Below are 144,179 nucleotides of genomic sequence, written 5' to 3'. Positions count from 1 at the left end.
AAGGTTAGTCCCCAGTCACATGACTTGATATATCCAGTGATGTAGTAGGAAAAACCAAATACATCTAAGAATTTATCAGGGGGCCCAAGAGCCCTTCTCCCAGGAAAACCCACCGGAGTGAACTACAGGGGAGGAAATTTCTAAAAGGCTGGCTTCACTGAGTCAGCTACCTAGTCACTTCATTATCACAGCAAGATTTGCCTCTGCAGAATATGCCATGAGGTTGATAAACAAAGCCCCTGATCCACCCCGATGCAAATCTCCAGGTACCAGCTTCTGTCAGGGACCATGAGTCTTGAATACTGGTACACAGGGCTTTTAAGAGCTAAGCACTCCCAACCTGCCACCCACTGACCAGAATAGCAGCTGAACTCTAACAGAGGGAGTCCTGGGCTCTGATTGGTGGAAACCTGGGTGTCCTGATTGGTTCCAGCCTCTATTTAACCCGAGCACAGAAAGTTGTTCATGCAACTGAGTTCTCCCTCCCAGGACTGCTTCCCCTGCAATAGCTGCTCCTACTGCTGATTTCGTGGTTACCTGTCCCTGCCTGCCTCCTGACACCTGATTCTTGGTTTTCCCTGAGGCCTGTCTCGGACTCTGACTTCCTAGTATCTGCCCTTGCCTGACTCCCAACTCTTACTGGTCACTGGGTAAGACTGCCCTTCTCCTTGTTGTGACAGCTCCCTGCCAGCTGTGGATCACTAGCATTTCCCTACTGTCCACCTGTGTGGCTCCAATGGAGTATCTCCACCATGGTGGTGGGTGCAGAAAGTGTAATACAATGTCTTGCTGTATTACATTTCCACCTTGAAGAATGATCTGATCCATTATTTGTCAGTATTATTATTTCTTTGTTAACCACCAGCAATGTGCTTAGAGCTGTACAAAACATAAATGAAGACCAGACGTTGAAAAACAGCATGGTTAGATCTAAAGGAACTTAATGAAGTTATAAAAACATCTTCACCTTTCCACTGTCGGGGGAAAAGGTAGCAGCTGATTTGCTGGAACTACTAGAGGCTTTCCAAATTACTACCACAATGTTCACAATAACTATGCCGCTGAGGCCTTGTCCAGTGTGATTAAAGCAATACACACACAGAGCATGGATGCAGTTATGCCAATATAAAAGTGTTTATACCAGTACAGCTTATTCCCATACACTACGGCTAGGTCTACACTAGGGGGAGGGATCGATTTAAGGTACGCAAATTCAGCTACGCGAATAGCGTAGCTGAATTCGACGTATCCTATTCGACTTACCCCGCTGTGAGGACGGTGGCAAATCGACCACTGCAGCTCCCCTGTCGACGGCGCTTACTCCTCCTGACGAGGTGGGAGTACGCGCGTCGATTCGGGGATCAATTTATCCGTCTAGATGAGATGCGATAAATCGATCCCCGAGAGATCGATTTCTACCCGCCGATCCGGGCGGGTAGTGTAGACTAGCCCTAAGGGGAATAAGCTATACTGCTATAAAGCACCTTTATACTGGTATAACTGTGTCCGCACTAGGGGTTGTACTAGCATAAATATCAATTTAAAAACAAAACAAACAAAAATCGCACCTTTAACTTAGCGTTACACAGGTACAAAACCTGAGTGTACACAAGGCCTTAAAGAGTTATTGCAGAAAGACTGTAAATGGCTATGAAAAATTGGGGGGGGGGGAGAAGATAAAGCTCCTGTTTGCATAACCAGTTTGTTCTGCACTTTTTTAAAGTGACTTCTGGTGCTTCACAACCTGAACTCTGTTCTTCAGGTTGGTGTTTCAACTAATTGTGTCCCTGTTGATAGTCAGACTAAAAAAGTTCCATCCAAATAGAAGAGATGAGTGTGAAAGTTATCACCAATATGTTTGACAATTTGACATACAAGCTGACCATAAACTGTTAGCCATTGTTACAAAGCCTTTCACACCTGCACCCCTCTACCTAGCATACAAAGATTACTGTTTCAAAGTTACCAGTTTCACTTCAAACATGTGCATCAGTACTAGCAAGAGCTGCTGGTCTTAGTAAGATCTTATTTGGGGCGGATGCATTGTTAAGGGCACATTAATCAGAAATAGAGAATAGCATGAAGCATGATATAAAGGCACAAATGCACAAGCCCATTGAAAACTTACCAAAAAAAACCTGCAGGTGATGACAGAAAATAAAACTACAAGTTCTGAAAGAGGCTGTAGAAAGAAAAATCTTACCTCTGTTACACTACTACTGGTCTGTTGGTTATGAATTAAAGGTTGCTCATTATGTAATTGTTATAAGAGACCGGCTCTTTTATTACCAGCTCTGATTTGAAAGCAAAGGCTGTTTAATGGCCTTCTCCTCCTATTCAGGCTACTTTGAACTGAATATTCTAAAAGATACCTTGATATGATGATTCATTACATGAAATCAGTCTTTACAAGATATGGAATTCCCAATCAAGTATATTTGAAAATACAATATATTGATACAGAAATCAAAGCTTTTGCAAAGCACTGGGATTTTGGCATGTTACATCAATCATAAACTACTCAAGGTCACGTGGGTTTGCAGAATAAACTCTTCAAAGTGTAAATACTGAAGAAAACAAAGGAGGATAACCAGCATTCTAATTTACATCAGTTGTACCTGAATACAGAAACAGTCTCTGGCCCTGATCCTGCAGCTTGTTCTGTGCAGATGGACCCATGTCCCCATGCAAACTCCCATTGATTTAAATGGGATCCACCTGGGTACAGGAGCCTCCCCAGCCCATGTAGAACCCTTACCCCAAATGGAACAATTTGCAGGGCTGGGGCCTTGGAAACCAATCTGCAGTTAGCTATCTAATTATTAATGGTTAAGGTCAGATTGTGTACTTTATACTTAGGTCCACACTGGAGAAGACAAAGCCTCAAGCATAATCCTTCTTTAAAATTCCCAGTGTGCTTGGAAGATGCATGGAGTTAGCAGTCCCAGTTTCCCCTAAACTGGACCCTTCTGTTCACAATATGGATTAATCAAAATCTTCATTTCTTGGAGCACAAAACTGGGTTACTTAATCTGTTGGAGTTTTGAATGGATTTTTGTGTGTGGAAAGTATCTCTGGAAATATACATCTTCCTTACCACACCATATCTGAGTTTCTTTAATTGGTTAGATATGAGGAAAATGTATACAGTCTTTATTTATTTTGGCTCTCCACACCCTTTTTTTAATATTGAATGCCATATATGTAAGATTATTTTTACACAGTATTGAAAAAAATACATTTTAAAAAAGTAATCCAAGTATAATAAAGTTCAAGTAACTAATATACAATGAATTAGAATTATTCCTTATTTAGCATGGTTTAACTTTGAAAGGTAATTTTGTAAAAATAGAATCATGGGCTTCCATGTTTATCTCACAGTGATTTCTGCATCAAATGTCCTCAATTAACGATTAAAAAGATGGTGTTTTTTTCCTAACTTTATCCCTACCGACTCATTTTGGGATTATCAATAATCAAGGTTCTGGCAAATTGAGACAAATTACATACCTGCCAATATTTGCAAACTAAAAAAAAGTAAATTCTGATTTACATGCATTGCATAGAAATGTATAAACATGCATACATTCATGGACACATTGCCCATTTGTCCTTCTCACACCCACTCTAGGCATTCATTCCATACATTTCAACTAGCATTCATTCCACACCCATTCTCATTGCATCCCATCTCTTCGTCCACATAGAACCATAATCCCCAGACAATTTACTCCACCACCTACATCCACTCATTCTGCATAGCCACACTCTGAATACATATAGCTACTCATTCGGTACACCTAGCCCCCATCCACATTCACTCCTAAATACCCACTCCATACTCCCATTCATTTTTCACCCACCCATCCTGAACACATCTAGCTATTCAGTCTTCATACACTTCACACCTCTATACTTCATACCGATTCCTTCCATACTCAACCCATCACTCCCAGGAGAAGTTCAGAAGTTGTATCCCCCAAGCCAACTATCAAGCTATAACAGAGGAGGGACAGCACACAATAAACCCTATCATTTATAGGCAAAGCCGAGGTTTCCATGGGTTCAGTAGAAGTCCTATCTGGTCACTGTCCTATAGGAACAGTGTGGGGTCAGGGACAAAAAATAGCACTGGGGGCATCTGGGACACATGGTGGGCAGAGGAACATGATGACACACATGCGTGGAGTTCAGAGGCACATGAGAGGCAGGTGGCATCTGGTTACTGGGATGGGGGCTCATGTGAGGCTCAGGGCACATGGGGAACTGAAGAGATGGCAGGGAGCTGCTGCTTCCCAGCCAGCTCTGAGATCAAAGGGCTAAGCGCTTTACCAGCTCTCACCCATTGTTTATACACCTGGGAAGCAGGAGCTGGAGCTCTACTTGCTACGGGGAGTGAAGGACCAGAATGTCCATCAGGCTGTGTAGAAGCTCTCATTGGCTTTCTTTCCCCAGGAGGTGGGGAAGTAGCGAAAGAGCAGCCAGTCAGGTGAGGATTTGAAGACAAGACCTATAGAAATGTTGGAAAGCCCTGATCTACAGGGAAAACCCATAGAGTTGACCGGTATGAAATTATGCCCGCCGTTGCACCTGTGCATCCCATTGCCTTCATATTATGCCCTCATTTACACTTGTGAAACCCTATTGCCTTCAAGTTACACTCTTGGTAATATCAGTGTAACCCCATACCATTCCAAGCACTATACCATTAGAGTTACACAGGTGTACATTATTGGTAAATTTAGTCATTTCTGCTGATCAAATAGAATCAAACACCTCTCTCTTAACTATGTTGGCCCTACAGGACTAACAAGTGTAAAATCTAGTTTAAAAAGTCACTAAAATCCAGATATGACTCTGAGTACACACAAGGGAGGTCTGTTCATTAAAGTGTCATTTTTACATAAGCAGTTTTCAGAGTACAAAGCACATCAACTGTTTCAGAGGATCATGATAGACAGAATACAACAGAATGGAAATAAACTCAAAAAGCAGAATGGAATGGTGAAATTGAACACATTGTGACACATAGTATAATATCCTCTTACTTTTGTCAGTGGAAGTATGCCACAGCCAGAAAAAAAAAAAAGAGAGAGAGAGAGACTGATAGGTCTTTCAAGCTTGGAGGGACATCTCAGGTGCTGCCCATCACCGTAGTATCTGAGCATATATATGCCATGTAATTTTGCAGTACATTTTGAACCATTACTACTGAGATAGCTGTAATATGGGATTGCAATAGTCAAATAATATATGGGAAATGGGGCAAGTATTTTATAGAAATATATGGTATTTCCTGATAATACATGTTGTATAAGCATTTGGATCTTCAAGTTCCAGCTGCATATTATTTATTTATCAGATGGAGTTAATCCCTGTAACTATTCTGGTTTGTGTTATGTCTGTTAAAAAATCAGGACAGCCATGATGAGACACAAAATAATAGTAACATTGCTAAAAATACTTGTAATGCTTTTTCACCTTCAAAGCACATTCCAAATGTAAACTAACTGGTAAACCAAGGACACATAGTCAGAAACTCACTTATGAAAACAACAAGGAGTCTGGTGGCACCTTAAAGACTAACAGATTTATTTGGGCATAAGCTTTCGTGGGTAAAAACCTCACTTCTTCAGATGCATAGAGTGAAAGTTACAGATGCAGGCATTATATACTGACACATGGAGAGAAGGGAGTTACTTCGCAAGTGAAGAACCAGTGCTGACAGGGCCAATTCAATCAGGGTGGATGTAGTCCACTCCCAATAATAGATGAGGAGGTGTCAGTTCCAGGAGAGGAAAAGCTGCTTCTGTAATGAGCCAGCCACTCCCAGTCCCTATTCAAGCCCAGATTAATGGTGTTAAATTTGCAAATGAATTTTAGTTCTGCTGTTTCTCTTTGAAGTCTGTTTCTGAAGTTTTTTTATTCAATGATAGTGACTTTTAAATCTGTAATAGAATGACCAGGGAGATTGAAGTGTTCACTTACTGGCTTATGTGGCTGGCTCATTACAGAAGCAGCTTTTCCTCTCCTGGAATTGACACCTCCTCATCAATTATTGGGAGTGGACTACATCCACCCTGATTGAATTGGCCCTGTCAGCACTGGTTCTCCACTTGCGAAGTAACTCCCTTCTCTCCATGTGTCAGTATATAATGCCTGCATCTGTAACTTTCACTCTGTGCATCCGAAGAAGTGAAGTTTTTACCCACGAAAGCTTATGCCCAAATAAATCTGTTAGTCTTTAAGGTGCCACCAGACTCCTTGTTGTTTTTGTAGATACAGACTAACACGGCTACCCCCTGAAACTCACTTATGGTTATAAATACAGATTAAATACTGACCATGTTTGCTAGAAACACATGAAAATCTGTCAGCCAGATCTGTATTCACAGATCTGTCACAAAGCCTAGACAACTGTGTGGAATAAACTGTTCTGCCTTTCTAGCATGCAGAGATGACTTTTTGAGTTATTTACTGTACTTATCCAATATATCCTTCCATTTAGCTTGGATGTTATTTAGTCATTAATTTACTTTTCAAATACAACATCACCAATAACTACTGTAAATAGGAATGGATTATACCATCTATGTAGCAATATATACTTAGTACAAAATATTTCTGATATTCTCTGTGCTACATTGCCCTCTGTGCTACATTGCCCTCTTCATTTTTTTAAATGGTGCCTTTCACAATTTCATTTCATTGGTGTATGATCTGTTAAACCCTGGCCACCTGTTATCCAAGTATTAAATATTTCATTTTCTTTGGGTAAAGAAAAATGATTTGAGTAGAAATAATATGTTTATCTATATTTATATATATGAAGCAGTCAGTTCTCTGTTGACTATAGATCTAAGGACATTTAGCTATATTAAAATTTCTTGCAACTATAGTTAATATTAAAAAAATGCTCTTGATTAAAATTCTGGCTTTGAATAGTGTCATGGCGTCCACTCATCACTAGGGTGCCTCCTACTGGTTGCTCTGGGGATTAGCTCTTCACATATCCAATGCTCCCTTCTGCCTGTTCCTCTCTCCAGGGTCTCCCCCTTGGGACTCAGGGGGTTCCTTCTTGACTTAGCCTTCTGACCAGGTCACTATAGCCCTCCCCTTCTGGGGGTATCAAAGTCCCTCCATACAAAAATGGCAGTCTTCCCTTCACTGCCTTGACCATGCCACTCCTCCAATGGCTGGTAGGGGAACCCAGGCCTGACCTCTACTCCAGGTTCCAGCCCAGGGACCCTATCTCTTGGGACAGTAGCCTGCTTACTCCCAGACCATGTTGCTCTTCTCCTAGATTCCTTCCTACATCTTCCTACTTCTTAGTTCTACCTTCTGGCTCTCCCCCTCTCTGGGTTTACCAGCCCAAACTCCCTTCTCCCAGAGTAACTGCAAACTATTTCCCCTGCAGCCCTTTCTGTTGCCAGTTTCCTGGCTTTATCCTAGCCCCACCTGTTACTTCTCAGCTGGGCTCTGTCATCATTCAGGGAATTACTTAGGCCACCTAATTCCCCTCAGCTGTGGCCTATCCAGTTAATTGGCCCCTTCTCAGCCTCATTAACCCCTCCCAGGCTAGTGTGGGGTGAACACCCCATCACAAATAGATACACATGAATGCTGCTGCATAGCACATACACCACTGATATTTGTACAAAACGACACCCCATTTTCATTATCTTAATGAGAGACACACTACTAGAAGTATGCATCTGACCTAATGTACAGTGTCATAACATAGCAATACTTTTGTGTGGAAGCTGCTTTTAACCCATCAAAGGCATTTTTAGTACTATTCTGCTTGTTGGTGCTATTCATACATTATTACATTTAACACTTTGCATTTACACAGTACCAAAGACCTCAAAGCCATTTAATGGGGCCATTGAGAAGTTAAGTGACTTGCACAAGGCGATACAGGAAGTCTGTGAAAGAGCAGAGCTCTCTCTTTTCTTGACTCACAGTCCTCTGCCTCAAACACAAAACCATCTATCTTCTCCTTTAGAGACCAAGTGTGTGTAATGCTGCCCTCTACTCGAATGTCAGTCATGATAGAGTATGTAACTCTCTATCAGCTAGCCTAGATAGGTTACAAAGTCAAACCATACAGAGTTTGGCCTGTAAGCCTGTAATAGTATTACACCTGGTGGAAATTTTCCATTAGCTCAGTTGGCTAAGGACTGAGACTATGTTTTTTGGAATGGGAGATCTTAGGTTAAATCCTCAATGCTATTTTTGGGTGATGTAGATCATGACTGGAGTGTATACATGTGTGCAACCACTGAATCAAGACACATCTATAGTCTGTCATTCAGAACTGGATGCTTAGTTTCAATTTTGTCTTCATCTTCTGAAAAAATATCTGCATGCCAATTTATGAGATCGTTGTGTAACATCTTCTGCACATCATTCTGTTAAATATATAATTTAATAATATAATAACAGCAATAATTTTGCACTTGTACAGAGCTTTTCATTCAGTGAGCTCAAAGACTGTACTGCACTACTATTGCACTGTAAACATAATGAAGTTGATAAGAATAAAAATTCTTATACGATTGTCACTTGTATCTTCAGTTTTTAAAATTCTATAGAGAATTTAGTCATTTTGCTGTTCAACTATTATTAAAGTCAATGGAAAGTCACTTAGCTAAAATGCCATGCACCTTGGGCTTTCAATAAGGATTTAAAGTGCTAACACAAACTTTTGAGAGATTATTTTCCTATGGTCATTAAAACGTTTGCAGTTTTGCAAAGCTACATATATTTAGTTGTTAGCAAACTCTTCACTTAAAGAATGACAGTAAAACTGATAAAGTAAAACATATTTTAATTCCTTTTTAAATGTGCATTTGAATTCAGTACAAATCTGTAAGGCATTCTCAAAGTCAAAAGCAACCAACATTCTCTCCAGCTTATGATGATCCATGAGACAACTGTGTGTGCATAAAAATATAACCTAATCTATACTTTATAAAAAATGAAAATTTAGATGTTCAGTTTTTGAACATGTTGTGATGTAATGCCTTTTTTGCATGATGACACTACCTCAGAGTAAATATTGGCACTGTCAATGATTTTTTGTTCGGGCAAGGGGTTGTAGTGTCTTCATATCCCAGTAAAAATAAACTCTTTAATAAATAAATATATAAAATAAATATATGTCATCTGGAAATGTATAAATAAGTCCATCCTGAAGACAAGTTCCAGCTCTGACTGAAATGCATTGACTTCCAAGTTCCGTCACTCCTAGTATAGCCACTATAACTTCATATATAGTTCTCAGGCTTTATTGCTGTTTTACAGCCTATTCCTTACCATTTCGTCCAACTTTCTGTCTATTGTCCCACTCCACATGATTTAGGTAGTTATTTTTTCTCTAGTTTATGGATAATAAGTAATCCAGACAAGTTAGGCACGAGTTTGGTATTTTAAAATAAATCAGACTCCAACTTCCCACTGTCTACTGGCCAGTAACAGGGTCAGAAAACTTCAAAGAGGCTGGTCCACTCTTAACTTTAAGGCTTTGTCTCCTATATCCAAACATTAGGAAATGGAGGCTATCACTAAACAGCTTGTTAAAATCCACTCTCCTAGAGCCTGGTAACTCTGCAGCATTTGAAAGTTCTTCCTGCTTGTGTTACCCTGGAAGCTGTGGTAGGAAAGAATGGGTTTTGTTTTGGTTTCCTTTCAAACACTCTGTCCCATTTCAACTGTATCCTAACACATCTTTGTAGAGTTCTGGAACTCTTTCAGGATCCACTGGCCTGGGTAGGAAGTGTGTGAATTTCTGATGTCTTTTGGATCTAGCCCCATCTCTGGGAGTACCATCTTTGTTAAGTGCTACAAAATACCTCCGACCCGAGTCTCCATGTTTGTACACGTTGGAAGAATAAGTGTTATACCAGTTCTCTTCAAACTGTTCTCTGAAGATGCATTCAGAAGTTAGTTTCTCCTATTTTAAAAAAAGATAGAAAAATAAAAGGTCAGAGCTCTTTCAGTAACCAATTTCTGAACATATTCCTATAAAGAGATACAGTGATAACCAAAATGGATTGGCGTATATGTTGACTTATTGTTCATTTCCTTGCTAATAAAATCAAACCCCGAGAAGAGGGTGAATCTGATCATACCTGGGGCACGTGGACTGTTTTAGAGCAGTTGAGAAAGTTATTTGTTCACAAGGCTCCCTTTTATCAGTACTAGACCTGCACCACTTTGTGTACAATTTTGGATTTAAATCCCATTTCGCTAACTTTCTCTAAGATTGAAGAGGGTGTTACGCATGCAAGAGTCAACTAAAACACACATCTCCAGCATCTTAGTTGACACCCTCAGAATGAGATTTGGGGATGTACATACAGGCAGAGAAAATATAAGACATGACAATATGTGTTCAAGTGTTCCTGTTCTTAAATGGTCAAGAAAATACAGATTGTTACCTTAAAAATGTATTTGACTACTGAACATATCCAACATAGAATGGCTTAGACCTCCCTTTATGTAGGGGGGGATGTGGTCATTGCTGTCCATATACATATATGAGCCTTCTGGAAAGCAACTGCTGTGGCTGTACCTAGTATTCGTGACTTATACTCCCCAACTTTTAAAATAACTTGGATCACTGCAAGGACTTTGGTGACCACATTAATCTTGTTTGGAGAAACATAATTATTCATTGCTGGAAGAGAGACTACCATCATCATATTTTGTAAACCAAAGGGACTCAGTGTGTATGGTTCATTATTATGATGGACAAGGTAAAGCTTGCACTGAGATGGAAGAATCAGGAACATATTACCATCTGGACACCATTTCATACGCATTCAGAGCAACAAATGCCTCAACCTTCAATCCTAAAATATTTTGAGGCCTAAAACACTAAAGGATGTCGTTGATTGACAAGGTAAGCCACAAAAAATGGCAATGTACATACTGTTTCCTTTTGGTTTATAAAATGCTCAGAGTTCACAATCTATTGTAAGAAACTATTATATTCAGCCATCATGTGTGGTAAGGGTATAAACCAATCAGTGATAGGAATAGAAATTGTAGACTTGAAACTCCTGTCAAAGGTGTATGTTTTATTACCCCAGAACATTTGGGTGGGAGGGGAGGACAGAGAGTATTTTATCTTTCAAGGTTTGAAAACTGAAATGGAGAAGAAGCTGAGTCCATGTTACCCTGATACTGCTGTAGAACCAAAGACTATAGTTTGTAGTATCTTACATTGAAATTTCTCAACAAAAACCAATCATTTAAAATTATTACAAGCTTATTTTCAATCTTAAAAACAGTTTAATTTTAAATCAGAGTATGGATTAAATGATATTGCCTCATTTATACTCCTCACACTTTCAAAATAACAGTGATACATGATTAAGCTGTTTAAGGGTCTTTCTTCAGATGTTGAAAAAAAGCAGGTGCCCCAGAGTGCCACCTGCTGAATTATAAGGGATCAGCAGACCACAAATCAAGTAATCCACGGTTGTGTATGCATGTATTTATTGATCTGCAGAGTTATCTTTTTCTCTGTTTTCCATATCAGTATTTTTTATGGTGGAAATGCAGTGAGCCTGATAGATTTGTAGGGTAGATCTTAAAAAGAAAATCAGTCACTAAGCAACTATTTTGCCTTCCAAGACTTTCTTAAACTGGTTACTTTCATTCATTCATTCATTCATTCATTCTTCTCTTTCTTTTGTCTCTGTTAAGGGGGAACACTTCTGATCCATTCTCTTCTTCTCAGGCTAATGAAATTCTTTCCATGTGCATGATATTTGACTCAGACTGTAAAGGTTTGAGCTATCATCACCACACATTCTCAGAGGATGATTGAATGACACAAATGATATACATCATTTCAACAGGAAAGAAAGTTAGCATATTGCATTATTTCAGTGCTTTGCTGAGTTTTTTGCCCACTATTAACAATTGACTCAGTATGTCAGGTCTAAAATCCAAATGTGGCTTAGAAAACATAAGCTAATACTTACAGATCCATAGAGTTCTCCTTTGTCATTCATTCCAAGATAAAGGCCACTGTCCACTCCTCTAATACTGACCAGTCCCACTGCCACACTGATGAATTCAAGGATACCTAAATGTACACAAAAAGGGTAGGGTTGCTTTAACTCACATGTGTTAAAGTCAAGAAATATATATATATAATATATTTAGAAGTAGGTGAAATATTTTATTTGTACACACTATAGTAAATGTGGTCTACAGACATATATAAGAATACTCTTATTTTACATGTCTACCACTGAACTGAATTTCATAGACATTTTAGTTCAAAGCAGACTAGAAGCCTCCAGAAGGAAAAAGAATTATATGCTTTTTTCAGAAACATTTGTTATGACTTAGTTAAGAAAGGATTTTATCTGTCACTGATGGGTTAAAACTATTATTTAGGATTCAGTGCTATACAATTTCAGTAGATGATTATAAAATATTTGATGAAGTGTCTGTTCATATATTGCAGGGTAAGATTGAACTATCCGGAGATATATTTCACCTTCTCTGTAGCACTATCTTAAGAAACCAACACTTTTAATTATATCTAATGGGTGGAAGTCAAAATAATGATATCATGTGAATAGAAGTCAAAATACAGATGGGAATTATATACCAGAGAGTCTTCCCATAGAGAAGAAAAACATATTTGCTGTATATCTAATCCAACATGTGGGCCCAAACCTGCAGCCCCTATTCACATTAGTAATCCCATTGATTTCAGAGGCAGGTTTTGTATATGTATAAAATATGATGCATGTATATTATGTTTTAAAAATTACAAAACTGATCATAATATGTGGAATATAACTAACACTTGATTTAGAATGCTTATTATCTAAATATGCCTAAAGTATTTGTTATTCTGATTCATTATTCATCATTTGCAATGTGAAATTGGGCCCATTTTATATTATTTAAATTGTTATATTCTGTATCTTTAAACTATTTCACCAAATATTTATGTGACCAAAAAGGATCCAATTTACCTGTGTAGAACAGAGAAATTCTATGTAACCTTGCTAGTAGCCCATTTTTGCCCTAAGCACTAAATATTTTGAGATCCAATATGTACAGATTACATTAGAGATATAATACAAAAAAAGACAGGAAATGTGTAAATCATCTGTTAAAATTGCTACCATTGTAAACAGAGTCCCAAAGTGAGGTGGCTTTTGATACACACCTAGCACATTACTAAAATAAAAATACAAACTTATTAAACTGATGTAATTGTATGGAATATTCTTTACAATAGTTTGGCATGCCTTTTGTCTCATTATGCACACTGTTTACATTCTGACCCATTTTCCATCTTAAGAGAGGTTAGTGTACTGTAATTTACAATCTTTTGAGTTTTAACTGAACTTTGGCATACCTCTTATTTACAATGCTAAATGACAAACCAGCTACATCCTTTAGAAAGAGCAAGCATTAAAAACTTTTTATTGGATGTAAATCATCACAGATTTCCCAGTTCCTAATGTCCAATGTCCCATAAAAAAACATGGAGGTATTTTGTCTTTCTGATATCATTTTCAAAGCCATTCTTTTTATAAACCATAATAAGCAGGTGATTCAACCCACAAAGAGACCACATCAGACAAACCTGTGGAGAATAGGATTAGAATAAAGGAAGAACATTTAAAAGAAACACCGCAAATCTTTGATCTTGGACTAAACATTTTTTTAAAATAATGCTTTTGTGTTTACATGCTGTAGAAAGTCTCCCTTCTGTGAAGAACTTTGTGTTTAACTACAGTTCTTTTAGTTCTGAAAACACCAGTACTTCAGTGTGTTATAAAATCAAGTTAAGGGCCATGCCAGCTGATTGTTTTGACTATGGGAGAGATGATAGAAAACTCTTTAATCACCTTTTTATGGCTGCTAAATCAATACAGAAAAAACTCACTGATGGTCAACAATAGCAGGTTTGTTCAGATAACGCTGCAGTGCCTACATACATTCCTTCTTATTTACCCTTACATGTCAGGAAACCATTTACATCCTTAGGATATCTCTCAGCCCCCCCCCCCCCCTTCCCTTTGGTTTATGGACAAACCATTTTAAAAAGGAAATAAAGGAAACATTACTGTTGTAATTACATTACAGTTGTAGCTCTGTGCAATCCCACTTGTTGCTTTCTCCGCATTGCAAAACAAAGCAACCTGATGCAAATTAGAGGTTTAGCAAGATTAACGATTCCATGATCTTTGTTTGTTTATAAAGAGATTTAGAGATTGCAGGGGCAAGTGCGGGACATTAAATTATAGGTACTGAGTAGAAAAAAAAATCACCGTGATAGAACCTCTCTTTCTGGATTTGCTGCTAAATACAAATGCAGGTGTAGAGTTTACACACATGTACTAATGCATATGTGTATGTACATATAAACCGACATACTCTGTACGCTCCATACAGACATTTCTAGTTAATAAATGACATAGGAAGAGATGTTCTGTCATGCTGAGTTCTGTGTGCAGCCCCTGTAGTCTAAGGCCGCACAGCTTTATACTGGGAGCCTCGGGTTAAACACCTGCCCAGTGGTGCACTCTGATCGGACCGCTCTGCTGCTGTACTTTGCAGTAAGTAAGTGTTTCTTTTCCACGAGGGATAGAAACACCTCCCTATGCGGGATGGATGAGGCTGGGATCCGAGCTCTGCGTAATTGCAGCTGCTACCTACCGAAGAGGCTGTGGTCCTGCCTGGTGCCCTGCACGCTGCCATCGGGCAGGATCTGCAGGTGGAAGCCCGTCCGGCAGTAGAGCTGCCTCCGGCGTAGGATGCCCTGCAAATGGGCTAAATCCGCAGTCCCAGTCGCCGCACCTCCGCCACCTCTAGACCCCCTCTCGGCCTGAGCCAGGCGATCGCTGAGCAGAGCCGGCCTCTCCCCGGCAGGAGGCAGCAGGAAATGGGAGCCCACCTGTTGCCCTAACCCTTCCAAGCCGCCTAGGAAGCCCCCAACTTCGGCTAAGGGAGCCATGAAAGCCCGCTGGAAGGGAGGAGGTTTAACGAACGATGAGTTGAAAGGCAAATTAACAATAACCAAATGAGAAGAGTGAGATCTAAACGTTCTGGCCGAGTTGTTCCTGGATGATCTCAGGAAGGGTGGACTTTGCACTAGGATAACAGCTGCCTGTCTTTGGAGCCTCTTCTCTCTCCGAGCATGTGGGAGTCTGCTCCTGGCTTTGCATCAACATCTAGAGCTGCTGGTGCTGCTGTTGTGTCCTGGGAAACTGATCAGATTAGAGTTCTGTTTATATACAAAGCCCGTATATATGCTAGTCCCCCCGGACATATGCTAATGAAACCCTCTCTTGCGCGCCGGAGAGGTTGTGTTTGAAATTTTAAACCGATCTCTCCTCTCCTCACACCTTTTTCTGATCTGCAGTGACGATGGGGAGTTTCTGACGTTTCCCAGTGTGCAGAGCCATAAAAAAATAATCCATAGACAGAGAGAGAGAGCTGGCATCCAACTTTGCAGAGCGGTAGCATAGACACTCTCTTCCCCTTTGTTGTTGTTGTTGATGCTGCTGCTCAGCCTCCTTTGATGTGAGTGTTTCGAAAATGATAGATTGCAGCTAGAAGGAGCCCGGCTTGGCAGGGACTCGAGAAGGAGGGTTGGACTCAGGAGTTGCTTGGAGCTTGCAGTGCATTACGTGGACAGGTGCAAGGAAAGGTAAGAGAGAAGAAGGAGAAAGGGCGTTACCTGAGGGATAGACCTGCCCAGACACACATGAAAGAAAAAACAAAGATCTGACAGTTTTACTCCCTGATTTTAAAACACTAATAAGATGTACATGCATTACCCTTTCCTTTTATCACTTAAGTTCCAAGGTGGGGGATTTTTAAAAGAAATTGCATAATCAGGGATGTTTTTCCCCTCAGTAAAATTCGCGTTCATATTTAATTCATCACAAACATGATACGATATTGATCAATATCGGTTGGTATTAGCAGAGTGGTTTTAAACATATCAGTGAGATAGACCAGTGACTTTTGATTAACATTTTTAAATCACAGAGAGAGGAAGAGGGAGGATATGGTGTGAGAATAGTTTCACAGTACATGCTCCGATAGAAAGAGATGGTATATCTAATTCTAATCCATCTAATCACCACAATATAGGAGCGCCTACAATTTAACGACAGTATTTCCTTTTAAATATGTTTTAATTCTTGCATCAATAACATTAAGATCTCTTTGAGGCTGATTTAGGACTATGCTAACTTGATGTAGCTGAGAAGATGCATTTCTATCTTTCAAATGAATAGTATAAAACGATAATTGATATTTTAAAACAATTATATTAAAATTATCAAGGCTTGACTTTTACACTCTGTTGATTTTTGCACATTTAATAGTAATTTTTAAACACTGAACGCTATCTTAAAGTATATTCATTAGCATGCAAGTATTGCAACGTTTGCCCTCACCAGTATTAATGTGTTATGGTGTAAAACCCAAAGATCTTTCATAGTTAAATCTTTCAAAGGTTTGAAAGTCACTTGGCTGGTTTAAGCTTTCATTTGAACAAAAAGTTGTAGAGAATCATGAAAGATTAGTTTTTCAGTCTTGCTCCATGGTCTTTTCAGTCACAGTCTAAATCTGGGAGATCAAATGGATTTGACTGCTTCGCTTTATTTGCTGTGGAGAGTATGGGGCTAATTAATTGGCAGGTGCTTTAAAGCAGGTAATGCTACACCTTTTCATCATTGCAGTCCTAAGTACTGCCCCTGTTTGCACCTGAATTATAAAAAGGGTTCTTTAAAGCAAGTGATTTACTGTGGAGGGATTTAAAACCGAAAAAACTCACACTAAATACAATGATCAGATAAATCACCTCAGAAGAGAGCCCTGGCAGACCTGCTCTGAAGGCTGTTACAGATAGATGTTATATTATTTTACCTTTCAAATAACAGGAGTCTGTCATGTGGTGGGACCCAAAAATTCACCATAATTGAGATTTCAAAGCACATCTGTGTAAACATTACCACATCAGTGTAAAACATCAACCAATGAGCTTTCTCTTTGAACCAAATCTTCTTAATTGCAGTGCTAAATCAAAGAAATAGATCAAAGTTGAGTGATCTATATAGCACCGATTTCTCAAGTAGCCTGGTACACTGATTTAGATACCTAAAACGTTTGAAACGCACATCAAGTGTTTTTATTGATATGACAGTTATTTCAAGATCAAACTGTAATTAATTCAGTTCAGCACAAAACTGCTGGACATACACTGAAGCACATATTAAGGGGAATATCCTATGAGCCTAAAGGTGCTCCTCTGCTTATCTGAATAGCAGTGGTTCTCAAACTTTTGTACTGGTGACCCCTTTCACATAGCAAGCCTCTGAGTGCAACCCCCCTTATAAATTGAAAACACTTTTTTATATATTTAACACCATTATAAATGCTGGTGGCAAAGTTGGGTTTGGGGTGGAGGCTGACAACTCGCGACCCCCCATTTAATAACCTCGTGACCCCCCTGAGGGGTTCCAACCCCCAGTTTGAGAACCCCTGGAATATAGGAAGCTATAAGGGACTTTTCTGGTTAGATTCCACATGTGATTATCTGTACCAGAGGTTTTCTCAAACATCATCAGCCCCTCAGATACTTTCTTGCTAATAAAATCATTCTTATTTCACAATGGAGATGCATTAAGTAGAGTGAAATACAAAACATAGACTTTTTCAAAGCGGAATCTTTAATGTCTGGCCGCTGAACCGGTTATGCTATTTTATAAAGTACCAGAAAAGAAGCAAAAAGATAAGGATTTTTTTCTTGTTTGCACTAGTCATGTGACAGGAAAAGATAACACTAAAGATTTTCTGCACATTCTGTGACGATATCATGGGAAGTTAAATAATTTTGAAGAGTGTTTTTACAAGAGTACATTATTCAACTTTAAGTATACACTACAATCTAATCAACTTTACCTATACTTCCTAGAGACCGCACTTTCAATGTTGTTAAACAAACACATATGTGGTCCAATTTTTATTTCTATAGCAGGTAGTTAGAGCTTCTGCAGACAACATAATTACTGTACATTTTCTAAGTCTAGCATATAGTCCTGAGCAATAGTTGGTGGCTACCTGCAGAGTGGAGAAAGGAGCTGACTGATAACTTTGATGCTTTTATACATGTATCACATGACACAGTTGGAAAAAAATATAGGCTCTAAAGATTTATATCTTCCAAATTTACTGTGCTTTAATATTTAAAAACATCCTTGCAACAATGGTGTGCCAACTCTAAAACAAAATATGTGTATTGCCTACTTGAGTTACTCCTGTACCTCAATCATTACCAAATCTTTCCTGTATTTTCACCAAAAAACACAGTATGGGCTATTTTCAATGGACAATAATAGCAGAAGATCACGCAGGTATTGAGGAGTGAGTCTTTCAGATTCCTACTGAACTTAAGTAAGTCATAGATGTATTCAGGATTCACAGAGGGGAGAAAGGGGTAATTTTCCAAACTATGCCCCAAAATCAGAGCCTGCCCCCTTGAGATAGGAAAATGAAACTCCACTAGTAGTAGAATGTTCTACATATGCAGATGGTCAGAAAATGAACATGCATGCAGTTATGGGCTCCTTGGTCTTGGCTCTCTTTCAAGGGGGCTTGGTTATCCCTTGGCTATCTTTTGGGCTCTTTGGTGGGGGTCAGATCTTTCCTTGGGTTGTGCACTGCTCTGAGTACACACAGCAACACTTTCCCTATAAGTTCTACAACAAATGAATCTGTACAAAACATACAAAATGTAGCATATGTCTCACACACACAGACACACACACAAAACCATTTTAAGGCCATATTAATATATGAAATACATTGAGTGGGTGTATATATGAACTTTGGGAGAATACTAGGGGCAATATGTGAAATATGGGTAACTGTATTTTGGAAAGCAATGACAAAAAAGAAGACGTAGGGATCATGGTGCACATGAGCTCACAGTTGGATGGACTGTCTAAGAGCATGAATGTGATTCTTAGATACCTAGGGAAGGGAATATTGAGTAGAAGTAGGTAGGTATTATTACCACTGCATGTGGCAATAGCTAAACTATGACTGTGACCAGTTAGGGTGTCTATACTTGAAATAGGATGTTGACAAACTGAAAAAGGTTCAGAAGAGAGCTTCAAGAATAACTTGAGGTCCAGAAAACCTGCCTTAGAGTGACAGACTAAAAACTCAATCTATTTAATTTATTCAAGGGAACATTAAGAGATGACCTCATCACAGTCTACAAGTACCTACATGAAGAGCAAATTTCTGATAATAGTGGGCTTTTTAATTTAGCAGACCAAGGCATGACAAGACCCAGTGGCTAGAAGCTCAAACTACACAGTCAAACTAGAAATAAAGCAATTTTTTTAAACAGAGAGAGTAATTACCACTGGGACAACTTTATCTATAGATGTGGTGGATTCTCCATCACTTGAAGTCTTTACATCAAGATTGCATTTCTAAATGCTCTAACCCAACCAGAAGTTATATGTTTGATGCAGGAACCACTTAGTGAAATTCTCTGGCCTGTGTTACGCAGAAGTTTAGACTTGTTAATCATAATGGTCCCTTCCATCCTTACAATCTACAATTCTACGAAATCTAAACAATAAAATCAGTATGTCGACTAGAGTTAGTTGGAAAATGGGTGGGTAGTTGGCGGGTTTCCACAGGAAAAAAATTACAAAAAATGGGGGGAAATGATTTTCATCTAATTTTTCTGCAGAAATATATCAGTTTTAGGTGAAAAATTGAATACCAAAATAGTTAATCAGAAAAACTAAATATTTTGGCAAAAACTCAAAATATTGTGGTCAAAATATTTAGTTTTTCTGATGAAATATTTGGCAAAAATATTTTGGCCATAAAACACAATACAGTGGAACCTCAGAGTTATGAACATCACAGGATGGAGGTTGTTCATAACTCTGAAATGTTTGTAATTCTGAACAAAACGTTATGGTTGTTCTTTCAAAACTTTGTAACTGAACATTGACTTAATACAGCTTTGAAACTACTATGCAGAAGAAAAATGCTGCTTTTAGCCATCTTAATTTAAATGAAACAAGCACAGAAATAGTTTCCTTACCTCGTCAAAAAAATTTTAAGCTTTCCCTTTATTTTTAGTTTACATTTATCAGTACTGTGCTGTACAGTATTTGCTTTCTGGGGGGAGGGTGGGTGTCTCTGCTACGTGTTTGCTTACTTCCGGTTCAAAATGAGGTGTGTGGTTGACCGGTCAGTTCATAACTCTGGTGTTTGTATGTCTGAGGTTCTACTATATTAAGATTTTGAAATATTACCATGGTGATTCATGAGAATGGTAGTTTGGTCCCATTTGCCTCTATAGGCTGGGTTCCCTGGTCAGACTACCTACATCTTCCAAAATGCACTATGGTCTGCTATGGGGAGATGGTGCGTTCAAATGTTTGCCTACCTCATAGGACAAGTAGTCCAGCTGGGGAGCCAGGTTCATAGAGGAGAATAGGAGCACAAGGAACTCAAACTACAATTTCCTTGAGGCACTGAAGTGGTATTTCAGAGTCAACATATTTTAGTTTTCAGACAAAATGAACATGTTTTAGTTTTCAGGCTTTCCATTTTTCTATGAAAAATTGAAATTTTCTGTGAAAAGCAGATAGTTTTCATGAAAATTTTCATTTTGTCAAAAATAAAATTTTCCATAGAAAAACAGATTTGATGGAAAAATTTCGACCGGCCCTACTGCTGACAAAGAGGTATCTACAAAATGTGAGCCTTCTTCAGCTTTTACTTAAATCAGAAATAACCCACTGGGGTCAGTGGGATAAAACAGATATAAAAACAGTGAGATCTGATTGAGGCCCATAATACCTAAAAATATAACCAACTTTGCAAGAAAAACTTCAGTTCATTATGTACTGTACAAAGTGTACTGTGTACTGAGCACCACATTAGTAGCACAAATCAGTTTCTCGCATGCATAATTTATATATGTTTTAATGCAGATTTTAAAACTACATATTCTACCCTTTACTTTTTATGTATTTCTTCTAGTATAATTTGATAACTGTTACAATTATTTTGTGCTTTAGACTCTTCTGCTCAGAGATCCAGTGTTTTATATGACTGCTGAGGGCATCATGGGAGATGTGATGCAGGTGGAGAGCTGGACCCATAGAGGAAAATGGGGACATGAACAATGGAACTACAGCTCCCATAAGGTTCTGTAGCAGCTCAGGCAGATACAGAGATTACTGTCAGCCTCAATCAAAACAAAAGATTTCAGTTCAGGTTGGCAAACCAAAAATCAAACATTTTGATTAGGAAAATCAAAATGTTTCTTTTCTCTCCAACATGTTGAAACTAAACATATCAATATTTCTCTATTAATTTTTTTCAGAACTTTTTGTTCTGCAAAATATTTTAATATTTTGACTTTTCATCCTGACTGAGGACAAAAACAAACACTGAAATTTCAAAATTTCCCACAGGATGGAATTTCTGTTTTATTTGATTTTTTTTAAAGGAAGAGAGAAATTAATTGCTTTTTAAAGCTATGTGGCTGATAGGTCCAATCTTCTCTGGATACTTATGAGTAGTTCCCATATAAGTGGAGGGAAAAGAAAAGATAGATGGGGAGCACATGTCTATATTCAGATGAGAGGTCAACTTTTGCATATATATTGATACATCTACCAACATGTGTTTAAATGGCCTGTTCAAGAGCTTTTAAACAAGTTCTTTAACAATGACACTGGAAGACTTTACTTTATTTTATTTAAATTAGGTGGTCTGAATCTGGGCACATCAGATCTGCAGCTAACTTGGAATCTTAAACTTCCTATAAGAATAGTCTCCACATGTGTTCCTAAGCAGACACCTCACAATGGAGGATCTGAGGAACATACCCAGACACAAGTAGTTACAGATGTGTACTGGGTTTTTTTAACTGAATAAAAGATTAACCTGAAGAGTTATTGAAAAGTCAAATTCCTGTCTAAAGATGCCAGTTTCAAGGAAATAATATGCAATGGGAAGATAACTCGCGGTCCATACACATTTGGGGATTGGGTGATTAATGAGTCACACATCAAATGGATTTACTGACAGTACTATGTTCACGAAAGGTTAATTTGAAATTGGATTTTAAAACTAGACAATCAGAAAGATATAACATTTGACTGATTGAAGGACCATTTCACATGGTCAGCGAGATAGATTTGGAAAGGACCGACAGGACAAAATTTTCAAAGTTGGGTTCGGTGATGGGGCTTACTCCCATCACTTGATTGACAGGCTGGTTAGGCCATCTGTGATTGATTGCCTCCCTGCCAGAAGGGACAGAACTAGATAAAAATCATTAGGCACCAGGGTCTAATAGGGAAGCTGAGGGAACTCACTGTGGGAGAGACTGCAGAGGTGGTGGGATGTGCCTGTGGAGAGACACTCACAGAGAGCAGGTCAGACTCCTGTGGAAGAAAAGCCTTGAAATAGGGCTTAAACAGGTAAGAAGCCAGGTAGGAGAATCCACAGGGAATAAGTTAGGCTTCTGTGGGGCAGTCCCTGAGATCAGGTCAGTAAAAGCACTTTAGTAGAACCTGAGGTGGAAGAGTGGTTAGTTTAACAGAGAAAGAAAAAGCTGAGAGGACCTGGGGAGAAGCCTGAGAACCAAAGGGAGGCTGTATTAAGCACATGCTGTGGAGAAGCAGCACAAGGGGGCTTAGAGGTAGGAAGTGGCCCAGGGAAACAGGAGCATGTCTGAAAAAGCAGACCTAGCTGCTTAATATGAGGTCCCTGAGACAGAACCCAGAGTAGAAGGTGGGCCTGGGTTCCCTTAGCAGCTTCTGAGGAAGCGGTATGAAAGCCTAATGGAAGAAATATTGAGCCCAAGGTAGGAGTGAAGGCTGACCACAAAGGATGAGCTGAGGAATAGCCCAAGAGGGGGCTACAGGCTCTTTTGTGTTATGATGTTTTGTGAACTTTCCCGTTGGACCTTCTTGTTATCTGGAAGGGGACTGAATTTTATGTGACTTGGCCAGAGGGCTGAGCCATGGAAGACCTGGCGAGAAGATGGCCAGCAGGAGGTGCTGGAGATGAGGAGCCCTTGCAGCGTTGCACCCTGACATAATGGAGTACTATGGCTGGTGAGTACAGGACCATGGGGGTCCCTAAAGTTAGACTCTGAAGTCCATATTTATGTAATTAAAGTAGCTTAATTTTCAGAGTTGGATTTCTATGGATTTAGAAGCTTAACTTCAGACACACAACTCTGAAAATCTTAGCCATAGTCTTACAATGGGACACTGACCCTACAGGTAGGTTTACCAGGAGGTATAAAGAAATGACTTTTTCTAGATATCATTTAAGTACAATTTGCTACTAGTAACCCAAAGTTGTTTTGCCTAAGCAAATTAGGTTTGTCCTCTATATTTTTCTAGACTCAGCCAAATATACTCTATTTAACTCTTACCTATCTTGATGATCACTCTTTTATTTTCTAAATTAAATAAGCCTCAAATATTTCATATAATTTGGTTTATGGACTCTGTCCTCAAGTGTCAACAGAACATTATTGGATATAGCAATTAATCTTAACAGTAGGCACAGAAAGGATTTATAGAATCATAGAATATCAGGGTTGGAAGGGACCTCAGGAGGCCATCTAGTCCAACCCCCTGCTCAAAGCAGGACGAATCCCCAACTAAATCATCCCAGCCAGGGCTTTGTCAAGCCTGACCTTAAAAACCTCGAAGGAAGGAGATTCCACCACCTCCCTAGGTAACCCATTCCAGTGTTTCACCACGCTCCTAGTGAATTTTTTTTCCCTAATATCCAACCTAAACCTCCCCCACTGCAATTTGAGACCATTACTCCTTGTTCTGTCATCTGGTACCACTGAGAACAGTCTAGATCCATCCTCTTTGGAACCCCCTTTCAGGTAGTTGAAAGCAGCTATCAAATCCCCCCTCATTCTTCTCTTCTGCAGACTAAATAATCCCAGTTCCCTCAGCCTCCCCTCATAAATCATGTGCTCCAGCCCCCTAATCATTTTTGTTGCCCTCCATTGGACTCTTTCCAATTTTCCCACATCCTTCTTGTAGTTTGGGGCCCCAAAACTGGACACAGTACTCCAGATGAGGCCTCAGCAATGTCGAATAGAGGGGAACGATCACGTCCCTCGATCTGCTGGCAATGCTCCTACTTATACAGCCCAAAACACCGTTAGCCTTCTTGGCAACAAGGGCACACTGTTGACTCATATCCAGTTTCTCGTCCACTGTAACCCCTAGGTCCTTTTCTGCAGAACTGCTGCCTAGCCTCTTGGTCCCTAGTCTGTAGCAGTGCATGGGATTCTTCCGTCCTAAGTGCAGGACTCTGCACTTGTCCTTGTTGAACCTCATTAGATTTCTTTTTGCCCAATCCTCTAATTTGTCTAGGTCCCTCTGTATCCTATCCCTACCCTCCAGCCTATCTACCACTCCTCCCAGTTTAGTGTCATCTGCAAAGTTGCTCATGGTGCAATCCACGCCATCCTCCAGATCATTAATGAAGATATTGAACAAAACTGGCCCAGGACCAACCCTTTGGGCACTCTGCTTGTTACCAGCTGCCAACTAGACATGGAGCCATTGATCACTACCCGTTGAGCCCGATGATCTAGCCAGCTTTCTATCCACCTTATAGTCCATTCATCCAGCCCATAATTCTTTAACTTGCTGACAAGGATACTGTGGAAGACCGTATCAAAAGCTTTGCTAAAGTCAAGGAATAACACATCCACTGCTTTTCCCTCATCCACAGAGCCAGTTATCTCGTCATTAAGATTATTAAGTAACACATTTATTTATCTGCACCATAGCGTAGTCACAGATTCTGGCGCAGTCTTGTGAAGTGACTGGAAAGACTCCCATTGCCTTCAGTGGGGTTTGGATTAGAACCACAGTCACTGAAATCTAAGTATTACTCCACAGAAACATGACACTTAATCTTGAGACCTAGGTCTGTTTAAGTGGCATGCCTTTCCCTACATAAACTTGCATGCAATATATTAATAAAAATGCTCCTACCTACCGTCCAAAATTATAACAAAATTTTGATTCTGTTGATTCTAACACTTGAGAACAATGAAGTCAAGAGTTAAATAAAAGATAAATTGAGTCATGTTATTCTAAGTGATACTATGAATTATAATTACTGTAGTGCCCTCAGACATTTTGGAGTTTGTACAAGCTGAGAAGTACTTATTTTTGTATGAACTGTTGGATTACTGGTCTGATGAATATGGGTATAGTTCCATTCAAGTTAGTACAGTGTGGTAGCAGGAGGCTACTGACCTGAGTTTGAGAAACTTAAAACTCATGAGTGCCCAAAATCACTAGAATGGATTTCATTTTACATTTTCCTTGTTGGTCTCCAATTCATATACTGTCCAGGCTCAATCGTGTTCTGCTTGTGGGCAGTTCACTAGATCAAACAACCCATGTAGTATGGCTATGCACAGTTCATAAAGAGATTATACAATGTGTGTTCATTTATTTTAAATAAGAATTATATCATACTGGTGGAAGGTGGCAGATTGATGGCCAAGACTGAAGGCTTATTTATGTACAGAATGGGAAGTGGCACTCCAAGCTTGCCAAAATTGGCCCATCAAAGTGCCTTACATCTGCCCTAGATGGACTACTTGTTTGAATGATGGGAGCATTTAGTGTGTACAATGCTGCCAGCTGTGATGGTGGCTTTTGTAGTGTGGACTCTTGTCCACTCAGAACTACCTGCCTGAAAACACCAACATACTTCACTTAGGCCGTCAGATACACGACACTGTAAACCAGGTTGGTGAGGAACCAGGTCGTTTTACAATCGCTGCAGAGGCATGCTCAGTGTTCAATGCTGGCTCTGAACTCCCCCAAACTTTGGGGGCAGCACGGGCAGAGGATGAGGTGATGGAGTAAGGCTTGAGGCAGAGGAGGGAGTTGGACGGGATAGCTGGTAAGAGGGGGCAATGGTGAAGGGAGGGCAGGGGCTGGGAAGTGTAGGGGAAGGAGGCTGGAATGGAGGGCAGGAGGGACAGAGGATTAGGAGAGGGGACGGGGGCGAGGCGGGGATGGGGTGCAGACTGCAGAGGGTGAGGAGAGACTGGGGAAGGGATTGGAATGGAGAGAGTCTCGCGTCCCCCCGCCCCCCTCTCGCGAGCTTTCTGCCGGTTCGTCTCCCCCCGCTCGCTCTGCCAGTCATTCGGCCTGAACTGCGGCCATGGCCGCCCTGCGGAGCTTCCTGCGGTGGCGCCTGCTGGGTCCCCCGCACTCCTGGTCCCTGCCCGGCGGGCCGGAGCTGGGCAGGTCCCTGGGGGCCGGCGCGGGGCAGGAGTCGGCGGGGCCGGGCCGGCGGGGGGAGCTGGGGATGGCGGCGGGGGCGGCCGGGGGGGCTCTCGCCTGTTACCTGGGCTACCGGCTCTATGAGCGCCGGGCCGGGCGGCAGCCGGAGCCCCCCCGGCCCCGTGGGGCGCAGGCAGCCGCCGAGCGCCGACCCGCAGGAGCCGGAGAGCCCGATCCGGCCCAGGGGCTGCTGCCCATCCCCGTAGCGGCGGCTGCCAAGGAGACGGTAGGTGTGTGATGCTGGTCTCTGACCGCCGGGCCATGGCTCAGGGTCTGGTGCCTCCCTGCTCCCCGCCTTGGGCGGCGGTGCCTTGTGCAGGTAAGGGGGGCGGAGGTCCCAGGCAGCCCGTGTCCAGCAGGTAGATGAGCAGAGGTGGTGCCCAGAGGCTTGGCATCTGTGTGTGCCGCGCCCCTAGGATTGTGCCCCGTGTAGATTTATGTAGGCGTGTCGGGCAGAATTTAGGGAAACAGTTTCAGGTCCAAAACTCGTGTCCATTGTACCTTAAAGGGATGCTGTCATGCTCAGAACCGAGCTTCTTGTCTGAGAACTTAACCCCGCAGGTGACTGACTGAAAGATAGGAGAGATAAATAGTTTCCGCTCTGTCTTTTCAGTTTGAATATCTTGTGTATTTGACTACACACCAAATGCTGTCAGTGTCACTTTCTCCTAATTGGGCCCATCTGCATGGGACAAGTGCTTGGACTTGCCCTGTCTGTCGGATCAGGCAGAAAGTTAAAATACAAAAACAAGTGTAAAAGATGTCAACAATCTTTTTTCCCGCCTGTACTGTGCAATACAGTTATTTAATAATAGATGACAAGAAGTACGCTATAACAACCACTCCCCAATTTTGGATTCACTATCAAACGGACCATTTACTTTTTTTCACAGTGTGGAGCTATCATTATTAAATCAGATGTTTCATTCCATCCAGCTTGATTTAAAAAGTGTATTGTGCTACAAATGGAACTCCAGCTGATTGAAACACAGTTTTTGCACTGTTTGCTTATTAGTGTATTTAAAGCTATTAACTTTTTAATTCAATAATGTCTTCAGTTGGCAATTGAAAGATGTAACAAACTTCATAAGAAATTATAATTGTATACAGCTTTGTACATATAATTAGCACAATTGGTCATGTTTTGCAGATTAGTGTGCTGGCTAACTGTACAGTAATAGAAAATAGGTGGGAAACTGAGGTACAGACTAAATGACTTGCCCCAGGTCTCTCAGGAAACTTGTGGCAGAGCAGGGAATTTAAGCTGGGTTTCCCAAAATATTGACTTATGAAGTCCCGAATATTAGATGCCCTATCACAGGGGTTCTCAACCTTTTTCTTTCTGAGTTCCCCACATGTTATAAAAACTCCACGACCTACCTGTGACACAACAACTTTTTTCTTCATATAAAAGCCAGAGCTGGCATTAGGGAGTAGCGAGCAAGGCTGTCTCTAGAACTGGGGCATAATGACATAAATGTTGATTATAGAATGATTTTATACCGTAAGACTTATCAGAAAACATGGCACATTTTCACAAACAGTTTTTTACTATTAACACTAGTGGTTTGACACCGACAGTCCCTCCCTTAAGGAGCTTCCAGTCTTGTAGACAGGATGCACAGGGAAAATTAAAGTAGGAAAATTGCTTGGGGTTTTGTCTGCTTATAACCTAATTGCCACCTGAGGCTTGCCACCCTTCAATCACACCATTTAACCACCCTTCTGTACTTACCCTTTACCAAACTACTCTCTCCCAAGACATCCATGTAGTATACCAAACATCCACAACTACTGGTGTTGAAAGGAAAAAATATTAGAGGGGAGTGTGTGTAGGAGGGCTAAAAGAGGGCAGAGTTAAAATTGCGGTATGTGATCTGTGATATATGGTAATTCTTATGATGGTTAGGTTTGTGTCTGTGTGTGGAAGAATAATGGGTATGTGCTGCTAGGTGGCTTAACTTTCACTTCCTTGCTTTTGAGCGTTTGTATCAAGTATGCTTGCTACACATACTTAACTTCATAATTATGTTTTTTCTGTATTAATATATATTACACACTAAGCTATGGTAAAGGTTGCAAAGTGAAGCACTGAAAAGTTGGGAAATTCAGGAGTTAAGGTTGCCTGTGCAACCTTAGTTCACTCCCCTTGTGCGTATATGTTGTGATTACATTGCTGCCCCCTCCCTAGGATCCCTGCCTCATTCATTGTGCAGGCTGGATGGTGCTCACTGAATGAGCAGTTATTCAATATTTTGTTTTCACTTTGAAAGTGTTCCCCCATGCCTAAACTTTTTTAAAAGCTAACAAAAATTCTGTCATGATGACTTATTGACACCCACATGGTTTATCAGCAGGGTTGGAATGTTTAGATCTACTACCACTGCCACTTGAATTAATAGAGAAACTGATGGCCATAGTAGGTTGACATTCTCCATGTGTCTCAGCCACTAGAGGGGGCTGAGACACATACTTAGGGTTTCACAATATTTGCTAATAGAAAAGAAATGATGAGACTCAGAAATCTTGGATTCTATTCCAGGTTCTGGAGGGGAGTGTGCTCTACTGGTCACAGACAACCTCACAATTTGACCCCTTCTGCCCATCTCTCCAGCCTGTTCCTGTCTTTCCTCCTCCTTCTCCAGATCCTCATTCCAGCCCCAGTACTCCATATGAGTTTCCCAATCTTCCCTCCTTGGTCTTCCCTTCTTAGTCTTCCTTCCCAACTTATTTGCCCCAGCCTCTCTGACCAGCCAGTTCCAATCTCGCTGGTGCCAGCAGTTGGAGCACTGAAAGCACAGGAAAGAGGGTGTCTCTTCTTTCAGTTTCAGTGTCCCATGTCCTTCAGGAGCCAGGAGAAGCAATTGCAGGGAAGTCTCTCTCACTTCCTGCAGACCTGGGCTGGAGCATGCTTTGTGCAGATGGAGTCTTCTGAGAATTTAACTGACAGACAAGTCTTTACTAAGCATGTACGACTTGAGATTTTTCAAAGGTCGTAACTTGATCAGTGTTTCATAGCAACAGGAAAAGGTTGACACTACGGTGACTCCCTCTTCCAAACTTCAAGTTCGCGCGCCAAAGCATGGAGTTACTAGAGCATTTCAACAAAGGAGTTGGGAGATTTTTAACATGGGCAAAACAATTAGTTATTTCCCAAAGTGGGATTGGAAAAAAATTGAGTGATTCTTTTGCTGCAACTTTCTTAAAAAAAACCCTCAGCTTGAGGCCTCTGCCTGCAATGGAAAATTTCAGCCTGAAAGGTTAAAGCTTGTTTCAATTGTTTGAAACTTTACCAAAGTCCTATCATGGAAAGTGTTGGAAAACCTTAACTATATGCATCATTACCAGCTCTGCTTATGATACTGTATATAGGCTTATTTTCATCATAAAGCTGGTTGGACTAGTGTTGAGTAGTGACCATTGTTTCTTTGTGGACAGCCGTAAACCTTCAGTCTTTGAGTAACTTGATTCCATCCAGTGTAGGGGTTATGAGGTATTAGAAACATTGGAGAAGAAGGTTTCTCCAATGTGACTGGCTGCGTTATGATTCTTGTATACTAACATTTTGACAGCTTGATAGAATTTCATAATGTGATGCAGTTATTGGACTGAAAAGAAAAATATACTTTGAAAAGTTTCTAGGATGGAGATCTCTCTATTTTAGGTACTTTTATGGCCCACATTACTGTAGTATCTGAGCTCCACACAATTTCTACTGTACCTGTGATGTAGGAGATAAAATTATTCCCATTTTTACAGGAGGGAACTGAGGCACAGACTAAATGACTTGCTAAGGGTCTCAGGAAACTTGTGGCAAAGCAGGGAATTGAAGCTGGGTCTCTCAAGCCCCAGACTAATGCACCAACTACTGGACCCTTCCTCAGTGAGATGAATATTCCTCTTAATTAAGCTATACAAATATGGTAGCAAACCATCAGTATACCTCTATAAGATGTAACACCTGGGATAAAATAGCATTCTTATATTATTACTGTAGTACACAAACATGATACTGTGTACGAGTTAAGCTTGCTATATGCATGACATACCTACCACAAAAGCAAGGAAGTAGAAAAACTAAGGCAGCTGCTTCAGAGAGGATCCTGAACTGGTTGAACAGTTTCACAGAGCTTCTGGTTTCCATTGAAGCAACAACTGCTTCAGTGAAGAGCTGGAGTGCCCCTGAACTGGCTGAACAGTTTCACAAAGCTCTTGGCCTTCCATGAACCAACAGCTACGACTTTGATCCTGTTTATCAGTAAACCCATGGTCTGGGCTGACTGAAGTGATCCAGATTCCTCTGTGTGATTGCCCTGTTCTCATCATTATTTACTCTCTGCCAGTCTGTCATCTGAAAATTTTTATCAGGAATGACTTAGTTTACCTCCAGATGATTGATGAAAATATTGGGCCTAAAACTGATCCCTGCAAAACCCCACTAGAAACTCCCCCCACCATTTGATTATTTTCCCCATTGGTGACTACTTTGTACAATTTATCAGTTAGCCAGTTCTTAATACATTTAGCATACGATCTGTTGATGTTGTATAGTGCTAGTTTTTAAATCAAAATGTCATGTGGTACTACAAAAGTCTACTTCTACGCAGTCACCTTTATCAACAAAACTTGTAATCTCAAGGAAAAAAATGTTTGTTTGACAAGACCTATTGTCAGTAAAACCATATTGACTGGCACTAATTCTATATTCATCCTTTAATTCTTTATTGATTGAATCCTGTATCTGTTTTCCCATTATTTTGCCTGGGACTGATGTCAGACCAATCACCCTATAGTTACCTATGCTTCCCACTTCCCCTTTTTGAATATTGGCACCATATTAGCAGTCTCCCAGAACTTCCCAGTATTGTAAGAGTTATTAAAAATTAACATAATCAATGGGCCAGAGTTCCTCCAGCAACTCTTTTTGAGGAATCTTGGGTGCCAGTTATCTGGGCTTCTGAATTAAAAATGTTTATCACTAGTAGATGCTGTTTAATGTCTTTGTTAGTGGACTAGAAAGCAGTTCATCCTTCTGTGATATGAGTCTGTCATTATCATTCTTTCCAAATACAGAACAGAAATACTTATTTAAACTCTTCTGCCTTTTCTGCATTATTAACAAATTACTATCTCCATCTAGTAATGGGCCTATGCCATTGTTTTTGTTTCTGATATACTTAAAAAACAACTTGTCCTTAGCCCTGCCAGCCATGGATTTTTTTTTTATTATATAAAGCTTCTAATTGATATTGTTTGCCATCTACTTCAAAAGGAAAAAAGGTTAAATTTATAATTGCTACCTTCACTTCCCTTAGTAACCAGATTGGGATTTTTAAACTAAATTGTCCTCTTTTGCAATTGTGGATTTTGGGCTATCTGAACTCTTAAACAATTGCCAATTTCATTCACATTTGTGTGTCTAAATTCTTCATAATTTTCCTCAACTGAAGCACCAAGTGTATATCCTGTGGTTGGGACAGCCCTCTGTTTCCACATACAGAATGTAATTGGATCATGTTCCCTGGTTCCAAGGCAACCAGCAACTTCCAGTCTAGTGGGAACTCCATCTTTATCTATGATAATGAGGTCCAAAATAGTTCTATAATTTTTAGAAATTTTACTGCTTGCTATCTGAGACCTCCAGCATATTTCTCCCAAATTGAAGTGCTCCATGATGACACCATTTTTAAAAATTTCCATACATGTGTTCTGGAAATTAAATATAAGTGTTTGCTTTTCTGAAGTGTTTTTAAGAGAACCAATTGTCACTAAATGCTTATTTCAATACAAATTTTAGAAACAAGTTACATAACACCGATAATGGGTTTGGTTAAAACTACTGGTACTCTCTTCTTTTCAGTTCTAAACACTCATTGTTTATTATGGTTTTAAGTTCCCTAGACTGACTTTCTGACTTGCCAAGAGAGTGTACTTTCTAGAATTGACAGGTTTCAGAGTAGCAGCCGTGTTAGTCTGTATCCGCAAAAATAACAGGAGTACTTGTGGCACCTTAGAGACTAACAAATTTATTAGAGCATAAGCTTTCGTGGGCTACAACCCACTTCTTCGGATGCATCCGAAGAAGTGGGTTGTAGCCCACGAAAGCTTATGCTCTAATAAATTTGTTAGTCTCTAAGGTGCCACAAGTACTCCTGTTATTTTTTCTAGAATTGGAGTGTCTCACCTGAGAGAGGCCGGATGTTGGTCCCAGAGAATTCAACTCCAAGAACTAACTGTAAAAACCTTCCAGTTGATCTTTATTGCTATGACATACCCTATTATTAGGGATAGAAATATTCTAGTTATGCTTTACTGAGGTATTTAAAAACAAAGACCATTGTTTTCTTTCAGCATCTGAGGGCTGTGTTTTATATTTACTAAACTTTTAGAGTCATCTTCATCCTATTCAGAGTTTAAGTGTATATGAAACATCAGTGTGTTAAGATGGCTTCACTGTATTCAGTAACTCCATTGATTTTTTTTTCTTATGCTTCTAAGATGTGATTTGTACTCTCACATTCCCATAAGTCTATTTGAAAACTGCTTTTCAGTTGTTTCTTTAAGACAACTCTACCCAGGCTTACTTAGTGTGGCTCTCTCTAGTGGCTGGACACACAGGCTTATAAGTTGGCTACAATCTTTGAGCTAACAGAGGTGATTCTTTTAGCACAGGCAGTAGTGACTCAGGCATTTAGATCCAGAAGTCCTGAATTCAGTCCCTGCCACTGACCCATCTGGGGCATCAAATTAAATATGAATCAAACCTTACATAGTCACAGAGGAAAATCTTAAAAAGAAAAGGAATCCTCATTCAATAAACCAATTTTATCAGGCTTTTAACTTGCTCGTATGTTTCACAAGACGACAAAATTTTATAGTTCGCATCCAACAGATATATTTCTTGGTGTCCTTTTAATTTCAGTACAAGCTTGCATATTTTTCATATATGTGTCACTGGATCCCACTGTAGGCACCAATGTACCTTCTGCACACAAGACCAGATTTATTTATTTTTATAGCAGTGTCCATTGGGACCACTCTTGTGCCTCCTTGTGCTCCTGTGTGAGGGCATAAAGAGCATTGTGCCTGTGACCCTCCCTTAGTTCCCTTTTGCTGCTTGTGGCAGCAAGATGGAACCAATGAATGTCTAACCTGTTAATTCTTAGGCTAAACTTCTTTAGAAGTACTTCCAATCTACAATATTTGACTACTGGGAACTAATCTGACCCATATGGAACACACTGTACTGTGTAGACCTCTCTGTACATCCTGTCCCCTGTACAGGGCTCCTTAACATGGTGACATTGAAACCTGCATGCTTCAAGCCCTGTTCATCCTGCACTGGACTAATCCCTTTTCAGGATGGATACAGTCTTACGCTAAGGGAAATCACATATTCCAAGCAGATGCTCATTGTGCTTGTTTGTCTTTGCTAAAAGAGTTGCAAAAGCGAGGCTGAACTCCTTCTTGACAAGTCCATGAAGGTCTCATCAGACACAGAGGAAACTAGCTCCAGAATCCTACTGGTGGATAAGCCAGTATCCTCCAACATCCTCTTGAGCAGACAGGCAATGCCTAAGACTAGCATGGAGAAGATGGCACCAAGGAAAGATCTGGCACCGACATGCCTAGCACCAAAGAGGATCTCAACACTAAAGCTGACACCAACACCTCCAATATCAAAGTGAAGTACCTAGACAGACTGCTCTGAGTGTAGAGGCAGAAGCTCAAGAAGAAACTCACTAGTTTCCTGTAGCGGGGTGGTTACCCGCTCCTGCCCTTCGGGGCTTAAAACAGCCCAGGGGAGGGCTGTGGCTGGGGCAAGGGCAAGGAGCCTGGGCTGATTAGGGAAGGTAGGCTCAGCTGTGGCCAAGCCTCAATGAGGCCCAGCTGGCCCCTATAAGAGGCAGTGAGCCAGGAGCCCACTCAGTCTGCCTCTGCCTGTAGAGGGAGAAGGGCCTGGCTGCAAGGTGCCAAGCAAGGAACCTAGATTGGAGCAGGGCTGGGGAAAGGCCAGAGGAGCTGGGAGCTCTGGCCTAGGAAAGCCCCAGGCTGCAGGCCTGGTAAGGCCTATTAGGTACTGGGTTGCAGGGGGCAGCCTATGGGTAGGCAGAGGCAGCAGGTCCAAACCCCTTTACCTATGATGAGTGGCTGATACTGCAGTCTGCCCCAGTGAACTGGGGCTAGATGGAGACTGGGCAGTAGCCAAGACTGAGGCACAGTGGGGATAGTGGGTGGGGGAGACCCAGAACTGTGGGGGTACTGCCAGGGGGCAGTACCCAGAGAAAGGGGCACCGGGGTCCTGGGAGGGACACAGGGCCAGTGGCAAGGCGGATCACCAGCCTGCAGAGGGCGCTCCAAGGCTGGGAGAGCTAATTCCGAGGACAACCAGCAGGAGGCACCGGAGGGGTGAGTCCCGCCCTGTTACATTTCCCATTAAAAAAAAAAAAAAATACTGCAAAGTCTCTGGACAGAAGTTCACCAAGCCCTGCACAATGTCAAGGGCTGGGGTTAAGGAGCACTTCTTAAGATAGCAGTCTCTGCTGGCACCAGCCAAGTCTGGCAACCGTGGTGACCATGTGTAGAGCATCATGGCTCTAGCCCAAAAGAGTTGCAGGCCATAACTGAGGGCTCAGAGGTGTTTAAGTGGATAGACAATGTTCTGTGCTTCATGAAAGACTCAAACTACCCTTCATACACCCCTGCTCTGTACTAGAAGCCAGACAGTCCTCAGTCCCAGCTGAAACAACGCACATGCTCTGCCAACGCAGACAACCATGTCAAGAAGCATCCAAGACACAACAGGGGCACCAGCCTTCCTCTTCCTTAGCAAAACACCCTGCTCCTATAACACATGAGTAAGGTGAAGATTCTGTCACCAGTATTTTTAGTAAAAGTCGGACAGGTTGTGGGCAATAAGCAAAAATTCACAGAAGCCTGCAACCTGTCCCTGACTTTTACTAAAAATACCCTGGGGTGGCTGCTCCAGCCTCGTTGCTGCTCCTGCAGCAGGGCTGACTGCTGCTGCTCCAGCCCCAAAGGGGCTGACCTAACCCCAGCTGCTGTTTGGGCTGGCCACTGTTCAGCTGTTTGGGCAGGTCCAGAAAGTCATGGAATCTTTGACCTCCATGATGGAATTGTAGTCTTACACATGAGCAGATTTGATGAGATAGTTGAGAGCCACATCAAACCTAATTGAGAGCACAATTTTTGGAAACTGCCTCATCCCATCCCAGTGAGCATAGTCTGCCATGACGTGAGTCAGATAGGTGGTGTGTGTGGGGGGGGGGGGGGGGCGGACCCACCCTGCGCTGCCTCCTGCTGGTCTTAGGGAATTAGCTCGATTTCGAGCCCAGAGCACCCACTGCAGGCTGGTGATCCGCCTTGTCACTGGCCCCATGTCCCTCCCCAGACCCCAGTGCCCCTTGCTCTGGGTGCTGCCCCCCAGTAGTACCCACACATGCTGGGTCTCCCCTCCCAGGGGAACCCACACCCACTAACCCCACCTTGCCTCAGTGTAAGGCTACTGCCAGTCACCATCTAGCCCTACTCCCTGGGGCAGACTGTAGTATCAGCCACTCATCACAGGCAAGGTTGGGTTTGGACCTGCTGCTTTTGCCTACCCCTGGGCTGCCCTCTGCAACCCCCAGTACCTGTTGGCCCACAGCGTGGGTTTTCCAGGCTGGAGCTCCCCAGCTCCTCTGCCTTTCCCCAGCCCTGCTCCACTCAGGTACCCTGTCTCAAGCTCCCTGCAGCCAGGCCCTTCTCTCTCTGAATGCAGAGAGTGTCTCCTTGCTCCTGGCTCAAGCCTTTATAGGGCCAGCTGGGCTCTGATTGGGGCATGGCCCAGCTGCAGCTGCTTCCCCAATCAGCCAGGGTTTTGCCCCTTTCGGCAGCCCCAGCCCTCTGCAGGGCTTTTTCAACCCCTTCAGGGCTGGAGCGGGTGTTCACCTCGCTACAGGTGGGTATACATTTAATTCCACTCTTTACCCCTTTCCCTCTTCAGGGACCTATCTTATGAGAGCCCACCAAAACCAGAAGTGGTTTCATTGCTTCATCCAGGAGTCATAGAGCAGGTCCCAAAATAGTTCAAGGGAAGAGGCTTCTCCTAGTATTTCCTCATTCTATAGAAGAAAGGGGACTTTGTCCAATACTCGACCTGAGAAGACTCAACATATTACATACCATCCTGAACATTTGCCTCTGTCATTCCATCTCTCCCTCTCAAGACTGGCTTGTGGCTCTTGACTTACAGGATACATACTTCCACATTTCAATCCACCCGGCCCATAGGAAGTACCTAAGACTATCAGTGGGGCCTAATTGTTACCAATAATGGTTCTTCCCTTCAGAGCATCCCCAGCACCAAAATGCCTGGCAGTAGTTGCAACCAGGGCCGGTGCAACCTATTAGGCGACCTAGGCGGTCGCCTAGGGCACTAGCATTTGGGGGGTGGCATTTTCTTCGGCGGCGACCGCGGCGGCTGGATCTTCCGCCGCCCCGGTCGTCGTCGGCATTTAGGCAGAGGGAGCTGGAGCAGGGGCATGCGGAGAGGGCCGCCTGCAGCAAGTAAGGGGGGGTGGTGGCATGCAGGGGATCTCCCCGCCTCAGCTCACTTCTACTCCACCTCCTCCCCTGAGCACGCCGCCCCGCTCTGCTTCTCTCCCTCCCAGGCTTGCGGTGCCAAACAGCTGATTGGCGCTGCAAGCCTGGGAGGTGGGAGAAGTGGAGCAGCGACGGCGTGCTCGGGGAGGAGGCGGAGCAGAGGTGAGCTGGGGTGGGGAGCTGCCGCACGGCTGCTCCAGTGGGGGGGGGAGCTGCTGCGGGGGAGGTGTCTCAGGGCAGGGGGGTGTGGAGAACTGCCGCAGGGCTCGGGGAGGGGGTGGAGCAGAGGTGAGCTGGGGTGGGGAGCTGCCACATGGCTCTCCAGGCCGGGGTGGGTGGGGAGCTGCCTCGGGGGAGCTGCCGCAGGGCTCGGGGAGGGCGCAAGGTGGAAGTTTCGCCTAGGCGCGAAACATCCTTGCACCGGCCCTGGTTGCAACACGCTTTAAGAAGACAGGGAATCCACATCTGCTTGTACCTGGATGACTGGCTGATCTGTTCTGACCTGATCCTGGAGACTGTCAGCCTTGGAATATATCCTTTCCCTGTTCTCTCAGCTAAGATTCCTTGTGAACTGAGAAATCCTCTCTCAGACTACTCATAAGAGCTGTGACTCCAGATCAGCAAAGACCTATGTGCCAGAGGACAGGTTCAGATTTCTGCAGTCAGTGGCATATGAAGATGAGGGTGTGCATGTGTAGAACTCTTAGGCCACCTGTCAGGTGCACACATGTGACACTGCTGCCAGACTTTACCTGTGGCCTTTACAGTTGCGGCTGAGGTATGCATATTTCCCCACCCAGACATCATGTAAATAGCAGGATCATGGTTCCACCTCAAGTCCTCTGAGAACTTGATTGGTGGGTAGGCCCAGTAAATATGCGGGGCTGGAGGAATTTGTGTCATTCTTGGTCCCCTTCATGATGATGGCTTTTATATGGACACACATGGGACAGGCTGAGCTGCCCACCTGAACCATCTGCAAATACGAGGCATGTAGTCTCAAGACAACCTGAAATTACACATGAACATCCTGCAGCTGAGGGCTGTCAGAATGGGTTGCATGCACAGCACAGCTGGATACTAGTTTTAAAAACAAAACAAAAATCCCCTGGTCTCAGCACGAGGCCTATGTGCACCTATAGTGGGAATCATACTGACTACAACATCTCAAAGAACCTGTATGGTAAGTAACAGTTCTATGAGGCCTTTTACTTGAAAGCAAAGAGGACTGTCCAGTTCTGTAAGGAATGTCAGGAAATGCAAAAATTAGGGTTTTCATAACATTAACTTGCCTCTATAGCACACACACAAGATCTTTTGATTACTGAATAGGCTATTAATGCATACCTCAGTGTGTGTGTGTGTGTGTGTATATAGTATGTGCAATGTGGGCAAGTTAACAATAGAAACTTAACTCGTGTGTCTAATGTTTTAAATGTGTAGTCTTAATATTGTATTATTGTAGCTTTGTACTAAATTGTATAATATATTAATATCACAAGTAACTTCTTAAACAGGTAATGTAAAACACTTATAGAAGCATAATAAAGAATACATTTTGAGAACGCTGGCATTTTAGAATTCCAGATTCCAAACCATTCTGCTCCTAGCACATCTACATAGCGCTAAACCTTTTTTCATAATCAATATTAATGATGGAATATTGGTAACTTATACATCTAGATAGCTGAAAAATAAAAACAGAATCATTAACCATCAAAAGTTTAATGTAAAATGTTAGTGCTAACGTTACTATTTTGGAATACTGTAGTTGTTATAGTTAAACTTTATCGTAAGGATTCCCTGAAAAGTCTTATTCAAACCAGTCATTCTACACAATATTTTAAATACATTCCATCTTGCAATGCTTGTAAATGTTTTCACATAATATCCTTGTCTCACATTTTAAGAGAGATCAGTTAGCAGGAGTGTTGGCTGTACTACTTCTAAGCACTCTCTACTAGAAATAGAACTTTGCTAAGCATCAAAACTGTTTTGTCTACTTTGGGGTTTTCCCACGCAGAGAATTTGATGTTTAACCTGTTGGCCACCCACCATGAAAATAAAATTTATACTGCTTTTATCTACTTGGAAGCATATTAAATAAGCCTGAAGCCAAATATAAATGAAGGAAGCTGAGTACAGAATTTCTTTGAAAACCTTTTTATTTTAATGATTTGTATAGAACCTCATTGATTTGAGACAGGTTACTTTGTAAGAAGAAATGCAGTGAAATCTGCTCATTTAAAACATAATTGTTAAAAGATTAAACTAATACATATTTGACTGCTAGGAAAAGATATTTCCTAGTAGTAAATAGTGGCTTCTTTAGGTGAAATCCAATGCTAGTCTTCTTTCTTTGTGTCATTTAGAAAAAGCCAAAGTAATACTTATGTGATCTGGAGCATAGCAAAGTCTTCTCTCTTACGTGGAGATGGCTTATGATAGGGCAATTTTTTCTTGCCTTATATAGCCTGTAGACTATTTCACATCATTTGTTGATGCTTTGAGGTGGTGAAAGGCAATGTATTGTTCTGAATTTAGATAACTGATATAATTAGTTCAGGTTACCTTTCTAGAGCATTATCAGCTTGTAGGCATCAGTTTTCCTAATTTCCAAGCAGCAAATCCTTTATTTGGCATTAACCTTGTCTCCATGGGAAAACCAGCTCTTTTGCCAGAGTGAAACTTTTGAATTACTGACCTAAAGTAACATGAGACAAACACTTGGCAGTGAACCTGTCCTTTGTGGTGTTTATAGGAAGGATAATGATGTCCTGTATTATCTGAATGCCTTATTTTCATTAAAATTGAGCCATAGCCTTGTAAGTACTGCTTTCAAATATATTAAGAGTTTGCAGAAACGGCAGCAGTTTAATTTTTTATGCCATTGTGCAAAATGGGATCCTGGCTTTAGGACACTTTATGGAGATGCAAAGATATTTTACTCTGCCACCTGGGTACCTACACCAGGTAGCTCTCACTATAAACAGAGCTATAAACAGCTGAGCAGCTCTCTGAGATTAGATAGGTAGTAGGATGGATATGAAGTCCTAAAGTGAGAAGCCTGGGATTAAACAAGCCTCTGGGGAAGTTTGGATGATATATGGTGAACTCTTGGTGAGTACAGGTGTTTCAGGGCTTTGCGACTTGCTATTATGTCCACTGTGGAACAACAGAGATGAACTCTGTGAAGGGTTGGATCACAGAGACCCCCTTGGGACTGTCACTTGATATGCTGAGACTACCTCTGAGCCCGTTTTCCCTGCTATCTTGGGACTTCAGTACCCGGTCTTGTTGAGAGCCAGACATGCTAGCCTGCTGCAAACATAGACCCAGGTGTGAACCATGTCCCCCGAAAGCTGCAGACTTAACTGAAAACAGCTTAAGAAGTGCTCCTGTCTCTAGCACCCAGCTACCCAGTTCCCAATGGGATCCAAACCCCAAATGAATCAGTTTTACTCTGTATAAAGCTTATACAGGGTAAACTCAAATTGTCCATCCTCTATAACACAGATAGAGAGATATGCACAGCTGTTTGCTCCCCCAGGTATTAATTACTACTCTGGGTTAATGAATAAGCAAAATGTGATTTTATTAAATATAAAAAGTAGGATTTAAGTGGTGTCAACTAATAACAGACAGAACAAAGTAAGTTACCAAGCAAAATAAGTCCTTGTTCCAGTTCAGGTGGTAGCTAGGGGATTTCTCATGACTGCAGCCCCTTTGTTCTGTTCCACCCCCTTATATAGTTTTGGCACAAGGCAGGAATCTTTTGTCTTTCTGGGTCCCCACCCCTCCTTCTAAATAGAAAAGCACCAGGTTTAAGATGGATTCCAGTACCAGGTGACATGGTCACATGTCCTGTGAGACCCCCCAAGCCTTCATTCTTCCCAGCCTGATTCACAGGAATGTTTGCAAGTAAACAGAGCCATCAAGATTCCAAACCACCATTAATGGCCCACACTTTGAGGTCCTATTGTAATTATGCAGAGTTATATTTCATATTTCTAGTTTCAGATACAAGAATGATACATTTATACAAATAGGATGACCACACTCAGTAGAGTTTAAGCTTTGTAATGATACCTTACAAGAGACCTTTTGTATGAAGCATATTCCAGTTACATTATTTACTCATTAGCATATTTTCATAAAATCATATGGAGTGCAACGTCACAAACTCCTAGGCAGGAATGAGTTTTGTACACAGCAAGAGACCCACTCACACTTCTGATATTTCCATTTGAGTGGGGAATGAGGAGAGAGAAGTGAGAATAAAAGAAAATAATTTTACATAGAATAATTTACGCTTCACTCCTAAAGCACTTATAAAGTTACTCAGCTTACAAGTGAACTGTTTTATACACAAATTGCCTCACTCACTATTGGAATACCACCATATTTAAGGCAAAAAGTGGTAGCTATGTAATAGCACACAGCAGTATTACACAATAGGACTATCCATCTTCTAAGACTTTTATTTTTCTTTTGTTTAAAGCAACACTTTCATGATTGATCCTAAATATAATATGCTTCCCTAAATGTCAGGTATACTGTACAAATATGCCTCTTAATAAAAAAGACTAAAATTTCCCCAAGGCCTGCAACAGTGTTTACATCAGTGTTTTTAGTCTATCTGCTCTAAATACAATACTTCCGGAAAGTGACTTTCAGGAACATGGAGGGTCATCTAGCCCCTAACATCTGTTTAGTAGGGGAGCATCATAATTTCTGGACATATTTTAGGTTATACAAAATAACTTTGATTTTGAGACTATTGTAGGCCCCATTTGAAAAGGTTGCTAGTTTTTCAGGATATGTTTGTAAGATATGCTTATATGTAAAGGTGCAAACATATGTCCCTTCAAAAAGATATTGCCAGACTACTATTTAATTTTCAAAATGGCCTTTTATTCTCCCTGATGTTGGTAACCTGACAGTAAAATGTATCTTAGAGTAAACAGTAAAATGACAGTAAAATGTTCATAATGTGTGAACACTTGGCTGCTGTAGGTTTGCTTATGACTGCTAACATGAACTAATCCATTTTATAAAATTGCTATGAAATATCTTTTATGCAGAAGTATGTGTGAGTGTTTTTAGACATTTAAAGCATGCCACTGGAATATGGACAGGAACATCAGTTTTGTCACTTGCTTTTTATTTTATTATGCTATTGCTGTGTACCATTCAAAATTTTCTAAGGGCTTGTGTGCGTGCGTGCGCGTGCGTGTGTGTGTGTGTGTGTGTGTGTGAAAGAGAGAGAGAGAGAGAATCAGCAGCTGTTTGCTGTACCTCAGGTTACATTCAGTAGCCAAGCTGCAATAATAGCATGAACATGGGATGGTGTGCCTCTGTCAACGTACATCACTGGGTACACATGGGCAGCTTGCCGCATGGTGTTCTCAGAGGGTATGCTTCACTGCTGAGCATTCTGCATTATAGCATTTTTATCACTGCATTGTGGGATGCATAGCAGAAGCCAGGCTAGTTAAAATTGTTTTAAATCCCATGATTCATCTGTCTTTGCCTCGTATTGCCTTTATGGGTGGTCTAGTGCCACTTTTGAATTGCTGTCGCACCACTATGCTGGCAACCTCTGATACACACAGGCTGCTTGGGCTGTATTTTAGCACTCAGCTGGCAGAACTTGACTGGAGATTTTGCCTGCCGCATCACTGAACAGACGTAGCAGCTGGAGACTTCGCCTGCCACACCACTGAATAGATGGAGCATCTTCAGTGTTGGTGGAACTGGGACGTAGATGAGGAGGAAGAGAGACACCGAGGAACTGATAGTAGGAGAGGACTGGTTCCTAGAGCAGCTTCACAGCGTACAGTGCAGATTCTGAGCTCAGGTAACCGGAACGTTTTGATAGGAAAGGATTCACCTGCAGATCTGAGATAACCAGCAGTGGTGAGAGAATTTTAGAATGGGAGGAAGGCAACCTTTTTGGAGATATGCTGTGCTAATCCTGGAGCTACAGTGGCATCAGAGCAGCATGTGGCGCACCCTATCTGTGGACAAGCAAGTCACAATTGCCATCTGGAAGCTGGCCACCCCCAAGTGCTGCTGGCCCATAGTGAGCCAATTCGGTGTGGGGAGATCACCATTGGGGGCCACTGTCATGCAGTTGTGTAATATCATAGAAGAGTTACTGTTGCACTGGGTTATAATTAGGTGTAAAGAAGCATGTTTTTAATGGTTTTAATGATTATATTAACCAATGAGACTGTACCTTTCTTTAGAAAATAACTGAAGTACAAATGGGAAAGGTTGATTAAAATTGATTGATTTAAATCCCAGCTTTCCTCTTGGTGATTTAAATCAGCCCACCCTGTGGATGAATATTGTCAGATACCTATTGCTCTTATTTTGTGTCTTAGGCCTGAAATTTGTGCTGCTTTACATCCAGCTGTTAACCCATGGAGGAGCGGAAGTGTTGGAAGTTCTTTGTGTAGTGTTTATGGACTCTGGAAGCACTACCTTGTGGCAGTCCTTGTTGTACTTATCTTGGCTGGCCTATTTGACATTATTGAACATTGAATTAGTGCAGGGGTCGGCAACCTTTCAGAAGCGGTGTGCCGAGTCTTCATTTATTCACTCTAATTTAAGGTTTCGCGTGCCAGTAATACATTTTAACGTTTTTAAAAGGTCTCCTTCTATAAGTCTATAATATAGAACTAAACTATTGTATGTAAAGTAAATACGGTTTTTAAAATGTTTAAGAAGCTTCATTTAAAATTAAATTAAAATGCAGAGCCCTCCAGACCGGTGGCCAGGACCCGGGCAGCGTGAGTGCCACTGAAAATCAGCTCGTGTGCCGCCTTTGGCACGCGTGCCATAGGTTGCCTACCCCTGAATTAGTGTCTTTGACATCATTAAATTGTAGAACAGGAGTCGGCAACCTTCGGCATGTGACCTATCAGGGTAATCTGCTGGTGGGCCATGAGACATCTTGTTTACATTGACCATTTGCAGGCACGGCCCTCCGCAGCTCCCAGTGGCCGCGGTTCGCCGTTCCCGGCCAATGGGAGCTGTGGGAAGCGGTGGCCAGCACGTCCCTGTGGCCTGCAGCTTCCTACAGCTCCCATTGGCTGGGAACGGCGAACCATGGCCACTGGGAGCTGTGGGGGGCCGTGCCTGTGGACGTCAATGTAAACAAGATGTCTTGTGGCCTGCCAGCGGATTACTCTGATGGGCCATGTGCCGAAGGTTCCCAACCCCTGCTGTAGAACATAATTACAGCAAGGTTTATCGCCTGCACAGTTTACCTGTTTATTTTTTCAAGAAGAATATAAGGGAAGGAATACATTTTAAATATCAGTTGCGTTTTTTTTTTTAAATCAAAAGAATTATGGCAGAGAATCGCATAACCTACCTATTTGAAACTGAATGATGGTCAAGTGTATAGACTAAATCAGACACTTGCAGTTCTTACCTGCAAGACCAAACTCAGCTGAAAGAAGAAATGATGAAGTACAGTAGCAAAAAAATGAAAATGACATCAATACAGCACATATAGATGGTCATTGGGTCAAAGGAGACCAACTAAATGACTTATAGAAAGCTGTTAAGATAACAGCTATATAAACACATGAATAAGTTTGGACTAAAGAAAGATGTGTTACTGTGGCTTTACAAAAATGAGTAGACTCTTCAGGGTCTGGGAGCTGACAGTGAGAGGAGGCTGTTGGTTTTAGGTTGGACTAATGGGTTGACCTGAATTAAGGTGCTTTATGTATATTCAACAATGTCTCTGATAAAGACTGTTAAATTACTAGCAATGAATTAAAACTAGTAGATTTACTCCTGGGGGAATTCTGTGCCCTACTGCACAATGCAGAATTTTGCAGAATACTTGGTCCTGCTTCAGTGTAGGGACCTGAATTAGATGACCTCTTGAGGTCTCTTCCGGCCCTCTGTTTCTTTCTTTTGGGATTAATTTTTTAAAAAGTTTAATAAAGAAATAATAAAAAATACAATGTTAAATGACGTACTGCTTGTATGTTACCAAATACCACACATTTCACAAGCTATCCACTGCAATTATGCAGTGTGTCAAAGCTTCAAGAACATATTACAAAATCAGACTAATACACAGCCAGAACATGTTAGGATGGGAGTAAAAGACACACACATAAGCATTCACAGATAGCACAAACAATGCCTGACATCTCCACTTTTCCCCTCTCTTGTGCCCCCGCTTTCCCTTTTTGCCTATCTCAGCAATTTTGATACATTTGAATAAAGAAATGTTGTCCAAATTTCTTCAAATTTATTTACTTGATCTCTGCATGGATGAGTTACTCTTCCTTCACTACAATTCAGACACATCTGAATACCACTGCTCTAGTCTGGGAATAAGCCTACTCTTCCATTTTTGTAGAATCATGGGCTTGACAATCTTTGCGGCCCTCAAGAATCAGTGTAGTACATATGTAACCTATGATATAATTTTCAGCTGAGGTTTGATTGCTGAAGCCAAGCATTATTTTAATTATTGTGTCTGTCTCTTTCCACAGTTACCTGACTGTTAGACAGCCCCCCAGCATATGCATCAGGGTCCCTTTTTCTTCAGTTCAGCACCAACAAATATCAGAGGACAAAGTCCCCAGCCCTACATTTCTATGATTCTATAACCTTCTCTTAGGTAGTTAGGGGAGGGCGTACGTAGGAACTCATTAGAGCAAGGATACAAAGAGGCGGTACACATATCCCTTCCCAAACAGGAAACCGATTCAACAAACCAGGGCCCAATGCAGGGCAACAAGGAGGAACTGACCATTAATCTGTACTTATTGCAAGAGATTTTAAATTGAGGGCTGTTGCTTAGCTTTAGCTGAGAAGAAAAACAAAGCTTTGGCTTTGTTTCTGGACTAGGCAGAAGAAAGCCAGGATGATACATCCTGACACCTTGCCATTTGGGCCAGAAAGGAAGAGCTCGGAGGTGTGTGTGCCAAGGGCCAGGGTGCTTCTTTCCTGTTACCTTTGGCTATGGCTGTGTTTCTATAGATCTGTTTTCATGTGTATACAGAACAAGGTTTAAAATTAACTTTATCAATATAAACTGACCTTGTGCTGCTCCTGAGCTGAGCTGGAGAGTGATGGTATGGGAGTTTTGGGGTGAAACTTGGAGGGACATGAACTGGAGGTTGAGGATTGGGGTGGTGGTGATATATGGAGAGTGCCCAGGCTCTCGGGTTTTAAAATAGAGGTTTGTATGGGAGGAGTGAGCGCACTGGTAAGGAGAAAAAGTACTGGCAAGACATGGATGTCAATATGACAAGAGATCAAGTTGTCAGATGATGGAGTGTAGGCGGATCAGGAAAAGCAATTTTATTAATATGAAACTTTAAAATGCTTAACTTTCTGGATATAAAGCTTTAAATACTGTAAAGCTTTGAATGTGGATAAAAGCCTTTCCCTCCACCATCCACTTTTCTATTTCCTACCCATTTCCCCTTTCACCACACTAACCTATCTCCTATGGAATTGCTGAAGTCTCCAAAAGAGTCCTGCTTTGTAAGGTCTGTCAAAGAAGGACTTCCCTCCTGCTGACCTTATACACCAAACCTATTTATATTTGTCACTCTTTTAAAGAAAAGAAAAAAAACTCTACAAGAAATAACACCCTATAACAGTGCGGGACTCACCCCTGCAGCGCTTCCTGCTGGTCATCCAGGGAATTAGTGTTCCCAGCTCCTAAGCGCCCTCTGCAGGCCAATGTCCCGCTTGCACTGGGCCCAAGTCCCTCCTGGACCCCACAGATCTGGGTCTCTCCTCCCCAGGGAACCCCCACCCTCTATCCCCACCTCACCTCAGACTATGGCTACTGCCAGTCCCGATCTAGCCCCTGTTCACCAGGGCAGACTGCAGTGTATATGCCACTCATCACCCGCAAGGAGGGGGGTTTGGACCTGCTGCCTTTGGCTGTCCTCTGCAACCCCAGTACCTTCTTTGGCCTTTAACAAGGCCTGCAGCCTGCGGGGTTTCTAGGCCGGAGCTCTCCAGCTCCTCTAGCCTTTCCCCAATCAGCCCTGCTGTTCCCAGTTGTAGCCCTCTCCAGGGCTGTTTTAACCCCCTGTTCCTCAGGAGTGGGGCAGCTGCCCCACTACACACCCTAAATAAAAACCCCAGGGATATTCAGAAACAGGTAACTTCATTAAAAAGAGTTGTTTGAAAATATGTTACAGTGGCAAACTAACATTGCCAAAAAAGTATTAAATTTTCCTTACAAAAGCTATATACTATTTTAAAAAATAAAAGATAAGGGGACCAAAACCCCAACATAAAAAAGCTATGCCTGGGTTGACCATATAAGTCATGACGTAATGGTGAATGATGAAGGTTTACATGACAGCTGGCACCTGGCTGAGTCCCTTAACTGCTCAGTTCCAGATTTCTAATGTTTGGGGGTTTTATACTGTTTGTTTTTGGGTGTCAGTGAGACTCATACTTTCAACCTTAATACTTTGTTTAAAAAAAGATTCTTGTTTGTGAATAGAAAGGTTAATTTTGAGGCTGAAAGAAAAAGTGTTGTAGATTTTGTTTGTTTGTTTTTTGGTAAATCCTATTAAGCGAAGTAGGTCAGCAGATGAGGTAAACCAGAACTAACCTGCTATTCATAAAATTGAGAAAATACTGCTAATCAGAGATTCGTGACAGTGTACTTAAGGGAAATGGCCACGTCCAGTTTTTAAAAGGCACAGAACTATAACATGATATAAGATCATTGTAAGTAGTAGACAAGATTGCCAAGAGGATTAGTAAACAGAAGTCTGAAAAATCTTTTTTTCTTTTATTTGTCAGAGATATGCATTCATGAAAGTTTTTGAAGATTGCCGATAATTACTAAGAGATTTGGTTTGGATAAGCTTTAAAAACTTCAAATAGAAATTGGAGTCTTTTTGACTCTTACCCCCCTACTTTGTCAACACCACTGTACTTTCCTTTAGAATTTGCCTGGCTTTTTGAATCTTCCTGAATGATCCATCTGTTTTGGTACTCGTGCTGCTTCAATAAAACTTCCCCAACTCTGAGACTTATGCGGTCAAAGGAGCACCAGAATGTGCATGAGTTAAATAGACAGGGAGCAAGTTGTAGCATAAGTAAGGCTGCGAGTTTGTCACGGAGGTCATGAAAGTTATGGATTCCGTGACCTCCGTGACTTCTGCAGTGGCTGGTGCGGTTGCCTGGGGCAGTCTTGGGCCACCGCCCCCCCAATCTCCCTCCCCCCCAGCAGCAGCAAGAGTTTGGGTGGGGCACTCAGGGTTGGGGTGCGGGAGGGGTGAGGGCCCTGGGCAGCGCTTACCTCGAGGGGGCTCCCCGGAAGCGGCGACATCCCTCGGCTCCTAGGGGGAGGCATGGCCAAGGGGCTCTGTGCGCTGCCTCCGCAACTCACATTAGCCGTGGTTCCTGACCAATGTGCGGAGCCAGCACCCAGGGAGGAGGCAGCGCATGAACTGTGTGGCCACACTTCCGTATCTGCCTAGGAGCTGAGGGATGTCGCCGCTTCCGGGGAGGCATGGGTAGGGAGCCTGCCATTCCCACCAACTCCTCCGGCCCCCCCAGCACCAGCACAGGTCTCGGGCTGCACGCTGCCTCCCCCGCCCCCCCCCCCAATGCCCCAGCACCAGCGAGGGTCCCGGACTGCCTGCCACGGCCTGCCCCCTACCCCCAGCACCCACTGGGCCACCCCCCTGAGAACCCGTGGCACCCCCGGGCTGTCCCCCTCCCCAAGATTTAGTATGGGGTATATAGTAGAAGTCATAGACCAGTCACAGGTCATGAATTTTTGTTTACTGCCGGTGACCTGTCCATGACTTTTACTAAAAATACGAGTGACTAAAATGTAGTCTTAAGCATAACTAAAATTGTCAGGGATGGGATCTTCTAATGATGGGGAGGATGGGTAATATATGCAAGTAATGGAGAATGTTGGGAGAGGGGATCCCTTTAATGAACTTTTAAAAAGGTTGGGTTGAGGCTGTACCTGAAGATCGGTCTGGAATTTTTTTTAGCAAACCTGTTCACCCATTCTTAATATTTAGAGGCTTTATGAGCAAGATTAAGTGTGAAAAATGTATTGTGACTTGGTAAAGAATTGCAGAAAGAGTTGCTTTCTTCTAACACTGAACTCTGTTTAAATAAGGAAAACAATATGTATTCCTAAAGATATTTTGTCTCTCCTTCACTATAAAGTGTCTGACTGGAATCTTTCCCAGACAAAATTCTACCTAGTTTCCGACTATATGTATAAATAAATAGTACACGAATACATAATAAATGAATCTATGAAAGCCAGTATACCAGTACAGTAGATTAGGCTGCTGTTATAGGCTTGTAGGCAGATGTAAAACGTATTTTGGTTCTAATCTGAAAAATGGAAGCAACTACATTCATAGTAATGGGTATTGCTCTTAATTCACAAAACAAAATGTCTAAGTATTGCAACATATATAGGGTGAAATCCTAGTTCCATTGAAGTCAGTGGCAAAACTCCCATTGACTTCAGTCTTCTTAGTGTATGTGCAGTGCGCCTCAGGTGGCGTGTGACCAGGATTCATCTCCGAATTTGGTCCACTGGTTGGATCATTAGCTTCCTCGGCCCGGGCCGGATACTGACAGGGAGTGCAACGTGAATTCTGATCCATGCCCCCCGTTGACGTCAGTGGAACAAGATTTCACCATTGTCATTTAAGATCTTGCAGGGCTAAGTAGTGACATGAGTTAAATTCAAGCATGTCTTAAAACTTTCTTGCATACTGTGTGTCACTTTATTTTTATTGTAGCACTCAGCACTTAAGAAATGTTAAAGTATGTGTCTGACAATGCAGTAAATACTATTGGAAGTGTCTCCATGGAAACATAAGCAACACTACTTGAGATGGTCTGAATTGCCTCAAAGTGCACGGAACCTCAACATATCCTCCAAGTACTGCACCTGAATAGAAAAGTATGCTAAAACTTCCTAAGTGATCCATTATCCATAGATCCTCTTGAGTCACTGTGATCTGTTATGATTATACTTGTTTAGTAAATTCTTAAGATGCAACCCTACTGTGAAAGATGACTGGGCAAAAATGGCACTTGTGCTTGTTTCCTGTGTGTATTCAGAATTATATCTGCTAATACTAGAGATAAAAATAATTGTCCACTCTCTTTAGCCCTGCAGAAGTTGCACAAACTAAGAGGGAATGAGCTGGGTTCTCTTTTTTTCATGTGTATCATGAAGGGGTCTAGAATTGTTAACTAAAACTCTGATTGCAGGGATAATCTGTTACATCTGTGTAAACGCACTGAAGAGGATGGGTTGCACAAATTTCACTGAAAGCGTAACCTGAATGCAACTGGTTTGCACGTGTATAATTTGAGAACACAATTTGGCCTGCAGGATCTTTTATTACTGCTGATGGATGTCCAAGAAGGAAAGAACCCAGCTTTCCATTCTCATCCCACAGTAAGTTTGCAGGGCAGGCAGTTAGAAAAAACATCTTATCCTTGTACATTTGATTTGGAAATCATTGGAAAATGTTAAAACTTGGAACCCCAAAATGCCACAACTACCGTCACTTCTCAGGACTGTAATGTCAGTGTACATGTGATCTTAAAAAAAAATTCTTAGTGGCAGTTCTGATAAACTATTACTTTGTATGTAGCAAACATTTTTTCTAAATTAAATTTGACTGTTTTGATATATTTTAAAAAATATAGAAATGCTAATCTAAAATGTAGAAGAATATTTGGGCCTTCTGGAAAGAGCCCTGTGTGTGTGGTTTGCACTGCACAGAAGGGGTCTTGTTTGTCCCCAGGATACTATTAAATATGCCTTACACACACAGACAGGGATCTCCAGTAAAGAGGGTCAAGCAGCTTCACTTTCTTCATGGGAGGGGAGTGGGGGACTGATAACCCTTGTAATCTTGGTTTGAAACAATGACTTCTAAAAATAAAAAATATTTTGAATTGCATGATACTACTGTATGGATTATAGACTTTCTTTCAACCTAATAGAGTCTCTGATACTGAGAAATTTATTAGCTTGCTAATTTTGCAGTTTGTGAGTTGTCCTGGAGGTGAGAAAAAAGTGATTAGTAAGAAGTTCACTTTCACAGAACTTGTTAACAATTGGCAGAAGCAAATACTTGATGCACTTACTGTTTTTTCTTCAGTAAATGGGGTCTGCATACAGTGTCTCCTTCCTCCTTCTCAACATGGATTATGGATTATTTCCTTCAGATCACAAAAAGTTTCTCACCTATTTTGCCAAGTGATAGCCAATTATTTTAACTTCTGCTAAGAACTGAGGAGGCAGCATAACAAGTGACTGCATACAGTCTTGCAAGCTAAATCTGTGGTGATACTTGTACAGGACCCTTGTTTAGCATATCTACAAGTGTAGAAATTGAAAAAATTGACAGCAACTTCATCTAGATTGTCCCTAATGAGGTTGAATTTTTATTTTTATATGTATTTTATTTTTGGCTGTTTGGTTTGTTTTATTTCTGACCTACAGTCCCAGGTAACTCTTGTCATGTGTCCCCAAAGGGAAATTTTCAACCAATTGTTGACACTCAGCCATTTATGAGCCCAGCCCTGCATCTGGTCTACAACACCAATTTAAACATTTAGTCTTTGGGAGGGCTACAAGTCAGAGGCAGCTTGGTTTTATTTCACCCCTGTAATTTTACTTGTGTGTTACTTTTTCAGGTGACTAAATGTTTACATGTTTGAAATCAGAACTCAAGAAAGCCTACATTTGTGACCACCCAGTAAACATGCCTTTTCCTTTTAATCACTGAAATCTAAACCTCCCCTTTACAAAGCTTTCTGAAAAAATACCTTCCATTTGTAGTTAGGTGGACGCTAACTGCAAACATCTCTTAAGCTTGTTCCCTTTGTCGGACTCCTCTCTAAAAACAAACTTTATGTGGCTAGTTTCTTGGGTGGTTTTAAAAAAAAAAAAACGAACTACTGTTTAAGATCTGTTAATTGTTGTCTTTGACTTAATAGTTTCAAAATTGTTTAGGTGACAAAACTAACTAAATGGTATGTCTGTGAAATGAATAAAAGGTTAGAGTGACATTATAGCTGTTTTGTTGCTTAGATATTGCTTTCTGATTTTTAAATATTAGTAAAAGTTAACTGTATCATTGCTCTTCATTTTTAAGCAGTTGTTTTTCTCTGCATTTGTGATGAATAGGTTGAAATACTAATTTTTCCTTCTTGATATTGCCTCCATAGAAGCGTGTGTCTAGCTACATGGCCAAGGAATGTTTACAAGCAGCAGTTGGCAGTTAGGGGTGCATGTGCATGTCCCACAAAACCAATATTCTATTATCAGATTAAACAGTGCAAAATAGAAAAGAGAACCATGAGGATTGATATCCTTTGGGATTTTACTCTAGTTAATTATAGAGTCAATTGATAGTAGCAATATGCCAATCAACACAAATACGTGTGCGTGTGTGCGTGTGAGAGAGAGGGAGTGAGAGAGAGCGCTGAGGGATTGGAATGTCCACCTGCAGCCACAGGATGAGATGAAAGGTCTTTGGCAGTATCCCAAGAGTTCAAGTACTCCACGCATTTACAAACTTCAGAACTTCATATGAAGTTATGCCATTTAAGCGGTTTCTTAACTTTAGAGGAGTTCTGTTTGTTCCTCACAAAGTATAGCAGTATTGATAGTACTAGCTATTGAATCCAGGATATCCATAGAAATTTTACACCTGTAGAACCTTTTGCATATGAAATTGTCCACACTTGCACTTTACACATGGAAGTAATGAAAAAAAAAAAGTATTTTCTTCCCTTCCCATTGCATGTTTTCTTTCAAACTGTCCTGTGTACAAGTTTTAAGTATTATCTGAAGTTTGATTCCCAAGCTGTCTTCCAGTTATAGTTAGACTTTTGAGAGTTTTTCAAACAAAGGTACCCTTGAACTTTTCTCTCCAAATACATAGTGAAAGTTTTCCTCTTGTCTGAGAGTAAGGTCTGGTCTATACCCCTGAGAGACATAGTTATACTGATCTAACCCCCTGTGTAGAGAGCACTATTTAGACAGAAGAACTTCTCCCATCAACATAGCTGCCATCTCTCCAGGAGGTGGATTAACTAGACCAATGGAAGAGCTCTCTCCCCTCTGCATAGAGTGTCTTCATTAAAGCACTACAACGGTGCAGTTGCATCAGTGAGGCTGCGCTGATGCAGCATTTTAAGTGTAGACTTGTCCTAAGCTTGCCAGTTTTCATGTCTAAAGGACGTTTGCTGTTGAAACTTACAGGGGGTTGAAAATAAAATTAATAGGACCCTGTTGGTAACCTTAGGCCCTTATCCTGCAAAACTTTTATGCATGCATTTAACTTTACACCTTTTCCATTTACAACTTGCTTTATAGTGAGTCTTGAAGACATTGGTGAATGCAATAGAACAACTTTTCCTTCATATTTTCTTTTTGTCTGTTAAGATCGCAGAAAGCAGATCAGACTTTGAAGATCTGGACCTTTATGCAACTTCTCGAGAGCAACGGTTTCGTATATTTGCCAGTTTAGAATTTGAAGGCCAATTATATATGACCCCACATGACTTCATTCAGTCTGTTACAAGTGATGCACCCAAACGTAAGTAGGATTTTTGTGTGGATGAAGTTCCTGTGTTAAATGCTGATGATGCATGTTATCTTTCAACTTATTTTAAGTTACTGTTTCTGTTTTACTTGATGTGAAAAGGAACTGCTGAGGATCCAAAAGGAGAATGGAGAATTCCAGAATTCATTTTAATGCTATCCAGAAGGTTTGTAGGGTTTCTCATACTGATTGCCCTTAAATTAAAGCCAATTTTGCAATTCCTTTTTAATCCCTTAGAAGTCTTTAGTTAAACATTTTGTATTGTCTTATAGTTCACACCTTGCATAATAGGCATGCAAAATTTGAAGTCCATTTGTACTAACAATTTCAATTCCAGCTTCTTTTTGAATATGCTAGTACTGCTGTAGAACTCTTGTGTCCTTTTCGGTATAGATAGTGCTTTTTTCCTGTGCACTGTCTAGGACAGTTTTGTATCGCAGTTTTCACCATTTTAAATTGTCATCTATTTTGTTTTTATTTTTTACTCTTTCAAGATTGTGTAAGGCATCTCCATGGCCAAAGAGCAAATAACACTCTGAGCAAGAACCTCAGACCCTGCGGGAATCAGTTTTCTGCATTTACAAATTCACAGAAGAAGCTCCCTGATAGTTTATTTTCCACTTTTTCACACACATCTTCAGTTGGTTTGTTATAAATGTCAGTTTCAACACCAATAAGATAAATGCACAGGCAGACTGAGTAGTAGGACACAACATTACTATATATGTATTATTATAATATTTGTATTACTGTAATGCCTATGATCCCTAATCATGGACCAGCACTCCAGGGTACTAGGCACTGTACAAACACAGAACATTCTTAACTGGCTTGATTTTCTGGCTCTCAAACTTGGAATGATGAGCTCTGGTGGCAACATTCACAACTCCTGGGAAAAGTGAATGCCTTGTGTTGCTTAGGAGTGATTTATGATAACTGACTTGAGTTGTTGTCAAAGTCCCTCTTTCTAAAGTCAACAGCACAAAGAGTGCTGAAACCATCACCAGGGAACTGGCAAAACCAGTTAATGCAGCTTAAGTAGAGCTTGAAAGACTCTGTGCAGACTACAGTTTCCTTCCCTTTTCTCTTAGCAGCAACAGCACAAGAGAGGCTGCAGCTGTCTGAATCAAGTGATATCAAAACTGCTACAACTCTTGAAGTTTGCAGTGTTGTAGCCAGGTTGGTCCCAGGATATTAGAGAGACAAGGTTGGTGATCTTTGTGTAAGTTCGAAAGCGTGTCTCTCTGACCAACAGAAGGTGGTCCAATAAAAGATATTTCCTCATCTACCATGACAACTCTTGAAAAAAGATATGTCCTTCCACTAATGAGGACTAAGTCAATGGAATACCTCCACCCTCTCAGCAGAGAGTAGCCCAGAGACCCCCATCCATTGCCAAGAACCAGCACATCAGCTGAACTTCCAAAACTTTGAAGTTTTGACCCAGGAAGCAGCATTTAACATTTTCTTTCTTTCTTGTCCCTCCCCAACCTTTCCCTGACTTAGAGGAAATAAATTGGAGCCCCTTTCACAATGCAGAGATGCCAATCATCCCTGATTTTCAGTAATCCTGGCATATGCGCAAACTATGCAGTGACAGTCTGATAGGAAGTAAGCTGCAGTGATTTTGAATGGGTTGGGGCGCTGCTGGATTCACCATCCAAGCCACAGGCTGTATGTTGCACTCTAACTGCTCTGTGTGGACCTTGCCCAACTACAGTAAGACACTCTAGGCACCTAGAGTGAGCCAGCAGAGTCCACACAGGGCAGTTAGGACTCAACATGCAGTCAGAGGCTTTGGTGGTGAATCCAGTGCCTCAACCCCACTGACAATCACCGTGTAGACTCTCACTACACAGTTTGCAGAGAAGGAGAAGCCAGAGGGGCAGGAGGAGGCAGCGATGGTGGAGGAAAAGAGAAGAAAAATGACAGGAGTGAGAAGAGGACAAGGATCATCCCAGGAAGGAGATCCAGGCCCGGGACTGGTCAACATAATAAAGAGTCCTAGTGGCATAGAAGGGCAGCTTTCCAAGGGTTGATCCTCTCCTTCTCCCTGTTTGGAAGTGGGAGTCAGGAGCGCAATGAGGAGTGGACCCAGGCTCCCCCCTTGACCTAGATAGGAAGGGGAGGAGGGAGATGTCCTGATTTCCCCACGGGGAGGCTAGGAGAGGGGAGAGGTCCAAGCAACCTCCCTAATTCCTCCCTTTTTTTTAATTAACATCCCTAAAAGTCTCAGAGCAAGGTTGGCATCTCTGACAACATCAAGTACCAGCTTTACATCAGGATTTAGGCTGCTACTCCTCTACCATCCTCCAAACAGACTAATGCCTCACTTTATATAAAGCCACCCACTTGCAACACCACTTTCAGATACTCTGAAGTAGAGGCTTCCCACAGTATAGCAATAACACAGTACGCAGGGGTGCTGAGCACATGTATCATATCTTGAACAGCTGTTGCAGCTCCAGATCTCTCCAACAGTTCACTTTCACTCAGTCATTCTGGGAGTTGAGTAGTTTGGCGACACACTAGTTATCCAACACACTGTTAATTCCTGTCATTGCCAATTAAGCATGCTTCCTATAATCATCCTCCACAGTATAAATCATATAAGGAAAAAGAAATAGAGAACATTCGCGAAAGCTTGGAAAGAAGATCACCAGACACTACTACCTCCAATCTGGTGCAATAAGCATCCAGCTACCACACATGGATCCAAAATAGATAAACACAAGGATTTCATCCTCAACATAAGATCTCTAGTCAATAAGGGCTTGATCCTCCTACTATTGAAATCAGTGCAAAAGTCCCATTGATTCTGATAGCATAGGATCAAGCCTTACATCATTCACGATCCATGATATTATTGCCAGTGAGGTGCATTACCTGATCTCTGTCGCAGAAGTCCACCTGGCTGATATTGCAAGTCCAGTGTTAGCTCTCCCAGGATATGCTATTGACATACACCAAGGGAGGAGAATCTGAAGTGGAGTAGCCGCTTTTCCATTCTGAGCTCAAATGCAGAAAACCTTATTTGAATCAAAATCCTTTGAATGCATGTAGTTAATCTCTGAGGCCAGAGACAGTACTAATCTGCACATCCTGCTAATCTATAAACCCTTAGAGATTCAGTCAGACTTGTTGATTAACTTTACAAAACTAGTAGCATTAGGAGACTTCAGAACTGAAAGTAATTATTACAGGGATAGCGTAAGAGTGTGTGGCTAAATGTAAGAGGATGAAATTAAGGTGGTAGCCCTGCTGTTTGAGTTATTTTAAAATTAGAGAGGGGAAAGGCTAGCAAATGTACAATAGTGAGCATTGCCATGGGGGGGAAGGACTAGATGACTATCAGGTATTAGATCTTTCCCATTTCCAGCTTCTGATTCCATGAACATTTGAGTTCTAATCTTTTACTCCCTCATTTGCTGTGTGGATTCTGGACGTGCCACTGGAATTGCTACGTGGAACAAAGCTATTGTAATGTTTCTGGATCTGTTTCCTTTTCTGTAAACTGAACTAATATTTCACAGAGGTGTTGTGAGCATTTAATTAATTAAAATTTGTATATAGCTGTGAAGATGTAAAGTAATTAATTATTTGTGTTACTATTATTATTCCTACTGTTATCATTTTGAAGAGATTACTAGCTGTCTGCCCTGTTCTATTGAATATAGAATTACATGGAAAGATGACTTTTTGAATCAAAGATTAAATATTAAATAAAATCATGTCTTGCATTTTTTTTGCTTTAAACTTGCTATGGATTTGGGTCTGTAAGGGCTGTTCATATATCTTATGGAGAACATAGGAGGGCAGAACTCACACTTAAACTTTCAGTGAATGAACACTAGAAGAGCCTTGAGTTTTGTCAGAAAGCAAAAGTGCCCTTTGAAGAGTAATAGTAGTAGCTATTTACTTTTGCTATATAGAAAAGCTAATAATACTAGACTTGGATGAGATTTCTGGTAGAATAAATACAGCTATTGTGACTGACTTACCCTGGAAATCTTATAAACCCTGCAAAAGTCAAGAGTGTGTTTACTTCCTTTTTGATTAAACAGTGACTGAACATTGGATAATAGTAGTATGGTAAAAATGTGAAATATTTTTCATAACTAAACATTTAACTTTAGACAGTTGTAATAAAATTATCGTATAAAACAAAAGCTATAATTAGCTTTAAAATTATATTCCTATATTTCTAGTGAAGGATTGGGTTTATGAAATAAATCATAGTGTATTATCTGAAACTGTTTGTGAGAAGTCAAGCTTGTAATGCTGTGATTTTTATCACCTGGATACATGTTTACACTTTCAAAAAAACTTTGGAAAGAGGAAGAAATAGAATTGTGTTTTGCTCTCTTTTAACTTCTGATCTGACTCAACAAAAATTATAGACAGCCAAATGCTGAGCTGTAGGGTTTGTGTGTGTTCACGTGCCCAATGTAAAATTCCACTTGCTTGTCTAGAATGGCAAGCTTGCCATTCTAAACTAATGTCTCATGATTGACAAATGTTTTCTGTTCAAAATACTCTTCTGTCCTTGCTCTTCCCCCTCCCCAAACTAATACAAATGCAAATCAGCCTATATCAGAATGAGTTGACTTTTTAAAAGATGTACAGTAGAGAGATGGCTGTAATGCAGATTTAAGATTTTAAACACAAAGTTACGTGAAGAACTGTCCAGCTTGCTACATGTTTGGCTTGATAATACCAAACCTTATGGGGATGGTGGTGTTGTCACAGACTTTCTGAGGTATGAACATAACCAAGTTGTCATGTTCAAATCTCAATATGAGGAATTAATTAAATTCCATTGTAGCTGCTGTGTCTAATTGCTATACAATTCTGACAAAAAACTCCATGAGTGCAAAGTTAAGGTTGACCAGTGGTATCTGTTGCTCTTCCAGAACATTGAGTTCAGCAAAACTCTAACTTTGGAAAACCAGAAAATGGGGTTAAGGTACATGTCCGTGCAACCTTATCTCTGCTCTCCTGGAGCTGACAATAGCCACTGTGTGGAGTTTGTATCAACTACAGCTGCATTCACTGTTAGGTGTAGCTATATTGAATGATGGAGGTATGAGTTGGAGAAGCTTGGCAGAGCTGTGATTGTAGTATGAGGTGATCTGGGGGCATGGGTGAGCCCATCTTCCTGACACCCATATATATGATCAAAAGAAAGAGGTTCATATGTACCTTCCAGGGGGATAAATCATTAACTGATTCCATTCCATTACATTAATTTTTCTCCCTCATTTCAGGTGCTAAAAAGTGGAGGTCCCTTTCAAAACAGGTGAGCAATAGTTCCTTCTGTATCTTGCAACCTTAGATTTCTCCAGATATGAGTTAAGTAAATATATGCTATAAACTTGCAACCACAAGGAGAAAGGATTAGACAATTTTGTTTTTATGGGTGGGATTTTGGTGGTGGTTTTTTTTTTTTTAATAAATCCCAGATTTTTCAAAAAAAACCCAAAACACCGAGACACTTCCTCTTCTGCTTCTTGGAATGTCACAATAGTCACTTGGTCTCTAGTAAAAGGATTGCTTGCTCTAATGCTTAATTATTCCTTCAAAGCCAAGTCTATGCTAGAAAATTAGGTTGGCCTAACTGTGTCACTTGGGGTGTGAAAAATCCACACCCTTTAGCAGCATAGTTAAAATGACCTAAATCCCCACGTGGACAGTGCTGAGTCAACGGAAGGTGGATTACCTATGCTGATGGGAGAACCCTTCCCGTCAGCTTAGGTAGTATCTACACTAAAGTGTTACAGTGGCACAGCTGCAGCATTTTAAGTGTAGACAAGCCCAAAGCTGATATGGATGCTGTTCACTGGTCTCTAGCTGAATATAAGGCAATGAATGAACAATAATTTAAAAGGAGCAGACTTGCAAAATTGTCTTAAAAATGTACTAGTTTGGGCACAAAAACTTCTTACCACTATTTTTGTGGTGGTAAAAAGTTACTTGTCCCAGTAAATAGACAAATAGAATTCTGGAAGGCTTGATTAAGCAGCATGTAAAAAAAACATGAGCCTGTTCCATTCTATGTAAGACTCCATGTTAATCCATATACCATGTACTGGGAGGAAGGAGTGAGTGAGACTAACTTTCCAAGATCCCATAGTCACCTAAAGCAGTGCTTCTCAAAGCCGGTCTGCCGCTTGTTCAGGGAAAGCCCCTGCTGGTCCGGTCCGGTTTGTTTACCTGCCCCGTCCGCAGGTTCGGCCGATCGCGGCTCCCACTGGCTGCGGTTCGCCGTTCCAGGCCAATGGGGTCTGCGGGAAGCGGCGCGGGCCGAGGGATATGCTGGCCGCCCATCCCGCAGCCCCCATTGGCCTGGAGCGGCGAACCGCGGCCAGTGGGAGCCGCGATCGGCCGAACCTGCGGACGGGGCGGGTAAACAAACCGGCCCGGACCGCCAGGGGCTTTCCCTGAACAAGCGGCGAACCGGCTTTGAGAAGCACTGACCTAAAGGAAATAATGAGCTTTAAAAGTACTATGTATTACAATGGGGTCACCTGCCTACAGAACTCTTATGACATCACCAGGTTGCTGAGTTTGTCAAAGTCTACTTCTCCTAAGGGCTAAATCTGCCTGTGGGAGTTGCCTTGGGGCTACCTGCTCTGTATTGATGAGAGGGGAGGGTACCCCTTCCACTGCTTTCTAGCTGCGCAGGAGATAGGGTGGGGGATGAGAGGCTGGCATGCTTAGTCTCTTCCCCCACTGCCATTTGTTTTTAACTTTGTAATTACAAAAATCAGGCTTTCAATGGTTCAGATAACTTTTAGACATGTCACATTGAATTGTCTAATCATTTGAAATAACTAGCCTTTTCTAGTTCTCATATTAGTCATTCCATCCTGAGCATCTTACTCAGAATTCAAAACTAATTGGGTAATTGAATAAGGTGCTTTGATTTTATTCAGTCTTCAAAAGTGTCTCAACTGTGAGAAGATTAATCAAGAATAGAAACAGTATGATATGGCCCAAGTGCATTTTTTCAGATCAGGTGACCAATTTATAGTTGGAAGTTTACACGCTTTTAAGCAGGGCTGGACTCTGGCTTTTTTGTTGTTTTGTTACCTCCTCCCAGGATGCAGTATTTGCAGCTAAAAAAGATCCATGTGGGGTCAGGAGAACAAGCACCTGTGTTCTGACTTCACCTAGCCAGGCTAGAGAGTTTGGGGAACAAATGACTCTTTTCCTTCTACACCCTCTTAATGACGCTCACAAAACCATGAGGAGAGTCCTAAGGAGTCCTAAGGAGTTCCTTAATCTGACTGCAAAACTGGTTACATTGTAATCTACTCCTGCTGCTTCCCTGCCCCATGGCTGTGTGGAAGTTTATGGAGGCTAGATACACTGTTCTTTAAGTGTAATGGGTACTTGTGCCCCATCTCCTCCAACAGGTTGATGTCTTTGAGGGAGCAAAAGATACTTATTCCCTGCTTCTCAGACTGGTTGCAAGGAGCTTGTCCCTACCTCCATCCCCATGAGTCTCCCAAGACTTTCTTCAGCAGCAAATATTGCCTTCAGCAGCTGTCTCCCTCCATTCCTGTTAATATCTATTGTTGAAAGAAGAATTACTCCATGATCTCTGTTCGTGTAGAAAAACTATTTCAAAGTACTGCAGGAGTCGCAGAATAACATTTCAGCAAAAATACAACCATATTTGCAGAAACCACAATGGAAAATTATTGTCTTTTTGTATTTATTCACTGTATATTTCAGTACATTCATCCAAGTATATACATTTCCAATTTCAAGGCTTATGAAAAAAATAAACCGTTCATTTTTATTTATTTTTATAATATAAAAACTGTTGATCATGTTTTACCCAATCTTAGCAATCATTAGTATTTACCCACCACTGTGGTGTTACAACAGTGTTCCTTACATTGGTAGCGAACAACTAGCAGCTATCAGTGGAGTTTCTGTGGGAGTTTTCCCTGAGAGGCGAGTGGTGATTTTGTGTTCTGGACGTGTAGTTTTGATTTGTGAGTGAGCTGTTCCAAGTGTGTGACTTGATCCAATGGTTGCTGATAGCCCTTAACAAGGGGGTAGTGCTGACCTAGGACTTGTCTACACTTGAAATGCTACAGCATCACAGCTGCAGCACTACTGCTTTGCCAGTCTAGTACTTCAGTGTAGACACTTGCTATAGTACTGGGAGGGGTTCTTCCATTGGTGTAGCTAATCCACCTCTCCGAGAGGCAGTAGCCAGGTCAATGGAAGAATTCTTCTGTCAACCTAATGCTGTCTACACTCCTGAGCAATGTAGTAGGGTCGACTTAACTTTTGAGTGTAGACCTGGCCCTATTTTGACTAGTTTAAAAGCAAGTCATTGGTTAATATTGGAGCAGCTAACAGCTGAGTTTCTGTGGGAGTTTGTAGGTGGGAGGTTTTTTGTCTTTTTTTTTTTTTTCTAGGAGTAGGGACTAGAAAGAGAAGATGATGGCTACTGATGCAACATTAGAATTGATCTGAAGAGGAGATGACATGAAGATGGTTGGATGTGCAAACTGGGTCATACATAATCCTAGAGCGGGTATCTGATGGAAGCTACTTATGCATGAAATGTCGCCAGTTAGAATTCCTGGCAGAAAAGATCCAAGGATTCGAGATTAGACGATGATGGAATTCAGACAGGGATTTGAAGTTATAATGGAAACGAGGTGGTACAGACAACTCAAGATTTGCGGACAACTGCTGAACAAAAGGACCTGGAGGGCGAACTGCCAGAAGCGGAGGGTGATCCATTGAAGAGCATGACCACAAGGACAATGCAGAAGCAGAGACTGGCTAGTGGAGGTGAAATAGAGTTGAATAACAAGTTTACTGCACTGGAGAATGAGGAAGAGAAACAGACAGAAGTTGTGGTGGTGCAGAAGAAGAGAAGGGAAGCGAGTCTATGCATAAGGGAGCAAGAGACAATGGAGATAGTCATGAACTAGAACCCAAGATAAAATGAGGATGTTTTACAGGTGACAGAGAGAACATAAGACAGATTTATACCAAAACCAGGAAGAGACTGTGTCACCGGGGACTCCACTCCATACTGAGAAGAAACGACAGGCCTGTCACCAGACCATATCCAGAGAACAGAAGAGTGTTTTATCTGCCAGGAGCAAGGATATGAGATGTGGATTTGAGATTGGAAAGGATCCTGATGGGAGTGGGGAAAAATCCATCGAGTGTGCTGCATATTGGGATGAATGATACTGTTAGATTCCCACTGGAATGGATCCAGGACAGTTATGTTAGGCTTGGTAAGATGCTCAAAGAAGTGGAAGCTCAGATGACTTTCAGTGGGATACTTCTGGACCCTACAGAAGGAGAGTGAATGTGTAGCAAAATAATTAAGATCAACAAGTGGCTCAAGGATTAGTGCTATGAGGAAGGTTTGGGGTTAATCAATCATTGCAAGGCATTCACAGAGGAAGACTGTTCTCGCCTGATGGACCCCCCACTAGAGTGCTTGGGGTGTTAACCTTTTGGGATCAAGGCTGACACAGTAGTTAAGAAGGACTTTAAACTAGAAAATGTGGGGAGGAGGCTGAGAGATTGGTGTAATCTCCATGCCTGACTTCAATACACAGGAGGAGGAAAATCAGCTAAATGAAGATGTAAGAGGTAAAGGAACACCAGAAGATAAGAGTATGGACAGCAAAGAGAAATAAAGTACAAATATCAACTGGAATAGTAGTCAGGTGGGTGATACAATTAGTGAAAGGACTATTTCTAGTTTGGCTAGAAAACTATGTGAGTCCTAAGGGAAACAACTGAGATACTTGTGCACGAATGCAAGGAGTCTGGGCAATAAAATGGAGGAACTGGAACAAATAGTGCAGGAAGTCAAATCGGATATAAGGCATGGTGGAAACCTGGTGGAACAGCATTCAAAACTAAAGGATGTGCGCTGTTTAGGAGTGATATACATAAAGGTAATGCTGGTGGGGTAGTATGAGGATGTGATAAACTGTAAAGAAATAAGAAATAGTATGGATAAAACTAAATCTGTTTGGGTCAAAATCACTTTGGGGAAGGATTGCAAAAGAGGTTCTATTAGGACAGTGCAGGGCAGTTGCTATAGATTTCCAGGGTTGGACTTGGATATGGATAGAGATCTCTTTAATGTTGTTAGAGAAATACTATCAGTAATTGTATCATAATTGGAAACTTAAACTTTCTGGCTATCGATTGAAGAATAAATGCTACTAATACTGGTAGGGCCTAGTTATTCCTGGTCATGATGCGTTTTCTTCATCAAGTAGTCGCCGAACCAGCAACAGGTGATACAATTTTAAACTTGTTTTGGGTAGCTAGTGAGGCCATCATAGACCTAGCTATAGGAAGTAACCTTGAATAGAGTGATCACAAATTGATTCAGTTTAAATTAAATGGAAGGATAACCAAAACCAGGTTGTCAACTATTTTTTTATTTCAGAAGAGCAGACTGGGAAATTAAGGGAATTACCGTATATACTCGTTCATAAGCCAAATCTTTTTTAGTAAAAAAGGGACGCACCAGAGAAGGGGGTTGGCGTATGAATGGGTATAGAGAGGGAGAGGTGGGACACAGCCCCTCCCCACAACAGAGGGAGCAAGGAGAGGCAGCACAGCCAGCAGAGCCAGAAGGGAAGAGGTGGGGCCAGAGTCTCTCCGCTTCTGCCACGCTGCTCTCCCCCCAGCCTCCGATGCAGCTGCAGCTCCCCAGAGAGTTATACTTACCAATGGAATACCAATTTTCGAAGAATTAGAATACAATAAAATGAATAAAGTATAAAGTAGTATACAGGTACTCACCAATCCAATAGTAGTACTGCACTGCAGAGTGGTTGCTTTCTTGAAGCACTTAGGTGTATACAGGTAAAATTTTCTATACAGTATGTTATCTTATGAAATTACATATCACTATGGGCAGTGCCTGGCATACATCCAGATCACTAAAAATACACTTAACACTAAAACTATACTGAACATAATTTAATCTTTCTTTGATGATTCAGAAGGAACTTCAGAACTTGCAGTGCCTCAGGGTCATCATTATCAAGATCAGTTTATTATTGTAGATGTGGGAGATTGGGCTGAATCTGTAATGACCCTATGACACACCCTGGAAGCTGCTTTTTTGAATAAATCCCTGATATCGGCTTGCTTACTTGTCTTCTGCCTTTTTTGCATAAAAGTAGAGTGCAGAATTTGCAATTGCATAACCTCCTGGGCAGTATACTAGTCCCAGTTACTAGATTGAAGATTTGTATTGGGAGATATCAGAAATGCTGATTAATAGAGCTTTCTGGTTGATAAAGTGCCGGATAACACAGCTTTTACTGTATTTGCAATTTTTATCCCAAGCAAGGGGAAAAAACTTGTAGGGAAAGGCTCCAGACCCAATTGGATGAATAACCATCTGTAGAGGAGCGGACTCACCCCTGTGGTGCCTCCTGCTGGTGACTTCCGGTAATTAGCTCGTTCCAGCTCTGAAGTGCCCTCTGCAGGCCGGGGATCCGCCTGTCCCTCCCTGGACCCCGGTGCCCTGGTACCTGGGTTGCTGCCCCCTACCAGTAACCCTTCAGTCTTAGGGTCTCCCCTCCCTGGGGAACCCCCACCCACTATTCACACCTCGCCTCAGTATAAGGCTACTGCCAGTCATCGTCTAGCCCCACGCCCTGGGGCAGACTGCAGTGTCAGCCTACTCATCACTGGCAAGGTTGGGTTTGGACCTGCTGCCTTGGCCTACCTCTGGGCTGCCCTCTGCAACCCCCAGTACCTTTTAGCCCAATGCTAGGCAGCAGCCTGGGGCTTTCCAGGCTGGAGCTCCCCAGCTCCTCTGCCTTTCCCCAGCCCTGCTCCACTCAGGTACCCTGTCTCTAGCTTCCTGCAGCCAGGCCCTTCTCTCTCTGAATGCAGAGAGAGACTTCCTCTGGGCTGCTGGCTCACAGCCTTTTATAGGGACCAGCTGGGCCTGATTGGGGCATAGCCCAGCTGTGGCTACTTCCCCAATCAGCCTAGCTTTTCCCTGCCACAGCCCTCTCCCTGGCTGTTTTAAGCCCTTCAGGGCAGGAGCGGGGTAACCACCCCACTACACCACCTCAGAAAGGTTATTAAGTGTAAGCAGAGAGCCTATAGGGAATGGTAAAAAGGATTGATCAGCAAAGAAATCTACATGCTAGAAGTTAGAAAATGTAGGAATAAAATAAGAATTGCTAAAAATCAAGCTGAATTAGCACTTACCAAGGAAATTATATAAAACTAAAAACCTCTTATTTATTATATATAAAGAGAATAAGGAAGGATGAGGTTGGGCCACTATACAGTGTGGATGCGGAGGAGACTAATCTAGGTATGGCCAAAAAACTAAATTAATACTTTGCCTTGGTTTTCAGTAAGGATGATAAGATGGAATATGGGCATGAAGGACAGTGTGCCTGATGGAAATCAGTTTACAGAAATGGAAATTACCACTTCTGAGTGGAAGAAAAACTTAATGTACTCAAAATGGGGGGACCGGATAATTTCTGTTCTAGAATACTGTAAGAACTGACACATAAAATTGCTAGTCTGGTAGCAACGGTTTTTAAAATTTCAGTCTTTTTGGGGTAGTACCTTCTGACTGAAGAATAGCTAACATCATGCCTATATTTTTTTTAAAGGGGGGGGGGGGTAAGGGATCTGGGTTATAACAGACCTGTTAGTCTGACCTCAGCCGTAGTCAAGGCTTTAGAACAAATTGTGAAGGAAAAAATAATTAAATTCATGGAGGCAAATGGAAAATGGAGTGCAATGCACCTTTGGTAAGCCCATGTTACCACACTAACATAATTTCCTTCTTTGAGGAAAAAAACTGATTTTTTTAGATAAGGGAAATATAGTAAATCTAATATACAGACTTCAGTAAAGCATTTAACATGGTACCACATGGGAAATTAATAGTTAGAGAAGATGGGCATTAGTACAAGAATTATAAGGTGGGTAAGGAACTAGCTAAAGGGGAGAAGGCAGTGTTTTGTTCTGAAAGGTGAACAGTCAGTTTGGAGGGAGATTGCTAGTGGAGTTCCTCAAGGAACTTGGGACTGATTTTATTTAGTGTTTTTATTAATCACCATGGCACAAAAAGTTTGCTGATGATACAAAGTTGGGAGGCATCATTAATACACAGAAGGACTGGAATATTATGCAGGAAGAATTGGAATACCTTGAGAATTGGAGAGATAGAAATAATGTGAAATTTAATAGTACAAAATGCAAGGTGAAACACTCATGGGGTCCCAGAGCCTGGGCACCAGCCCAAGCACAGATGTTTATACTACAATTTTATAGCAATGCAGCCTGAGCCCTGCGAGTCCGAATCAGCTGACTTGGGCCAGCCACGGATGTTGTATTGCATGGTAAACATATCCTGAGAGACTAATAACAAGAATTTCTGCTGTATGTTGGGGGTGCCTCTGTCAGATATGGCAAAGGAGGAGAAACATCTTGGTGTATTAGTCAATCTCAGGATGAATGCAAGTCAGCAACATGACGGAAAAGGGCAAGTATATCAGGCGAGGTGTCTGCCGTAGAGATAGGGCAAGACCCCATTTGGAATACTGCATGTAATTCTGGTCACCCATGTTTGAGAATGAGGAATTCAGATTGAAGCAGGTACAAAGAAGGGCTACTAGGGTGATGACGGGAATGAAGAGCTTATTTTAGAAGAGAAGACTAAAATTGCTTGGATGGTTTAGCCTAGCAAAATGAAGACTGAGGGGGATTATGATTGCTTTCTATATAAATGCATAAGGAGAATAGACACCAGGGAGGGAGAAAAACTATTTAAGCTAAAGGACAAATGGGTATAAACTATCTCTGAACAAATTCAGGCCATCAGATGAGTGAGATTCTGGAACAGCCTCCCCAATAGGAGTTGTGGGAGCAAACAACTTACTTAGTTTTAAGAGAGAGCTGGATAAATATATGAGTCAGATTGTGTGATGAGGTTGCTTGTGATTGTAGGATCTGGGCTTGGCATCCTTGGGGGCTACCTTCTGGTTTTTCTTATATTCCTAAAATCTCATGCTTCAGGGCTTCTGCCAGTCTCCTGCAGGGATCAGGAAGGGATCTCCCCCAATATAATTTTTTTGCTTGTTTCCTCTGAAGCATCAAGATGGCCACAGCTGGAGATGAGAGAGTGGATGGGGTGGTGCTTTGATTTGGCACTCGGCATTTTCTCTCTCAGGTGCTTAGCTTACTGGTTCTTGCTCACATGCTCAGGATCTAACTTATTGCCATATGTGGTGTTGGGAAGGAATTTTTTCCCAGGTCAAATTGGCAGTGGCCTAGGGGTTTTTTCACCATGCTCTGCAGTCTGAGGTGAGAGTCACTTGCTGGGTATATCACACTTAATCATTTCCCTACCATTGCAGGGGCCTTAGGAATTGGTGCGCCTCAGTCCCTGCTATTCTCTGCCTGTGTCACATAATAGTTTAGTCTCCTAGGCTGTAATACTTTGGTCTACTTTTGGGTGTTGTGTTTGGTGTGTTGGTGGCCTGTGATATACAGATGTCAGACAAGATGATCTTGTGGTCCCTTCTGGCCTTAAACTCTACATCATTTTTCAATCCCACTATGTATCACATCCCTCAAATATATGCTGAAAATTGTAACTAACAGTATAAATCTCAGAGAGACGGGGTGGATGGTAATATCTTTTATTGGCCCAAAGAAAGCTTGTCGATTTCACCAACAGAAGTTGGCCCAATAAAAGACATTACCTCACCCACCTTGTCTCTCCAATATCCTGCGACTAACACCGGTACAACACCACTTTATAAATCTCAAACTATAATGATTTGCCTTTTGTTTGTTTGGCTTCCATTATGCTTCTGGTTAATCTGAAACGAGGTTCATGCTCTGATCCTCCGAGTGGACTGTGCAGACTTCTGCACCCATGTAGACCCAGTTGCATGACTGAGCACTTTATTAGGAAGAAATGGCACCAGATCTAAAAGTAGCAAGCTCTTTTGTTTTTGTACAATGTTCCCAGACAGGATCTTTAGTTTGGTTACCTTATCATGTGTATCTCTCCAAGTGGATTGCCTTCAATAAATAATATAAATTCTACACTTTTTTTGTTTACTCTACTGCAGTTAGACTACAGTAAAATCTGTTCTCACTTAATAATTAACAACAAAAATTAAATTTTAATAATCCAAAATCTGCAATTTATTTTAATATAGTAATTAACCAGATTACCAGGAGTAGAGATAAGTAAATAATTTTTAGAAAACCATTTGACAAATTGTAGCACTTTCTGTTTGTGCATTGTCCCAGAACAAATCATGATTTTAATAGATTTATTTATCTGAAATTATTTTTGCAAATAATTATTGTTCTGTAGATTATTTACCAGAAGCTTGTAGTGATGATTTGAAAATCAAAATGTTATGGATATGAAGGTTCCATAATATGTTTCTTCTCCCTGACTGGATGTGTAAAACTCATGTGACCCATTCCTGCAAGGTTTGGGAATGCCTCTTGAGAGTACTGAGCATTCTCAACTCCTGTGAAACTCAGCAGAAGTTGAGGGTGCTCAGCTGACAAAATTCTGCTCTTATTGATACTGGTGTTAAATTGTTGTATGTCTATTGACTTTATTGGAATTATTGCAGTTTGATTTGCACTTTTCATTGGTGTAATTGAGAGCAGAATCTATCCTGGTATCCCTGCAAGGTGCTGAATGACTCGTAAGCCTGAAGAAGCCCATTATCAGGTTTCTAGTGTGAAATTTGTTTTGGTGTAAGTGAAGTTAGACATAAAAGCAATGCATCCAATTTTGGGGCCTGAACCAAAGCCCATTGAAGTCAGTGGAGTCTTTCCATTGACTTCAATGGCTATGGATCAGTCCCCCAATAAAAATACGTTAGTAAATGAGTTGTAGCAACAAATTGAAAAGTTCAGTCATGCGTAAGGTGTACTGAGTTACATATAAGAACCCAGTCCTACAAACTGTTAACTATGAATACAGATTTGCTCATGAGCCTGGTATCAGGACTACTCACATGAGCTAACCTTACACTGTGGGCAGGTCTTCACTACGGGGGGGGGGTCGATTTAAGATACGCAAATTCAGCTACGCGAATAGCATAGCTGAATTCGACGTATCGGAGCCGCCTTACCCGCTGTGAGGACGGCGGCAAAATCGACCTCCGCGGCTCCCAGTCGACGGTGCTTACTCCCACCTCCGCTGGTGGAGTAAGAGCGTCGATTCGGGGATCGATTGTCGCGTCCCGACGAGACGCGATAATTCGATCCCCGGGAGATCGATTTCTACCCGCCGGTTCAGGCGGGTAGTGTAGACCTAGCCTGTGTTTAAGTGTTTGCTGGATCAGGGCCCATGTGCTTTTCTAAGCTAAAATTTTTCCACTTACAACTGCCATACACTGGGAATTAAGTTAAATAGGAAATTTGTGTAAAATTACTTGTCTCTGGTCTTGGTTTCTTAGATTTCACTATTTAATCTGATAACGACTTTACCAACTACTTTGTGTTTTTTAATTTTTTTTTCTTTCAGGAATTGAATCAGATACTTATAGAGACACCACCAGTTTGGAAAGGATCATCAAAACTGTTCCGTAATCTTAGAGAGAAAGGTGAGGAAGATTTATTTTACTGAATGACTTTACTACATCTATTTTAGATTCTGTATAGTAGAAATATTGTTGCTAAAATATGCACTTTTAAGCTGAACCCTTAATTTTTTTTCCAAAAAGAGGGAAAACAGTTGTCTTTTACATTTTAGAGACTAGCAAAGTTTCCTTCAACATCTGCATTGTTTGATCATGATTGCAGCTGCTGTAGGATCGCTATATATAGTACTATCTGAATCTGGAACAGTTTTTTGAAGTGTGGTGTATTGGTATTTAAATGTTTCAAGTTTAATTTTGTCCTTCTAATGAGAATTACCTACAAAAGAGACAGAGATAAAATACTTTAAATTAAAGGATACAGAATGACTTTCAGTTTTGGTAGATGCAAAGATAGTAATGTATATTGATTTCCTTGAAAAACTTCACAGTTATTCATGTTCACCACAACACTAATTGGTAACTTCTAAAATCCCATATATTACATCAACTCTTTAATCAAGAAAATCAGATTTATGCATTAGCAATTTCTAAAATTCTGCAAATCAAGGTTTTGACTTGAAAATCTTCATAGCTTCTGACCATCAAACTTCACATTAATTATTGGGAAAAGATCAGGGCCGGCTCCAGGGTTTTTGCCGCCTCAAGAGGCACCCAAAAAAAAAAAAAAAAAAAGTCGCAATCGCGATCTGCGGCGGCAATTCGGCGGGAGGTCCTTCCTCTGAGCGGGAGTGAGGGACCGTCTGCTGAATAGCTGGACGTGCCGCCCCTCTCCGCAGTGGCCGTCCCAAGCACCTGCTTGGCAAGCTGGTGCCTGGAGCTTGCCCTGGAAAAGATATAATCTGACATATTTTTTAAAAAATACATATTCACTAAAAACCTGTACTATGGAAACTTGTAAAAGCCATCCAAATTAATCTATTTAGTCTTGCATTTATTTCCACAGTAGCCGAAGACTCATGGAGTTTTTTAATTAAATCTGGCCTTAAATTAGTTAAGTCAGACAACTATTACAAGATGGTACAAACAAAAATATTATCTATTACAGCAGGTTGAATAAAGTGATCTTGAAATACTAGTCCGCCTGAGCTGGTGATTCTTGTTAGAATGAGACCGTGGAAGAGTTAAGTCCTTTCTGAGTATTGGGGCTGGAGGTATTTTTCTGTGCTGTTGCCAGATACCAATGTTGGGATGACTGCTGTTCAGTTTTTGTTAGGTTTCAAACTGAACTAAACATTTACAATAAAGCTATAAAGAAACCCCCAAGACTAAGCTCATCTTTGGAACGGTACTAAAAATGTTGCAGTATGCCTCAACTTCATGGTCATGAAAACCATTTGCTGCTCACTATTGTCAGCATTAAATCGAAGAGAGGCACTGAAGCCCTGAAATAAGGCTTTTTCTTTTTTTAAAGCTTCAGGATTTATTATACAGTAACTCCTCACTCAAGGTTGTAGTTCTGTTATTGAAAAATGTGACTTTAAGCAAAATGATGTTAAGCGAATCCAATTTCCCCATAAGAATTAATGTAAATGGGGGAGTTAGGTTCCAGGGGAATTTTTTTTGCCAGACAAAAGACATATACAGTATATGTTTTAAACAATTTAATACTGTACTCACCAATGATGATTGTGAAGCTTGGTTGAGGTGGTGGAGTCAGAGGGTGAAAGAGGGTGGATCGTCCGGCTGCTCCTCTTGCTGTTCTTTCCAAAGTGCCATGGGATGCTCAACCCCCAGTTTTGCCCCAGGCCCGCCCCACTCCACCCCTTCCCTCAAGGCCCCACCGTACTGTGTCCTCGCTCCTCCCCCCCAAACCTCCTGAATGACTTGAAACAGCTGATTGCTGCAGGTGGGAGGCGTGGGGAGGGAGACGGGAGTTGCTGACCCACGGGGCTGCCGGCGGGCGGGAAGCGCTGAGGAGGGTGGAGGGGAGCTGATAGGGGGCTTGCTGGCCCACCCTGGTACCAAGCCCCCACAGCCAAACAACATTATAAGCAAACATTGCGCAACTTTAAATGAGTATGTTCTCTAATAGATCAGCAACATAACAACGAAACAACGTTAACCGGGATGACGTTAAATGAGAAGTTACTGTACCTAAGTCCATTCGTATGAACTTTAGAATATTTCAAAACTAGAGAGTATGTAGCAAGTACACTTAGCATGTATAAAGTTGCAGTGGAACCTGTCCTGTGCGTAGCTCTTGTGCACCTTATAAATATGTTATGCTTGCAAGAGAAATGACCATAGTATACTTTCTGCTATGAAGAATTTGGCTCCATAAAAATGAGTTTTAGATCATCTAAATGAAACACAATAATTTCATTTTTAGAATGTTTATAAACATTGGTTCAGTTATGTGCTTAGAACAATGTGCTAGGACTCAGGAGATCTGGGTTCTATTTCCAGTTGAGACATTGGGCAAAGTAACCGTACTTCAGTTTTTCCATCTGTAAAACATCCAATCTTGGAAAATGCTTTGAGCTCTACTGATGAAAAGCACTACATGAGGTATAACTATTATTTATTACATATACCTTATTCCATTGAAAAATAGTCATACATAAGTAAAGATTCTGTAAGAACTAGTATTAAAATTAGGGCTCAAATTTTAAATATTTAACAATAGGAATTGCCTTTCTCACCCTTCACATAACATTTGTTAAAACCATGTATTTATTTATATATTTTAACTGTGGTACTCCTCAGTCCTTAAGTATATCTCCTTCATGCAAGGCTGTTGCAGAATTCCAGCAACACTTTTTTATTTTTGTTTTTGGTGACCTATCCTTTATTAAAAGATACCTTACTATGCAACTACTTTGTTAGGCTGAGAAGTTCCTGTGCAGTTCACATGAAAGCAATATTAAATTATTTGCATGTTCCTCATATATGATACAAGGTGCAAAACTGGATAGCTACATCAAATGTACCTTTGATTTAGAAAAGGAGTGAAGTAAAATATAAAGAATTATTTAATTAAAAGTTTGACTAAATTGCATGCTAAATGACACTTTAATTAATAATGGGGGGGGAAACACATACAGGCTCCCCTGCCTAATTCCCCTGCTGCAGGAGAGGGCATAAGTCACATGCCACTCTTACTGCATGTCTGATAAGAAAAGGGCAAGGACATTGAAAACCTGAGGGGAAGCTAAACCCATCCTTGGGTGAGGAACTGGACTGAAAGGCTTTCCTGCTGAGAGGCGATACTGAGTGTGCTATCCAGTAGACCACCTGACCCTCCAAGGGCTCTATTGCTTTTGGCATGATAGGCAGTGGTCTCCGCACACTAGTGGCCGAGGCATTGTCAATTTTTTGGGGGCATCACAGCAAAGGAGATTTTAAAGAAGAGATTTGAAGGAGTATAGTGAAGTAGCTTTGTAGATACTTACAGGCAGATCCTCCCAAGCATGAGGCAACGTGGGAGAAAGCACAAGGTGCTTGTTTCTTATCAGTATTTGATAATAAAATAATCTTCATATCAACTGAGAATTACATTATATGTTCTATTAATAGTTGTTGATGTGACTCTACTTTTAAAAGATCCAGATATGATCTGAATAATGTAAACATTGCCATATAATAGGCAATCACATATGCAATATAAATAACTCTTCTAAGAAAGCTTCTGTAACTTTTTTTTCTGTTTGCAACCCACAATGGTATTTCTTGGAGCAATTGATTCAACTCCAAATTCCACACAGGCAAAACAACTATGTCTCTACGTTATTTGAATTCTTTATTGAACTATTTTAGAACCTAGAACCTATTATATCAATATTCTCCATTAAAAAGCGTATCCAATAATAAATTTTGTGAATTGTGTAATACAAATGTCTCTAAAATTTCTGCATCTGATTCACCGATGTTTTACTCCAGTTTTCTGTCAGTGAGAGTGAATTGAAATTAATAAAATTATGGTGTAAAATTGGAGCAAAGTGGTAGACTAATAATAGTGCTTTTAATTAGTAGGTTCAAAGTACTTTACAAAAGAGGTATCATTGTTTCCATTTTATAGATGAGGAATCTGAGAGGCGGAGAGATGACATGCCAAAGGCAGAGATAGGAATAGAATCGAGATCTCCAGAGTCCCAGTCCAGTCTTAATCCCCTAGTTCACACTGCCTCTCCATTAGGTTTTATTGCTACAATATATGCGTTTTGATATCAAGTATGTAGATGGACAGGTCCTCAGCTGGTGTATTTTGGCAGAGCTTCATTGAAGTCAATTTAGCTACACCAATTTACACCAGGTAAGGATAGGGCCCAGGGCTTTTTATTTGAATTATTTTCACCTCAAGTGATCTCTGCACCTTCTATGTGGTCTTCGAGTTAGCCCTTCTTTCTGAGCAATAGTCATTCCAGAATCTTTCTCCCATAACACTCAGGGCAGTCAACCAGAACTATCTGTCCATAGGTTGCAATATACTAGTACAAACAAAAGGAGGGAATGCTTTCAAGGCCTCCTAGATAGCTCCCTTCATGTCTGCTGACATACTACTTCACAGTTGCTCTTCCTTTGTTTTACAACAAAGAAGGTGATATCAAACACTGAAAAACAATCTGTAAAATAATTTACATTTGACTGATTACTCAAGGGTGTTTTACATCCCTTTATCTATATCTCAGCCGCATTTGATCTCTAGGTAGCTGACCTTCCAAGTAGTTACAGACCTAATGAAAAATTGGAACTGACCTTTGACACATAACAGTAATTCTCAGTTTCTTAGGTGCTGTACGAAATCTAGATGACACAAGACAGAATACATGGTTGTATTTATTATTAGAGTAACTGCTTTTAAATTTGAAGTGCTAGCAGAAGTAGTTAAATTTTGTTTACAAATCCACAATTTGGGGTGGTGGGGGAGTGAGATACTGACTTATAAGGAAAATGGATAGTATTAGAACTGCTTAGAAGCCTTCCCTACTTTAGCAGCACCACCACAACCACCAGCGGCATCAGGAGGTTTACTCCAGGGATTTCCATTTAGACTGGGGAAGTGGGAGAAGAATTAAATATGTTTGTTTATTTTATTTTCTGAAATTAGGGGTGTGGCTAGGGCGGGAGAGGAAAGAGGTTCAAATTTGGTGAATTTACGGGTGTTTATGGGAGTTAGGTGTCTAGGCACTTTTGAAAATCCCACTAGGCACCTGCATCTTCAGGCAGCACTTAAATACTTGAAAAAATCTGGCCCTTGAAGTTTGGCCAGTATTATAGACTAACTCATAACTCCTATGTTTTTGAGATAGTGCCCCTCCTATCATGTTGGGGACTAGGAAACAGTTTTGGTGGTCTGTCCTTAAAGATTAATGGAGCTGAAGCCTTTCCAGTAGACCCTCAAGGCAATAATTGTTCCTTAAGCAGCCCATTTTGAAAAGAGTCCAGAATACCCTTAATTCACTGACCTTCTGGGCACGCTGCAAGATTATCTATTTACCTAGGCTTTTGGGGAAGAAGGAGCGCAATTTGTGGTAATGGGCGTATAATATGGATGTTGAGTTCAACCCTGATTAATTATTTTCTGCAGTAAGAACCAGATGCTAGTTCAGAATTTTTTGTGATTGGATTTTTAATGTATCGCAAAAGTATTGAGAGGCCTAGAATAGGTGCTTCATATATATCTAAATCAGTAAATAGTTCAGACATTACACTTTTTAACAAAGCCTTAAAAATCAGTATTTAATTAAAATTTATAAGCTCATCTAATAAGAGCTGAATGTAAAATTCAAAGCATAATTAGAGCGTATGTATGTATACACAGAGGCAGCTACATACTAAAATCTGTGTATTGTTAAGCAATGTGAGAATCAAAATTCCTAACAAGATATGTGTACTAACATTTAGTAAAATTATGACCCAAGCTTGAACATATTTAAACAGCTGACATCAGGAGAGAACACAGTTTTAATTGTAATCTGAAACCTTTGTATACTACCATAAGATACTTCCATGTGTCATAGTTGGGGTTTTGGAAAAACTTGATGTAATGCATCATACACATTACTTTCAAGGGATGAGACTAATCTATGTTTAACCTAGTGTCTTAGTAGTAAGGCTGCAGTGTATTTGTAGAACAACTTACCTGGACTACAAACCACTCTCCGCTGGCGAGAGAGAGAGAGAGATTTTGGTTTTCTGACAGTTCCAAAATATCAGAAATTAATCTCACATTGAACAAAACTTTTTGGGTATTTTTAACTTGTTCTAAAAGATAAAGAAAATGAAGGGCTACGTTTGAAAAACAGGAGGAGGTGATTTATAACCATTAGTCCAGTGGCAGTGGTTCTTAACCTTTACTGCAGCCTGCACCCCTTTGGTTCTCAAAATATGTTCTCGCACCCCTTATCAAAAATGGTGCCTGTGCTTAATTTGTGTTTTTGATGATTTACGTTCTAAAATTTTTTGGCATGTCTCGCACCCCCAGGGAGTGTGTGCACCCCAGGTTAAGAACCACTGGGTTAGAGCAATCACCAGGAATGTGGACAGCCTAGGTCTGGAGCAGAGTGCCTAAACCACCAGACTATTGGCTGCCTATTCTAGTGTGGGGCTCTCTCAATCTCTCCTTTTGAAGCTGTTCCATTTTGTATAAATAAATATTCATTGAAGCAGGAATTGGAATGTAGGTGTTCTCCCTCCCAGGTGAGTGTCCTGAGTACAAGGCTATAGATAGTCATTCATTTTCACTCTTCCCCCCTCAATGACTGTTCAAGTATTTTATAAAAAGTGGAACAGCTTCAATGGGACAGAGTAAGAGAGCCCCCCCTTTAGAATGCCCAATAGCCTGGTGGTTATGATACTTACCTAGAAGGAGTGGAGACCTGGGTTCAAGTCCCTGCTCTGGAGTGGAGATTTGAACCTGGGTCTCCCACTTCCCAAATGAGTACCCTAACCATTGCACTAAAGGTTATAAGGAGGGTGACAGTGGCCCCCCCCCCGCCCTTTTTTTGTGAATAATGCCTAGATCCCTGTGTGAAATCTTGCCTGAAAAAGATTTCATTTTGTTAATGTTGAAATGATTCATTTTGACTTTTTGGGATTTTTTTTTTTTTTTGACTGAAACAGTTTGCTGGAATCTACATGAATTTGCAAAATGTTTCAGTCAACCTAAATCTGCTTTCTGACTGAAAAAGTTTCATCTGAACAATTTTGCCCAGCTGTAATGTATATATGTGTTAATAAAAAAAAAAGAAAAGAAAGAAAACTCTAATTTTTCAAGCTTGACAAATGAAGGCTCATTAGAGTTGATATGACATGACACTTTTTTTTGTCTCTAGGTTTGATTTCCTACACAGAATATCTGTTTCTCCTTTGTATCTTAACAAGTAAGTATTCTGAAAAAAACTCACTGCAATTTTGTAAGTGGAGGAGGTTTTGGAATTAATTGATAAATTTAACAGTAACAAGTCACTGGGACCAGATGGCATTCACCCAAGAGTTCTGAAAGAACTCAAATGTGAAATTGTGGAACTATTAACCATGGTTTGTAATCTGTCCTTTAAATCAGCTTCTGTACTCAATGACTGGAAGATAGCTAATGTAACGCCAATATTTACAAAGGGCTCTAGAGATGATCCCGGCAATTACAGACCGGTAAGTCTAAAGTCAGTACCGGGCAAATTAGTTGAAACAATAGTAAAGAATAAAATTGTCAGACACATAGAAGAACATAAATTGTTGAGCAAAAGTCAACATGGTTTCTGTAAAGGGAAATCATGTCTTACTAATCTATTAGAGTTCTTTGAAGGGGTCAACAAACATGTGGATAACGGGGATCCATGGACATAGTGTATTTAGATTTCCAGAAAGCCTTTGACAAGGTCCTTCACCAAAAGCTCTTACGTAAATTAAGTTGTCATGGGTTAAGAGGGAAGATCCTTTCATGGATTGAGAACTGGTTAAAGACAGGGAACAAAGGGTAGGAATAAATGGTAAATTTTCAGAATGGAGAGGGGTAACTAGTGGTCTTCCCCAAGGGTCAGTCCTAGGACCAATCCTATTCAACTTATTCATAAATGATCTGGAGAAAGGGGTAAACAGTGAGGTGGCAAAGATTGCAGATGATACTAAACTGCTCAAGATAGTTAAGACCAAAGCAGACTATGAAGAACTTCAAAAAGATCTCACAAAACTAAGTGATTGGGCAACAAAATGGCAAATGAAATTTAATGTGGATAAATGTAAAGTAATGCACATTGGAAAAAATAACCCCAACTATACATATAATATGATGGGGGCTAATTTAGCTACAACTAATCAGGAAAGAGATCTTGGCGTCACCGTGGATAGTTCTCTGAAGACGTCCACGCAGTGTGCAGAGGCAGTCAAAAAAGCAAACAGGATGTTAGGAATCATTCAAAAAGGGATAGAGAATAAGATGGAGAATATCTTATTGCCCTTATATAAATCTATGGTACGCCCACATCTTGAAGACTGCGTACAGATGTGGTCTCCTCATCTCAAAAAAGATATACTGGCATTAGATAAGGTTCAGAGAAGGGCAACTAAAATGATTAGGGGTTTGGAACGGGTCCCATATAAGGAGAGATTAAAGAGGCTAGGACTTTTCAGCTTGGAAAAGAGGAGACTAAGGGGGCATATGATACAGGTATATAAAATCATGAGTGATGTGGAGAAAGTGAATAAGGAAAAGTTATTTACTTGTTCCCATAATATAAGAACTAGGGGCCACCAAATGAAATTAATGGGCAGCAGGTTTAAAACAAATAAAAGGAAGTTATTCTTCACACAGCGCACAGTCAACCTGTGGAAATCCTTGCCTGAGGAGGTTGTGAAGGTTAGGACTATAACAGGGTTTAAAATAAATTCATGGAGGTTAAGTCCATTAATGGCTATTAGCCAGGGTGGCTAAGGAATGGTGTCCCTAGCCTCTTTGTCAGAGGGTGGAGATGAATGGCAGGAGAGAGATCACTTGATCATTACCTGTTAGGTTCACTCCCTCTGAGGCACCTGGCATTGGCCACTGTCGGTAGACAGGATATTGGGCTGACTCAATATGGCCATTCTTATGTTCTTATGTAAGATTCTGAATTTATTCCAAAAATTATATAAATTATATGGGGGGAAAATCACATGCATCTTTTCCATATAACTTGGCCACTGTATTGTCCCAGTGTAATCTCGTATCATTTCAATTGAAGTGTTGTATTACATAAAGCACCCTTTACTGAAAATGAGAGATTAGGGATTATCAGGTGAATTGAACATCAGTTTGTGGTGTATAATCTCAGTCCTCTGAAATTGCTGCATAATTGTTAGATAAATTTATTAAAGTTTATAAAGGACTTTTGAAGATGGAGAGAGATACATAAATTGTAAATATTATTTTTCAATCTATATATGATATCCGCTTACATAGTTTTAAAAAATCTGTTGAAACTGAGCCAAACATTTATTTGTAAACAACAAACACCAACAAAATTAAATATTTGTTTTGTCTTCCACCTGGGAAAACAATATAGAAGAATGTAGAAGGTGTAATTGTTTGATTGTACTAGAGTCAATTATGTATAGTATAGATTTTCCATAACTAACACATTTGTTAGAGATTTTAGATTTGTAAATTAAAAATTTACAAACTAGTTTTAGAAGTTTTGTTAACTTCAAATAGGAGGCTTTTAAAAGTGTCATCTTTTGGAATTTAAAAATCAAACACAAAAACCACAACAGTGCTTCATTTATTTGGGCATTTCATGCAAGAATTCTTGACTGTAAGCATGGAATCATGTACACAGGGTTGTATGTGTCAGAACCCAGTTCTTTTTAATCCAGACTTTTCAAAGAGGTTTATATGAGAAACTGATACCTCAGATGTAGAGCTAGGGGCTCTTATTACATAAGAAGTTAAGGGAGAAGAAAACCCCATATTCTACATAAGCTGAAAGCTCTTCTCCAGAGAGAAAGTGTATTCATCATTGAGAAAGAGGCCGCGGCAGTGAAGTGGGCTATGGACTGCCTAAGATACTATTTGCTGAGGAACCCTTTTTCTCTGATCACAGACCTCCCTAAATGGAGCCCTGGCAGGCACCTGGTGCTGACGGCAGGAGCCCTGGCAGGCACCTGGCGCTGACTCGTAATTTGGGGGGGCACTGAAGATCTGAACCCTAGTGTGTCCGGCAGGGACTGAAGCCCCAGTACTTCCCAGCGGGGGCTGAAGCTCCGAGCTCCAGTGCACCTGTTGGGCCTTCATTTAGGGAGGTCAGGGGGGCACCTGCCCCCCCCAGTTACGAGTCAGCCCCGGGCGCCAGCTCCTCCGAACCCACCAGCACACAGCCAGTGACTCCTCTACCAGCACTAGACCCCCCACACACACACTAACTGCTCACGGAACCCCAGAGCTTCGTGGTCTGGTCAAAAGCATCTAGCATTCTGGATTTTTCCCACAGTCCCCCTATTGACTACCCCTGCTCTAGAATATTTTGGTTGAGGAGCTTCCCTGAATTTGTTTTCCATTACAGATAATATCCATAAAATGGACTAGTGTCTGACCAAAAATGAGATTCTTTATCATAGGTAAGAAGTGAAATGGGAGGTGCCTTATCCATTTTTTGACTGAAGAATAAAATAGTTCAAATGTCTGAATGGTGGAAGTTAAACTGGAATTTTCAAAATCCAAACAGCTGAGGTTATGAGCTGATGCCATTTTTAGGTAACTATGGCAGAATTAGAAGAGGGCTTTAGTCCATCATTGCACAGGGCCACATGTAAAGGCAAGAAATTATTACTAAACTGAATAATGTAATAAACTTTGGAGTTTAGGCTAATATGACTGGGTTTTCAATTCTTCCTTCCAAGTACTAAAGAGACCTACTAGAATAATGGTGTACATGTGGAGTAAATGCAATCATTGCATACCTTTTATAGAGATGGAATATATGGCCATAGGACTGGGCTTTAAATTGGCTTGTCAGCTGTTCCTCTTGCCAATACCAGGGAACATGAGTATGGATTGTTTTAGTTGGTAGCTTTAAGTCCTGACCAAGGGCACATAGCAGCATCTCTTTAGTCAATGGGAGATCTATTTTTTTCCAACCGAACTTTTGGCCAGTCAGTTTAATAAAAATGTCATTTGATATTTTAAAAGGAAAATCGTATTGGAAGATTCTCGGAAGGATTCATTTAACATCTTAGTCTCCATTTTTTTTCTTGTTCTGCCTTGGCATTTAGAAGTTGAAAGGAAATGGTATTCGTAATTCTCTGAACCTCTCTGGTTAATAAATTACTGGTACTTTGGTATACCAAAATGTTCTGTTAGCCTCTTATTATTATTTCCAAGTCATTTGATACTTTCTGTCCTCAGGTGAGACATCAATTCTTATAAAAGTCAATGAAGTTACACATAGGGTGAATCTGTCCCCTTATATTTAATTGCTAGGCTTTTGAAATATAATAGAGCTCAGTGGGATGGGGGAGAGTGTATATGTATCACCTTTTATTTGCCTAACATAAGTAATACAGCGCTAAACAGAAGAAGGCTTTACAGCTCTTGGTTATTCCTGGTCTTGAGCTTCTGTTACTTGCCTTGTCCCTATTTCCCTTTTCCTTGTGTCCTCTAAATATATTTCCTTGTTAAATCTGTTCTGTGAGTGATATCTTAAATTTCATTTGTTGCCCCGTTTGTTTTTTTGCCATAATTCACAAGATACTAAATTGTTTGCTTACTTTGATATTGCTAGATTTTTAAAAGGTTTATTACATAGGCTTCTAATATAGCCTGGCTTTTGAATTCTCTTGTTTAGTCTTCGCTAGTCTTTATCTGTATTCTCTTAAGATGTCATTTCTTCTGGCTGTTTCCAAAGCTTTTAAAGACAGCAATGAGTGATTTGTAGGGTATTTTAAAAGAGAGCCTGTTTACTCTCTTCCACTAAGATAAGGTTGTCTTTAAGACTGTCACTTCCCACCTAATGCTGTTCAGGATTTCACCTTGGTCAGTCTGTTGTTTCTCTTATTGTCCTTAGCAAGTTCTTGTTCCTGGATAGTAGAAGCCAGTTTTTATAAAATTGAAGGTAACAAGATTGTAAGTTAAAATTTGGATGATATTTCATCATTGCAAAAACCTTATAAGTTTGGGGGGGGCTTATTAACTAATTTTGATGGGTCATGCCTTTCCAATCAAAAGTTGTACAAATGGATTGGCTGTGTGTATTTTTGCTGGCTCTGAATTAAGGTGCATTGTGCCAGCAACATGGTAGTCTCTATTTATCTGACATTCCAATCAACATAATTTTCAGATCAGAAATGTGGAATCAGATATATATCTTTTCAGAATCACTATTTGGACTTCAGTGCCACAGCTGATCCTCACTTCAATTAAGCAGTATTGTAAAAATATATATATTTTTAAATCTCCTAATACTGTAAGCACATAACCTCCCCTCCCTCCCCCCCCCCTCCACACACACACAATGGGTTTTTCCTCAATTTCCACAATGACTCTGGGAGGAACATTGGCCCTACCTCCAGGAGGTGACAACAGGGAATAGCCATGCGTGATTGCTTCTCCCTCCTCAATACCAAACCAGCCACTGCTCCAAGATGTTTTACCCCCCCCCCTTTTTTTTTTCCAATCTATGAACTTTGAGGTGCGCATTCAGTTTCTGAAATGTTGAAAGTGAAACAAATGTATAAGGTGAGATCTCTAGCTGCTGTAAGTCAGTTATACACTGTTTATATGCACAACTATACTGATTTACACTAGTGGAGGATCTGGTCTAAAATATTCAGTTTATATTCATAAAGGTTAAACTTTTATCATCACTTTTTGCAAATAATTGACAGTCATATTCTTTTTCTGGCAGAACCTCATGCAGGTTTTAAAATAGCTTTCAACATGTTTGATACTGATGGCAATGAGATGGTCGACAAAAAGGAGTTCTTAGTGGTATGTATATTAGATATTGCCCTTTGATCAGTTTCTGAGTATTTTGACATAATCTTGCTATCATTCTATTTTTATGTTTAAATTCTTTATGACAATGAGAGATTGCATAAAATGGTAAGTAACTGTAAATGTCAACTATTTATAATGGCGCATAGATGTACTGCATGCTGTGCTTTGAAGTTGAATTGCCATTTCCCTTCTACTCCTTTTGTTGTTGTTAATAAATTTATCAAATAAAATTCCTTTTGGGCTAATATTGCCACAGCTGTGATCAGCAGTTACTTGAGCTAGACACACTTTGGTGTAACAATGAGGGAGCTTGTGGCAGGATGTTCTCCAGGTGGCCCCTTGACTTTGTCGTTTATTTCCCCACTTGATCCAAAATAACCTGAATCTGTTGACTTTCATGACATGCTGCAAGGCCAATCTATTTTGGGGACCATTTGGAGAGGCTCTGAGGTGGAATTGAGATATTGCTGTGCTGTTTAGCCCCACCGTATCATTAAGGTCCGATTTCATCAAAAAGCATATTGATTTCAGGTGAAGACTTACAGTGAAGCACATGCTGAAGTGATTTGCTGAATTGGGCCCTTAGTGATTTTATTACACCTGGATGATGTTGGTGGCAAGGCTGACTGGGGTCTGAATAATTTGTATTTTTAAATAATGGCAGGGCACCTAGAGCTTTTGGATTAGGTGTTGTGACAGATATGACAATTTCCTGCAATATCATTGGGAGCTCTTACTGTATTAAGTTTATGTATCATTGTGGGCCAGGGATTGTATGTAATTCCATGGGGGAAAGTAACCACAGCCCTCCAGGAACTAAGAACAGTGGAGTGTGATGGGTACTCACTCAGGATATAACACATCCAGAGAGGGACCATGTCCTGGGGAGGCTCAGCTCTACTAGTTCACAGGGGCGGCAGGTTTGTATAATTATTGGTGGTTCCCAGAACAGGTCCAAGTCCCCCCCCCCCCCCAACAGGGGTGCTGGGGTGAGGGCTGCGGGGTGGGGCCGGGGATGAGGGGTTCCTGGTGCAGGAGGGGGCTCAGGGCTGGGGCAGAGGGTTGGGGTGCAAGGGGTGAGGGCTCTGGTTGGGGGTGCGGGCTCTGGGGTGGGGTGGGGCCGGGGATGAGTTTGGGGTGCAGGCAGGCTGCCCCCGGCTGAGGCCAGAGAGGAGCATTCCCCCCAGCCCTCTCCCCACCGGCAGCAGCGAGCTCCGGGGCAGGAGCCCCCTCTCCACTCCCGGCAGCACACTCACCTCACACCACTGTCACTGCACGTGCTCTTAGGGCCCCTCTCAGATCCAGGAATCCCCCTCGCCTCCCCTGTGGTGGGTGCAGGGGAGGGGCTGCCATCACGTGTGCGCCTCCTCCCCTGCTGCTGCCCCTCACTGTAGCCTCACTGGGGGTGGGGGATGGGGCTGCCCCTTGCCCAGCGTGGGGCAGGAGCGGTGACTGCGGGCAGGGGGGCCCCCTGTGCTGGTGGACAGTCCCGCTGGAAAAGCGAAGGGTCTGTCCGTCTGAGGCGTAAGGGCAGGGTCAGTCTGGGTCAGACCGGCCCTGGCACTAGTGGCCGCGGGTCACTGGGACCCTGCAGCGGCAGTTGATGCCAGGAGCTGGCATTGCGGAGTGCAGCGCAGAGCTGCAGGGGGCAGCCACCTGCTTGAGGCAGGGATGCTATGGGATCTGGGGGAGACGCGTGGGGGCAGCACGCTGGGGCCGGGATACCCTCGGGGGAGGTGGCAGGTGGGGCCTGAGGAGAGACCCGGTCCCATACATTGGTGGAGCCGGGGCCCCGGGCCCTGGATTTGCTGGAACGTGGGCACCACGGGCCCATATAACTCGCCATCCCTGCTGGTTCCACCGGATTCTCCAGAAGCCAAAGACAAAGGAAGGACTTTAGGTAATTAACCTGAGTTTAAGCTGACTCAGGGGCTTCATTATGTTCCGGAAAACAGACAGGGCCTTCTGTCCAAGAGAAGGTCCCCAATCCTTGGGGAAGGGTTGGAAGGACTGATGCCAACCAAGGGTGATCACTGTTAAGCTTAATAGCATGCATGTAGGGGTTTTTTTTTATTGTTTTAATATGTTTTCTCTGAAATGCTTTTTTACTTTACGACTAAATGGCTGACATGAGATGACTAGGCTTAGTCCCTGATTCTACCCTGGGTTTATCACTGTTCCCATGTGGAGTGCCTGTGCATAGTGTATTGCAGGATGAGGGTCTTCTTTGGCTCCGTATAATTTCTAGCAGGCAAAACCTCCACCATAATAACTGGCATAATTTGTGCTAGTCTCTGCTAAGCCAAAGTGTGAATGGATATATGGGCTGAAACAGTCTGTCATCTGTGAAGCACATTGGCAGGGATATGTAAAATATTGATTTTTGTTGAACCCTCACTGTTATACTACAATAGAGCCTCACAGTTACGGACACCTCGGGAATGGAGGTTGTCCGTAACTGAAGTGTTCGTAACTCTGAACGAAGCGCAGCTTGGGCTGCAGATCCAGCGGCTGACTCTCCAGCCCAGGCTTCAGCAGCAGCTGAGCTCCTTACTCAGCGCAGGCATGACTTTGCAAGCTTGTCCTTCTCCTGTGTGCGTGCGTGTGTGCGCGCGCGAGAGAGAGAGAGAGAGAGAGAGAGAGAGAAAAAAGAGTGTCCCCCTCTCGGTAGAGGGGGGAGTAAAAACAGCCCGTTCCCCTTCCAACTGGGGGAGGGTGGGTAAAAACAGCACATCTCCCTCCTGGCGGGGCAGGGGTGAAAGCAGCGCAGACCCCAGCCCTGCTCCTGCTCTGCTGGATCCAGCTGCCGTGGGCTGGCAGCCCCAGCGTCTTGCTGTAAATGGCTGCCCTGCACATGGGGGTGGGGACAGGCAGCCCAGATGTTCCTACCTTTAAGATGCAATACAGGCACAGTACAGTATTTGCTTTTTTTTTTTTTTGTCTCTACTTCTGACTGATTTGTTACTTCTGGTTTCACATGGTGTCCAGTTGACCGTTCAGTCTACAACTCTGGTGTCCGTATCTTCGAGGTACTACTGTAAATAAAGGAATTAAGTTGCTGTTGTCTCTTGCAAACAGAGTTCCCCTGCTGAAGAATCATTTTCCAAGACTCAAAAGTGCTGTTTATTCTAGCAAGAGTTTGGAATAAATTGTATTTAATAAATTGACTTCTGATATGTCTTCTTTGAACAGTAGAATGCTAACACATTGTGTAATGTGCTGAGTTCTCCCACTTTTGGCATTTGTCTCTGTTTCCTTCTTATGGGACTTTATGGGCTAGATTCTTCTCAATGCCAAGATCTGCACCTCCCCTCCTGTGACAAGCAGGCCATCAGGGAGTCAGTTTTAACTCTCTGATTCTCAAGCCATAGTGGCTCCAGCCCCAGCTCTGGTGTAAGCTTTAGGCCTTAACTGATGTAAACTGGCTATGAACCTTATGCACGCATAGCCCTGCTGAGAATTGGCAAAGTGTAGCAATGTTCTGACATAGTCCCTGTGTAGAAGTTGATGATGGGGAGAAGTTAGAGTTCAATAGTCAGTCCATCAGTATTGTACCGTGTGAGACCTCTGTCTTTCCCTCCCGTGGAGGAATTCTCAATTAGCCACTTGCAGTCATAGAATCATAGAATATCAGGGTTGGAAGGGACCTCAGGAGGTCATCTAGTCCAACCCCCTGCTCAAAGCAGGACCAATTCCCAACTAAATCATCCCAGCCAGGGCTTTGTCAAGCCGGGCCTTAAAAACCTCCAAGGAAGGAGACTCCACCACCTCCCTAGGTAACCCATTCCAGTGCTTCACCACCCTCCTAGTGAAATAGTGTTTCCTAATATCCAACATAGACCTCCCCCACTGCAACTTGAGACCATTGCTCCTTGTTCTGTCATCTGCCACCATTGAGAACAGCCGAGTTCCATCCTCTTTGGAACCCCCGTTCAGATAGTTGAAGGCTGCTATCAAATCCCCCCTCATTCTTCTCTTCTGGAGACTAAACAATCCCAGTTCCCTCAGCCTCTCCTCATAAGTCATGCGCTCCAGACCCCTAATAATTTTTGTTGCCCTCCGCTGGACGCTTTCCAATTTTTCCACATCCTTCTTGTAGTGTGGGGCCCAAAACTGGACACACTACTCCAGATGAGGCCTCACCAATGTCGAATAAAGGGGAACGATCACGTCCCTCGATCCGCTGGCAATGCCCCTACTTATACAGCCCAAAATGCCGTTAGCCTTCTTGGCAACAAGAGCACACTGTTGACTCATATCCAGCTTCTCGTCCACTGTGACCCCTAGGTCCTTTTCTGCAGAACTGCTACCTAGCCATTCGGTCCCTAGTCTGTAGCTGTGCATGGGATTCTTCCGTCCTAAGTGCAGGACTCTGCACTTGTCCTTGTTGAACCTCATCAGGTTTCTTTTGGCCCAATCCTCTAATTTGTCTAGGTCCCTCTGTATCCGATCCCTACCCTCTAGTGTATCTACCACGCCCCCTAGTTTAGTGTCATCGGCAAACTTGCTGAGAGTGCAGTCCACTCCATCCTCCAGATCATTAATAAAGATATTAAACAAAACCGGCCCCAGGACCGACCCTTGGGGCACTCCGCTTGAAACCGGCTGCCAACTAGACGTGGAGCCATTGATCACTACCCATTGAGCCCGACGATCTAGCCAGCTTTCTATCCACCTTACAGTCCATTCATCCAGCCCATACTTCTTTAACTTGGCAGCAAGAATACTGTGGGAGACCGTATCAAAAGCTTTGCTAAAGTCAAGGAATAACACATCCACTGCTTTCCCCTCATCCACAGAGCCAGTTATCTCATCATAGAAGGCAATTAGGTTAGTCAGGCACAACTTCCCCTTGGTGAATCCATGCTGACTGTTCCTGATCACTTTCCTCTCCTCTAAGTGTTTCATAATTGATTCCTTGAGGACCTGCTCCATGATTTTTCCAGGGACTGAGGTGAGGCTGACTGGCCTGTAGTTCCCCGGATCCTCCTTCTTCCCTTTTTTAAAGATGGGCACTACATTAGCCTTTTTCCAGTCATCCGGGACCTCCCCCGATCGCCATGAGTTTTCAAAAATAATGGCTAATGGCTCTGCAATCTCATCCGCCAACTCCTTTAGCACCCTCGGATGCAGCGCATCCGGCCCCATGGACTTGTGCACGTCCAGTTTTTCTAAATAGTCCCGAACCACTTCTTTCTCCACAGAGGGCTGGTCACCTTCTCCACATATTGTGCTGCCCAGTGCAGCAGTCTGGGAGCTGACCTTGTTTGTGAAGACAGAGGCAAAAAAAAAAAACTCAGGATGTGGCTCTTTTCTGTTACTCAAGCAATGAGTAGAATCTGGACTGCATATACAAATCTGGCTCTGGTGTTTTCCTTGATCTGAAAAAATAAATTATCTAGATTTAGAATGTGTATTGTGTTTTGTGTACGGGGGAAACATAACAGTCGACATATCAACAGCACCTATAGGGCATAAAATATTACAAACTTTTGAGAGACGCAATGCAAATCTTGGGCATAATTGGGCCCTGTATATGATACACTGTAAACTGTTTAAAAAGTGCTGAAAACCATGATATCACACTAATAGTAAGGTTTATTACACTTTATACAAGTCAGTTTAACTGTATAATTACTTTAATTATGTAGTGTATAGTATATGAGTGCCAACTATGTGGTATTTCAACCATCATATAACCAAATGAGTTACTTGTTACATTGTGTTGTAATAAAGACAGGTTATCAGTTTACTAAAACTGAAATTTTGACTTTTCATCTGAATTTGGAATAAGAAAATGTTTTGAAATCTCAAATTCTCCTGGGACGGGAACATTATTTTCCATGTAGGTTTAGTATAAATAAATTAAGGTTTTCACAGCAACATTAATTTGTCTAAATTATACATATAGTTTTGTGTAAATGACGGTATATATTTCATCAGTGTAAATAGTAAACCAAAATACTACATATCTTAAATGTGCAACATGGACTAGTTAACATTGCTATAGGAACACTTTTGCATTTCTTGGCTGTTTAGCCTATAAGTTCTGAAACATAATACTGCATTAATCTATGTTTTGCAGTTGACAATATCTAATATATGATTGACATAATATATAAATGGACTTCATAAAGATTTAGATAACCATGCATGGGTATTATGCTAATCCTTTTTAAGAGGTTTGATTATAAACATATTTGATTCTTCTTTTACTATGATTTTTGGCTCTATATTGTGATGGAAGTTGGAAGGTAATACAGATTTAAATGGAATTTAAATGGAAAAATACTATTTCACTCTTCTGGAACTGCTAAGTAGTTAATGATAAGTGATCTATTTTCTTGATTTACACATTCAGGTGATGAAATTAATGTAATTAATTTGTTGTACCCTGTGACCATAGAAACATTGTCCTTAAGATTAATTGTGCTATTACACAAGGGATCCAGATCTGATTTTTGATCTCAGATGCTTGTTTTGCAGGCTGTCAAAACAGAGAATAGTATAGAGGTGATTCTTTTTCTGTTGTTCGAAAGATTAAGGGATTTGTGCTGCTACTTTGGCCACTGCTGGTTGAGCTTGAGAGCTTCACTCCTGCTCCTTAGTCTTGGGGCACAGTAGCATTGCAACACTGTTAGCTATAGCTTGTCAATAGAATAGACCCAGTAGAATGACCAGATAACTCTTGGTCATGAGCCAGGAGTTATGCTCTGTTTACCAGAAGTAATTATTTCATGGGTAGGAGTAAGAGACACAGATGTGACTTTTCATAGAATTATAGAAATTGTAGATAGGAAAAAACCCATTAGGTCATCTGGTCCATCACTTTGGGTTTGTAGCATTATTCCCAACAGTGTATTCTCCAGAATTTGTCTCGTCCAGTTTCAAATACTAAAACGATGAGAATGATGAGAATGATGTAAAACTCTGAGGACCCTGAGGCCCTTGCTCTAAAATATGTGTTCCCTAAGAGTGCTGTTTACTTTGTATTTTATTTAAAAACAAACAATTATTTTTGCCTTTTCATATGGAGGAGAAGGGGGTCAGGAGAGCTGGAGATTAGAAGGTGAGAGTCTGAGTATAAGGTAGTACAGTTTTGGAACATTTATCTATCCCTGGTCATATAAAATGATAATTCTGTTAAAACTATATTTAATAGCTAAACTTTTTACAGCATGTGTATGTATGTATACAGCTCTGTGTATGTAGACATATTGACACACGGGCAATTCTGCACTGTTTGTTACGTGCATAGTAGCTCTGTTTCTGAATCAGAAGATAAAATTGGCTTGTTTTGCAGCTTCAAGAGATATTTAGAAAGAAAAATGAGAAAAGAGAAAGAAAAGGAGATGAAGAGAAACGTATAATGTTGGTAAGTAAAATTAGAATAATTGTAGGTTTGTGGTTCTTGAATTTTTTTATGTAGCTCAAAAGTGTGGTTATATTTATTAATTAAGAAGAATATTTATTTAATGTTACTAATCACTTTTGAGATTTCTGAGCAACTCCAGGTACCATATCGAATCACATAACTCCTTACAATATAAAGGGTCAATTTGATTCTAAGCCTGTTTATTGAGAGGAGAATAATAAGTACTCCTGGGGGAATTCTGCACCAAAAATTAAAACAATCTATGCACAATATTTTAAAATTCTGCAGAATTCTGCATATTTTATTTGTCAAAATAACACAATATAATCACACCAGTTTCAATTAGTTTAGTAATTTATTTCAAAATACATGTGGGCAGGTATGTCTGTAACAATATGGAAAAAAAAGATTCAGGAAATGTTTTTTGACAAATAGAATCCTTAGTAGGCATATTAATTGCTGGGAAAGAGCCCGGCTGTGGGTGAGAGAAATATATTTGGGGGTTTTGGGGGAGGGGAATTGTCATTGAGCCTCCCCCATGCAGACCCTGGTTGACCCCTAGCCTCTCTCATTCAGTCAGGCACATCTGCCTCTGTCCCCATGTGTGCCTCCACCCCCACTCAGCCATCCCATCTCCCCCCCCTTGTCCCCATGTGTCCCTGCACCCTCACTCCCCATTCAGCTCCCACCCCAGTATGCTCCCCACTAGTCCTTCTGAATCCCACACACACACACCCCAGCAGCTCGATGTGACCTACAGTGCCTATTCCCCCCCCCCCATATCCCTGACCTCCTGACCCAGCCTCACAGGCAGGGTGCTGTGAGGAACACAGCCTCGTCTCTTCCCTATCCACAGCTGGGGCTGTTCCTGCCCAGAAGTGGCTGCTCTCTATTTTGGTGCCACAGCAGCCCCTGTTGGGTGAAAGGCGTATCTGCAGCACCTCTCCAGCAGAATATATTTTCTGAAGCGAAAAAAAAGTTCTGCATGGGAATGAATTCTGCACATGTGCAGTGGCGCAGAATTCCCCCAGGAATAAATAGGATCATTTTGGACCTAAAAGCGAACTACAAAGTTCCTGAAAAAATAAATGTTGTAAGATCCCCAAAGAGGAAAAATATACATAGCTGTTATTTTAAAATACAATTACAGTAGCATTTTATTTTATTTTTTAAATCAATAATTTACTCTGAATCTAAGAAGTCTAGTAGACTTTCTAATGTAGTCTTCTACCATAATGAGAGTGAATTACCTCACTACCATCTTAAATGTAAGTTGAAAGACTCCCTTCATGCTGATCTTCCTTTCTCTCTCCCTCATAATTTTCTCAGAAATGTTCATATGGACTTACTATTTTCATACTTAATTTCAGCCCAAATCCTTTGACACCTTTGAAGAAATGTGCTTCATAAATTAAAAGATAAGCAAACTAAGATTTTGTACTCAGACTGAAATCTTTGTATTGAAGCACCTTATTTTCATTGTTCTTGTGAACAAGGTTTATTGAAAGATCACTGAATATGGTTCACCAGTGAGATCACCGGTTAAACATGTATATGTATGTCTGAAAATCTTCCCTCTGGGTGAGTTAAAAATGCCACAAAAATTAAGTACTGTGCATGACCACTACATTTTTTCAATTGATGATAACTATTTGTGAAACATATGTCTTCATTTCAAATGAACTTGTTCTTACTGAAGACTACAGGTCAAATCTTGGGGTTTACTTTTATGTATGTGAAAGGCCAAGGAGTAGTGTAAAAGTTGTGGTTTGGCTGCATTAGGTGAGGCAGCAGCAGGGGCTTATGTCCCTGTAATCTCAGTGGTAGGTCTCTACCAATCCTGCTTCGGAAAATGGGTGGATTCATGCACTGTGCAAATCGATTGGGCCAAAACCCCACATTGTAGGTACCACTTGGATATATCTGCTTCTTATCCCTATGGCTACCATTATGGGTACCTGGCCACTTGGGGATATAGATTCTAGCCCTCAGCTCAACAACTGTTTTGTGTACAGCAAAATCCTTTTATTTATTTATTTATTTATTTATTTATTTATTTGAATTTTAAAAGCATAACATAAAAGCATATTTATCTGGGGCTGTCTGTGTGCTCTCTTCCCAGAGGCTGGCCCCCAAACCACAAGAAACTTGAACGTTAGGAGCTACCACATTTTTGAATAACCCAAGCACAGAAAAGAATATTTGTTCACCCTAAGGGACACAACTTTTTTCACATTGGCAAACATTTTTAATTGCTCAGTTAATTTTATTGACATGTTTAGGCCAAGTCTAAGCAAAAGAAACTTCATCCTAGAAGGAAAACTTTTGAGAATATTACAGAGACAAAATAGGGGGGTAGAATAGCATATTTCTTGTAACTTAAATTTATCATGGTTGCAATGTACTCAGCTCTATACTTTTTTCTGTTTTAAGAGTCTTAAAAACAAGATGTAAAAAAAGAAAACCATTTGCTTTCCGTCATTTAAAAAAAATACCAACATTTCTAGTAACATGTAAGATAAAGACTTGCCTGTCCTAACCTACTGTGTTGTCTTCTTTCTCTTTCTTTTTGGTTTCATTCTGAAATGTGGTACTTCACTTCACCATTTTTGCTGTATGTCAGCGCCTTCAACTCTATGGATATCATACTTCTACTAACAGTGTATGTACTCTAAATATTTTCTGTGTATATAGTTTTCACCAGTGAGATGGAATCATTTGTTATAACAATTGGCTCTTTATCAAGTAAATGAATTTTACTAGTATAGGGTCTTATTCAGTCAAAAGTATTCTCTGTCTTCAGGGCCATAGAAGGCTGCAGATGCTTGCTACAGGCATAGAGTAACAGGCTGGCCCATCCAGAGGAGAAATGGATGCCTCTGGATAGGTAAAAAGGAGAAAAAGAGCTGGTCTGTATTAAGGAGTTGTAGACCTACTCTGGGTGGGGTGGTGAACCCATTTAAATAAAGTCCCCCAACAACAATTAATAATAAAAATTCTGTCCCCTTTCATGGGACATAACAGTAGAGCCTTCAGTAATAACCATGTTCCTAGGGTTCAGTCAGTTTCCCAGCATCTTATCCTAATAGGGCTTAGGGGAAGAGAAGGTCTCAACCATTTTTTTCTTGCACTGTTTGTTCATAAAATAAAACAAAACTACTTCAGAGTAGGATGAGAACAGGGGCTGTTGGTAGAGAGCCCAAGATGAGGACAGACTTTATTACACTTGATTACTCTTTGGGCAGAGGGTGGAAGGAATTTTGAGATTGATGAACTCTGTCCTTTGACCTTTCAGAGTAGAGCAGATTTAGACTCCTTTAAAAGGTCCCCCCTGGCTGCCTACCATAAAAAAGCCTCAGTCTTCATGGTTATATGGGGAGGAATTCATTCTTTTGAGCCAGATTAGCATGATAATTAGGCTGGATGGAGTTTGTGACTACATTTATAGAAAAGGGGCTAGGATTTGAAGTTGTATATACAGTTCTGTTTCCCATGACTTTTGTAGCTGTGCAGCATTAACAAGAATAAAAAATGGTAAGAACTTTTTTATCCCTGAACTGAACACATGCAGTGCCATTTTTATATAGTACTGTTTCTGATCATGCCTACATTTTAACTCTGTCACTTTGTCTTTCATACAATTGTGCCCAGGTAAGGCAGCACAGACATGTTAAATACATACCTGTTCAATAAGATGATAGTAAGGCAAAAAGTATGCACTATAGTCTTGACTTGAAGTCTATTGAAGCCTTTCTGTTGACTTTAGTGTGCTTTGGATCATGCCCTATGTCAGCGTGAAAGACTTAATGCTTCATATCTCTATATTTCCTTCCTTTTATAGTTTAATAAAACTTACCTTTAAGCATTTCTAAATTTATAATAATTTTCTGACTCTAGTAAAAAAAAAATCTATTTTTATACTCACATTTAGAAAAATAAATCAGCGCAGTGGGGGTTTTAAATTGTTTTAAATAAAAGAAATGGGTGGTACTAATGGTGAATTACATCTATTAGCATGCTATTGAATGTGGACCTGGAATTGGAATAATGAACACTTTTATATTTCTATCATTGAAAGCCCAAACTCTGAGGTCCTGAGCACCCTCAGCTTCCATTGAAATCTGGGGCAATTGAGTGTACTCAGAACTTCATAGTATCAAGCTCTGAAGGCTACATCTTACATAAGATGCATCTATAAATGGGTCTGAGTAATTTGATTATTTCTGTCTTTTCATATTATACATGATATTTCTCTGGAGCTAAGCTGGTGCATGCTGTGAATGTGTATTAAGACTAGTACAGCATGAGTTGCATGTGGGTTTTGATTAGCTGAATGCAATCTTATTATTGGTTATTATAAAAGTAACATGTAGAAAAATAAAATGTGCATGCTTCAGAAATACTAACTTCATCAGTAATAATCAGTTTTTGTCAGATAAATAAAGTACATCACCAATAAGACAGGTAATTCAATGAATAATTATGTAATAGTATGTGTATCTAAATAAAGGATGAGGTGGTCAAAAATATATGTAACTTCTTGAGGCAGTGATTTATGTTGAACATTTTTTTTTTACTTATTTGGCATATTTTGTCTATATTTTATGGTTTAAGAAGAGATATTCTTGTCTAACTTTTTAGTTAATTTTGAAAAAATGAAGTTTCATTGACTAAAATATACATAATCAACATGATGCATCAGCAGTTGGATCAAAACCAGTTTATCTCTATTTAGATAAAGAGCTTCATAACATGATGTTAAATGTGAAATGAAAAGGTTAGGCATACTAACTGTATTCAGTTTTTATCTTTTGTTCAGACTTTTAATGAATGTTAGCTACAAAATATATTATAATGCACCTAACCTTATACTGGTCAGAATAGTATACAGTTGTTACTTGCAGCATATTAAAAATTGTAGAAAATTAATTTTGGTTTGTAGAGGTCCAGTATATTGTATTTAATATTGGGTGACTCTCTTATGGATCTTTCTGGAAGCTCCCCAGAATGAGATTCCATACTTCAGATGAGAGAATTCTTCCAAAGTCGTGTGATAGACTACAGTAACTCCTCACTTAAAGTCGTCCCGGTTAACGTTGTTTTGTTGTTACGTTGCTGATCAACTAGAGAAAATGCTCATTTAAAATTGCGCAATGCTCCCTTATAACGTTGTTTGGCAGCCGCCTGCTTTGTCCACTGCTTGCAGGAAGAGCAGCTCATTGGAGCTAGCTGGTGGGGGCTTGGCACCAGGGTGGACTGGCAGCCCCCCATCAGCTCCCCTAAGTTCCAGCAGACTATCAATTTCCAGGCAGTTTAGCTCACCGGCCCCCCACTGCCATGTGCTGCTCCTGCCCTCTGCCTTGGAGCTGCTCCCAGGAGCCTCCTGCTTGCTGTGCAGAGTGGGAGAAAGAGGGGTGCTAATGTCAGGGTGTCACCCTCCCCTGCTCCTGTCCCCCTCAACCTTATCTCCACAGGACGGAGGGAGCTTGCTGGCAGCAGCTGCAGTCTCAACTTGCTGATCTACTTAAAAAGGCAATGTACTTAGAGTGGGGTCAGCGTCCTTAAAGGGGCAATGCGAGTCTCTCTCTCACACACACGGTGCGTGTCTCTGTCTCTCTCTGCCATGCTGTCTCCCCTCCCTCCATTTGTGCTGCCTTGTAGAGTGTGAGGCTACATTAACAACAATGTGTTAACGCTTGAGGGCTCAGCCGAGTGCTAGTTCATCATTTAGCAGTAAGGCATTCCCTGGGAAATATCCCACCCCCTTCCACCCTCTGACTTCACCACCTCAACCAAGCTTCACAATCATCACTGCTGTGTACAGTATTAAATTGTTTGTTTAAAACTTATACTGTGTATATGTGTGTGTATATATATAAAATATAGTCTCTTGTCTGGCGAAAAAAATTTCCCTGCAACCTAACCCCCCCCCATTTATATTAATTCTTATGGGGAAATTGGATTTGCTTAACATCATTTCGCTTAAAGTAGCATTTTTCAGGAATATAACTACAAAATTAAGCGAGGAGTTACTGTATCTTCAGACCTATGGTATGTAAGACTTTGGTAATTACAGAGTTTGTATGGCGTGGGAACAGTATATTTATCTTTTTAATATATGGTCCAAATCAACCAAAGCGTTAATGTTCTATTGGCTAAAAATCTCTTGTCATACAATATAATTTTAGATGTTTGTTTTCTCATACATTATATATATAAGTGCCAGATTTAAGTAAGCTTATTTTAAAAAGGAGTTAAAAATTATTTGACAAAATTTAAGTTTGTAATGACTCTCTGCTTTGACTTTATTAGAAAGCACAAAATGAATATCTTGTTCATTTTTGTCTTACACTCGTTTATAAAAATTTAGTAATTTTCAGAGAAATTAAACAATATACAAGGTTGGCATCTCAACTAATTTAAGTCTTTGTCCTGCATGCCACTACATGCAAAAGCAAAATACCTTATTTCTAAGCATATAATTAAAGATATTTCTCTTCAGGCAAAAATATTGTGAACTACAATAAGCAGAAATACTTCACCTAAGAGATCTCTGTGAATTTTTTTCTCTGTTCTTTTTCAGTAAGATGACACGTTAGCTTGGTGTCAAAACATTGTTATTGCTCTTTACTATTAAGAGAAAGTATATTTCAGAATACATTTCTGATTTTTGATTCATCTTCAGGCAAATAATAATTAAATGACAGCCCCATGAGCATGGATTACACTGATAAGACATACTTAAATGATGTCTTCAGTCATGTAACCATATTTTACTACTGGCTAGATTGGGAAGGTGAGTGCCGTGGAGGCTGCATATGTTAGCTGAGGAAATATTGTGCTAACAGAGAATTGAGAATAATATTTCAAGAGAGATTTTTCCTAAAATATAAATTGTAAGGTCTCCTTTCTAAATTTTCAACTGTTTAAATTTTCTTAGTACATATGACGTTGAATGTGTGGAAAATCAAAAATAAGCCCTGCAGAATACTCCTCACAACATCTATGTAGCTTTATAGATATGCTAAAAATCCTAAAAGGAATCCCACGGGATTCTGCGAAGTGTACAATGGGGCAGAGTATTCTGTAGTTTATGAGAGTGTAAGACCTTTAATAGCAACAATTTATGCTGATTTTAAAAAACAAAAGTAAGGATATTTTTCCCACTTGTAATTGGAAGATTGAATTTAGTTCCCAGTCTTTGTCTCTTCTGCCAGACTGACAGGAGTTGGGAGCACTGAAGGTAGGGAATCAGGCCTAGACTAATGGGGGAAAGGGCATGGGAGGAAGTGCAACAGAACATTCAACAGTGATAACAGTAACCAAGTTAGAAGAAGCCTTGACTGCCTCCAATATCACCTTAGCTAGTTCTCCTTAGCCAGAAAGATGGAAGCTGTCATGTTGGACCTCCAAGGGTGGTTGTAAAGTGCGGAAGGGGGCAAAATGTAAGAGGTGTAGTGTCTCAGGCCTCTAAAATAGTTGCAGAGCACCTCCATGGCAAAAAGATATGGCTTACAGTTCTTTCAAACAGAGCACATGATAAATTTGATCAGTGGACACCCACAATCAGGTTTTCTTGCTGTATATCCTGCAACTAGAACTTGGTCTCAGTGGACCTGATTCTTATTTTCCTTAACACTACTAGGATGGATCTTTTGTTGGAATTAAATTATTTGTAACTATTTAGATAGTGCTATTGGTGCATGTCATGCTTTGATAAATCAGAAAACAAGCTCCCTATCACAAGCAGCCTAATCTATTTATATATTAATATGTTGACAAAATGATGAAATTACTAATAATATCAGCTTGCCAATACATTTTCACTTTACATATACTCCAGAATGTTTCTGTTTATAGTAGGGCTATCAAATGATTAAAAAAATAATCGCAAATAATCGTGAGATTAAAAAAAATAGTCACAATTAATCACAGTTTTAATTGCATTGCTAAACAATAATAGAATACCAATTTAAATTTATTATAAATATTTGTGGATGTTTTTCTACATTTTCAAATATATTGATTTCAGTTACAACACAGAATACAAGGTGTACAGTGCTCACTTTATATTACTATTTTTGATTACAAATATTTGCACTGTAAACAAGATTTTTAAAAGCGCAATCTACAAGTCGAAGCGTGAAGGGGCATACAAATGTTTAGCATATCTGGCATGTAAATACCTTGCAACGCCAGCTACAACAGTGCCATGCAAATGCCTGTTCTCACTTTCAGGTGACATTGTAAATAAGAAGCTGGTAGCATTATTTCCTGTAAATGTAAACAACTTGTTTGTCTTAGTAATTGGCTGAACAAGAAATAGGACCGAGCAGACTTGTAGGCTCTAAAACTTTACATTTTTTTGTTTTTGAGTGCAGTTATGTGAAAAAAATAATTCTACAGTTGTAAGTTTCACTTTCACTATAAAGAGATTGCACTACAGTGCTTGTATGAGGTGAATTGAAAAATACTTTTAAAAATCTTTTTTACTGTACAAATATTTGTATTAAAAATAATATCAAGTGAGCGTGGTACATTTGGTATTCTGTGTTGTAATTGAAATCAATATATCTGAAATGTAGAAAAACATCAAAAATATTTATAATACATTTAAATTGGTATTTTATTATTGTTTAGCAGTGCAATTAAAACTGATTAATTGCGACTATTTTTTTAATCTAGTTAATTTGTTTTGCATTAATCGCTTAAGTTTTGTAAAGCCCACATTATGACTAATAAGGAAATAGATATCGATACTATTACCCTTTTGAAAATGTCTTGGGTTTACAAGGAGTGTGATATAATACTTTTCTTTGTTCAGGAAAAAAAACCCAAAGGTAAACTCATGCAGTTTTCTTCTTTTTGAAGATTAGTTAGAAAAGATTTTAAAGTGTATAAGTTGTTGTTCTTTATGATTGTTCTGTGGTTTTCAAACAGTTGTGCTTCTTGAAACTTCTACAGGTACTTAAGACAGATGGAAAGGACCTTGTTCCCAGAAGCTATTGGGATACATTGAGACGTAGCACAAGCCAAGCTCTCTTTTCGGACCTTGCAGAGGTATAATAAAACCTCTGTCTTGTCCATGAACAAATTGCCATTTTATTTATTTCCTTTTGTATTTTAATGTTTTCCCCATTGTTGTGGATCTTACTTCCTTTCTTTTTAAAATAGTTCTTTTAAAAACAGTGTTTATGGAAAGTTGTCATATGAAATTAATGTGGCTGAATACAGTGGGGGAGGGATAGCTCAGTGGTTTGAGCATTGGCCTGCTAAACCCAGGGTTGTGAGTTCAGTCTTTGAGGGGGCCACTTAGGGATCTGGGGCAAAATCAGTACTTGGTCCTGTTAGTGAAGGCAGGGGCCTGGACTCGATGACCTTTCCCTTCCAGTTCTAGGAGATAGGATATCTCCATTTATTTATTTATTTTTATTTATTAGTGGCATTACTTGAAGTTGTCATTTCTAGTCAGCTAGCATTCTCTTTTGCAAGATTTGGAAGATCAAGTCCTATCACTATAGCCTTGATGTTAGGATATTTATCTAATATTAATTTTAAAAAAACCTGATTTCTATATAACTGAAAAATTAGGAACCCTTTTTCAATTAGGGCTTGATCCTGTGAGGTGATGACTTTAATGAGAGTAGAGAGCACTCAGCATCTCTCATGAGGTATCCAAGGCTTTGTGGGTTCAGGCCTTTAACTTGCTTTAAAACATAGGTTAGCCAAGTTTATTTTTACAGAAGGTCATGGTCAGCAATATTATGTATGCCTTTGCTAAAGATTCTTTTTAATTTATTGTATTGAAAAGAGTGATGTTTCAGGCAGTTAAAACAATTGAATACATTAATCTCAGTCTTTATCTTTAGATATTGCACGATCATTGTGAAAGACTAGCAATATCTCTATTCCATCAAAAATGAATGTATGCAGGTATCTAAATTATAATAAAAATAAAAAACTTATTTCATTATTCATTCAAAAAGTTGAATAAACAGAATGTGTATATGTCTTTGTATTGATAATTTAAAAGAGAGGCTAAAGGCCAGATCCTCCAAACTGGCATTTCTGTGCCCAGCTACAGTGTGAAGGAGGTTGCTGTACATTGGGCCAGGCTGGTCATGGCCCCAAGCATTGGCCACCTGTAGCAGCTCCCCAGTAACACCTCTATCTCAAGCCATGCAAATCACACCAGGGACAGTAATGAGGGAAGCGTAGGAGCTGCTTTACCAGTCTTATGTCACCTGAGGATTCTCCCATACTGAGGGTATCTCCAGTCAGCTGGATTAGCTTGAAGTACAGCAAAGCTGGAGACAGATTGTCTTTACATCTGTTGTACTTACGTGAGCAAAATTAACACTTAGATGTACAATATTTTAAGATTAGTATTCTTTAGAAGCCTTTTTAATGTGAACCTGTCCAGTAGGCAATTAGGCATATCATTAAAGGTGCATTACACTGACATCTGTAGACTGCAATAATTAAAACTTACCAGCATCTAGTTTTGGCATTCGTTTAATTCTTCCATGAACATTTGCATAAACTCTCTCAGCTAACATGCAAATCACTGAATACAAATTGAATATCCTTGTTTCAGAGTAGCAGCCGTGTTAGTCTGTATCCTCAAAAATAACAGGAGTACTTGTGGCACCTTAGAGACTAACAAATTTATTAGAGCATAAGCTTTCGTGGGCTACAACCCACTTCTTCGGATATCCTTGGTTAGCTTCTCAGAGTATTTCCCGCTACTCATTAGAATCGCATCTTTCTTGCTTGTTTTAAACTTGAGCTTGCTAGCTTTCGTCCATATCTTTCTCTCTCACAGACTCTCTTAACATCTGGATGATACCATGGACTTTTGTGCTGAAAAAGTGACATAAAGCGAGGTGACATTGGAGTCTGCGCTGTCTTACTTCTTCAGGTGTTACTGTGTAGACTGAAAAGGAGATTAGAAAAGATTTGTTCTTGTCAGACTCCACAAAAGAGGTCTCTTTAGGAAGAGTAGTTGCCCATCCTGACTCTCTGGTATCTTTCTGAGAGGAATGAGTGAAGCTAGGTAGTTCTACAGCCCACACCCAATAGGTCAGTGGAGTTGAATGCTGCTGAGCTCAGCTTGTGGATTCATTCTGAATGGATATTGGAAATTACTGAAGTTGCTAGAGCATTTGAAAAATATAGGACTGTGGAGAGATGTCTCTATCAACATAGAATATAACATACATATTTTGTACTCACTGTAGAAGACTCCCATTGACATCAGTGATTTTAGATCATAGAATCATAGAAGATTAGGGTTGGAAGAGACCTCAAGAGGTCATCTAGTCCAACCCCCTGCTCAAAGCAGGACCAACACCAACTAAATCATCCCAGCCAGGGCTTTGTTAAGCCAGGCCTTAAAAACTTCCAAGGATGGAGATTTCACCACCTACCTAGGTAACCCATTCCAGTGCTTCACCACTCTCCTAGTGAAAAAGTTTTTCCTAATATCCAACCTAAACCTCCCCCACTGCAACTTGAGACCATTGCTGCTTGTTCTGTCATCTGGTACCACTGAGAACAGCCTAGCTCCATCCTCTTTGGAAACCCCCTTCAGGTAGTTGAAGGCTGCTATCAAATCCCCCATCACTCTTCTCTTCTACAGACTCAATAAGCCCAGTTCACTCAGCCTCTCCTCGTAAGTCATGTGCCCCAGCCCCCGGATCATTTTCTTGTTGCCCTCCGCTGGACTCTCTCCAGTTTGTCCACATCCTTTCTGTAATGGGAGGGGGGGCCCACAAAACTGGACGCAATACTCCAGATGTGGCCTCACCAGTGCCAAATAGAGGGGAATAATCACTTCCCTTGATCTGCTGGCAATGCTCATACTAATGCAGCCCAATATGCCGTTAGCCTTCTTGGCAACAAGGGCACACTGTTGACTCATATCCAGCTTCTCATCCACTGTAATCCCCAGGTCCTTTTCTGCAGAACTGCCACTTAGCCAGTTGGTCCCTAGCCTGTAGAAGTGCATGGGATTCTTCCGTTCTAAGTGCAGGACTCTGTGCTTGTCCTTGTTGAACTCATCAGATTTCTTTTGGCCCAATCCTCCAATTTGTCTAGGTCACACTGGACCCTATCCCTACCCTCCAGCATATCTACCTCTCCCCCCAGCTTAATGTCATCCGCAAACTTGCTGAGGGTACAATCCATCCCATCATCCAGATCAGAGGTAGGCAAACTTTTTGGACCAAGGGCCACATCTGGGTATGGAAATTGTATGGTGGGCCATGAATGCTCACGAAATTGGGGTTGGGGTTCAGGAGGGGGTGAAGGCTCTTGCTGGGCGTGCGGGTTCTGGGGTAGGGCCAGAAAAGAGGAGTTCAGGGTGTGGGAGGAGGTTCCGGGCTGGGGCAGGGCGTTGGTGAGGGCTCTGGCTGGAAGTGCGGGCTCTGGGGTGGGGCTGGGGATGAGGGATTTGGGGTGTAGCAGGGTGCTCCGGGCTGGGACTGAGGGGTTCCGAGGGCAGGAGGGGGTCAGGGGTGCAGGCTCTGGGCGGCGCTTACCTCAAGCAGCTCCCGGAAGCAGCAGCATGTCCCCCTCCCACTCCTACGCGGAGGCGCGACCAGGTGGCTCTGCGTGCTGCCCCATCCGCAGGCGCCACCCCTGCAATTCTCATTGGCTGCAGTTCCCGGCCAGTGGGAGCTGCGGGGGCGGCGACTGCAGACAGGGCAGCGCGTGGAGCCCCGTGGCTGCCCCTAAACGTAGGAGCCAGAGGGGGGACATGCCGCTGCTTCCGGGAGCCACGGCACACATGCACGGAGCAGCCCCCAACCCTGATCCCCAGCTGGAGCATGGGAGCGGGACAAGCCCCAGACCCCACTCCCCAGCGGGAGTTGAGGGCCGCATTAAATCGACTGGAGGGCTTGATGTGGCCCACGGGCCATAGTTTGCCCACCCCCAATCTAGATCATTAATGAAGATTTTGAACAAAACCGGACTCAGGACCGACCTTGGGGCACTCCGCTTGATACCAGCTACCAACTAGATGTAGCCAGCTTTCTATCCACCTTATAGTCCATTCATCCAATTCATACTTTTTTTAATTGCTGGCAAGAATATTGTATTAAAAGCTTTGCTAAAGTCAAGATATATCACGTCCACCGCTTTCCCCATATCCACAGAGCCAGTTATCTCATCATAGAAGGCCATACTGCCTTTCATTCAAGGATCTGAAGTCTCTTTACAAAGATGAATACATGTAATTATCCCCATTTTAAGGATGGAGGCAGAGAGGACTAACAAGACTTTGTCCATGGGTGCAAAATTCATTGAAGAGCTGCAAATAGAACTCCTATTTCCTAGTTATATGACTGATATATGTTGTCTGCCTTTATGCTTCTGTTTATATTAGGTATCTTAGAACTAGTGTAAAATATCTCTTAACAAAAACAGATAAGCCAAACATTCATTCTCATTGAAAAGATTTTAAATAAATTAGATCAGAACAGAGTTTGATATCTTATTACTTGAAAATAAATTGTGTTCTTTTGTTGCTTTGTTTCCTGTTATAAAACAGAATTCATTTTACTTTGAACAATATCATCAAATTGATAAAGCCATTATTTTAGGCTCACCACTTATATTAAGTTATATAATGCTATTAAGACACAAGGGACAATGATACAGTTTTCAGTGACTCGAGACGCTGTGTAAAAGCATACTGAGGGTTTTTTATTATTTTTTTCATTCAGTGAGATTGACCAAGTGGAAATAGTAGAAAGACTTCTAGTTTTGTGTTTTGTTTTTTAACTAATATGCTAGTACTCACAGTTCTTTAGATATGGATGAATGCCACCTGAATCTAACACGGTTATTAAAAAATTTTACAGGATGAAAGACTAACTTACAGTCTGATATCTGTTCAGTGTGCTCGAGGGAAACTGCTTGAATGTACTTAGAAGGTTAATTGTTTAAAAGATGTAGAAAATCAATGTCTCTCTATTTCAGTGCATTATGCCCTGTAGTGGTGGACAACAGAGTATTAAAGGACAAATAGTCAGTGATTATTGTTCTCCAGTTAATCAGTTCATTTCAGGAGTAAAGCTATCTTAATTGAAAGATATAAAATGTCTTTCTACAGATATATATTATGCCATCATATTTCTCCCTGGAGAAGAATAAAGGAATAAAGAGGAGAATAGTTAGAGTTTGTGAAATTTGAAAATCCTAAACAGATTTTATTAAACTACTAAAGGTATCTCTCCTATTCCTTTAGTTCTTGTATGATGAAAGGAAAGAGTTTTTTTTTGTTACTACTTGTTCTTCCTTTTTTGTTCTTCGGTATCTTTTCTTCAGTGATTAATAAGTACTACTAGTACATATGAAACATTAATTTTCACAATACAATAGGAAAATTTTGAAAACATTCAAACTTGAATACAGTATATCATAAAGGATTTGGACAATGTGGATATTAAATCATTTTTGTTATCAATACACTGTGCAGCTGAGTAAATGCATTTTAATGTTATTTTGCTATTGCAGTTTGTCTCTTCATAATGAACCAAGATTCACATATCTGAGTAGTGTCAGTAGTGCTGACTCATAGGTTATTCTTATGTGTAGTTTTAGGGCCAGGTCTTAGCTTCAGTAGACTTATGCCAACTGAGGATCAGCTTCTGCTGCAGAAATTTTAATAAACCAACTCTGAAATACTTGTGATTTTCACATCCTTGCCATCCTTTGGTAAATATTTTTTTCTTTCATTGACAAATCCAATCAGACTAGGCCCTATATTCATAATTAGCAAATTTAACTCCTACATCTTTACTTTCTCTTTGCGTTTCCAAATCACTGTGCGCGTTTTACATAAGAAAAGCAGCTGTATCTCTTTCCTCATTGATCTCTCAAGTATTTATGTACATTTAGGACTTCTTAAATAATAGTTCCATTGATGATCATCATATCCAACCTCCTCTTTTCTCATTCCCTCAGATAGGATAGGGAGCGCTCTTTATGTTTCCATTTAATTGTTATTGCTGATAACTTCTTTAAAAAAATGTAGTCTATTATTTAAACTTTTTCTAAATAAGTAGCCATTGTGACATAGCATATTCACTTGCTTCCATTCATTTTATTGTTATTTATCCAGAAAATCTGACTAATTTCCTAATCTCCATGCCTTGGTTTATTTCAGCAGATTGGTTATACTCTGCCTCTATAGCTGCTATTATATAAATTTCATAAAAATAAAAGGGGAATCTGGTATTTGTCTTTACTGGAATTTATCAGGGCATATATGTGCATTTCAAGGTAAGATTCTTCGTACACATAATCAGCGTTCCTGTTTCTAAGCATAGTGCTATTTATCATTTTACACTTTCAAAATCTTGTTCAGACATTTGGCCCAGTGCTGCTCCCAAAGAAGTCAATAGCAACATTCTCACAAATTACTACTCTGAACATCCTTTACTGGGGATGTGTTATTTCTAAGAATAGGTATCTTTTGAGGACACTTGTTTCTGGAGAAAGGGAATTTATTTATCTGAAGATTTTCTCTGGAGATTTTCATGAAGTCCTGTATCAAGTCCAATAAATTGGGATAAAACTAAAGCAATACCACTCAAGATGTGTGGCCTGATTGCTTCATTTAAGGGTTGTTTCTAAATTTCTTATAAATCACTTAACTTCTTCATTAATCAGATAGTGACCGGGGTTTCAAAAAAATCTCTTATGCCCTGATCCCAGAAGCTGTGTTCTGCCAGCAGATCTCATACAGAGCCCCAGTGATTTCAAGGAAACACTGCCCATGTTGAATATGTTGAAGGATCAGGGCCTCATTCTACTGAATTGTTATATCCAGTTCTTAAAATACTCTTTCATTATAACAAGGTATGAAAGAGAAAAATGAACACACACATACACAGGTAAATGCAACAAATACTAGTTATATAAAAAATGTGGAATGATACATAATCTCTGTATTCTAATGAGGATTCTCTCTTACAATATCAATGACATGTCATTGAGTAATATGAATGGTAATACTAGTTATCTTCACTATTCCCTCATTCCTATGACTCACAAGATGACTTTTATATCATGAGGCAGTTATGACCAGGGCCGGCTCTAGCTTTTTTGCCGCCTCAAGCGGCGAAGAGAAAAAAAAAAAAAAAGCCGCGATCGGCGGCACTTCGGCGGCTGCTCTCCCGCGCCGCTTCATTCTTCGGCGGCAATTCGGCGGCCGGTCCTTCCCTCCTAGAGGGACTGAGGATTTGCCGCTGAAGACCTGGACATGCCGCCCCCTTCCATGGGCTGCGCTGGTGCCTGGAGCCGGCCCTGGTTATGACCATATATATCATTTGCATATTATAAAGTTGCTGTCTGATACTGAGACCTCACACTATGGGCAGTTCTTGCTCCCAGTGGCTCCAGTATAAAGTACACCATTAGAGTTGGTTTGAAAACACACACTCATAGCAATGTTTTATTTTCATGTAATTGCAAAATTGCATCTACAGAAAGTGCAGCTTGGGAAAAACTAATTTTATATGTATATTTCTTCATATAAAATATATACATTTATAATATATATATAAAATCCATGGGCCTACCTTACTTTCTAGTCCATTTTTCCCTAAAGTTTCTGGTTTTATTTTTCATGCCTTTTTCCTCATGATATTTTCCATTAACTCATTGGGGGGTTTTTTGTGTGTTCTTGTACTAATTGCAATTAACAAGTGAATGTTTTATCTGGAAAGTGTATGATAACTAAAATAACATCACTGATTTGAATACTATAATTACCTTTCTAACATTATAAACATAGGATGCATGAATTCATATCTTAAGTATTTGCTGCATAATGCATTTCTCTTTCCCCCCCTCTAAATACTGACTATAAAATGATTTATTTGATAAAGCTTTTGTAAAGCAATTAGAGCCTTAACTAATTGTCTTATTCTAATGGTTTTTAAGCATGCAGATGACATCTCAAGTTTGCTATCTGATACCACACTGCTTGTGCATTTTTTTGGCAAGAAGGGAAAGGCTGAGCTAAACTTTGACGATTTTTATAGGTGAGCTTTGATTTTATACTTTCTATATAAACAAAGCCCTCCATATATGTTAGTAAATAATATATACATAATACATCTAGTTAAAGAAGGTAACTCTTTATAAGCATCTTTTTTTATCAGACATTTCTTTAGCTTTAAGGTTTAAAGGTTGCTGAAAAGGTTTAAAACAAGGATGAAGAAAATTTTAAGACAATACACAGAATTCAAAATTTGTTGTTTTGGTTTGGTTTTAATAAAGGTCAAATAAACATTCCTCTATTATCATCATCAGATTTTGTAAGCTAATCAATTAGAGAAGGTCATTAGTTACATATGTTGACTCAAAGAAATGCTGTGCTATAGAAAGCAGTGTTTGTGGTCCAGTAGGTGGTATTCTTGCCCCTCCCCAGTACTGAATTAATGCCCACTCCTGTGTCAGCGTGTACTTGGCTGTACTGGGCTACAGGACATGCAGCACTTAAATTGTGTTTTTTTTCTCTTTCCCCTCTTCCTGCTTGTTACATTTTCTGTTTAGATTGTAACCTCTTTGGGTCAGAGATTTTGTCTTCACATCTATCTCTTCTGCTAGGGACATACAGTGGTTATAATTTAAAAGTAAAAAATTGCCAAAAGATACCACACAGGTTTTCACAGATCCAGTTGCCTGCCCCCTTATGACCTCTCACAAACTAGATTGCTGTGAGGGAATCCAACCATCTGGATATTTTAAGCTTCCCTGGATCTTAGCAGGCTGAAGCACTGTTGCTTCCCTTGGTGTCTCTGGTACATTTATTGAACATTGACTCTGTCTGTTACCCCTTGATGGAAATAGAGACCCTCGGTCCACCTGCCTAGGCCCCCAGGTCCAGCACTGACCCCCAAGATACTCCAGTAGCTTAAACACATTGCATAGGCACTGATTCCGTGGGTCCTCCAGGGCTCAAGCACCCACCAAAAAAAAAGAGGGGTGCTTAGCACACACAAGGCACCAGTAGGTGGCAAGAGCACGTACACGGCACCCAGTGAAACCAGAAGCCCCCTCCCCCCCCCCCCCCCCCGCAAAAACAAAAGTCAGCGCCTGTGCCTGACACACATGGTCTCCAGAATCCCACCAAGGGGGTGCCTTCAGGGTTACAGTTTAATTCTTTCTGGTGACATGTAGTAAGTATAGCGTATAACAGACGGGCAGACTTTGCGCAAGTTCTAACACATTAATGTTCTTTATTTAATCAGACAAGAAATACACAGATCCGTACAAGAAATAATAAATCTTACACTCATTTCCCCTCACTCTAGCTCACTCTTTCTTTGGGGGACCATCTGTGTTCAGAGAAGCAGGGTCTCCACTCCTCCTGCCTTATCAGCTCCTTACAGCAGTTTAGCACATCTTTAAGATGGTGGAAAATGGCCAGAGAGAGAGAGCAAATAGATTAAGTCCCACCTATTATAACTTGCCAGTCCTTCTGTCAGGTGACTCCTGAATCAGCCTCCACAGGTGATCCAAGACCCTTACCGGGTGACTTCATTGTTAGGTGACCTCTCCCCTGATAAACCATTTCTCCTGGTAGGGATCCTGTTTTTTCTCTGGAACAATTAAATTTCAGTGGCTGGCCATCCAGATTTAACAGCCTTCTGTTGTCAACCCTGTACCACTACCTTGTTGGAATTTCAGTCCAACATGGAGGTAGCAGGACAACAACGAAGAACCCCATATTCTGAATGGAGCCGGTAGTCTGGTAAAGATACATTCTCAGAGTTTACAGTTTCAGAGAGAATTAATAAATTGTACAGACAGATTCCCCAAATTGTTGCAACAGGTACCATAATTATTACCTATTACGAGTGTAGGTGAAAACTGATTCTAATGGCACTTAAAAGAACATTACTAATTATAGTTGTGCCACAAAAAAATTGCACCATTGATAAACTAAGAAAAAATATGTTTCTGCCAGATTCAAACAAGTAGAAAGTTTGGCTTCTGCTTCTACACCAGTACTACCAGTGCTTACTTTTTATATGCTTATCCCTTACCTACCTAAAAAGGGGTTTTGTGAGGTTTAATTACTGAATTTGTGAAGTGCTTTGAGATCTCTGGATTAAAGGAGTTGTAGAAGTGCAAAGTACTTTTTGTTCCATATGTATTCTATTTCTGCTTTAGATTTATGGATAACCTACAAACCGAAGTTCTAGAAATAGAATTCCTTTCCTATTCTAATGGGATGAACACCATCAGTGAGGAAGACTTTGCTCATATTCTTTTGAGATATACAAATGTGGAAAATACATCAAGTTACCTGGAAAATGTACGGTGCAGGATCCCTGAAGAAAAGGTAGGTGCTCAGATACTGCAGTGATGTGCAGCAGATAAAACCCCAAAATCCTAAAGATGAATCCTAATGCCATTGAAGTCAATGGGAGTTTTGTCATTGACTTCAGTGGCATCAGGATTTCACCTTAAGTATCTTTGATCATCTGCTTTGAATCTTCTGCTTTACAAAATCCACACTGAATGACACAGTATTTAATTTGTAAAATGTATAGCATTAAATAACAAGGAACCATGTCAGGGAAATTATCCAATAATTATTTTCAAGGTGTTTAAAGACAGTGGCTTAAGACTATATTAAATCTCCAGTTTAAACAACAATATGCTAGTGCTGTAAGGAAATGAAATTTCCTAATATTGAGGCTTTTCAGCTTTAGTGAAAAATCACATTTTTTCTGACTTTTTCTCTTTGCTACCACCTGAATATCACCTTTTCAAAAACAATATTGACACTCTTTATCTAGTTCTATAATAGTCTTAATAGTGGGTCATTTGTAGATAGCCATTGATGAGTGAGTGTTTCTTATCAGTGGCTGAAGAGATATTTTAAAAGAATTTGTGAACTAAGAACAATAAAGAACATTAGGTAGTTAATCCTTCATTATTTAGCAGCAAATGTGTTGTCAGTAGTGTATCTGAGCAAAAGAAAAATCTAGTGGTAGCTGAATGCATCAGTGCAAATCAATAGAGCTTGTGTTACAAGTACCCCTTAGAGCATGGGATGTTTTGGATATATTTCTTCTACTTGTGTTTATAGAAGGATCAGGTTAATATGTCCTTGCAAACAGTCTGACTTTGTTTAAAATGGCTACACATTTTGATAGTATTGACAGTTCCGCTTGTGGAACTAAAAGCACTAAGTATGCTTTGGCAATTACCTTAATTTGTTAGTCTGAAAAAACAAACCATTAAAATATCATAAAATAGCTAGGACATTAAAAAAATTAAAATTAAAACAAAATGCTGAATGTAAAGCTGGAGTTATATTTATAACAGGTGCCTTCAGTAAGCATACAAAAATGAGTGGTTTGAGCATTGGCCTGCTAAACCCAGGGTTGTGAGTTCAATCCTTGAGGGGGACATTTAAGGATCTGGGGCAAAAATCTGTCTGGGGATTGGTCCTGCTTTGAGCAGGGGGTTGGACTAGATGACCTCCTGAGGTCCCTTCCAACCCTGATATTCTATAATTCTATGAATGTTGTTATAGTTTATGTGAGACACAGCAATTGCTCTGGGTGAGATGTCACAACTCTTACTCAGCTGTACAAGGAAGTACGGTTACTCATCTGTTACTCCTCCCAATCTCACTCTTATTCCCTGGGGTGGAAAGCATGAGGAGCCCTTGCTCTGCACAATCACCCACTTGCCAGCCAGAGGAGCTGACTTGGTACATGGCACAGGAGGAGCAATCTGCTTCATAAAAAGGGGTGAAGAAATTCACTCACTCCCCAGATCAAGGGGGAGCAGAGAAGAAATGGTTACTTTCCAAGAAACAGTTTATTCTCTGGTCTGCTCCTAGGGCAATGCAACTACTCACTGCCCCTTACTCGGGGTACAAACTAGTCCTCTGGGGGCCCAGATCTAAATAAGGGGCAAAAAGTGCATATGGCTTTCACTATTTGAAAGCCTTTGCAATGCCATATAAATGGATTTTGCTTCAGTATGTTATGGGTTTTTTTGTTGTGTGGCAGCCAGATGTATTTTGTTGTTGAAATCAAACCTATGTATATGGGAGAAGGCTTGTTTGGAAAAACAGAAGGTTGTTGTTAAAATTCTTTATTTTTAATAGCCACAATAATATATATAGCACATAGGTAGTGGGAAATAATGGCACACAATCATGGATATAGAGATAAACATGTATATAACTGTCTAAGGTGACAGTTTAGTTTAAAAGAAAAGATTTGTATTTGTATTGATATATACATAAGAAATACTCTTTGAAGTTCAGTATCTCACTTCTCCATGTCACTGTTTTGGGTGGGAAAAGTCTTTAACTTAGTAGTCTCCCTTCCTTCTCTTGGCTGTGCTCTGTAACAGAACCATCAGCCAGGGAAACTACCTTGTCAGCCCACATGTCCCCGATAAGTTTTCTTTGCTGGCTAGTAAGCTCTGTCATCTGAATGAGAACTTACGTACATGTTAGTTTTAGGGATTCCGTGTCCCTTCATATAATTCCCATAATTCTAAATGCAATATGGTGTGCTACATCTCAGTTTTCTACAGTTACATACTAGTGATTCTGAAAATGTACACTCGCAACTGTAGCTAAAGTAACTCCTTAGACTAGGGCTCACAGATACTCTGCAGACTTTCAAAAATGGGACTTAGGCGTCTAAGTCATTAGGTCCTTTTAAAAATTTTAACCTTTATGACTGATATCTTATTTTTGCATTATAATATTAGGTCTTCACTATTGCAAAAACAGAATGTTTGATTATTATAAAATTCTCCAACAGTAAAGCAAAACTAAGAACTCTGTTTTCAAAGAAATGGCTCCAGACTATTATGCTGCTATATTCACAATTGGCACGGTTAGTCTTTTTGTGACTTTCTATATGCAGAAGACCATAAAACAATGTGATGATCATTTGGCTGACTACACTCATGTTGACGCATTTGGCTGGCATGCTGCCTGCTCACAAGATGTTCTACTTTTGCTAACTAGGTGCCAAATACTGATTCATTTAGACTGGCAGTTTTAATTACACTACAAATAGCAGCGCTTAAAGGAAGTTCGTCTTTTTAACTGCCACATTCATGTCACAATCCACTTTGTTGTGCTAAAATATAATCTGTCCAGTGAAATGAATAAATTTGCCTTCACTTTTACCTGGAAACTAAATAGGAACCTGGGAAATCCATTTAGATCATTTCACATGTCAAAATATATGCAGAATTAGATTATTACTCTTTTATAGATGTTCAGTTTTACAAATAAATTATTTTAGGAACAGAAAAAGACATCCAACTCTGTATGTCCAGGACCCCTCCCTTTTTTAGTTTAGTTTAATTTTTTCCTTTCTCTCTCTCTCTTTCTCCTTCCCCAGCTTTAAGGTGAGCTGTTGTAGCAAATGTTGTGGGACCTGCTCTTGAGAGATACTGAGCATCTGGAACTGCAGTTTATTTCAGTGAAAGTTGTATTGTACAGAGATCACACTATTTATTTTTATTGGCATTAATGCAAAAATTGTGGAGTACATGCACTTTACGTGATCCTGGCCACACAGAGAGAATGACAAGATATGAGGGATGCAGTTTAAATACGCACAACTGTATTAACTCATCTGGGAACTACCCGGTAATAACTCTCACAGTGCATGTCATCATTCCTTCCTTAATAATTTCTACTTACATTTGGGGAGATCTGTTGTTAGCCCTCCTTGGTCCCAGCCCATTGCTGGGACCTTCCCCTCATAAGAGGGTTAAGGGACTGGGGAAAGGGGGTTGTCTCCCAGCTGTGCCAGATGTAGGAATCCCTTTCTCAGCTTCCTTGTGTGATGCCTTCCCTTAAACTGGATTTGGAAATGGGGTTATCAGAGAACCAGACCCCCTACAGAATGAGTACTTGCACTGGGCACCTGTCAACTGTTAAGTTGTGACAGCTTGAACCATACCTCCTTACCTACCCTGCCAGGTCCCTGACCTGCTGTGGGAAAGATGAGAAAATCCACCCCACCGTGACCAGTCTGTCAGTGAGGGGGGAAATTCCTTCCCAGGTCCGAAAAAGGTGACTAGAGCAATGTCCATAGCAGACCATAATACCTGGTCCTACTCTGATCCCATAGATGGGAGAGTAGGTGCTGCTGCTATGATATGAAAGAGGGCTTTGCCTAGAGAGAACAGAATATAAATACCCTCCCTCCCTCAGATGTGCATGGTCCAGAGGATCACCTGAGTCCCTTTTGTCTGCTCCTGACTCAGGTGATACTTTTCCTCCCCTCCCCTCTTCCCCCCTTCTTTGGGTTAAACCCTTAAAGGAGCCACAACTCCTTTTGTTCCCAATGGCCAGACAAAATCCCTCTAGATTTAAGGTTGTGGGAAATACACTGGGATGCTGGTGAGGGCCTTCTTCAGTCAAATCACATAAACCACTTTACCCTGAATATCAACGCATACAAGGCTACAGTTTTCATGGCAGCTCAGAAGATTGAAGCTGCAAAATGTATTGTGTATAGACCGAAGCTGCAAAATGTATTTTGTATAGACCAATGGTTCTCGTAACCTTTTCCATACCAGGACATCCCCATTTAGACAGGCCTCCCTCCCATTTAGCAATATGGGAAGGGCAGATTGGTCATTCACATCCACTAGTTTGAGATCGCTATAGCAAACCAGATCCAGGCTCCACAATTTTAGCCAGAACTTCATGAGAAATTCCAGAGTTTCTAAATCAACATAAACTTCAGATGTTCTCAATCTACTCATGGGCATTTTTAGTTGCAGTGAAGATCAAATCTATCATAATTGTACATATTTATAATTAATTCTCACTACTGGTAACTCAGAGCATGTTGTGCAAAGTTCAGTGATATTTTAATTCATGATTTGACTTGACAAATACAATTATCTTTTCTTTCATTTAAAACCAAACAAAATCCAACTTCAATACAGTAGCCAGATTGTAATTTTATTGCATTTTACTATTCAGGCTTAATCCATCTGAAAGCCTCTGTGATCTGCTTGGGTATTTAAACCTCAGTGACTTTCAGATGATATTTCCTCGTGAGACAGCCATTCAGCAGAATGGTTGGACTACTGCTGAAGCCAAAATAAAAAAGCAAAATGCAGCTCTGCAGCCACAAGTTGGGAAATTTATAGGAGGCAGAAAAATCATTGCAGTTCTGAGCAGTTACCATAACTTGTATAACAGTCATGTACAGCTGTGGTTGGACAGAGCTTTCAGCTCAGCAATTTTTACTCCATTGTTTTGGGATGTACAGATTTGTCTTTTTATGAGCTTTGGCCATAGTGGATGTGTGGATGGGTTTGTTCATTTGTTGTGGGTAAGGAAATTAGGAAAGAAGTCAAAACACTTTCTCCTTTGGGTCAACCCTGTCATTGTGATTTTTGGTTTGTTAAATGATTTGCTACTTTATTCCTGATGAGGGCCAGGGAGTGAGATTTGACTTCTTATCTCATCATCAACATTAATCTTATCCTTTGAGAATCTGGATGGAAGGGCTATATGAATACAAAGTACTGTATTCATGTTTAATGAATTTAGCCTGACCACAGTCATGCTGAAAACTAAAACACACCACGAATTTGTGACTTGTCCAGGAGGTACACAGGAAGTCTGAGAGAGAACCAGGAATAGCACCTAGTTTCCTGATTCCAATGCCAGTTTCACTAGGACTACTTACATGTGTGAGGGACCACCTGTGCTTAATGTATTGCAAGAATGGGCTGGTAAAGGCCAGAGGATGATATAAACTGCTTTCCCAGGTATATCTAAAACAGGAATAGAACTGGGGAAGTAAAACTGTTGCCCACTGTGGATGAAATCACCCACATAGTCAGATATATGTAGATGTCCTGAACCCATCCAGCATGATAATTTACATCAATTCTCAAGGCTAGGCAAAAGACGAGACATTATTCTTAGGAAGGGTCATTGTGGAATGCTAATGAGATGTTTCACACTCCATCCCCTTCAGTTTCAAATGCCCTCTCCATCTGTAGAGAAGGAACCAAAGGAGGGCGAGAGAGAGATGAAAGCTTGCACCAGACGTGCCTACCCAGCTAAGTACCTAGGCACTTCCTGTTATTGGTGGGCCTGCTAAGGTCTGCCAGAGTAACCTCTATTGTTACAAATATGATGATTTCCATAAAGTCAAACTGTTTGCAGGTATTTCTAGGACATGTTAACCTGATCCTTCTATAAATACAAATAGAAGAAATATATACAAAACCTCCACTGACACCATAGCAGGTTCATGGGAAGTAGGCATGTGGGCATGAAGCCAGAGGGGGAGACAGTTCCATTTCCCAGCTCCTCTGGCCTTTCCTCTCCTTGACTTGCCTATAAGACATCTCAAAGTATTATTATTTGTATTACCATTGCATTTAGGAGCCATAGTCATGGACCAGGACCCCATTGTGCCAGGCACTATACAAACACAGAACAAAAAGATGATCCTTGCCTCACAGAGCTTACATTTAAGTATAAGACTAGAAACTGGTGGACATAGATGGGTAAATGGGGGAGTACAAGGAGAGTGGGGTGACAATAGGGCTCAGCATGATAGGCAGTGGCATAGCAGGCATCAAGTGTTGTGTAGGCATCGCGGCTAAGGAGGGTTTTAGAGGAAGATAATGAGAGAGCTTTGCAGACGTTTATGGGGAGGAACAGCATGAGATAAAGCAAGAAAATTTAAAAAATGTGTGATGGAGGCTGGCATCATGGGCTGATTGAAGGTGGAGGCTGACCCCTCAATAGTAAATGAAAGTTGATAGGGTAGTGTGGGGATAAGGGCCTTGAAAGTGAAGACAAGAAAGTTACATTTGATGAATAGAGAAGGGTGAGCTAGTGAAGGGATACAAAGAGAGGGGTAACATAGTCAAAGTGATAGGCTAGGAAAATGATCTCAGCATTCTGAATGGAAATGAGTGAGAAAAGATTGCAATTGTTGAGGCTAGAGAAAAGGATGTTGCGGTAATCGAGGTGCAAGATCATGTGATCTTGGATAAGTTTTAGCTGTGTGGATGGATAGGAAAAGCTTTATCTTAGAGATGTGATGCAGAAAGAATTGGCAAGATTTAGACATAGACTGGATTTGAAGACCTAGAGGGAGGTCTGAGTCAAACAGAGTTACAGGCCTGAATGACAGGTAGGATAGGTAGGATAATGGTTTTTCCACAATGGTTGAGAGAGGAGGTAACAGGGAGGGTTTTGGAGGGAAGATTAAGAACTCTGTTTTAGACATATTGAGCTTGAACTGACAGCTAGATATCCATGAGCAGATGTTAGAGAAACAGGCCAAGATTTTAGTTTGCAAAGACACACACAGGTCTGGAGTAGAGAGGTACATCTGTGAATTGTCAGCATGGAGATGGTAGTAGAATTTGTATTTGCAGATGAGATTACCCAGTGATAAGAGGGAGGGAGAAGAGAAGGGGAGCAAGGACAGAACCCTGTGGAGCCCGTAGAGAAAACTGGAGGGCAGATGAGGAATATTCTCCAAAGGACACACTGAAGAAGTGATTAGAGAGGTAGAAGGAGAACTAGGAGAGGACAGTCATGGAAGTAAAGGGAGGACAAGACCTCAAGAAGAAGAGCATGGTCAACAGTGGCGAAGGCATCTGAAAGGTCAATGAGCATGAGGATGGCGTACTGGTTCTGATTTAATCTTCCATAAAAACTGAGATCGAGGGAGGCAATATGTGCAGCAAGTAGTTGAGATCTCTTGTGGAGTGGGCCTGGGGTTTGAAGTTAGTGATCAGGGCTATAGATTTGGAGCCAAAACTAGAGAGGGAGCAGAAGAGCCAGTAAAAAAGAAAAAGAAAAATCATTGGTGCTCATTTAAAAACTACACACCCAGCAGATTAATCAATGCTCAAATCCTGGCTAACACTCAGAACTTGTCTTGCAAAACAGAAGGAGTCCCTCCAATATAAGCTTGTGAGCATCTGCTGAAGAAAGCTCAAGTATCTACAAATGTGAATATGTAAAAATTCACAGGAAAGAACTGAACTCAGACTCACAACATGTACTTATGAATTCATTCAGCGTATCTGTAACTATTTACCTGAAGAAGAGCTCTGTGTAAGCTCAAACGCTTGTCACTCTCACCAGCAGAAGTTGGCCCAATATATTACCTCACTCACCTTGTATCTCTTAATATCCTGGGTTAATATCCAACATGGCTACAATAATACTTCATACTGTTTATATATCTATACTCATGATGTATATATTAAACTGTAAAGATATTCCAATATTTATATAAAAGTACCTTAATGGTTACTTTATCATAATAATTTTCTTAGTTTAAGGGTTATGTTAATCAGTGAAACAACCTAAGTGTAAGTTAATGTTTTTTCAGTGAAAATTAACTTCCTGTAATTGTGACAAACATGCAGAAGTGTTATATCTGTAGGAACTCATGTTGGGACAAGTCTTGCTTTCATTGATGTCAGTTGCAAAATTCCCATTTATTGTAATGGATGTTGAATATGTCCCTAAATGAAATAGCCATATGCAATCTTCCAACTGGTGTTTATTCACTTGTCATTTCTACTGATTATTCTAACAATACTAATGCAAATATGGTTCTTTTATTCAATAGGGTATCACATTTGATGAGTTCAGATCATTTTTCCAGTTTTTGAACAACCTAGAAGATTTTGCAATTGCAATGCAAATGTATAATTTTGCAAATCGTTCTATAGGACAAGGTGAGAATTATTACTTTTTTGTTAGTAAGTGATAAAAACAGATCTTTTGTGCAACTTGCAGTCCTGCACTTGTCCTAACAATTTTTCATCATAACTGGATATTACTAGGAAAATAGGATATAACTGTTTTACTTGATATTTGAAAATAAAAATACATCTGCTGTTTATCAGAAGATAGTGCTGTCTTTTTCACCACTTTAGGTGAACATTGTCATTTAAACAGATGCCATCAGTGCAACCTAATTTAATCATTCTTTTTCCTTTAAAAATTGAAAAATATTTAGCTGAATTTGATTAATACTAATTATTTCCTTATTTTGCTAATTAATGTTTTATTAGTGTGCCTAGAGATCTGTTGCAATTTTAGAAGATATTATACATACAACTCATAGACTCATAAACTTTAAGGCCAGAAGAGACCATTGTGACCATCTACTCTGATCACCTGCACCTCATAGGCCACATAACCTCACCAACCACCTCTTGTAATAGATCCATAATCTCTGGCTGAATTACTGAAATCCTCAAATCGTGATTTAAAGACTTCCAGTTACAGAGAATCAGGGCCGGCACTTCCACTAGGCGACCCTAGGCAGTCGCCTAGGGCAGCGGGATTTGGGGGGCGGCATTTTGCCGCCCTCAGCAGAAATTCAGTGGCAGGGGGTCCTTCCGCTCCGGAAATTCGGCGGCGGGTCCTTCACTCGCTCCGGGACCCACCGCCGAAGTGCCCCGAAGACGTGGAGTGGAAGGACCCCGCCGCCGAAGACCCCAGGCCCCCTGAATGCTCAGAGGACGAGCGCTGCCGCCTAGGGCGGCAAAAACCCTGGCGCCGCTCCTGCAGAGAATTCACCATTTACTCTGCTTTAAACCAGCAAGTGACCTGTGCCTGATGCTTCAGAGGAAGGCAGAAAAACCCCAGGGTCTCTGCCAATCTGACCTGGGGGGAAATTCCTTCCCAACCCCAAATATAGCGATCAGTTGGACCCTGAGCATGTTGGCAAGACCTCCCAGACAGACACCTGGGAAAGAATTCTCTGTAGTAGAGCCCTCCCTATCTATGACCATTGGGGATATTTGCTACTAGCAGTTACAGATGGGCCACATTGTAGGCAATCTCATCATACCAACCCCTCCATAAACTTTTCAAGCTCAGTCTTGAAGCCAGTTAGGTTTTTTGCTCCCCTTGGAAGACTGTTCCAGAACTTCACTCCTCTGATGGTTACAAACCTTCATCTAATTTCAAGCCTCAACTTGTTGATGGCCAGTTTATATCCATTTGTACTTGTGTCAACATTGGCACTTAACTTAAATAACTCCTCTCCCTCCCTGGGATTTATCCTTCTGATGTATTTATAGAGAGCAATCATATCTCCCTTCAGCATATCTCCCTTCAGCCTTTGTTTGGTTAGGCTAAATAGGCCAAGCTCCTTGTATCGCCTCTCATTAGTAGGCCTTTCATTCCTCTGATCATCCTAGTAGCCCTTCTCTTCACCTGTTCCAATTTGAATTCATCTTTCTTAAACATGGGAGACCAGAACTTCACACAATGTTCCAGAGGTCTCACCAGTGCCTGTATAATGGCAATAACACTTCCCTGTCTCTACTGGAAATACCTCGCCTGATGCATCCTAGGATTGCATTAACATTTTTTCACAGCTTCATCGCGATGGCGGCTCACAGTCCTCCTCTGTCACTTCCAACTGATACGTCCCCAGCATATTATAAAAAATGCTTGTTGTTAGTCCCTAAGTATGTGACCTTGAACTTTACATTATTAAATTTCATTCCATTTCTATTACTCCAGCTTTCAAGGTCATCCAGCTCTTGTATAATATTCCAGTTCTCCATACTGGCAGTACCTCTCAACTTTGTGTCATCCTCAAATTTTATTAGCATACTCCCACTTCCTGTGCCAAGGTCATGAATGAAAATGTTAAATAAGAGTGGTCCCAACACTGATCCCTGACAAATTCCACTAGTGACCTCCCTCCAGCCTGACAGTTCACCTTTCAGCATGTCCCGCTGGAGTCTCCCCTTTCATCAATTCCTTATCCACCTTTCAGTTCTCATATTAATCCACATCTTCTCCAATTTAACTAATACTTTCCCATGTGAAACTGCATCAAATGCCTTATTGAAATCCAAGTAGATTAGATTGCTGCCTTTCTTTTGTCTAAAAAATCAGTTATCTTCTCAAAGAAAGAGCTCAGGTTGGTCTAGCACGATCTACCTTTTATAAAACCATGTATTTTATTCCAGTTACTGTTTTCTTCTATGTCCTTAACTACTTTCTCTTTCAAAATTTGTTCCAGGCCCTTGTATACAGTTGAGGTCAAACTAACGGGTTTGTAATTTCCTGGTTTGCTTTTTTCCCCTTTCTTAAAAATAGGTATTATGTTAGCAATTCTCCAGTAATAGGGTAGGACACCCGATTTTACAGATTCATTAACTCCCCTCTATCCCTCCCCTCCATCAATATTGTCCTCAAATAATCTTTATAATCTTGCTTCATTTGTTAAAGAAAATACATACATAAGTGTAGATTTGGCCTCGTATTTGCAATACTTACAACTTTCAAACAATTACCACATTTCTCAGTTCCTTCTCATAGTGCCTATGGGATACAATTTTCCATGTTTGGCTTCTGCCCATAGGTGTGTGTGTGGGGGGGGTGAGCAATGGCACATAAAAAGCCTGTAGTGAGGGGTGCATGTTATAAACTTGAACGGTTGATTGGATCATAAAGTTATAAGCAACTGAAAAATTGCTTCTGAACATACTCAGAAGTATCTGCTTCTGATCAGGCACAATCTTTCATCTCCAAACTTGGTACACCACCTAACATGTGTACCAATAGGGCTTTTGTCTTTGGATAGTGGATCAAGGAAAGAGCTTAGAGGGGAAGTGCCACCTAAATCTAAGGTCCCTTATATATAATACAAGCGTGATATACTGCATCAGATCTCTGTTATGATACGCTTTCCAATTATATGATTACACACAATATAATATATTTTGTAAATTGTAATCTATGAACTAAATTCTCTGCTGGTGTAAATTAATTGATTTCAATTAATCTACATCAGTTTTCACCAACGAAGAATCTGACCCTATATTTTTTTTCCTATACAACTTTTGATATCCTTACTTTTGACTGCTTAAATGTGCAAACATAACTTAGCAATAACATCATTTTTGCATTTCATTACATATAGTTCAATAGGAAAGTTTACGCTGAAGAGGGTATATCACAACATGTAAGCTTTTATGATATATCGAAAAATTAAAACACATAATATGACTTCTATGTTTTACTTTTTTCTTTTGATGTATTGTTTACATAGATGAATTCAAGCGTGCTGTGTATGTAGCTACAGGCCTGAAGCTTTCAGCACATTTGGTGAACACAGTCTTCAAGATCTTTGATGTTGACAGAGATGACCAGCTGAGTTATAAAGAATTTATTGGCATTATGAAGGACAGATTGAATCGAGGGTTCAGGGTAAGAATATCAATATTATGTTTATTTTAATTGATTCAGAATTGTCAAAGTAGTGAAAGTAGCCTGTGAACTAACAGCTGATTGAATCTTTATATTTTGAAAGACTTAGGAAACAGTCTGGAAGATTAATCTCTTCCTGATTTGTAGAAGTTTGTTATTCTGGGAGAACCATAGATGGGGGGCAGGGTGTGCCTCTACAGTACAGGACCACCTCGGAAGTGCAAAGTGCTGTCCTGTACACGCTGCCATTTCTGCTGGTTGGTGTGGAGTGGTTTGAGGCTGGAGTTTTTAACAGGTACTGTGTTTGTGCCTGGACCATTGGCAGAGGAGAAAAGAGGAAGGTGCCTTCCACCTGAGGCCTTGTGTATCTGTGCAAAGGCAGTTACTGACAATGGGTGTCTGCAACAGATACAGCTGATCAAGGTTTTAATTAGTGAAATTAACAATTAGTGAAATCATGCTGAGCATGATTAGCTGCAAGTGTAGCCATGGACCAAACTATATTTCTGTGTTCAGCACCAGTTAAGACTCTCTTTTCAGCAGCAGCTGTGAGGCTTGGGATTTTTAGTTTGTTTGTTTTTGTATGAACAAGGTTATTGTGGCCCACAGCTACTTTTTGATAATTTAGGTCTGTTTCTAGCAGATTTAAAGTCAACATTACAACCCAGGAAGCTGGGTAGGGAATAGGAAATCACTTGCTAAAAGTTGGAGAAAATGAGCCTGTAAACTGACTGGAGCTTTGCCATGGGGCAGATCTGTAAACCTCACTACTCTCTACACTCTTCCCAGTCCACCAGCAAAGGAAGGGAATTTGGGGAGTGTCAAAGTTTAAAGGAGAATTTTTAAATAACATTGGACAATTGGGACCTACACCTGAACATCGTTGCATAGTGGTGTTATGTGATTGCAAAGCTATTTTGCTAGACTTATGAGTTGATTTGGGATTTAGAAATAATTTTAGATTTTATTTTTAAATGGAGCAGTTAGAAAAATTCATGTATCATTTTAGAATGACCATATGAAGTCCCACGTTTTTCTTACTGTTTTTATATAGCAATATCATAAATTATTTATTTAAATTTAGTTTTTAAATGTAATATGCTCTTTTCAAACTGACAATATAACCATTTAGATACAAGCTTTAAACTCATATGAGTACAGTACTTGTTAAATTGAAATTTGGATTTGTTTTTTCATAATATTTTACCCACTGTATTACTCACTTTTAAAGTAGAATAGATTTCTAAATTGACTAATTAATGTTAGGTCTTGTGTAGAAGATGATGTTGAATCTCGTAGGTGACTTGGCTTTCTTTGTTGTATTTTGACCCTGTGAAGAAAACATGTTGATGACATTCCTTCAGAAGTGGTGACACAAATGTATTTCCTGCTGATGCTCAAACCATAATTTTTTTTCTTGATAGTGTGGAAGTATAATTGTTTTATAACCATTAGATGTTTAACTGCATGATTAACTATGTTAACTAATTGTAAAGGTGTAGTATATGTTAACTTAAGCAATGCATAGAGTAGTTACTAAATAATTCTTCAGAGGGGTAGCCGTGTTAGTCTGAGTCTGTTAAAAGCAACAGAGGGTCCTGTGGCACCTTTAAGACTAACAGAAGTATTGGGAGCATAAGCTTTCGTGGGTAAGAACCTCACTTCTTCAGATGCAAGTGAGGTTCTTACCCACGAAAGCTTATGCTCCCAATACTTCTGTTAGTCTTAAAGGTGCCACAGGACCCTCTGTTGCTTTTTAAATAATTCTTGTGAATATGGAGTATATGTATGCTTCTTTTTAATATTATTAAAAAGCAGGACAGAAATCAAATATAAGCTTTAAAAGTCATCTTTGTCAGACACTATTTTGCTTTCCATGTACCATGCTTTCCTTTATAGGCAACTTGAAAAGCTCTTGGCTCACAAAATAGGGAGTACACTGCACACGCTAGGCTAGATTGTGATATCTTTACTCAGACTGAGTGGCACCTTGCTCCACAAGTGATCCCATTGATTTCAATGGAGCTACTCTAGGAATCAGGTGCTACTCACAGTGTGTAAGGGTATCAAAATTTGGTCCCATACTATAGGGACAACAATGATATAGTCACTTTTATTTTTTAATTGTATTTATTTATTTTTCTTACAAGGGTTATAACTACCCATTGCCTTGTCATATGATTCCTAAAAATATATTATTTCCCCCAGGAAAGTAGAACTCCAGGACACTCTCGAAATAAACTTCATGGTGCGAGTATCAGTTTTTAGCAAGGTTTCAGAAATAATGCAGAAAACATGTCAGTATATACCATGTGTAAGTAATGGTGTCTGTTGTAAACCTCTTACAAAACTCTCTCTTTTTTTTTTTTAATAAAGTCTATTAAAAAACAAACAAACATTATTGAGTTGTAGAATGAAAAGGAAAAAGGGCATAGCATGTAGCACCTTACTGCTTTTTAAGTGCCCAAATTGGCAGGAAGTATCTATGATCTTTCAAGCTGCAGAAAGTTGCAGATATGGCCTCAGTGGCCAGGATAATTTCTTTCCAACTAATTTGACCTTGCAGAATTATACAGTATTTATTATTGCCAAAGCAAGTACATTGTAACTCTTTAGCCACCATTATAGTCACATTTATAGTGTGCTGAAGCAGTTGTCTCATGCTAAACTGAAATTAACATATAAGTAACAAAGCTAAGGGGTGGTAGGAAGGAAAACAGCACAATAAAGATAATGGATTTCAAGAAGTCAGACTTTAGCAAACTCCGGGAATTGGTAGGTAAGACCATGGGAAGCAAGTGTAAGGAGAAAAACAGTTCAAGAGAGATGGCAGATTTTTGAAGAGACATTATTAAGAGCACAAGAGCAAACTATCCCACTGCAAAGGAAAGATAGAAAGTATGGCAAGAGACCACCCTGGCTTAACAAGGACATCTTCAATGATTTGAAACTCAAAAGAGTCCTACAAAAAGTGGAAAATCAAATTACAAAGGATGAATATAAATAAACAACGGAGAGTCCTGTGGCACCTTTAAGACTAACAGATGTATTGGAGCATAAGCTTTCGTGGGTGAATGCCCACTTCGTCGGATGCATGCTCCAATACATCTGTTACTCTTAAAGGTGCCACAGGACTCTCTGTTGCTTTCTACAGATCCAGACTAACATGGCTACCCCTCTGATAAATAAACAACACAAGCAAGTGGTGACAAAATTAGAAAGGTCAAGGCACAAAATGAGTTTAAATTACCTAGAGACATAAAGGGTAACACGAAAACCCCAAGGATAGGGTAGGCCTGTTAATTCAGTGGGGGGAGAAGAACAATAACAGGAAATATGGAACTGGCAGAAGTGCTAAATGACTTTCATGTTTCAGTTTTCACCAAAAAGATTAGTATCAACTGGATATCTAACTTAATGAATGCCAGTGAAAATTAGGCACGAGCAGAGGCTAAAATAGGAAAGAACAAGTTAAAAATTACTTAGACAAGTTAGATGTCTTCAAGTCACCAAAGCCTGATGAAATACATTCTAGAATACTCAAGAAGCTGACTGAGGAGATATCTGAGCCATTAGCAATTATCTTTGAAAAGTCATGGAAGATAGGACAGATTCCGGAGGACTGGAAAAGGGCAAATATAGTGCCCATCTATAAAAAGGGAATAAGGACAACCCAGGGAATTACAGACCAATCAACTTAACTTCAGTACCCATAAAGATAATGGAGCAAATAATTAAGCAATCAATTTGCAGACACCTAGAAAATAATAAGTCAGCATGGATTTGTCAAGAACAAATTGTGTCAAATCAACCTAATTGCTTTCTTTGGCTTGTGGATAGGGGGGAAGTGGTAGATGTGGTATATCTTGACTTTAGTAAGGCTTTTGATATTGTCTCACATGATCTGCTCATAAACAAACTAGGGAAATACAACTGAGATGGAGCTACTATAAGGTGGGTGCATAACTGGTTGGAAAACCATTCCCAGAGAGTAGTTATCAGTGACTCACAGTCAAGCTGGAAGGGCATAACGAGTGGGGTCCTGTAGGGATTAGTCCTGGGTCCGGTTCTGTTCAATATCTTTGTCAGTGATTTAGATAATGGCATAGAGAGTACACTTATAAAGTTTGCAGGCGATACTAAGCTGGGAGGGGTTGCAAGTGCTTTGGAGGATAGGATTAAAATTCAAAATGATCTGGACAAACTGGAGAAATGGAAGTAAATAGGGTGAAATTCAATAAGGACAAGTGCAAAGTACTCCACTTGGGAATGAACAATCAGTTACACACATACAAAATAGGAAATGACTGCCTAGGAAGGAGTACTGCAGAAAGGTATCTGGAAGTCGTAGCAGATCACAATCTAAATATGAGTCAACAGTGTAACACTGTTGCAAAAGAAAGCGAACATCATTCTGCATATGCGGGAGTGTTGTAAGCAAGACACAAGAAGTAATTCTTCTGCTCTATTCCACTCTGATTAGGCCTCAACTGGATTATTGTGTCCTGGGTGCTACATTTCAGGAAAGATGTGGACAAATTGAAGAAAGTCCAGAAAAGAGCAACAAAAATTATTAAAAGTCTAGAAAACATGATCTGTGAGGGAAGATTGAAAAAACTGGGTTTGTTTAGTCTGAAGAAGAGAAAACTGAGGGGGAACATAACAGTTTTCAAGTATTTAAAATGTTGTTACAAGGAGGAGGGAGAAAAATTGTTCTCCTTAACATCTGAGACTAGGGCAAGAAGCAATGGGCTTAAAAGGCAACAAGGTAGGTTTAAGTTGGACATTAGGAATAACTTCTTAACTTTCAGGGTGATTAAGCACTGGAATAAATTGCCTAGCGAGGTTGTGAAATCTCCATCTTTGGAGATTTTGAAGAGCAGATTAAACCAAACACCTGTCAGGTATGGTCTAGGTAATGTTTAATCCTGCCTTGAGTGCTGGGGACTGGACTAGAAGACCTCTCGATTCTAGAAGACCTTCCAGTCCTACGATTCTATGAAGTGGTTTCTTAATAAATATAATGATGTGTTAAGTCCATAGCAAGTTTTGCAAATTCCATTTGCTAAGAACATAACTGGGTTAGACTAATAGCCCTCTAGCCCAGTATCCTGTCTTCTGACAGTGGCCAGAACTAGATGCTCCAAAGTGAATGAACAGAACCGGGCAAATTATCGAGCGATCCATCCGCTATCATCCCCAGAGCATGGGGTTGCATCCGGGAACAGCTTGGCTAAGAGCCGTTGATGGACCTATCCTCCATGAACATATCTAATTCTTTTTTTAATCCAGTTATACTTCTGTCTTTCACATAATCTCCTGGTAATGAGTTTGACAGTTTGACTGTGCATTGTGTGAAGAAGTACTTCCTTGTGTTTGTTTTAAACCTGGTGCCTATTCATTTCATTGGGTGACCCCCCTTGGTTCTTGTGTTATGTGAAGGGGTAAATAACATTTCCGTATTCACTTTCTCCATGCCATTCATGATTTTATAGACCTCTATCATATCCCCCCTTAGTCATCTCTTTTCTAAACTGAACAATCCCAGTCTTTTTAATCGCTCCTCATATGGAAGTTGTTCCATACTCCTAATCCTTTTAGTTGCCCTTCTCTGTACTTTTTCCAATTCCAATATACCTTTTTTGAGATGGGGCAACCAGAACTGCAGCCAGTATTCAAGGTGTGGACATAACATGGATTTATATAGTGGCATTATGATATTTTCTGTCATATTGTGGATCCCTTTCCGAATGGTTACTAACATTCTGTTAGTTTTTATGGATAAAAGAAGACTAATAGCTTCTGCTGATACAATATTTTATATCTGCAGAGAAGCATTTGGCAGGTCAAACTTTATGAAGGTCAAATTTAAACTTATAAAGTCCAGATTCAGAGTTTTAATATTTTAATGTGAAATACCATACACCCACATAAGTCACATCAGTCTTTGTTATTAGCTAAAAATATCTAGTAAGAAAGAGTAATAGAAACTAAATAACAGTAGGCATCTGTTTGGAGTGTGGCTTTTCTAAATGGCAATTCTTTTCTGTATAATAAGTAGTTCTTGCAATTATAGATGATTCCCTTCAATCAGAGGCCCTCCTGTATTGTAGCTTCTCATGTTAGTTATAAAACCCGGCAGTTTTTACTGTAGTTTCTCATAATAGCCAAGTAAGCTTCAATTTGCTACATTTTAGAAAGACCCTGCAATTGTATCTTTGAATTGACATGTCATGTGACTGTTTTGACATTGTTATGATGATTAATAAGAGAAAAAATCCTCTTCACTTTGAGTGCTGCCTTGAAAGGAAAAATAATATTCTGTTTTTTTTATTTGTTGTTTAAGCAATATTTCCTAATAATGGAGATTCTTTAAAAATTCTGTTTTATTGAGGATGTTTTGCCTGAAAGAAGCTTATGGTTATTACAATTAATAGTAAGTATTTTGGCACAAAATGTTCTGTGGCCACATTAAGCCTGAATAAAGCAAGTGCACTTAGTAAAGCACCAGGCTAAGTGAACTGGAATTCTAAAAAGTTACTGCCAGGACTGTAGGTTTTACTCTATATAAGGGATCATTCACTTGAATGTCAGTTAAAGGACAAAAAGTTATGGGGATGGAGAGAGGACCAGATACTAACCTTTATACAGAATTAACAAGTATACCCAGTAATTTTCTCTTCCATTGTCTTACACTGTCTACTTGTCTGACTGGATTACTTAACACTATAAATTAGATGTCTATAACAATTAAAACATTATGTAGACTAAATTTCCAGTACCTGCCTTCATAAATGGAACATTCAAGAAACTAGCATAGACATAAAACAGTTGAATGTCTAATAGGTTTTATATTATTTAACAAAATGTATCTCTCTTTTTCAAGTATGCGACTTAACATTAAAAGATAACTGTTATAATCTGAGAGAGAGGGTTTAATTTGAAAACCGCTTTTGAGATGATCTGATGTATTTAACTGCCACCCAGTGGTCAGTCAGAATATTGCCATAGGTTTTTTGTTAAAGCTTGTACAAATATTATATAGTAGGAAGGCATAACAATGAAAACTATTTTCCTTGTTTTTTGTTTGATTGAAGATAATGATTTTCATATATTTTATTTTAAAAAATAATGCTAAACCATTTCCCTCTCCTTTATAAATTTTATTTTCAATTACAATTCATTTGAAATATAAAGACTGAATGATAAAAACGTTTTACCTATAATTGACTATATACTATGACTAACTTCTAGCTATTTGTCATTTAATCCCCATTGTTTTGTATTTTCATGCCACTGTTGTCTTATGCTTACCTCTGGCTGCCTTCACATGTTGTCTGCATCTGCACACTTCTCCATCTTCTGCTCCACAGGGATACAAAACTGTACAGAGGTATACCACTTTCAAAGCCTGCGTGAAGAAGGAACTCTATAGCAGATAAGTTACGGTATGTGTTAGCTGCTTAGTCTCTCTAAGTGTGCTAGCATGCTGATGGGAATGACTGCATGTTAAACTGCCACCATTATGTTTTCCCATTACAGAATTAAGGAATAGATTATCAGAATGTGATCGTCATAGTATTTTACAAGGTCGTATAATTCTATTTTTAGACTTAAGACTGTCTCAGGCTCTCATTGTTTTGTTGGCTTATTGCTTTGTTTGTACTGTATTCAAGAAAACACTTCTTCTCCCTCTCCCACAGCACAGATTTTGTGAGTTTCTGTTGGTATTTTCTGTCTGTTCTGTAACTAGTTTAATTCATGCTTCAGATAACTCTGTATGATATATATGGTAGTAAATACTTGTATAGTAAAGGTAGATTTTCCCTCCTCCCACTGAGAAATAGTTATTTAATTTAATTCCACTTTACTTTGAAAATGTACATATTTTTAATAGCTTGGTGTATTTCTAACATTGCTGCTTGAACTATCTTTCTGTAGAAAGCATGTGTTGGTGCTTTTTTGTGATTTAAGGTTATAAATGCCAGTGTGTTTTCCTTTCTGTGCATAATAATTATATATTGTATAGTAGCTACTCATAGGGGCATTAACAACTAGTTTAGGTCCCAAACATAGTTTATGAACGGAGTGGTGGAAAGGGGCCTATTAGAATCTGGACCCACATGCCACTGTACAATCACGAATCTGTTGCAAGTGAAAACAATCGCTGGGTCCCATGTGCTTCCAAACCAACTGGGTCTGGCTAGAGCAGGGGTAGGCAACCTATGGCACGCATGCCAAAGGCGGCACACGAGCTGATTTTCAGTGGCACACTCACTGCCCGGGTCCTGGCCACCGGTCTGGGGGGCTCTGCATTTTAATTTAATTTTAAATGAAGCTTCTTAAACATTTTAAAAACCGTATTTACTTTACATACAACAATAGTTTAGTTATATATTATAGACTTCTAGAAAGAGACCTTCTAAAAACGTTAAAATGTATTACTGGCACGCAAAACCTTACATTAGAGTGAATAAATGACGACTCGGCACACCACTTCTGAAAGGTTGCCGACCCCTGGGCTAGAGTGTAGTAACTGTTTTAGCTCTGGAACCGTAGGCCAGACTCAAGACCACCTGTCTTATGTCCTTCCTTGGAACATGAGATGCTGCCATCCAGCTGCCATAGACCCTCCCTATGGCTTGGGAGGCCTCAGGGTCTGAGGCCTCCCAAACGCCCCACTCTCCATCCCCAGTCATTTACACACACTGCTGTAGAGCTCCACCTAGGCTCTCGGCTTCTAGTTTAACCCACTTGGGGATAACCTAGCAGGGAAGCAAGGAACACATGCTTAGCAATAGAATTTCTTAACCATAATTACTTTACTCTTAAAGCACTTAAGAGTTACAGATCTTTGAAAACCACAAAACCCTTTGAGAAGCACCCTCCCCTAGGCTTATCTCACCCTTCCTGTGGGTCTGAGGTTTGTCAGTGTTTCAGGCTGTGCAGAGTTCCTCCTGACCTCTCTCCTTCAGGTTGTTTTTCTTGTAGCAATTATCGTTCCCTGCACAGAGCAGAATGAGGCCACTGTCTGTGAGCCATATACTCAGACTGAGAAGCTATATGCCCACCAGTCATGCTTGCCCCTTTTCCCCTTCAGGACCTTGTGTAGAAAGCCCATTGTTGCAAACAAAGTTGTTGGCCCCAGATTGGGGTTTTAGTGGCTCTTAAGGGGAACATCTATATAGCAGCTTGTCATTCCCCGCTTGGGTAGATGTACATGTGCTAGCTCTGTTTGAACTAGTGCCTAAAAATAGCAGTGTGGCCATGGCAGCATTGGCAGCAGCTTGGGCTAGCTGCCTGTGCATGTACCCAGGGACTCAGGTGGGATTGTACTCGGACAGCTAGTCTGAGCCAACACCCGTGTAGCTGCAGCTATATTGCTAATTTTAGTATGCTAGCTCAAGCAGAGCTAGTGCGTGCAGGTCTACCTGAGCTGAGAATTACACCTCCCAACTGCTGTGTTAGATGTACCCTTAGTGTTAGTCCTTCAGCAAGGTATCAAACACCTTTGCTGGGCAGGGCAGCTCTCAGGAGTGTAGTACAATAGGTTGTCTTTGGGTATGTGCAGGCTTGTGCTGTCCGTATCCAATATTTCCACACACCCACAAGATTGAGGCAAATTTTGAGCTCTGACATATCCCACTCAGTCACGTATGAAACTTAGAATCAATAGGACTTTATTTTCCAAAAAAGAAAACTAAATTTTGATTACACTTTGTAATGTAACAATCGTATGTGTGGGTCCAGCTCAAATACTCACTATTGTGTTAGTGCCTCAGAACTGGAAAGTAACTCATTTTAAACAGGCAAAACTCTAGTTTCTCTGCACAAGTGAAGTGAAATGTAAATGACAGGTGAAGTGGTAAAAACAAAGTGATTTTTAAAATTCATTTAATTTAATAATCTAACTGGTTAATCACACAAGATAAGAAAAATTATTTTAGATTAATTTTATCTTCACCTCTGAGGCTCACTCTTTTGATTCCCAGTTTCATAACATGAGCATTATCTTTCTTTCCTTCGTTCCTACCTTATTCAATCTCTTGTTAACTGAAACCCCAATCCTGCAGTTTCTTCCAGGAGTACGGTATTTTGTTTTCTCTTCCCCAATAATCCTTACACATCCTCCTTTTCCTGTACTGTTGTTACATGCCTTGACATACCTTTGTTTTTCCTTTTATACTCTAGACAATAACTTCAGGGCAGGTATCAGGTCTTAAATAGATTGGTAAAGTGCTGTACATTTACAGTGCCTTTTTAGTGAGTTTCAATAGTAAGTATTTACCAAAATTGGAACAAAATGTTATCACTCAAAAGAACTCCAAAACATTAATATTAAACCTATAAAATTCTCTTGAGACGTGAGAGGCTTTGTGTTTTAAGCATCAAGTTTAAGTGCCCATACTCACTGAAACCAGATGTTTAAATCCAGGCAGAGTTAATTCATCCTTCTGACATAAATAAACTGAATACCATGCAGTGTACTACATGTAGACTCTTTCAGGTGAGACTGAAAAACTGAAGTCCTGTCTGATGTACCTGAACATTCTCTTGGAGCTTCTTGTAAGAGTTGCTGTTTTAACCCTCTTTGCCTTAGCTAAAATTCCCCCTTCCCTTAATGTGCACCAGTTGGTTAATGCCCTCCACCCTAGTGGCAGTTGCATTTCAGTAGTGATGTATGTACCATACCATATGTACTTTGTGAGGTAATTTCCGTTCCTTTTGGATAAAAGATGTTGCATTCATTTATAATACTAATCTGTGTTATGAAGATTGGTGAGCTGAAATTGAAGCAAGCTTTGGCCAACTGTATTAATTCAAAACATAAGTGATGTGATTTTGAGCCTGCTGCTCTGAGAGTTGTCTTGGGGACAATAGAACCTGCACTATTCACACTATACATATTCTGAAATGAAAGTGAGTTTATATACCCTTTTAAAAAGTCATTGCAAAAGTAAACTACAGAGCGGTGAAACTGAACATTTATTTCAGAAAATTAATTAATTTAAACATCAACCTCATATACAAAGAAACACGTAGTATGTCTGCAATATAAAAATCTACCACATATATCACCCAGGTTAGATGCAATATGATAACTCTCAATTTTACTTTGTTCCAAATATAAATGTAAAGACTCTAAGTCTATACTTGGATATGATTTGTATGGTGGACTTAGATCAGTGATAAAAAGAGATTAAAATATTTGGCATGCTTATCACTGATTATATCACACTTTGAATCTGTACCCAAAAAGAAAGAGAAGCACATTCTGCTATGTGTTACATATCTCTAAATTGCACTAGTGGCATTTGCTTCATAGCATGAAGTATGCTACCCTTATAATAAATAATGAAATCTGTCCTTGGGGAACAAGATCCAAACTTTGCCTGGTTCAAACAGTTGACAAGTCTTGCAGATCTTGTCTCTCTCTCTGTGGCTGTCCCTGCAAAGCATAGCATGTGAATTAGCATCAGTAGGAGTTCACTTGGTTGAGCAAGAAAGGGAAATAGAAACTGTTAAGAAAAAACAGTAGAAGACTGATAATATAAGTATGAATTCTAAAAGCTAATTTCTAGTTATGTTTTCTTATTCAGTTTCTTATCTAATATAAATGTTTTATACAAACAAGATTTAGATTTGTCATGTGGTAAATGTTTTAAAAACCTTTAATTTCTATGCATTCCCAATGTACAATTCTCGTAATAAAAGGCTATCTTTTTATACACTTAAACTTGACCATCATAACAAGCAATATTAGGAAAACCAGCTAACTGTCTCGGAAACATTGTTGCTAGGTCTTTTCTCTGAAACAGGCAAAGTGAAAGGTGAGCAATGACTTCTCTTTACTGATTGTGCAGAAAACTGGGATTACCAATCCAGTTTTAGTGTTGTGTGAACAATAGTCTTGTAGGTAGATGGATTATATTGGATAAAAAGATTGAATATAGTAATGACACTGTTTGGTTTATTGTTTAATTCTCTCAACTATTTTTCACTCCGAATTTTAGGGGAAATTTTAGATCATATTGGATTCATAGAAAAAGAAAGTCTAGTTTTAAGCTCTGCAAGGAAGAATCTTACTCTCCAAAATGTGCTGTACTTCAGTCAGTGTTTGTTACATAGGGATATTTGTTATTTGACTGCTAACTATATACTGTGTTCCTAGCCATGCAAGAGGGGAGCTAGCATTTCCCATTTCTTCTAGAAAGCGTATTGGCATTACACTTCTCAATACAAGTATCAGCTGCCGGAACCTTTCTCTGCTGCCAGAGTCTTTCCCGCAGCTCGCTTTTCACTGCAAAATGTAACTACGCAGACCTGACATGCTGCCGCTACTGGTGTGCAGTGGCAGCAGCGGCTTATTTGTGATGGTAGCTACGTTTACTTCAAATCAGATTTGGAAAGGCCATGTTAGGAACCTTCAGAGTCCATGTATGAAGCTTTTCCCCATTTAAATGTGCTGGATTGTAGGCTATCAAACTATATCAGATAATTTTTCATCTTGGAAGTTCTCAATTGAGGGCCCTTAAAAATACAATACAAGACCCATTTTTCTTTTCAGACATTTTACGAAGGGGCAAATTGGGTTGTGTATCTAAATACATAGAGTGAGTATGTTAAATAGTCTAAAAAAATAACAAGACAATACACTCACTTAGAAAACTGTGAAAACATTGGAGAGTATGGTTTTTAGAGGGAAAAATTCTCCTAATTTGATATACTGAGACTAGCTACAGCAGTGCTCGCACATTAGAAATACATAGATAAAGGGCTAGAGTAGTGTGGTTTATGAGTGTATTTTTAAAAATATTGAGTTTATGCCCAGGAACAATTGATGAATCTATCTTATAAATTTAAAAATAAAGATAAATCTTTGGTTACCTTGCCCCTGTAGTATCTGATCTCTTCTTTATCTTAATGTATATAAGTAGATTACACAAGATGCACGTGAGCAGGGAACTAAGTAACAGACTCAGTGATGTGTTGGAGGTCATACAGGAAGTCTTGCAGAGCATGGAATTGAACCCTAGACTTCTGGGTCCTGTGTTGGAGCCCTAACCACTAGACCATCTTTGCGCCCTATTCAGCCTACTCTCTACTGGGTATTTGTCAATGTCGCAGAACTGCAGTACCATTCAGCATAATAGTAATTTTTTATTGGATGGCCCAGGATTGAAATAACAGAAATCTCATAGTTCAGAATTGACATAACAGTGCATGGAAGTTTGTGTATCATCTGCCTTCATTTTATACTTGGCTATAGCCACTGCCATGAGTCTTCCACAAGCACCAAGAAATTTTGGTATTTTTATTTTATTGTGTAAAAATGTGAACCTTTTGATACAGCTATGAAAATGAAGAAAATATCTTAAAAGCAGGAGACTTCTGAACAAAAGGATATGTTTTCATTTAGCTACCAATATAGACTAAGTTATTGGGTGAATACTAACCAGGTGCTTGGCAGTGGAGGTGCAGTTCTGGAAACCACTTACTTACCTTCAGACAGATCCACAACCATGTTTATGTGCAAGGATCTACATGTCAGACCTGAAGAAGAGCTCTGTGTAAGCTCGAAAGCTTGTTTCTCTCAACAGAAGTTTGTCCAATAAAAGATATTACTTCGCCTGTTTTCGCTCCCTAATCTGAGGATTTAGCACTTCCTGGTTGTAGTCATGAAAAATTTACCTAGTTTGTATGAACACCTGTAAAATATAATCTAGTGTCAAGGAATTTAATGCACAGTATCTGTTTCTAATTCTATACTTGTTCATTTTTAACAGGAGACCCCAAAATATGGTTTGAAGGGTTACTGTGTTTGTGTGACAACTGTAACAAGCAAACATTTAAGAGAGCTCTGGAAGCAATTTCGGAGTCGAGATATGCTAGGATAAAAAACTGAAGGAAAGCAAAAACTTCAGCATTTGGTTGCTACTATTTTTTCTAGATATTGTGTGTGAAAAACGGCATACCACAGGTAAACTATGTATCTTTCACTTGCAGCACTATGCACTGAATCACCATTGGGTTTTTTCACTTGATTTGCTGATCTATTCATGGATTTTTTTTCAAGCACTTTTTCAGTATGTGTTTTGTTTTTAAGGGTTGACTTACACTGTTGTCTGGCCTATAAAAGTGTATCTTAGAGAATGTGTTTTTAAAGATATTTGTTGTTTGTATTTATTTTGAGCTGTGCCTTTCATTTAAAGAATTTTTTTTTTCATTCTGGTGAATGTGCCTTTTGGCAGTGGTGAAAAATTATTTCCATGTGAAGGGGATGTGAATTTGTTTTTAGAAAATAAATATTATATGAAGATTGTGTTAAAACAGGGATGAGAATGCATTCTGTAGCACAACTATTGACTAAGTGTGGAATGTACAGGTTGTAAGTACTCATGAGCCAACAAAGCTGTCATTTAAAAACAACTATAAGTAGCAGTTGTGATACAGGATAATGTGAATTATTGATTAAGAGGTTAATTAATTAAGAGGTACTGATGTCCAACAGCTGTAAGTCTTACTATTATAATCTTACTGATTCCGTTTAATAAAATCTCCTGATTTTAAGATGTCTAATTCTGTACAATATAATGAAAATAAAATGTCAAAGTATTAGCTAATATTTTTATCATGTTAGTTAATACAATGCTACTTAATATATAGCATTGTGTTTCTGTAAATTTTTTGGCAGAGTATGGATTTCAGCTTAGTTATGTATTACTTGTTAATAATGCACTTTACATAAAAGCTGGATGTGGTATGAGGCAGAAATTAATCCTATCCAGTTTTGCTAGACTGGCATGCAGTACTGAACAAATATTTCCCCCAGGTTGTGGCTTTAAAAAAATTAAAAGGAATGCAGGCAATAGTACAGAGCTACAGCCAGTTACAAAATGTTACAATGATAAATGTAAACATCATGAGACTTTGGAATTCTACCTGAATCAAATTCTAGAATTAAATAATAAGGCTTTAATACAGCTATGGGTTATGCAAGCAATCTGTAGCCTCCCTGGCCTCGTGTCTGTAGATGTCTATGTTATGAAAAAAGATTTTGTTGTTGTTTTGTTGTTGTTGAATTAAGTCCTAAAAAGTCATGATTAATGGAGCACAATTCTGCTTGTTTTTACATATCCTGAGTCTTTTTTGTTTGGCTGGGGGGTGGCAGGTTTGCCTCAATGTAGCGATTGCATTTAAAAGTTTTGCACTGCTTTTACAAGGCTGATAGCATAAAGTAAATAAAACCCCAAATACTAACTCACTTTAACACACAATTTTAATGTCACTCTTAAGAAAATTTATTGAATATGAAATTAATTAGTATTTACATAAAAGCAATCTGTGCATGAAAACAGGGATTATCTAATTTTAATCTATTTACATTATCAGTTGTAAAAAAAAAAAAAAAAAAAAAACGGTTTGGTTTAGTGGTGCAATTCAGTCCTAAATCAACTATTAGACACAACATATTGTTTTTAATCTTTCATTGTTATCACGAACACAACAAAGAGTTTTATTCTTTCATCATGTAGAATGTGGCTGTCTGTCACTCAAAGACCATATAGTATCTTTAAATGCATGAATAGAAAAGAATATGTTTTGCTTCTGTGTTAATAAGCTTAAGTTCCAGGACTAATCAGTTTACAAAGATTTTATTCATTTTTTTTAATTGACTTTAAAAAACCTTTTTTTTTTGAGAAATTCCACTTTTAAGAATTTCAGAAAAATCAATGTTAGAATGGTTTCTTTGGCATGGCTTATCTGGCTTTTGGTAAAAATCATATAATAAGAAAATACTAGCTAGAAAAATGTCAGAAATATTCTACTGTAGACAGCATTTTGATGATAAATACTCATGCGGTCCCTACTTCACTCTCCTCCCGCAACTGACAACTAGAAAATCAGAGATTTGAACTAATGCTGATAGGCCCTGATGTTGTAACTGACAGTATGCAGTGGACTGCTTTTTCGATGTGCAATCAATTGCAGGACCAATTACAATGTATGTAAAATCTTGGTATCATTTTTCCAATTTGTATATTTTTCTATATGGTGCCTAAGTACAGTAGACTGGCATAAAATAGAATATATTAGTGACAGATTAGTCCATAAGACTGTGCTTTCTGCTTTTGTTTAATAATACAATAACATATGTAACAGTACACTAATATGAAAAAATATGCTTGTCATATTCATGTTTACCTCAAAATAAATGCACTTGAAATGAACTAATTTCCTTTGTTGCAATGCAGATTAATCAAATTCAGGGCTGGCCTGAGGAGTGGGCGGACTAGGCAACTGCCCAGGATGCCATTCTAAAGGGGAGCATCTCCAGAGCAGGGGTGCCTCTCCTCACCCTGCTGCTTGGCTCTGCTGCCATCTGCTGCTGCTGCTGCTCCTGCCCCTCACCTTGGAGCAGCCCCTGGCGAATCTCTTCCCAGGAGTCTGCTGTGCAGAGCGGCGGCGGGAGGCTGATGTTGGGGTGTCCGCCTCCCCCCACCTATATACCCAGTCTCCTCTGAGCTGGGGTGGGGGTAGTCTGCACTGTGCTTCTGAATCAGGAGTGGGAGCTGCTGGCGGGGGCTGCTGTCTGAACAAGCCTTCAGAGTAGTGAGTGCTTTGCTTAAAGTGACAGCGTTACTCTCTCACACTCCCCCAACACACACACACTGTGTCTCACACTCCCCCAACACACACACACTGTGTCTCACACTCCCCCAACACACACTGTCTTTCTCATATTCCCCCAACACACACACTCTGTCTCTCTCTCTCTCACTCTCACTCACACACATACACACACTCTCTCTCTCTCTCTCTCTCTTTGTCTCTCTCTCACTCCCCCAAAACACACACCCTCCCCTCCAAAACGCACTTATATTATTGTTGTTCTTATTACTTCTTGGTACTGCCTGTTGAAATGTGCAATGCACATATATTTTCTATCATTTTATTCTTTCAAAGTTCTTTAAGGATTACAGTGCTGTTATTTTAGTTTTTTGACTGGTCTGTGCATTTCATAATTTTATTTCTCTCTTATGCTTAAATTTAATTCTTTGAGTTGTGAGTTCTAAAATGCCTAACCTGTCCTGGCTGGAATAATTATCATTATTACTTTTATTACCATATTGTGCTTTGCCATTCATTATTTAAAATAATACAATCAAATAATAGTATTCTTCTAGAATGTAAATTTAGCTTGTACTCATCTTAGCAGTGCCAGTTTAAAAAACATTAGCCAAACACATAATTTTAGACACTATGCAGATGAAGGTCGCTTATTTTCAAATGGTATTTTTAGTTATATCTGTAAAATAACTTAAAATTTGTATGAAAATAAATGCAGTTCCAAGTATGATACAGAGAGTAATGATAGAGTCAAATGTTAGTGAGGCACGTAGATGATTGTGATTGGTAAACATAAATGCCAAAATAATTAGAAAAATAAATCCCTGTTCTTAATAAAAGAGAAATAAACCTTAATCACATATGTTAAAATTCAGTAAATACGTTTTTAGTGGAATGAAAATCAATTAACTACAAAAGAGTAGATAATGGCAGTGACCTAGAATTTGTCTGTTAGAGGAAGTAAACGGATATTAAGCAGATTTTATTTATTTTTATTTATCTCTACTAAAGATAGTTTACAAAGTATCAAACTTGTGTTTCTGATAAATGTGTTAAAGCTCCAGAATTGATATTTGAAGGCTTGAGATTGGGAGTATTTTGCTAATTCCTAAATTATTATCTACAAAAATAACCCTAGAGTTTTCAGGTGCCTAAGTAGCCTCTGGAATAATGATTAAAGTTGCCCCACCCCACCAAAATCTGAAATGGCACCCCTGGTGAACCAAGCGTGGCCAGAGGGCTGTGGGCTCTGTCAAGATGCAGCCCCCATGTGACTGTGCAAAGCATGCCTTAAGCCTCAGGCAGAGTGCCAGGCACCATGAGCCACTGCAGCAGCGCAGAAGTAAGGGTGGCCATATACCATGACACCCTTACTTCTGCGCTGCTGCTGGCTGTGGTGTTGCCTTCAGAGCAGGGCCGCTATCAGGCTGCCTTGCCAGTGCTTAAAGTGTGCCAGGACTGAGATCTAGCACCTCTTTCAATACAAATTAAGCACTGGGGGGAGGCAGCGGAGCCCAGAGGTGATGGGGGGTGGAGCCCTTGGGGGCCAGGGGTGATGGGAGAGCACCAAAATACAAATTCATCCATGGTGCCATTATCCCTAAGGCTGGGGTTGCCAATTTTGGCTGGACATATTCCTGGAAGTTTCATCACATGACATAATCTTTAATTACAGACTATTCTTTAATTCCTGGAGACTCCAGGACAATCCTGGAGGCTTGGCAACCGTACCTAAGGCTGGCCCTGGTCAAATTCTTTTCTTTTTATAACATTTTCTTGGTATTCAGCACATAAAAGAGTATCATGAATCATAATTTCCCACTTTATCACAAAAAAATTGTGCTCTTGATTTCTTTAGTAACTTTTGTAGATGTGTGACGGGATCCCCTCATGAATCACACAGAGAAAGGCACCAGCCAAATCCCCCCAGTTCCCAGCACTGTACCCCAGGAATGTACCACCTTGCACTGCTCAAGATGGGCAGTGCAAATTTATTAATTGGTTCACCACTTCAACAATGGAAAGTGGACATACACCAGCCTTTGCCAACCTGAGCAGATTTGCCCCACACTTCATACAAATTCACTGGTAAAAATAAACAATTAAACTAATTTATTGACTATAAAAGGTAGATTTTAAGTGATATTAAGTGATAGGTAAAAAGTCAGAGTTAGTTACCAAAAGAAATAACATATAAGCATGCAGTCTAGACTAGGTATAGAATGTCACAAAATGTATATGCTGTCCTGCCACAGACTTCTGCACAGAGAGGACAAAGGTTCAAGGACACATAGGTGAAGCAAAGCAAGACAGTGGGAGATGCCATCTGGTGGGGGTGCACCCTCTGGATATGGAGCAGAGGTGGTATAGTTGGCTAAAGAGATCATTGCAATAGCCTGTCCCCAATTGGCTAGCAGCCTGGAAAATGTATATGCTGCAACTAAATAATGTGGAGGCACCAATAGAGGGCAAGGTTTTGGCTGAGACGCTTGCTGAACTGTTAATGTTGACTTTTCAATCGCTCTTGGTACACTGGGGAAGTTTCAGAAGACTGGAAGAGAGCCAATGTTGAACCAATATTTAAAATGAGTAATGGGATGACCCAGGTAATTATAGGCCTGCCAGTCTGACTTCGATCACAGACAAGATAATAGAGTGGCTGATATGGGAGTTGATTAATAAAGAATTAAAAGAGGGTAATATAATTAATGCCAGTCAAGGTGGGAAACTAACTTGATATCTTTTTTTGAGAAGGCTAAATTTGGTTGATGAAAGTATGTGGTGACATGATCTACTTTCATCCTCTTAGCCTTACAGCAGGTAGTTAAATTGTATGTGCTTTGTTTCAAGTCTATGGTTTCTGGCTGCAAATGATGAACTTCATCCAGCTCACGTCAGTCCTGTATTCAGGAGACACAAATGTCTCCTCTCCCATAAATCTCCAGTTATGGGTTTTTCTCTGCTGCTTGGTCACATACTGTGCCTCACTCACCTGACCAGAAATAGAAAACAACTAACTTGGATGCTGAATTAAGTCAAATGGGAATGTTCAGACACATCTCTACATGGAAGAGGGGATGAAGCTTCAGGGCAGGAAGCTGGCTACAGAAGCACTTCCAGGGAACTTTTACTTTGCCCCCACCCCACCATATTCATAGATTTTTTTTTTTAAGGCCATCAGGGACTATTTTAATAATCCAGTCTGATCTGCATAATACAGGCCATATAACTTTACCCAGTAATATCTGCATCAATCATCTATTTTAGAAAGACATGCAGTCTTGGTTTGAAGACTCCAAGGGATGGAGAGGTAAGTTGTTCTAATAGTTAATTATACTCATTGCTATAAAATTCTTCCCTATTTCTAGTATGAATTTGTCTAGCTTCAGTTTTCAACCATTGGATATTGTTAGCCTTTTTCTGCTAAATTAAAGAGCCCTCTACAATCTGAAACCTTTTCCCCATGTAGATACTTGTTTACTGTGATCAAGTCACTTCTTAGCCTTCTCTTCAATAGATATAGATTGAGTTGTTTCCATTTTGAGACTCTATCTAAGTGCTAGGCATATCCATGCAATTAAAAATAGAACTTCTGCCCCATTGGTCATCCATTCGATTGCTCTGTATGTGTCAGTATGGAGGCTGGAGTGGGAACGGGGCTGAGCTGAATTCCCAATCATAACAATGTGGATAGATGGCTCCTCACAACCCCATGCCTTACTGATCATTTCCTCACTCATCCATTTGTCCCCCACTGCTAGTTCTACCCAGCACTACCACTACTGGCAGAAAGTAGAAGAGGCAGTGTTGTGCAGTACCACATTGGGGAGGAGAGAAAGCAAATACAGGGACAGAACCGAGAAGCAAGCAGGATCTCTCCTTTCCCTATAGGACCCACCCCACAAAATGGGAATCCCCCAGTTTTAGTAGTGTTTTCCTGATTTCATTGGTATAGTCTGAGACGACCTCAAGAGAGGTTTGTCATGAAGCAAACAAGCAAACTTGAATTGACCATGTCAGACAGGGTAATGGGAAAGTGGTCAGGTATTTGCTAGGGAATTGGAGTAATGACCGTGCCACACATTAAGCGGGGGTCTGCTGTCTGGGTTGCTGGAGGAAGGTTTGTTCCTCTTTAAGGGGTAGAAAGAGGTGGAGTGACTTTGCTGCAGCAGCAGAGCTGGTCAGCCTGGGTAACCAGAAGAGAGGGGACATTATATAAGTATATGCCAGACAGGAGAAGCCCTCGTTTACCTGGACCAGGCAGAGCAGCAAGGACTTTAGCTCTTTAATCTTCATGGCACCCTGTGGTAGTAGGGCAATGAGAGCAGGAAAAGGGGGGAGGAATCCCCCCCATTCCAGTCCATGGAGGGAGAAGCAGGCATTTAATAACAAGAAGGGGAGGCAGAGCAAATTTCAGGCATAGCTCTGAGCTATAACAGATCAGTAAGGATGGGGGGGAAGTCCCCCCCCCCGTCCCGTCCCCCACACCAGCCTGCAGCTCCAGTAGTAGGCAGTTAATGGGAGAAGGGGTAGGGGATCCAGCCTGGGGCTTCTCTCTAAGTCATAGCAGGTGGGGAGTGGCTCCCCCTGACAGCCAGGCATAGCAGGCATGCTAGAGCAGAGAGGGGAGGTATTTTCAAACCCAGCACAGGGTAGATGAGGTGGCACTGGAGGGACCATGGGGAACACATGGGCAAGATGCTGGACCCAGCACTGGGGTTGGTAAATCCCAGGGTGGTCTGTCTGCTTGTCAAGTGGATTCCTCTCAGCTGAGAGGTGATGTGGATCCTGGGGAAGCAAACACCCCGATGGTGAATTGGCTGCATTTGCAGGTGGGACAGCCAACCAAGAATTGATTCAAGTGGTCTGGGCAGTTGCTTCCAAAATTGTTTCCACAGCACTGCGAGGCTTGCAAGATGCAGTGGGTTGCCCAGAGCTAGGGCAGTCATTTCAACAGATTGCAGGAGAGGTGAGCAACACTGCTGGCAGGGGTGAGTTTGATCAGCACCAGATAGAGGTTGCAAGGGCAGGATGTGAAGGTGGGCTCCTACCTAATGTGGCAATGGTTGTCTGTAGGGGGGATCTTGGGGGATTCAGGGACCTGGCCTACTTTTCCCTTTGGTGGACTTAAATGGTGGAGGAGAGGGTGGAGTTAGTGGAGTAACAAATAGGATATGGGGAGGATCGGGTGTCCTAGGGGCTGTATCAGAGACATCTGGGGTACACACGGCTTCTGTGAGTGCTAATGGTATTACACAGTTGTTACAAGCTACCCTTCAGTCATTGCAGCAGCTGGGAGCACCCATGGATGGAGGGTCAGGAAGGAAAGTAATGGAAGCCCAGCGTGGGTTTGAGTTTGTGAGACAGGTGATAGTCAAGTGGGGCAGACCCCTTGCCAGGGAGTGGGAGTCCTTAATGGAGGGGAGATTTCTGGGCACATTTCAACTCATCCATTGCCAAGGGACTGCAATTTGTGGAATAGAATTGCTGCCCCAGAGGTAGCTGGAGGACAACAGGGCACTGAGGGTGCCCCAACAGAGAGTCTCAAGTATGGTTCTGCTGGGGTGGCTGACCCAGTGGGATTCATCTTCTCAGTACTACTAGGAATACAATTTTGAGAGATGAACATGTGAACAAATTATCATTGTTGCACAGGGAGGTGCTGACACACAATAAGCCACGGTAGAGTAAGCAGGACAATGAATTGCCCAAGCGGCCAA

At 40.5% G+C, this 144,179-nt stretch overlaps 2 protein-coding genes across 2 annotated transcripts; one reads left to right on the top strand and one right to left on the bottom strand.

Annotated features, from left to right (window-relative positions):
* Window positions 1–9,712: 9,712 nt before the first annotated feature.
* Window positions 9,713–15,004, bottom strand: FGF20 (fibroblast growth factor 20). Its single transcript, XM_065405409.1, has 3 exons — window positions 14,707–15,004; window positions 12,000–12,103; window positions 9,713–9,958 (listed from the first exon to the last, which is right to left on the bottom strand). The coding sequence occupies exons 1-3, from the start codon at window positions 15,002–15,004 to the stop codon at window positions 9,713–9,715; spliced, it is 648 nt and encodes a 215-aa protein (XP_065261481.1).
* An 11,279-nt stretch (window positions 15,005–26,283) lies between these two features.
* On the top strand, window positions 26,284–135,725 carry MICU3 (mitochondrial calcium uptake family member 3). Its single transcript, XM_065405388.1, has 14 exons — window positions 26,284–26,631; window positions 53,482–53,635; window positions 58,909–58,940; window positions 70,206–70,284; window positions 77,556–77,603; window positions 83,097–83,179; window positions 90,492–90,563; window positions 93,187–93,225; window positions 99,528–99,623; window positions 107,520–107,620; window positions 109,758–109,929; window positions 118,217–118,325; window positions 121,670–121,827; window positions 135,615–135,725. The coding sequence occupies exons 1-14, from the start codon at window positions 26,284–26,286 to the stop codon at window positions 135,723–135,725; spliced, it is 1,602 nt and encodes a 533-aa protein (XP_065261460.1).
* Window positions 135,726–144,179: the final 8,454 nt, after the last annotated feature.

Source organism: Emys orbicularis, chromosome 5 (assembly GCF_028017835.1).
Source record: "Emys orbicularis isolate rEmyOrb1 chromosome 5, rEmyOrb1.hap1, whole genome shotgun sequence".
Lineage (NCBI taxonomy): Eukaryota > Metazoa > Chordata > Testudines > Emydidae > Emys > Emys orbicularis.
Note: the sequence above shows the minus strand (reverse complement) of the source record. Positions and strands in the feature narration are given on the sequence as shown.

What these genes read in the sequence shown, in the direction of transcription:
- FGF20 (XM_065405409.1), bottom strand. Translation starts at nt 15,004, where the DNA reads ATGGCTCCCTTAGCCGAAGTTGGGGGCTTCCTAGGCGGCTTGGAAGGG. An exon ending in GCAGGACCACAGCCTCTTCG is followed by an intron (nt 12,104 to 14,706) that starts GTAGGTAGCAGC and finishes GTGTACATTTAG; the next exon opens with GTATCCTTGAATTCATCAGT. An exon ending in AAGGAGAACTCTATGGATCT is followed by an intron (nt 9,959 to 11,999) that starts GTAAGTATTAGC and finishes TTTTTAAAATAG; the next exon opens with GAGAAACTAACTTCTGAATG.
- MICU3 (XM_065405388.1), top strand. Translation starts at nt 26,284, where the DNA reads ATGGCCGCCCTGCGGAGCTTCCTGCGGTGGCGCCTGCTGGGTCCCCCG. An exon ending in AAGAGAAACGTATAATGTTG is followed by an intron (nt 90,564 to 93,186) that starts GTAAGTAAAATT and finishes GCTGTATGTCAG; the next exon opens with CGCCTTCAACTCTATGGATA. An exon ending in GATTGAATCGAGGGTTCAGG is followed by an intron (nt 121,828 to 135,614) that starts GTAAGAATATCA and finishes CATTTTTAACAG; the next exon opens with GAGACCCCAAAATATGGTTT.